The sequence below is a fragment of the Pristiophorus japonicus genome, chromosome 1 (assembly GCF_044704955.1).
Source record: "Pristiophorus japonicus isolate sPriJap1 chromosome 1, sPriJap1.hap1, whole genome shotgun sequence".
NCBI lineage: Eukaryota > Metazoa > Chordata > Chondrichthyes > Pristiophoridae > Pristiophorus > Pristiophorus japonicus.
Window position 1 is genome coordinate 720,924 of NC_091977.1, and position 144,179 is coordinate 865,102.

Sequence of the window (144,179 nt, forward strand, 5' to 3'; positions counted from 1 at the left end):
TCTCTTCACTCAGAGAGTTGTTAACCTGTGGAATTCCCTGCCGCAGAGAGTCGTTGATGTCAGTTCATTGGATATATTCAAGAGGGAGTTAGATATGGCCCTTGTGGCTAAAGGGATCAAGGGGTATGGAGAGAAAGCAGGAAAGGGGTACTGAGGGAATGATCAGCCATGATCTTATTGAATGGTGGTGCAGGCTCGATGTTTCTATATTTCTATGTTTATATCTCTCCCAGTCCCCTGGATCTATACTTCTGTCTGCTCTTTTCTTTGCTTTGATGTTATGTCTCAGCTCTTTTATCGGTCAGGGCTGTTTTATTTGGTGAGAACATAAGAACATAAGAATTAGGAACAGGAGTAGGCCATCTTGCCCCTCGAGCCTGCTCCGCCATTCAATAAGATCATGGCTGATCTGGCCGTGGACTCAGCTCCACTTACCCGCCCGCTCCCCGTAACCCTTAATTCCCTTATTGGTTAAAAATCTATCTATCTGTGACTTGAATACATTCAATGAGCTAGCCTCAACTGCTTCCTTGGGCAGAGAATTCCACAGATTCACAACCCTCTGGGAGAAGAAATTCCTTCTCAACTTGGTTTTAAATTGGCTCCCCCGTATTTTGAGGCTGTGCCCCCTAGTTCTAGTCTCCTCGACCAATGGAAACAACCTCTCTGCCTCTATCTTGTCTATCCCTTTCATTATTTTAAATGTTTCTATAAGATCACCCCTCATCCTTCTGAACTCCAACGAGTAAAGACCTAGTCTACTCAATCTATCATCATAAGGTAACCCCCTCATCTCTGGAATCAGCCTAGTGAATTGTCTCTGTACCCCCTCCAAAGCCAGTATATCCTTCCTTAAGTAAGGTGACCAAAACTGCACGCAGTACTCCAGGTGCAGCCTTACCAATACCCTATACAGTTGCAGCAGGACCTCCCTGCTTTTGTACTCCATCCCTCTCGCAATGAAGGCCAACATTCCATTCGTCTTCCTGATTACCTGCTGCACCTGCAAACTAACTTTTTGGGATTCATGCACAAGGATCCCCAGGTCCCTCTGCACCGCAGCATGTTGTAATTTCTCCCCATTCAAATAATATTCCCTTTTACTGTTTTGTTTCCCAAGGTGGATGACCTCACACTTTCCGACATTGTATTCCATCTGCCAAACCTTAGCCCATTCGCTTAACCTATCCAAATCTCTTTGCAGCCTCTCTGTGTCCTCTACACAACCCGCTTTCCCACTAATCTTTGTGTCATCTGCAAATTTTGTTTCACTACACTCTGTCCCCTCTTCCAGGTCATTTATGTATTTTGTAAACAGTTGTGGTCCCAGCACCGATCCCTGTGGCACACCACTAACCACTGATTTCCAACCCGAAAAGGACCCATTTATCCCGACTCTCTGCTTTCTGTTCGCCAGCCAATTCTCTATCCATGCTAATACATTTCCTCTGACTCCGCGGACCTTTATCTTCTGCAGTAAACTTTTGTGTGGCACCTTATCGAATGCCTTTTGGAAATCTAAATACACCACATCCATCGGGACACCTCTATCCACCATGCTCGTTATATCCTCAAAGAGTTCCAGTAAATTAGTTAAACATGATTTCCCCTTCATGAATCCATGCTGCGTCTGCTTGATTGCACGATTTCTATCTAACTGTCCCGCTATTTCTTCCTGAATAATAGTTTCAAACATTTTCCCCACTACAGATGTTAAACTAACTGGCCTATAGTTACCTGCCTTTTGTCTGCATCCTTTTTTAAACAGAGGCATTACATTAGCTGCTTTCCAATCCGCTGGTACCTCCCCAGAGTCCAGAGAATTTTGGTAGATTATAACGAATGCATCTGCTATAACTTCCGCCATCTCTTTTAATACCCTGGGATGCATTTCATCAGGACCAGGGGACTTGTCTACCTTGAGTCCCATTAGCCTGTCCAGCACTACCCCAATAGTGATAGTGATTGTCTCAAGGTCCTCCCTTCTCACATTCCTGTGACCAGCAATTTTTGGCATGGTTTTTGTGTCTTCTACTGTGAAGACCGAAGCAAAATAATTGTTTAAGGTCTCAGCCATTTCCACATTTCCCATTATTTAATTCCCCTTCTCATCTCCTAAGGGAGCAACATTTACTTTAGTCACTCTTTTCCATTTTATATATCTGTAAAAGCTTTTACTATCTGTTTTGGTAAGTAGTGCTCTTACCCCTAACGGTTATATATCGTTTCTGCATTTAGCTAAATGATTTTTGAACATCTCCCACTGATCCTCCGTATTATTACCCTGTTATGTATGCAACCCGATGTAACAAGCATTCTATCGCCACCAGAGGGTGTATCTGTTGGAGCACTGTATATAAGCAGGCCTCCCATGCTGTATCAACACTCTGGAGTTAGAATAAAGAGACTAAGGTCACACTTACTCACGTCCACTGTACTCAATCACGTTACTTTATTCTGGACATAACAACTGGCGACGAGATAACGAACCATCACGCGAAAATGCAGAGAACTGTTGGTATTCTGGAGAAATTCTCAGAAGGACATGATTGGGAGGCCTTCGTGGAGTGACTCGACCAATACTTCGTGGCCAATGAGCTGGAAGGTAATGTGAATGCTGCCAAACGAAGGGCGATTCTCCTCACCGTCTGTGGGGCAACAGCCTATGGCCTCATGAAGAATCTTCCAGCTCTGGTGAAAGCAACAACCAAATCGTATGAAGAACTGTGTACGCTGGTCCGGGAGCACCGAAATCCAAAGGAGAGCGTTCTGATGGCAAGGTATCTATTTTACACATGTCAACGGTTTGAAGGCCAGGAAGTGGCGAGCTACATCACCTTGCAGGACATTGTGAATTTGATGGATTCCTGGAGCAAATGCTAAGAGACCTTTTTGTGCTTGGCTTTGGCCATGAGGTTATCGTTCGCAAAGTATTGACTGCTGAAACACCGAACCTGAGTAAAGCCATAACGATAGCCCAGGCATTTATGTCCACCAGCGATAACACCAAACAAATTTCACAGCATAAAGATGTTTCGGCAAGTACTGTACACAAAGTAACATCGTTTTCAGGCAGGAATGCATATGGCAGAACGTACACGCCTGCAGCTGCATGACCTCAGATGACTGAGTCCGCCATCAATTGTTAATGCGAGGCAGTTAACGCCTTGTTGGCGCTGCGGAGGTGATCATTGAGCCCATTAATGCCGCTTCAAACACTATGTGTGCAAAGCCTGTGGAACAATGGGACACCTCCAGCGAATGTGCAGACGAGATGCAAACCCTGCAGACCCCACCACGTTGCAGAGGAGGACTGATCCATGGTGGATCAAACTGAACTAGAGACTCAAACTGAGAAGGCCGAAGTGTACGGGGTACACACCTTCACCACGATAGGTCCACCGATCATGTTAAAAGTTGAACTGGACGGAATTGCAGTATCCATGGAATTGGACACGTGTGAGAGTCAGTCCATCATGAGCAAAATGGCCTTCGACAGGCTGTGGTGCAACAAGGCACACAGGCCCAAGCTGAGCTCCATTCACTCCAAGCTGAGAACTTACACTAAAGAGCTGATCCCTGTTATTGGCAGTGCAGCAGTAAAAGTCTCCTATGATGGAGCAGTGCATGAACTCCCACTATGGATAGTACCAGGTGATGACCCCACACTGTTCGGCAGAAGCTGGCGGGGAAAAATCTGCTGGAACTGGGACGACATCCGAGCGCTCTCGTCCATCGACGATGCCTCATGTGCCCAGGTTCTGAGCATGTTTCTGTCGTTGTTTGAGCCAGGCATCGGAAGCTTCTCGGGGGCTAAGGTGCAGATCCACTTGATTCCCGGTACACGACCCATCCACCACAAGGCACGGGCGGTGCCATACATGATGTGAGTGAAAGTGTAGACAGGCTGCAACGAGAAGGCATCATCGCTCTGGTGGTGTTCAACGAGTGGGCCAGTCCGATTGTTCCGGTTCTCAAGGGCGATGGCACGGTCAGAATTTGCGGGGACTGTAAAGTAACGATTAACCGTTTTTCACTGCAGGACCAGTACCCACTACCCAAGGCAGACGACCTATTTGCGACACTGGCAGGAGGGAAGACATTCACCAAGTTGGGCCTGACCTCAGCTGACATGACGCAGGAGCTGGCGGAATCTTCGAAAGACCTCACCTGCATCAACACGTACAAAGGTCTGTTCATCTACAATAGATGCCCGTTTGGGATTCGATCGGATGCAGCTATTTTTCAAAGGACCATGGAGAGTCTGCTAAAGTCGCTTCCGCGCACCATGGTTTTCCAGGACGACAAACTGGTCACAGGTCGGGACACCATCGAACAGTTGCAGAACCTGGAAGAGGTTCTAAGTCGGCTAGATCGTGTGGGACTCAGGTTGAAACACTCGAAGTGTGTTTTCCTGGTGCCAGAGGTCGAGTTCTTAGGGAGAAGAATCGCGGCAGACGGCATCAAACCCACCGACACCAAGACATAGGCCACCAAGAACGCTCCGAGACCACGGAACATGACAGAGCTGCGGTCGTTTCTGGGACTCAATTATTTGGGTAATTTGCTACCCGGGTTAAGCACCTTACGAGATCCTCGACATGTGTTGCTACGCAAGGCAGATGACTGGGTATGGGGGAAATCACAAGAGACAGCTTTTGAGAGCCCAAAATCAGTTATGTTCCAACAAACTGTTTATCCTGTATGATCCTTGTAAATGTTTAGTGTCAGCTTGTGATGCGCCATCGTACGGGGTCGGGTGTGTGTTACAACAAGCAAATGAATCGGGAACATTGCAACCAGACGATTTTGCGTCCAGGAGCTTGTCCAAGGCCGAAATTGCCTACAGCATGATTGAAAAAGCTCTGGCATGCGTTTATGGGGTAAAAAAAATGTATCAGTATCTGTTTAGGCTTAAGTTCGAGTTAGAAACTCACCATAAGCCGCTCATATCGCTATTCTCAGAGAGCAAAGGTATCAATATCAATGCCTCTGCTCGAATCCAAAGATGGGCGCTCATGCTGTCCGTATATAACTATGTAATTCGCCACAGGCCAGGCACAGAGAACTGCACTGATGCTCTCAGTCGGCTATCATTGCCCACCACCGGGGTGGAAATGGCACAGCCTGCAGACTTGCTCTTGGTGATGGATGCATTTGAAAACGAAAAGTCACTCGTTGTGGCCCGCCAGATCAGGACCTGGACCAGTCAGGATCCTTTACTGTCCCTTGTAAAAAACTGTATCCTCCATGAGAGCTGGTCCAGCGTCCCAGCGAAGCTGCATGAAGAGATCAAGCCGTTCCAGCAACGTAAAGATGAAATGTCCATATAGGGGGACTGTCTTTTGTGGGGTAATCGCGTGGTTTTGCTCAAGAAAGGCAGGGAAACGTTCATATGCGACCTACACAGTACCCACCCAGGCATAGTAATGATGAAAGCTATAGCCAGGTCCCATGTGTGGTGGCCTGGTATCGACTCAGATTTGGAGTCTTGCGTGCGCCAATGCAACACTTGCTCTGAACTGAGCAATGCACCCAGGGAGGCAGCGCTAAGTTTGTGGTCATGGCCCTCCAAACCGTGGTCGAGGATCCACATTGACTTCGCTGGCCCATTTCTAGGCAAAATGATCTTGGTTGTTGTGGATGCTTATTCAAAGTGGATTGAGTGTGTAATAATGTCTGTAAGCACGTCCACTGCCACCATCGAAAACCTACGAGCCATGTTTGCCACGCATGGCCTGCCTGATGTCCTTGTCAGCGACAACGGTCCATGCTTCACCAGCGCTGAATTCAAGGAATTCATGACCCGCAATGGGATCAAGCACGTCACATCTGCCCCATTCAAGCCTGCATCCAACAGCCAGGCAGAACGGGCAGTCCAAACTCTCAAGCAAAGCTTGAAACGCGTGTGGGAATGCTCCCTACAGACTCGCCTGTCCCAAGTCCTACTCAGCTACTGCACCAGACCCCACTCGCTGGGGATCCCCCAGCCGAGCTGCTCATGAAAAGGGCGCTCAAAACAAGGCTCTCTCTCTTGTCCACCCTGATCTCCAGGATCACGTTGAGGGCAGGCGGCATCAACAAAGCATGTACCATGATCGCGCAAATTTGTCATGTGATATTGAAGTCAATGACCCTGTATTTGTACTCAACTATGGACATGGTCACAAATGGCTTGCTGGCACTGTCATAGCCAAAGAAGGGAGTAGGGTGTTTCAGCTCAAACTTGCGAATGGACTAAGTTGCAGAAAGCATTTGAACCAAACCAAACTGCGATTCACAGACAGCCACGAGCAACCTGAAGAGGACACCACCAACTTCGACCCTCCGACACACACACACACACACACAGTGGCAACCCACATCACAGTTGACCACAAAGCTGAACTCATCATCCCCAGCATCCAGCAAGGCCAGCTGTGCAGCAGCCCAGCGAAGGCCCAACCAACTCACCTGTGTTTGTACCGAGACGATCAACTAGGAAGCGGAAAGCCCCAGATCGTCTCACCCTGTAAATAAGTGTACTATTGACTTTGGGAGGGAGTAATATTATGTATGTAACCCGATGTAATCAACATTCTACCGCTCTCAGAGCGTGTATCTGTTGGAGTGCCAAGGGATCCCAGCATCCCTTGGGAGCACTGTATATAAGCCGGCCTCCCATGCTGTGCCAACACTCTGGAGTTAGAATAAAGAGACAAAGTTCACACTTACTCACGTCCACAGTACTCAATCACATTACTTTATTCTGAACATAACATACCCAATGACAATTTTGACCAGTTTGCTGTTTTTAGTCACTGCCTTATCCCGGTAAAGAACATAAGAACATAAGGATTGGATCAGGAGTAGGCCATACAGCCCCTTGAGCCTGCTCCGCCATTCAATACGATCATGGCTGATCCGATCATGGACTCAGCTCCACTTCCCTGCCCACTCCCCATAACCCCATATTTCCTTATCAGTTAAGAAACTGTCGATCACTGTTTTAAATTTATTCAATGTCCCAGCTTCCACAGCTCTCTGAGGCAGCGAATTCCACAGATTTACAACCCTCTGCGAGAAGAAATTCCTCCTCATCTCAGTTTTAAATGGGCGGCCCCTTATTCTAAGATCATGCCCCCTAGTTCTAGTCTCCCCCATCAGTGGAAACATCCTCTCTGCATCCACCTTGTCAAGCCTCCTCATAATCTTATACGTTTCGATAAGATCACCTCTCATTCTTCTGAATTCCAATGAGTAGAGGCCCAACCTCCTCAACCTTTCCTCATAAGTCAAACCCCTCATCTCCGGAATCAACCGAGTGAACCTTCTCTGAGCTGCCTCCAAAGCAAGTATATCCTTTTGTAAATATGGAAACCAAAACTACACGCAGTATTCCAGGTGTGGCCTCACTAATATCTTGTATAACTGTAGCAAGACTTCCCTGCTTTTATACTCCAACCCCTTTGCAATAAAGGCCAAGATTCCATTGACCTTCCTGATCATTTGCTGTACCTGCATATTAATCTTTTGTGTTTCATGCACAAGTGCCCCCAGGTCCCGCTGTACTGCAACATTTTGCAATCTTTCTCCATTTAAATAATAACTTGCTCTTTGAGTTTTTCTGCCAAAGTGCATGACCTCACACTTTCCAACATTATACTCCATCTGCCAAATTTTTGCCCACTCACTTAGCCTGTCTATGTCCTTTTGCAGATTTTTTGTGTCCTCCTCACACATTGCTTTTCCTCCCATCTTTGTATCATCAGCAAACTTGGCTACGTTACACTCGGTCCCTTCATCCAAGTCGTTGATATAGATTGTAAATAGTTGGGGTCCCAGCACTGATCCCTGTGGCACCCCACTAGTTACTGATTGCCAACCTGAGAATGAACCATTTATCCCGACTATCTGTTTTCTGTTCGTTAGCCAATCCTCTCTCCATGCTAATATATTACCCCCAACCCCGGGAACTTTTATCTTGTGCATTAACCTTTTATGTGGCATCTTAAAGCAACTCTGCTTTTGCTACAATCTCCAATCTCTGAATTAATACCTTCTACCACTTCATTGCTGCTATCAGTATATATCAATGACTTGGACTTGAATGTTGGGGGTATGATTAAGAAGTTTGCAGATGACACTAATATAGACTGTGTGGTTGATAATGAAAAAGAAAACTGTGGATTGTAGGAAGATATCAATGTACTGGTCAGATGGGCAGAACAGTGGCAAATGGAATTTAATCTGGCTAAGTTTGAAGTAATACATTTGGGGATGTCTAACAAGACAAGGTAATACACATTAAATGGAATGGCATTGAAAAGTGTAGAGGAACAAAGGGAGTGCAGGTCCACAGATCTCTGAAGGTAGCAGGCCAGGTAGATAAGGTGGTTAAGAAGGCATACGGACTACTTGCCTTTATTAGTCGAGGTATAGAATACAAGAGCAGGGGGGTTATGCTTGAATAAAACACTAGTTAGGCTGCAGCTGGAATACTGTGTGGAGTTCTGCTCACCACATGACAGGAAAGATGTAATTGCAGAGGAGATTTACAAGAATGTTGCCTGGACTGGAAAATTTTGGCTATGAGGAAAGATTGGAGATGCTGGGTCTGTTTTCTTTGGAACAGAGGAGGCTGAAGGGAGAACTGATTGAGGTGTATAAAATTATGAGGAGCCTGGATAGAGTGGATAGGAAGGACCTGTTTCCCTTTGAAGAGGGGTCAACAACCAGGGGGCATAGGTTTAAAGTAATTGGAGGGAGGTTTAGAGGGGATATGAGGGGAAATTTCTTCACCCTGAGGGTGGTAGGGGTCTGGAACTCACTGCCTAAAAGGATGGTAGAGGCAGAAACCCTCACCACATTTAGAAAATTCTTGGAAGTGCATTGAAGTTGCATGTTCAGCCATGAACTCATTGAATGGCAGTGCAGGCTCGAAGAGCCGAATGGCCCATTCCTGCACCTATTTTCGATGTTTCTATGTTTCTAAAGTGCCGTAACCTACAGGGCTATAGACCGAGAGCTGGAAAGTGGGATTAGGCTGGATAGCTCTTGTTTGGCCGGCGTGGATACGATGGGCCGAAATGGCCTCCTTCCGTGCTGTAAATTTCTATGATTCTATGATCAGGAGGCCTGTAGACAACTCCCATTGCAGGTTGATCAATTCTAACCACAGAATAACCGTTGATTGATTTCCCTTATCTATTTCTGCTTTTGCTAATGTTTTAATAGTATCTTTAATCGATAAGGCTTCACTTCGCCTCTTCCTGTGTCCCAATCCTTCCTAAAGATGGGAATTACACGCATAGAATTCTAATGAATGATTTTCAATGTAGTCAGATTTTTGTAGGTTTTATTTTAAAATAGTCCATGTAAAAATGAAACAGTGGTAAAAAATGGTAAGACCTATATAGAAAGAGGCAGGATCCGTAACTCAGTGAATGTTCCCTTCTGGTTATCTCAAAGTCCTGTGAGTGACACATGGAGGTCTTTTCACTGAAGTGATACATTTTGGTCGGAAGAACAAGGAGAGACTATATAAACTAAAGGGTGATGTTGTGTATCTGTAAAACATGCACTCCCATGTCCTGCCACCAGGGAGCGCATCCCCTGAAGTCCCAAGGGATCCCAGCATCCCTTGGGAGCACTGTATATAAGCCGGCCCCTAAGGCCTGTTTCTCACTCTGGAGTGTCTTAATAAAGACTGAGGTCACTGTTACTTTAACCTCCCTGTGTGCAGTCTCACCTGTGTTAGGAACACAACAACTGGCGACGAGTATACGAATTCAACGCAAAGATGCAGCAAACTGTGGACATCCTGGAGAAGTTCTCGGAGGGTGAGGACTGGGAAGCCTACATCGAATGGTTAGACCAGTACGTTGTAGCCAACGAGCTGGACGGAGAAGGATGCGCTGCAAAAAGGAGAGTGGTCCTCCTCACAGTCTGTGGGGCTCCGACCTACAGCCTCATAAAGAATCTTCTGGCTCCAGTGAAACCCACAGATAAGTCATATGAGGAGCTGTGTACACTGGTTCGGGAGCATCTTAACCCGAGGGAGAGCGTGCTGATGGCGAGGTATCTGTTCTACACGTGCCAGCGATCTGAAGGTCAGGAAGTGGCGAGCTACGTCGCCGAGCTAAGGCGACTTGCAGGACAATGTGAGTTTGATGGCTACATGGAGCAGATGCTCAGAAACTTTTTTTGTACTGGGCATTGGCCACGAGACCATCCTACGAAAACGTTTGACTGTAGAGACACTGACCCTCAGTAAGGCCATTGCGATAGCACAGGCGTTTATGTCCACCAGTGATAACACCAAACAAATCTCTCAGCACATAAGTGCTAGCAATGTTCATAAATTAACTGGAACTGTGTTTGCGAGCAGAAATGTACAGGGCAGAACCCACGAGTCTGAAACTGCCAGCAGGCCTCAGGTGACCCAGATGACTCAGAGTCCACAACAAAGGATGAATGCACGGCGATTCACACCTTGTTGGCGTTGTGGAGGCTTCCATTTAGCCTATTCATGCCGCTTCAAAGTGTATGTTTGCAAGAGCTGTGGAACAGACGAGCTACAAGCTCTGCAAAACCTGCGAACCACCACGTGGCAGAGGAAGATCAGTCCATGGTGGATCAAAGCAATTTCGAGCCTCAGAGAGAGGAGGCAGATGCTGAAGTACATGGGGTGCACACATTTTCGACAAAATTTCCACCGATAATGCTAAATGTAAAATTGAATGGCTTACCTGTAGCCATGGAACTGGACACTGGCGCTAGCCAATCCATCATGAGTAAAAAGATGTTTGAGAGACTGTGGTGCAACAAGGCATTCAGACCAGCCCTGAGCCCCATCAACACGAAACTGAGAACATACACCAAAGAGCTTATCACTGTCCTGGGCAGTGTCATGGTCAAGGTCACCCACGAGGGCACAGTGCACGAACTGCCACTCTGGATTGTCCCGAGCGATGGCCCCGCACTGCTTGGAAGGAGCTGGCTGGGCAAAATCCGCTGGAACTGGGAAAACATCCGAGCGCTATCACATGTCGATGATGCCTCATGTACCCAGCTTCTTAACAAATTTTTTTTAATTTCAAAATATACTTTATTGATATAAAAAGTGGCACAATATATTGGAGGCAGTTCAGTACATTTGGATGTGGTCAGCAATTCCATACAATACATTTGGGTGCTGACGGCAGTTCCGTTCAATACATTTGCTTGCTTTATATTTTGAGGTACATTTCAGTACAATCCAGGATACATTGTAATACAGTCATCAAATTACTTTACTAGTGACACTATACGGTACACGGAATGGGTGAGGGTACAGTTACATTTCCTTGCAACATACATTACTAAACATTGCATTATACATGGCACTACACAGGTGTTTTCAGTACATGGTGCTCTATGTATACAACAAGTTTACAAGTACAGCCCGAGGGGAGTTTTATACTGATTCCAGCCCCTGGGTTTACCGTGGTGGAAGGGCTTTAAACTGTGGCCCTTCCCCACCGTGTCTTTGCGGCGACTGCACCAATTGTTAGTGTGTCCCTCAGCACGTACTCCTGGATCTTGGGTTGTGCCAGTCTGCAACACGCAGACGTGGACATCTCCTTGCTCTGGAAGACCAGCAAGTTTCGGGAAGACCAAAGTGCGTCTTTCACTGAGTTAATGGCCCTCCAGCAGCTGATGATGTCTGTCTCGGTGTGTGTCCCTGGGAACAGCCCGTAGAGCACAGAGTCCTGTGTTACGGAGCTGCTTGGGATGAACCTCGACAGCAACCACTGCATCTCCATCCAGACCTGCCTTGCAAAGGGGCAATCCCGAAGGAGATGGATGACTGTCTCGTCCGCACCACAGCCAACTCTGGGGCAGAGGGCCGTGTCTCTGAAACCCCGGCTGTGTATGAAGGATCTGACGGGTAGGGCCCTCCTCACCACCAACCAAGCTACGTCTTGGTGCTTGTGTGAAAGCTCTGGTGATGAGACGTTCTGCCAGATGAGTTCGACAGTCTGCTCGGGGAACCACCCAACAGGGTCCACCCTCTCCTTCTTTTGTAGGGTGTCCAGGACCTTGCGTGCCCACCACTGCTTTATGGCCTTGTGGTCAAAGGGGTTTTTTCTGAAAAATTTCCCACGAAGGACAGGTGGACAGGCATGGTCCAACTTGTGGGGGCGTTTCGCAGCAGCGTGGCCAGACCCATCCTTCGCAACACCGGGGACAGGTAGACCCTCAGCACGTAGTGACACTTGGTGTTTGTGTACCGGGAGTCTGTGCACAGCTTGATGCAGCCGCACACAAAGGTGGCCATCAGGATGAGGGCCACGTTCGGAACATCCTTTCCTCCACTGTCCAGAGATTTGTACATCGTGTCTCTGCGGACACGGTCTATTTTCAATCTCCAGACAAAGTGGAAGACGGCCCGGGTGACTGCCACAGCACAGGAGCGTGAGATAGGCCAGACCTGCACCACGTACAACACCGAGAGCACCTCACTCCTGATGACCAGGTTCTTTCCTGCGATGGAGAGGGAGTGCAGCTTCCACCATCCCAGTTATTGTTTCACTTTGGTGATACGCTCTTCCCAGTTTTTGGCGCACGCCCCGTCCGCTCCGACCCATATGCCCAACACCTTCCGGTAATCTGGCTGAATGGTGAATGGAATAAAGGATCGGTCGGCCCAGCTCCCAAAGAACATGGCCTCGCTCTTGCTGTGATTGACCTTTGCCCCCGAGGCCAGTTCAAACTGGTCACAAATTGTGAGCAATCTGCGGACCAACTGTGGATCCGAGCAAAAGATGGTGACATCGTCCATGTACAGGGAGATCTTGACCTGAGCACCTCCGCTGCCTGGGATCATCACCCCTCTAATGCCCGCATCCTTCCTGATGGACTCAGCAAAGGGTTCGATACAGCACACAAACAAGACAGAGGAGAGGGGACAGCCTTGCCTGACTCCAGACCTGATCGGAAAGCTTTCAGTTTCCCACCCGTTGATTAGAACTGTGCTACTGATGTCTGTGCAGGGCAGTTGGTTCCAATTGTGGATACCCTCCCAAACCCCATCTTGGAGAGCACGTCCATCAGGTACGTGTGCGATATCCTGTCAAAGGCCTTCTCCTGGTCCAAGCTGATTGAACAGGTGTCCACCCCCCTGTCCCGCACGTAGGCGATCGTATCCCTGAGTTGCGCGAGGCTATCAGAGATCTTCCTGCCGGGGATCACCAGCTCCAGAGCAGACTTGACCATGTTGGCGATGACCTTCAACAGGATCATGTAGTCCATATTGAGCAGCGAGATGGGCCGCCAGTCTTTGATTCCCTCCCTCTCCCCCTTCTGCTTGTAGGTGAAGGTGATGATGCCTTTCCTCATTGATTCTTAACAAATTTCCTTCCCTTTTTGAGCCAGGCATTGGAAACTCTTCCAGGGCGAAGGTGCGGATCCACTTGGTCCCAGAGGCACGACCCATTCACCACAAGGCGCGAGGGAGAGAGTGGAAATCGAGCTGGACAGGCTGCAATGCGAGGGCATCAGCTCCCCAGTGGAATTCAGTGAGTGGGCCAGCCCGATTGTTCCAGTGCTCAAAATGATGGCACGGTCAGGATTTGCGATGATAAAGTTACTCTTAATTGTTTCTCGCTACAGGACCAATACCCGCTACCTAAGGCAGACGACCTGTTTGCGACGCTGGCAGGAGGCAAGACGTTCACCAAGCTCGACCTGACTTCGGCCTACATGACGCAGGAGCTGGATAAGTCTTTGAAGGGCCTCACCTGCATCAACACACACAAGGGACTGTTCATTTACAACAGATGCCCGTTTGGAATTCGGTCGGCTGCAGCGATCTTCCAGAAAGACATGGAGAGCCGATTCAAGTCGGTACCACGCACGGTGGTTTTTCAGGGCGATATATTGGTCACAGGTCGGGACACCGTCGAGCACCTACAGAACCTGGAGGAGGTCCTCCAGCGACTAGATCACGTAGGGCTGCGGCTGAAGAGGTCAAAATGTGTCTTCATGGCAACAGAAGTGGAGTTTTTGGGGAGCAAGATCGCGGCGGATGGCATTCGGCCCACAGACGCCAAGATAGAGGCTATCAGGAACGTGCCCAGGCCACAGAACGTCATGGCTACGGTCGTTCCTGGGACTCCTCAACTATTTTGGTAACTTCCTACCGGGATTAAGCACCCTCTTAGAGCCCCTACATGTGTTATTGCGTAAAGGTGAGAAGTGGGTATGGGGAAAAAACCAAGTAGTTGCTTTTGAGAAAGCCAGAAACATTTTATGCTCCAACAAGCTGCTTGTATTGTATAACACGTGTAAAAGACTTGTGCTAGCATGTGATGCATCGTCGTACGGAGTCGGGTGTGTATTACAACAAGCTAACGTTGTGGGGAAGTTGCAACCTGTCGCCTATGCTTCCAGGAGTTTGTCTAAGGCCGAGAGGGCCGACAGCATGATTGAGAATGAGGCATTAGCGTGTGTGTCGGGGTAAAGAAAATGCATCAGTAACTGTTTGTCCTCAAATTTGAGCTGGAAACCGATCACAAGCCCCTCATATCCCTGTTCGCTGAAAACAAGGGGATAAATATAAATGCCTCATACAAAGGTGGGCACTCGCGCTATCAGCGTATAACTATACCATCCGCCACAGGCCAGGCACCGAGAACTGTGCGGATGCTCTCAGTCGGCTACCATTGCCCACCACGGGGGTAGAAATGGCGCAGCCTGCAAACTTGTTGATGTTGGCACAGCCCGCAGACTTGTTGATGGTCATGGAAGCGTTTGAAAATGATAAATCACCTGTCACGGCCCGCCAGATTATGACTTGGACCATCCAAGATCCTCTGCTGTCCCTAGTAAAAAGCTGTGTACTGCATGGGAGCTGGGCCAGCATCCCCGTTGAAATGCAAGAACCAATCAAGCCATTCCAGCAGCGAAAGGACAAGCTGTCCATTCAGGCAGACTGCCTGTTGTGGGGTAACCGCGTAGTGTTACCCAAAAATGGCAGGGAGATGTTCATCTCGGATCTCCACAGCACACACCTGGGTATTGTAATGATGAAAGCGATAGCCAGATCCCACGTGTGGTGGCCTGGTATCGACTCTGACTTAGAGTCCTGTGTACGGCAATGCAGCGTATGTGCTCAGTTGAGCAACGTGCCCAGAGAGGCACCACTAAGTTTGTGGTCCTGGCCCTCCAGACCATGGTCGAGGATCCATGTTAACTATGCGGGCCCGTTTCTCAGTAAAATGTTCCTGGTGATGGTGGATGCTTTTTCAAAATGGATTGAATGTGAAATAATGTCGGGAAGCACCGCCACCGCCACCATTGAAAGCCTGAGGGCCATGTTTGCCACCCACGGCCTGCCTGACATACTGGTCAGTGACAACGGGCCATGTTTCACCAGTGCCGAATTTAAAGAATTCATGACCCACAATGGGATCAAACATGTCACCTCGGCCCCGTTTAAACCAGCCTCCAATGGGCAGGCAGAGCGGGCAGTACAAACCATCAAACAGAGCCTTAAACGAGTCACAGAAGGCTCACTCCAAACCCGCCTATCCCGAGTACTGCTCAGCTACCGCACGAGACCCCACTCACTCACAGGGGTGCCCCCGGCTGAGCTACTCATGAAAAGGACACTTAAAACCAGACTCTCGCTGGTTCACCCCAACCTGCATGATCAGGTAGAGAGCAGGCGGCAGCAACAAAATGTAAACGATGGTCACGCCACTGTGTCACGGGAAATTGATCTGAATGACCCTGTGTATGTGCTAAACTATGGACATGGTCCCAAGTGGATCGTGGGCACGGTGATAGCTAAAGAAGGGAGTAGGGTGTTTGTAGTCAAACTAGACAATGGACAAATTTGCAGAAAGCACCTGGACCAAACGAGGCTGCGGTTCACAGACTGCCCTGAACAACCCACCTTTTTCGAGCCCACAACACACACCCAAAGGATCAACGACACCACCCCGGACCAGGAAATGGAACCCAGCAAGGCCAGGCTCACTCAGCAGCCCTGCAGGGCCAATAACACGCCAGCCCAGCAAGGGCACAGCCAACACACCAGAACAGACATTTGTACCGAGGCGATCCACCAGGGAAAGGCTCCCGACCGCCTCACCTTGTAAATAGTTTTCACTTTGACTTTGGGCGGGGAGTGATGTTGTGTATCTGTAAAGCATGCACTCCCATGTTCCACCACCAGGGAGCGCATCCCCTGAAGTCCCAAGGGATCCCAGCATAAGCCGGATAAGCCGGCCCCTAAGGCCTGTTCCTCACTCTGGAGTGTCTTAATAAAGACTGAGGTCACTGTTACTTTAACCTCTCTGTGTGCAGTCTCATCTGTGTTAGGAACACAATAGGTGCAATTCTAAAGGGAGTGAATGAACAGAGAGACCTGGGTATATGGAGGTGGCAGGGTGGTTGACAAAATGGTTAAGAAAGCTTATGAGATCCTGGGCTTTATAATTAGAGAGAGAGTGCAAAAGCAAGGACACTATGATGAACCTGTATAAAACACCGGTTCGGCCTGTGCTGCAGTATTGTGACCAATTCTGGGCACCACACTTTAGGAGGGATGTGAAGGCCTTAGAGAGGGTGCAGAGGAGATTTACCAGAATGGTTCCAGGGATGTGGGGCTTCAGTTACGTGGATAGATTGGAGAAGCTGGGGTTGTTCTCCTTGGAGCAGAGAAGGTTGAGAGGAGATTTGATCATGAGGGGTCTGGACAGAGTAGATCGAGAGAAACTGTTCCCATTGGTGGAAGGGTCAAGAACCAGAGGACACAGATTTAAGGTGATTGGCAGGAGAGCCAAAGGCGAGATGAGGAAAAACGTTTTTATGCAGCGAGTGGTTCAGATCTGGAATGCACGGCCTGAGAGGGTGGTGGAGGCAGATTCAATCGTGGCTTTCAAAAGGGAATTGGATAAGTAGCTGATGTTAAACAATTTGCAGGGCTCCGGGGAAAGGGCGGGGAAGGGGGACAAGCTGAAGTGATAGTTTTTTATTTACACAGATCCATTACCTTGGATACATTCCCGTAAATGGTCAAAAGAATGAAGTCCAAAGGAAAGGGAAATGTATTCTCATTATTGCAACATGGGTAAAGAGGAATAAGAACAGAACACGCAGGAAATACTCAGCGGGTCAGGCAGCATCTGTGGAGCGAGAAACAGAGTTAATGTTTCAGCTCGATGACCTTTCAACAGAACTGGAAGATGTTGGAGATTTGACAGTTTTCAAGCAAGTCGAGATCCAGAGAAAAGTGTGTGTGGAAAGAACAAAGGGGAAGGTGTGTGATCGGGAGAGGGTCGGAGTGATTCAATGACAATACTTTCCCATTCCATTCCCAACCAATCTCTTCATCACAATCTATCAGTGCAATCAGCAAACAATTGATTAGCAGGGCTTTTAAATGATTGTTGAGGATAAATTAATAGAACATTCCCAGAGCTGGAATAATTCCCACTTTAATTTGCATATTTACTTTCCCACAACTTTTATTCATGCTGGTTCTTTTCTGTTAATCTTTCAGTCGCAGTCTGCTGCAAACAATTCCCTGGGTGAGAGCATGGAGACATCCTTCCCCTGAGATTGTCCGAGGGACTGTCTAAGGGAGAGAAAACTGTAGCCCCAGTGTGGGGCCTCACCGGCCGCGAGTGGAGATCAGCAAATCTGCCCAATGTCCGATGAATTTCCACCCTTTGTAATTTCATACAGTGACCGGGAAAGTTAGCACTTGTAAAGTAAAATAACAGATACTGAGACTGACTGGGAACTATTGAACTGTAAACTTTGGGATATAAACTAATCCAGTTACATAAAAGATTACCACAAAATAAATCCAGAATAAAAACACAAATCTATTTCTAAAGTTTCCACGATGTATCGATGTAGGTTCCTGAGGCTGCAGAACTCGATGGGCAGAGACACCATGGGCTGAATGCAGGGCTGGATTAAGGCTGTGTGGGGCCTAAGGTTAATAGGAGGGAAGGGCCTATATATGTACTATATATTGGTATCTATGGGGGATATCTAGGGGTATCTATGGGGGATATCTAGGGGTATCTATGGGGGATATCTAGGGGTATCTATGAGGGATATCTAGGGGTATCTATGGGGGATATCTAGGGGTATCTATGGGGGATATCGATGGGTATCTATGGGGGATATCTAGGGGTATCTATGGGGGATATCTAGGGGTATCTATGGGGGATATCTAGGGGTATCTATAGGGGATATCTAGGGGTATCTATGGGGGATATCTGGGAGTATCTATGGGGGATATCTAGGGGTATCTATGAGGGATATCTAGGGGTATCTATGGGGGATATCTAGGGGTATCTATGGGGGATATCTAGGGGTATCTATGGGGGATATCTAGGGGTATCTATGGGGGATATCTAGGGGTATCTATGGGGGATATCTAGGGGTATCTATGGGGGATATCGATGGGTATCTATGGGGGATATCTAGGGGTATCTATGGGGGATATCTAGGGGTATCTATGGGGGATATCTAGGGGTATCTATAGGGGATATCTAGGGGTATCTATGGTGGATATCTGGGAGTATCTATGGGGGATATCTAGGGGTATCTATGAGGGATATCTAGGGGTATCTATGGGGGATATCTAGGGGTATCTATGAGGGATATCTAGGGGTATCTATGGGGGATATCTAGGGGTATCTATGAGGGATATCTAGGGGTATCTATGGGGGATATCTAGGGGTATCTATAAGGGATATCTAGGGGTATCTATGGGGGATATCTAGGGGTATCTATGAGGGATATCTAGGGGTATCTATGGGGGATATCTAGGGGTATCTATGAGGGATATCTAGGGGTATCTATGGGGGATATCGAGGGGTATCTATGAGGGATATCTAGGGGTATCTATGAGGGATATCTAGGGGTATCTATGGGGGATATCTAGGCATATCTATGGGGGATATCTAGGGGTATCTATGGGGGATATCTAGGGGTATCTATGGGGGATATCTAGGGGTATCTATGAGGGATATCTAGGGGTATCTATGGGGGATATCTAGGGGTATCTATGGGGGATATCTAGGGGTATCTATGGGGGATATCAAGGGGTATCTATGGGGATATCTAGGGGTATCTATGGGGATATCTAGGGGTATCTATGGGGGATATCGAGGGGTATCTATGAGGGATATCGAGGGGTATCTATGGGGGATATCGAGGGGTATCTATGAGGGATATCGAGGGGTATCTATGGGGGATATCTCGGGGTATCTATGGGGGATATCTAGGGGTATCTATGGGGGATATCTAGGGGTATCTATGGGGGATATCTAGGGGTATCTATGAGGACATACTTACTCGACTAAATACTTTTCACATTTGACTTTGTCGTCTACATTTCCACTTTCAAAAGATAAATGAAAATACTTCATCCTTTTGTAAGGATTCACAATGATCAGACCTGATATTATAGCACTGGTCCTGTGAACAGTGCACATAACTCTCTGGGTGAATCATTTTTGGATATTTAAACATGTTTCCAGATTGTCACAGAATTTTAAACACACTTTGAGCCATAAGGACACAATATTTTGCACCTCTGAAGATATAATTATGCAGTTATATATGATATTGCTTCGCCAACCTTGTGATAAAGATTTAGGGTTAATGGTATAAAAATGAGGGCCGAAAGTCGAGGGCCTAAAAAATGAGGGCCTAAGGCTATAGCCTTCTTAGCCAATGGGTTAATCCGGCCCTGGCTGAATGGCCTCCTTCTATGCTGTACCAGTCATTCTATGGTCTCCAGATCAGGGTCAGAGTTCAGGGTCTGTAATGCGATAGCTTCTGGTGCATCATCTGTTTCATTTCCTGTCGCCTTTTGTGGGCTCCCGCTGTGCGATATCTGACAAAAGACAAGAAATGTGCTTTAAATAAAGAGTTTATGCTTCAAGAATAAACAGTGGACTGGAAGTAATGGATAAAGAGGAAGTTGAATAGAGGAGTAATTTTACAGAATGGAGAACAGAACAGAACATGGCCCACACATCACTGGCTCAGTGTTACTGAGATAATTTCAACAATTAAAGGTTCAGTCATTGGAAGAAGTAGACCTGATTAAAACGATAAACTAACTCCAGTTACTGAGAGAAGATATTGTGGAAGATTTTTCCCACTATGAATATATGAATGTAAAATAAGTTTATACTTTTGAGGTTAAAGGTCATGGCCATAGTGTGACCACATTTCTAAGAGGTTCTCCCTGTGGTTGACTGACCTCACCAGTAAAGTTACCTCGTTGAACTTATAACTCTGCTTCTGACACAACAATGGTCTCCTCCTGAAGCTACTGATCCTGTCTCTTTTGTTACCTCCCTGAGCTGTGATCTGCTGTGACGTTTATCAGAATCATTCATTTTCACAAAATCAGTCATACTGTTCAATTTATTGTCATTTTTAATCTTACTTTTCAAATAATATTGGTTTCTGGCAACATGGAAGTCATTAACTTCCAATATCAAAGAGGAATATGTTTGATAGTAAATTAAATAAACATAGAAACATGAACATAGAAAATAGGTGCAGGAGTAGGCCATTCAGCCCTTCGAGCCTGCACCGCCATTCAATAAGATCATGGCTGATCATTCCCTCAGTACCCCTTTCCTGCTTTCTCTCCATACCCCTTGATCCCTTTAGCCATAAGGGCCATATCTAACTTCCTCTTGAATATATCCAATGAACTGGTCTCAATGAGTCTCTGCGGCAGGGAATCCCACAGGTTAACAACTCTCTGAGTGAAGAAGTTCCTCCTCATCTCAGTCCTAAATGGCCTACCCCTTATCCTAAGACGGTGTCCCCTGGTTCTGGACTTCCCCAACATCGGAAACATTCTTCCTGCATCTAACCTGTCCAGTCCTGTCAGAATTTTATATGTTTCTATGAGATCCCCTCTCATCCTTCTAAACTCCAATGTATAAAGGCCCAGTTGATCCAGTCTCTCCTCATTTGTCAGTCCTGCCATCCCAGGAATCAGTCTGGTGAACTTTCGCTGCACTGCCTCAATAGCAAGAACATCCTTCCTCAGATTAGGAGACCAAAACTGAACACAATATTCCAGGTGAGGCCTCACCAAGGCCCTGTACAACTGCAGTAAGACCTCCCTGCTCCTATACTCAAATCCCCTAGCTATGAAGGCCAACATACCATTTGCCTTCTTCACCGCCTGCTGTACCTGTATGCCAATTTTCAATGACTGATGAACCATGACACCCAGGTCTCATTGCACCTCCCCTTTTCCTAGTCTGTCCCCATTCAGATAATATTCTGTCTTCGCGTTTTTGCCCCCAAAGTGGATAACCTCACATTTATCCACATTATACTGCATCTGCCATGCATTTGCCCACTCACCTGACCTGTCCAAGTCACCCTGCAGCCTCTTAGCGTCCTCCTCACAGCTCACACTGCCACCCAGCTTAGTGTCATGTGCAAACTTGGAGACATTACACTCAATTCCTTCATCCAAATCATTGATGTATATTGGAAAGAGCTGGGGTCCCAGCACTGAGCCCTGCAGTACTCCACTAGTCACTGCCTGCCATTCTGAAAAGGACCCGTTTATCCCGACTCTCTGCTTCCTGTCTGCCAACCAGTTCTCTATCCACGTCAGTATATTACCCCCAATACCATGTGCTTTGATTTTGCACACCAATCTCTTGTGTGGGACCTTGTCAAAAGCCTTTTGAAAGTCCAAATACACCACATCCACTGGTTCTCCCTTGTCAACTCTACTAGTTATATCCTCAAAAAATTCCAGAAGATTTGTCAAGCATGATTTCCCTTTCATAAATCCATGCTGACTTGGGCGGATCCGGTCACTGCTTTCCAAATGCACGACTATTTCATCCTTAATAACTGATTCCAACATTTTCCCCACTACTGATGTCAGGCTAACCGATCTATAATTACCCGCTTTCTCTCTCCCTCCCTTTTTAAAAAGTGGTGTTACATTAGTTACCCTCCAGTCCATAGGAACTGATCCAGAGTCGATAGACTGTTGGAAAATGATCTCCAATGTATCCACTATTTCTAGGGCCACTTCCTTAAGTACTCTGGGATGCAGACTATCAGGCCCTGGGGATTTATCGGCCTTCAATCCCATCAATTTCCCTAACACAATTTCCCGCCTAATAAGGATTTCCTTCAGTTCCTCCTTCTCACTAGACCCTCGGTCCCCTAGTATTTCCGGAAGGTTATTTGTGTCTTCCTTAGTGAAGACAGAACCGATTTGTTGACTTGGTCTGCCATTTCTTTGTTCCCCATTATAAATTCACCTGATTATGACTGCAAGGGACCTACATTTGTCTTCACTAATCTTTTTCTCTTCACATATCTACAGAAGCTTTTGCAGTCAGTTTTTATGTTCTCGGCAAGCTTCTTCTCACATTCTATTTTCCCACTCCTAATTAAATCCTTTGTTCTCCTCTGCTGAATTCTAAATTTCTCCCAGTCCTCAGGTTTGTTGCTTTTCCTGGCCAATTTATATACCTCTTCCTTGGATTGAACATTATCATTAATTTCTCTTGTTAGCCACGGTTGAGCAACCGTCCTCTTTTTATTTTTACTCCAGACAGGGATGTACAATTGCTGGAGTTCATCCATGTGATCTTTAAATGTTTGCCACTGACTATCCACCGTATCATTTGCCAGTCTATTCTAGCCAATTCACGCCTCAAACCATCGAAGTTACCTTTCCTTAAGTTCAGGACCTTAGTTTCTGAATTAACTTTGTCACTCTCCATCTTAATAAAGAATTCTACCATATTATGGTCACTTTTCCCCAAGGGGCCTCGCACAACAAGATTGCTAATTAGTCCTTTCTCATTACACATCACCCAGTCTGGGATGGCCATCTCCCTCGTTGGTTCCTCGAGATATTGGTCTAGAGAACCATCCCTAATACACTCCAGGAAATCCTCCTCCACCGCATTGCTACCAGTTTGGTTAGCTCAATCAATATGTAGATTAAAGTCGCCCATGATAACTGCTGTACCTTTATTGCACACATCCCTAATTTCTTGTTTGATGCTGTCCCCAACCTCACTACTACTGTTTGGTGGTCTGCACACAACTCCCACTAGCATTTTCTGACCTTTGGTATTCCGTAGCTCCACCCATACCGATTCCACATCTTCCAAGCTAATGTCCTTCCTTACAATTGCATTAATTTCCTCTTTAACCAGCAACGCCACCCCGCCTCCTTTTCCTTTCTGTCTGTCCTTCTTAAATGTTGACTACCCCTGGATGTTGAGTTCCCAGCCTTGGTCACCCTGGAGCCATGTCTCCGTGATGCCAATGACATCATTACCGTTAACTACTATCTGCGCAGTTAATTCGTCCACCTTATTCCGAATACTCCTCGCATTGAGGCACAGAGCCTTCAGGCTTGTCTTTTTAACACACTTTGCCCCTTTAGAATTTTGGTGTCATGTGGCCCTTTTTGCTTTTTGCCTTAGGTTTCCCTGCCCTCCACTTTTACAATTCTCCTTTCTATCTTTTGCTTCTGCCCCCATTCTAGTTCCCTCTGTCTCCCTACATAGGTTCCCATCCCCCTGCCATATTAGTTTAACTCCTCCCCAACAGCACTAGCAAACACTCCCCCTGGGACATTGGTTCCGGTCTTGCCCAGGTGCAGACCGTCCGGTTTGTACTGGTCCCACCTCCCCCAGAACTGGTTCCAATGTCCCAGGAATTTGAATCCCTCCCTTGTGCACCACTCCTCAAGCCACGTATTCATCTGAGCTATCCTGCGATTCCTACTCTGACTAGCACGTGATTAGTTATCCTGAGATTACTACTTTTGAGGTCCTACTTTCTAATTTAGCTCCGAGCTCCCTAATTCGTCTCGTAGGATCTCATCCCGTTTTTTACCTATATTCTTGGTACCTATATGCCCCATGACAATAATTTGAATTCTAGAATATTGGACTCAATGTGAGCAATCTCCTTTGATTTTCCATTTTAATTTTATTCACTGATAATCAGGTACAGCTCTCAGAGATCTCTCTGACATTCCAGGCTGGAGCTCACACACACACACAGAGGTTGGGGTGAATAGTATAGATTAAATTTAGGGGAGGCTAGATAAGTACACGAGGGAGAAAGGAATAGAAGGAGGTGTCGATTGGGTGGGTGGTGGCTCGTGTGGAGCATAAACCCCGACATGGACCAGCTGGGCCGAATGGCCTGTTTCTCTCTGTGAATTCTATGTAAACATCCTGAACAATACAGGTTACCTCACATCCTTCATGTAAGTTCAAACCTTCCACTAGTTACCACATTGCTGTGCCTCTCACCCCAACAGTTCCCATTCTATAATTCCTCGCACACAGCCCTGAAACACTCCTTCCTCGAACACTACCCCAACTGGGCTCTCCCAAACAGAAACTTTCCTTTTGAATGGACTGAGATTTGACCGTTAGTAAATCAGGTGAACCAAACCTGCCACAGAGGAAGTGGTTTACAGAGCGACAAATTCATTTCTATGCCCCAACACTCCTGCAGCTCTCTGGCGCCACCAGGCCACAGCAACAGGAATAACAGCAACGTTAAAATGATCAAACTCATTGCCAAACAAGCATTTGTATTTTGAGTTCATCTTAATTTTTACAGGTCGTGCTTTAACTGTTCAACTATTGGTTCCTGATAACTTTCAAGTTACTAATTTCCAAGAGGAATACTTGTGACAGTAGATGAAAAATAGTCAAAGATTGGGCCCCTAGTTTGAGCATTGTCCAATCATTGTCCAGCTATGGCCCTCCGAGATCTCCCTGATTCCTTCCTCAGAGCCTGGTGGAAAGTGGCAGCAGGGAAGTTAGTGCTGTTTGAATCAGGAAAAACATTCAAAGCTGTAAGAATTTAGCGAATTTGGAACAATTGCTTTCTTTAAATGTGCCAATCAATGATTCTTTAAATTCAGTACAATGTACAATATTTAAATAACATTTAAAAATACAGTTTGTGACATAATATCTGTTCAAAGAACATCAGTTTATCCGTGTCAAGTGACAGCTCGGCACTAATTCCTGATTTACTGGAAAGCTTAAAGAAATTCTTACTCTGTTCATCCTCTTCAAGCAGGAAATGAGTCCGACAGCAATGCCCAGTTTAACCAACAAGTAGCCCGAAACTGTGACCATCCAAATGGTCGGAAGTGGTCTCACTCTCACTGTGAAGGACAAAGTTAGAGTTTCAGTTTCACTCTCCATCTCGTTGAATATTTAAATACTCCTGTCAGTCATTCTATAAAAGATGTGGAAAGTGAAAACATTCAGCTTTAAACACTGGGAGCCAGAGGGCCAAATATTTCCACCAAGACCAAGTCCACGTCTTCTTTTTGTCCCATTTTATGTGTCTGGATTTGACTATTTTCATCAGATTATTGTGGGTGCAATAGCTTTAAATTAAAGTGAGCAGCTCTGAGGGAAAAGGGAGCGAATTAACGGGCATCAACTGGATGTAGACGTTAACCATCAAGGTGTCAGACAGACCCAGATCTGGAACTGGCATCACTAAAAAACACCCACGGTGACAAGGTGCAATTTTGTTGGAACTGTTCATATCTACCAGTCCGATCATGCGTGTTTTTAAAGTTCCGTGTGTTCTTGCAATGTTTATCTATGGAAGTAAAGTTCCCTCGACACTGTCCCATCAAACACTCCCAGGGCAGCTACAGCACGGGGTTAGATGCAGAGTAAAGCTCCCTCTACACTGTCCCATCAAACACTCCCAGGGCAATTACAACACGGGTTAGATACAGAGTAAAGCTCCCTCTACACTGTCCCATCAAACACTCCAAGGGCAAGTACAATACGGGTTAGATACAGAGTAAAGCTCCCTCTACACTGTCCCAGCAAACACTCCCAGGGCAGGTACAGCACGGGTTAGATACAGAGTAAAGCTCCCTCTGCACTGTCCCATCAAACACTCCAAGGGCAAGTACAACACGGGTTAGATACAGAGTAAAGCTCCTTCTACACTGTCATAAGAACATAAGAACATAAGAATTAGGAACAGGAGTAGGCCATCTAGCCCCTCGAGCCTGCTCCACCATTCAACAAGATCATGGCTGATCTGGCCATGGACTCAGCTCCACTTACCCGCCCGCTCCCCGTAACCCTTAATTCCCTTATTGGTTAAAAATCTATCTATCTGTGACTTGAATACATTCAATGAGCTAGGCTCAACTGCTCCTTGGGCAGAGAATTCCACAGATTCACAACCCTCTGGGAGAAGAAATTCCTTCTCAACTCGGTTTTAAATTGGCTCCCCCGTATTTTGAGGCTGTGCCCCCTAGTTCTAGTCTCCCCGACCAGTGGAAACAACCTCTCTGCCTCTATCTTGTCTATCCCTTTCATTATTTTAAATGTTTCTGAAAGATCACCCCTCATCCTTCTGAACTCCAACGAGTAAAGACCCAATCTACTCAATCTATCATCATAAGGTAAGCCCCTCATCTCCGGAATCAGCCTCGTGAATCGTCTCTGTACCCTCTCCAAAGCCAGTATATCCTTCCTTAAGTAAGGTGACCAAAACTGCATGCAGTACTCCAGGTGCGGCCTCACCAATACCCTGTACAGTTGCAGCAGAACCTCCCTGCTTTTGTACTCCATCCCTCTCGCAATGAAGGCCAACATTCCATTCGCCTTCCTGATTACCTGTTGCACCTGCAAACTAACTTTTTGGGATTCATGCACAAGGATCCCCAGGTCCCTCTGCATCGCAGCATGTTGTAATTTCTCCCCATTCAAATAATATTCCCTTTTCCTGTTTTTTTTGCCAAGGTGGATGACCTCACATTTTCCGACATTGTATTCCATCTGCCAAACCTTAGCCCATTCGCTTAACCTATCTAAATCTCTTTGCAGCCTCTCTGTGTCCTCTACACAACCCGCTTTCCCACTAATCTTTGTGTCATCTTCAAATTTTGTCACACTACACTCTGTCCCCTCTTCCAGGTCATCTATGTATATTGTAAACAGTTGTGGTCCCAGCACCGATCCCTGTGGCACACCACTAACCACCGATTTCCAACCTGAAAAGGACCCATTTATCCCGACTCTCTGCTTTCTGTCAGCCAGCCAATTCTCTATCCATGCTAATACATTTCCTCTGACTCCACGTACCTTTATCTTCTGCAGTAACCTTTTGTGTGGCACCTTATCGAATGCCTTTTGGAAATCTAAATACACCACATCCATCGGTACACCTCTATCCACCATGCTCGTTATATCCTCAAAGAATTCCAGTAAATTAGTTGAACATGATTTCCCCTTTGCATGTTGCATCTGCTTGATTGCACTAGTCCTATCTAGATGTCCCGCTATTTCTTCCTTAATGATAGCTTCAAGCATTTTCCCACTACAGGTGCTAAACTAACCGGCCTATAGTTACCTGCCTTTTGTCTGCCCCCTTTTGTAAACAGAGGCGTTACATTCGCTGCTTTCCATTTTCCAAGAGTAAAGCGATAAATACCAATGCATTGGCCCGCATCCAGAGATGTGCGCTCGCGTTGTCCGCATACAACTACGCCATCCGCCACAGGCCAGGCACAGAAAACTGCGCCGAGCAGCAGTCGGTGAGAGGCGGGAGCAGCGTGGTGAGGCCTATAAAGGCCCAGCGGGTGTTCCACAGGCAGTCGGTGAGAGGCGGGAGTCGAGGTGAGGCCTATAAAGGCCCAGCGGGTGTTCCACAGGCAGTCGGTGAGAGGCGGGAGCAGCGTGGTGAGGCCTATAAAGGCCCAGCGGGTGTTCCACAGGCAGTCGGTGAGAGGCGGGAGCAGCGTGGTGAGGCCTATAAAGGCCCAGCGGGTGTTCCACAGGCAGTCGGTGGGAGTCGAGGTGAGGCCTATAAAGGCCCAGCGGGTGTTCCACAGGCAGTCGGTGGGAGTCGAGGTGAGGCCTATAAAGGCAGGGCTTGTGCACCTCCAGCCGGGAGGATTTAAACTAATATGGCAGGGGGATGGGAACCAATGCAGGGAGACAGAGGGAAACAAAAAGGAGCCAAAAGCAAAAGACAGAAAGGAGATGAGGAAAAGTGTAGGGCAGAGAAACCCAAGGCAAAGAACAAAAAGGGCCACTGTACAGCAAAATTCTAAAAGGACAAAGGGTGTTAATAAAACAAGCCTGAAGGCTTTGTGTCTTAATGCAAGGAGTATCCGCAATAAGGTGGATGAATTAATTGTGCAAATAGATGTTAACAAATATGATGTGATTGGGATTACGGAGACGTGGCTCCAGGATGATCAGGGCTGGGAACTCAACATTCAGGGGTATTCAACATTCAGGAAGGATAGAATAAAAGGAAAAGGAGGTGGGGTAGCATTGCTGGTTAAAGAGGAGATTAATGCAATAGTTAGGAAAGACATTAGCTTGGATGATGTGGAATCTATATGGGTAGAGCTGCAGAACACCAAAGGGCAAAAAACGTTAGTAGGAGTTGTGTACAGACCTCCAAACAGTAATAGGGATGTTGGGGAGGGCATCAAACAGGAAATTAGGGGTGCATGCAATAAAGGTGTAGCAGTTATAATGGGTGACTTTAATATGCACATAGATTGGGCTAGCCAAACTGGAAGCAATACGGTGGAGGAGGATTTCCTGGAGTGCATAAGGGATGGTTTTCTAGACCAATATGTTGAGGAACCAACTAGGGGGGAGGCCATCTTAGACTGGGTGTTGTGTAATGAGAGAGGATTAATTAGCAATCTCATTGTGCGAGGCCCCTTGGGGAAGAGTGACCATAATATGGTGGAATTCTGCATTAGGATGGAGAATGAAACAGTAAATTCAGAGACCATGGTCCAGAACTTAAAGAAGGGTAACTTTGAAGGTATGAGGCGAGAATTGGCTAGGATAGATTGGCGAATGATACTTAGGGGGTTGACTGTGGATGGGCAATGGCAGACATTTAGAGACCGCATGGATGAAGTACAACAATTGTACATTCCTGTCTGGCGTAAAAATAAAAAGGGGAAGGTGGCTCAACCGTGGCTATCTAGGGAAATCAGGGATAGTATTAAAGCCAAGGAAGTGGCATACAAATTGGCCAGAAATAGCAGCGAACCTGGGGACTGGGAGAAATTTAGAACTCAGCAGAGGAGGACAAAGGGTTTGATTAGGACAGGGAAAATGGAGTACGAGAAGAAGCTTGCAGGGAACATTAAGGCGGATTGCAAAAGTTTCTATAGGTATGTAAAGAGAAAAAGGTTGGTGAAGACAAACGTAGGTCCCCTGCAGTCAGAATCAGGGGAAGTCATAACGGGGAACAAAGAAATGGCGGATCAATTGAACAAGTACTTTGGTTCGGTATTCACTAAGGAGGATACAAACAACCTTCCGGATATAAAAGGGGTCAGAGGGTCTAGTAAGGAAGAGGAACTGAGGGAAATCTTTATTAGTCGGGAAATTGTGTTGGGGAAATTGATGGGATTGAAGGCAGATAAATCCCCAGGGCCTGATGGCCTGCATCCTAGAGTACTTAAGGAGGTGGCCTTGGAAATAGCGGATGCATTGACAGTCATTTTCCAACATTCCATTGACTCTGGATCAGTTCCTATGGAGTGGAGGGTAGCCAATGTAACCCCACTTTTTAAAAAAGGAGGGAGAGAGAAAACAGGGAATTATAGACCGGTCAGCCTGACCTCAGTAGTGGGTAAAATGATGGAATCAATTATTAAGGATGTCATAGCAGTGCATCTGGAAAATGGTGACATGATAGGTCCAAGTCAGCATGGATTTGTGAAAGGGAAATCATGCTTGACAAATCTTCTGGAATTTTTTGAGGATGTTTCCAGTAAAGTGGACAAAGGAGAACCAGTTGATGTGGTATATTTGGACTTTCAGAAGGCTTTCGACAAGGTCCCACACAAGAGATTAATGTGCAAAGTTAAAGCACATGGGATTGGGGGTAGTGTGCTGACGTGGATTGAGAACTGGTTGTCAGACAGGAAGCAAAGAGTAGGAGTAAACGGGTACTTTTCAGAATGGCAGGCAGTGACTAGTGGAGTGCCGCAAGGTTCTGTGCTGGGGCCCCAGCTGTTTACATTGTACATTAATGATTTAGACGAGGGGATTAAATGCAGTATCTCCAAATTTGCGGATGATACTAAGTTGGGTGGCAGTGTGAGCTGCGAGGAGGATGCTATTAGGCTGCAGAGTGACTTGGATAGGTTAGGTGAGTGGGCAAATGCATGGCAGATGAAGTATAATGTGGATAAATGTGAGGTTATCCACTTTGGTGGTAAAAACAGAGAGGCAGACTATTATCTGAATGGTGACAGATTAGGAAAAGGGAAGGTGCAACGAGACCTGGGTGTCATGGTACATCAGTCATTGAAGGTTGGCATGCAGGTACAGCAGGCGGTTAAGAAAGCAAATGGCATGTTGGCCTTCATAGCGAGGGGATTTGAATACAGGGGCAGGGAGGTGTTGCTACAGTTGTACAGGGCCTTGGTGAGGCCACACCTGGAGTATTGTGTACAGTTTTGGTCTCCTAACTTGAGGAAGGACATTCTTGCTATTGAGGGAGTGCAGCGAAGGTTCACCAGACTGATTCCCGGGATGGCGGGACTGACCTATCAAGAAAGATTGGATCAATTGGGCTTGTATTCACTGGAGTTCAGAAGAATGAGAGGGGACCTCATAGAAACGTTTAAAATTCTGACGGGTTTAGACAGGTTAGATGCAGAAAGAATGTTCCCAATGTTGGGGAAGTCCAGAACCAGGGGTCACAGTCTGAGGATAAGGGGTAAGCCATTTAGGACCGAGATGAGGAGAAACTTCTTCACCCAGAGAGTGGTGAACCTGTGGAATTCTCTACCACAGAAAGTAGTTGAGGCCAATTCACTAAATATATTCAAAAGGGAGTTAGATGAAGTCCTTACTACTCGGGGGATCAAGGGTTATGGCGAGAAAGCAGGAAGGGGGTACTGAAGTTTCATGTTCAGCCATGAACTCATTGAATGGCGGTGCAGGCTAGAAGGGCTGAATGGCCTGCTCCTGCACCTATTTTCTATGTTTCTATGTTTCTAAAAAGCAGAAAAGAAGTAGAAAGGAATCAAAAGGTGACATCACAGCCAAAGGGGTAAGTGATTGGCTGGTGATTGGTGAGTAGTTTTTCTTTTTCTTTTTTATTTCAGGAAGTAACCTGTAACAGTGTTGTCACCAATTTAAGTGTATCTAAGGGTTAATTCATGGCAGGAGAGCTCGGTCACGTGATATGCTCCTCCTGTACCATGTGGGAACTCAGGGATATTTCCAGTGTCCCTGACGACTACATCTACGGGAAGTGTATCCACCTCCAGCTCCTGACAGACCGTGTTGCGGAGTTGGAGCTGAGGGTGGATTCACTCTGGAGCATCCACGATGCTGAGAATGACGTGAGTAGCACGTGCAGCGAGTTGGTCTTACCGCAGGTGAAGGGTCCACAGCCAGATAGGGAATGGAAGACCAGCAGGAAGAGTAGTGCAAGGAAGGTAGTGCAGGCGTCCCCTGCGGTCATCCCCCTGCAAAACAGATACACTGCTTTGAGTACTGTTGAGGGGGATGACTCATCAGGGGAGGGCAGCAGCAGCCAAGTTCATGGCACCGTGGCTGGCTCTGCTGCACAGGAGGGCAGGAAAAAGAGTGGGAGAGCAATAGTGATAGGGGATTCAATTGTAAGGGGAATAGATAGGTGTTTCTGCGGCCGCAACCGAGACTCCAGGATGGTATGTTGCCTTCCTGTTGCAAGGGTCAAGGATGTCTCGGAGCGGGTGCAGGACATTCTAAAAAGGGAGGGAGAACAGCCAGTTGTCGTGGTGCACATTGGTACCAATGACATAGGAAAAAAAAGGGATGAGGTCCTACGAAACGAATTTAAGGAGCTAGGAGCTAAATTAAAAAGTAGAACCTCAAAAGTAGTAATCTCGGGATTGCTACCAGTGCCACGTGCTAGTCAGAGTACGAATCGCAGGATAGCACAGATGAATACGTGGCTTGAGCAGTGGTACAGCAGGGAGGGATTCAAATTCCTGGGGCATTGGAACCGGTTCTGGGGGAGGTGGGACCAGTACAAACCGGACGGTCTGCACCTGGGCAGGACCGGAACCAATGTCCTAGGGGGAGTGTTTGCTAGTGCTGTTGGGGAGGAGTTAAACTAATATGGCAGGGGGATGGGAACCAATGCAGGGAGACAGAGGGAAACAAAAAGGAGACAAAAGCAAAAGACAGAAAGGAGATGAGGAAAAGTGGAGGGCAGAGAAACCCAAGGCAAAAAGGGCCACTGTACAGCAAAATTCTAAAAGGACAAAGGGTGTTAAAAAAACAAGCCTGAAGGCTTTGTGTCTTAATGCAAGGAGTATCCGTAATAAGGTGGATGAATTAACTGTGCAAATAGATGTTAACAAATATGATGTGATTGGGATTACAGAGACGTGGCTCCAGGATGTTCAGGGCTGGGAACTCAACATCCAGGGGTATTCAACATTCAGGAAGATAGAATAAAAGGAAAAGCAGGTGGGGTAGCATTGCTGGTTAAAGAGGAGATTAATGCAATAGTTAGGAAGGACATTAGCTTGGATGATGTGGAATCTATATGGGTAGAGCTGCAGAATACCAAAGGGCAAAAAACATTAGTGGGAGTTGTGTACAGACCTCCAAACAGTAGTAGTGATGTTGGGGAGGGCATCAAACAGGAAATTAGGGGTGCATACAATAAAGGTGCAGCAATTATAATAGGTGACTTTAATATGCACATAGATTGGGCTAACCAAACTGGAAGCAATACGGTGGAGGAGGATTTCCTGGAGTGAAGGGATAGTTTTCTAGACCAATATGTCGAGGAACCAACTAGGGGGGAGGCCATCTTAGACTGGGTGTTGTGTAATGAGAGAGGATTAATTAGCAATCTCGTTGTGCGAGGCCCCTTGGTGACCATAATATGGTGGAATTCGGCATTAGGATGGAGAATGAAACAGTTAATTCAGAGACTATGGTCCAGAACTTAAAGAAGGCTAACTTTGAAGGTATGAGGCGTGAATTGGCTAGGATAGATTGGTGAATGATACTTAAGGGGTTGACTGTGGATGGGCAATGGCAGACATTTAGAGACTGCATGGATGAACTACAACAATTTTACATTCCTGTCTGGCGTAAAAATAAAAAAGGGAAGGTGGCTCAACCGTGGCTATCAAGGGAAATCAGGGATAGTATTAAAGCCAAGGAAGTGGCATACAAATTGGCCAGAAATAGCAGCGAACCCGGGGACTGGGAGAAATTTAGAACTCAGCAGAGGAGGACAAAGGGTTTGATTAGGGCAGGGAAAATGGAATACGAGAAGAAGCTTGCAAGAAACATTAAAACGATTGCAAAAGTTTCTATAGATATGTAAAGAGAAAAAGGTTAGTAAAGACAAACGTAGGTCCCCTGCAGTCAGAATCAGGGGAAGTCATAACGGGGAACAAAGAAATGGCAGACCAATTGAACAAGTACTTTGGTTCGGTATTCACTAAGGAGGACACAAACAACCTTCCGGATATAAAAGGGGTCAGAGGGTCTAGTAAGGAGGAGGAACTGAGGGAAATCCTTATTAGTCGGGAAATTGTGTTGGGGAAATTGATGGGATTGAAGGCTGATAAATCCCCAGGGCCTGATGGACTGCATCCCAGAGTACTTAAGGAGGTGGCCTTGGAAATAGCAGATGCACTGACAGTCATTTTCCAACATTCCATTGACTCTGGATCAGTTCCTGTAGAGTGGAGGGTAGCCAATGTAACCCCACTTTTTAAAAAAGGAGGGAGAGAGAAAGCAGGGAATTATAGACCGGTCAGCCTGACCTCAGTAGTGGGTAAAATGACGGAATCAATTATTAAGGATGTCATAGCAGCACATTTGGAAAGAGGTGACATGATAGGTCCAAGTCAGCATGGATTTGTGAAAGGGAAATCATGCTTGACAAATCTTCTGGAATTTTTTGAGGATGTTTCCAGTAGAGTGGACAAGGGAGAACCAGTTGATGTGGTATATTTGGACTTTCAGAAGGCTTTCGACAAGGTCCCACACAAGAGATTAATGTGCAAAGTTAAAGCACATGGGATTGGGGGTAGTGTGCTGACATGGATTGAGAACTGGTTGGCAGACAGGAAGCAAAGAGTGGGAGTAAATGGGTACTTTTCAGAATGGCTGGCAGTGACTAGTGGGGTATCGCAAGGTTCTGTGCTGGGGCCCCAGCTGTTTACACTGTACATTAATGATTTAGACGAGGGGATTAAATGTAGTATCTCCAAATTTGCAGACGACACGAAGTTGGGTGGCAGTGTGAGCTGCGAGGAGGATACTATGAGTCTGCAGAGTGACTTGGATAGGTTAGGTGAGTGGGCAAATGCATGGCAGATGAAGTATAATGTGGATAAATGTGAGGTGATCCACTTTGGTGGTAAAAACAGAGAGACAGACTATTATCTGAATGGTGACAGATTAGGAAAAGGGGAGGTGCAACGAGACCTGGGTGTCATGGTACATCAGTCATTGAAGGTTGGCATGCAGGTACAGCAGGCGGTTAAGAAAGCAAATGGCATGTTGGCCTTCATAGTGAGGGGCTTTGAGTGCAGGGGCAGGGAGGTGTTGCTACAGTTGTACAGGGCCTTGGTGAGGCCACACCTGGAGTATTGTGTACAGTTTTGGTCTCCTAACTTGAGGAAGGACATTCTTGCTGTTGAGGGAGTGCAGCGAAGGTTCACCAGACTGATTCCCGGGATGGCGGGACTGACCTATCAAGAAAGACTGGATCAACTGGGCTTATATTCACTGGAGTTCAGAAGAATGAGAGGGGACCTCATCGAAACGTTTAAAATTCTGATGGGTTTAGACAGGTTAGATGCAGGAAGAATGTTCCCAATGTTGGGGAAGTCCAGAACCAGGGGACACAGTCTAAGGATAAGGGGTAAGCCATTTAGGACTGAGATGAGGAGAAACTTCTTCACGCAGAGAGTGGAGAACCTGTGGAATTCTCTACCACAGAAAGTTGTTGAGGCCAATTCACTAAATATATTCAAAAAGGAGTTAGATGAAATCCTTACTACTCGGGGGATCAAGGGGTATGGCGAGAAAGCAGGAATGGGGTACTGAAGTTGCATGTTCAGCCATGAACTCATTGAATGGCGGTGCAGGCTAGAAGGGCCGAATGGCCTACTCCTGCACCTATTTTCTATGTTTCTATGTTTCTCAGTAGGCTGCCATTGCCCACCACGGGGGTGAAAATGGTGCAGCCCACAGATCTAGCCATGGTTATGGAAACATTTGAGAGTGAGCAATCACCTGTCACTGCCCGACAGATCAAAACCTGTTCAAACCAGGACCCGTTATTATCTCTAGTCAAAAGCTGTGCGCTTTACGGGAGCTGGTCCAGTGTCCCAGTGGAAATGCAGGAAGAGATAAAGCCATTCCAGCAGCGCAAAGATGAAATGTCTATACAGGCAGACTGCCTTCTGTGGGGCAATCGAGTAGTGGTCCCCAAGAAGCGCAGAGACACTTTCATCAATGACCTCCACTGTACCCACCCAGGCATCAGAATGATGAAAGCAATAGCCAGATCCCATGTGTGGTGGCCCGGTATCAATATGGACTTAGAGTCCTGCGTTCACAGATGTAATACATGCTCGCAGTTAAGCAATGTACCCAGAGAGGCGCAGCTCAGTTTATACTCTTGGCCCTCCAAACCGTGGTCTAGGCTACACATCGACTATGCAGGCCCGTTCTTGGGTAAAATGTTCCTTGTGGTTGTTGACGCATACTCCAAGTGGATTGAATGTGAGATAATGTTGACTAGCACATCCGCTGCCACTACTGAAACCCTGTGGGCCATGTTTGCCACTCACGGCTTACCTGATGTCCTGGTGAGCGACAACGGGCCATGTTTTACCAGTGCTGAGTTCAAAGAATTCATGACCCGTAACGGGATCAAACATGTCACATCTGTCCCGTTTAAACCAGCGTCCAATGGTCAGGCAGAGAGAGCAGTGCAAAACATCAAGCAGGGCTTGAAGAGGGTAACTGAAGGCTCACTGCAGACTCGTCTATCCCGAGTCCTGCTTAGCTACCGCACGAGACCCCACTCACTCACTGGGATCCCACCTGCTGAAATGCTCATGAAAAGAGCACCTAAGACAAGGCTCTCGTTAGTTCACCCTGATTGACATGAACAGGTGGAGAGCAGGCGGCTTCAACAAAGTGCACACCATGATAGCGCAAATGTGTCAGGCGAGATTGAAATCAATTATGCTGTATTTGTATTAAATTATGGACAAAGTCCCAAGTGGCTTCCTGGCACTGTCGTGGCCAAAGAGGGGATCAGGGTGTTTCGGGTCAAACTTTCAAATGGACTCATTCACCGGAAACACTTGGACCAAATCAAACTCAGATTCACGGACTATCCTGAGCAACCCACCTTGGACCCTACCTTTTTTGATCCTCCAACATACACACCAGTGGCAACCGGCACCGCGTTGGCCACGAAGCAGAACCCATCATCCACAGCAGCCCAGCAAGGCCAGCTGCACAGCAGCCCAGCGAGGGCCCAACACACCAGGCAGACCAGCAAGGCCAGCTGCACAGCAGCCCAGCAGGGTCCAACACACCAGGCAGCTCAGCAAGGCCAGCTGTACAGCAGCCCAGCGAGGGCCCAACAAATGATTCAGCAACACCAGCTTTCACACCGAGATGATCAACCAGGGCAAGAAAGGCCCCAGATCGACTCACATTGTAAATAGTTACACTATTGACTTTGCGGGGGGGTGTTGTTCTATATGTGGACTTGTAATTAAGCTGTACAGCCACCAGAGGGCTCATCCTCTGGTGTCCTAAGTGATCCCACAATCCCTTGGGAGCACAGGTATTTAAGGAGGCTTCACAGGTTGGAGAGGCACTCTGGAGACCTGCAATAAAAGACTAAGGTCACACTTTACTTTGAGCTCACAGTGTTCAGTCTGACTCTTTCTCCATACACAATATCCTCAACACACGGGCAGTGACCCCGTGCATGATGTCACCGAGACGCAGCATGTAGATTAGGAAAAGGAAGGAACATTATATTCGGAAACAACCAGCTGCCTTTTTCAACCTCATCTATGTTTTTGCTTTTCCACAGGTATCTAGTCTGTCTATGTACCAGGGCAGAGAAAAACTCCAGAACTTTAGATGGGCTTTCTTACCCTCCAGAGGGTGGGCAGCACATTCTGGACCTTTTCATGGCATCGCCCTGTGACCAAATATCCCCAACACTCCAGGTTCATGCTGGACCCCTGCAAACTCTCCTCCTCCACCACATACTGTACCACCTCTTCAGACCTCCCTTCCCACAGCCTCCACTGTTGGCCATGATAACCACTGCTGAAACCCTCATCCTTGCCTTTGTTACCTCGACACTTCACTATTCCAAAGCACTCTTGGCTGGCCTCTCACATTCTACCCTACGTAAACTAGAGATAATCCTAAACTCGACTGCCCGTGTCCTAACTCGCACCAAGTCCCACTCACCCATCACCCGCTGTGCTCGCTGACCTACATTGGCTCCCAGTTAAGCAACACCTCGATTTCAAAATTGTCATCCTTGTTTTCAAATCCCTCCATGGCCTCGCCCCTCCCTATCTCTGTAATCTCCTCCAGCCCCTCACCCCCTGCCCCCCCATCCCCCGAGATGTCTGCGCTCCTCTATTTCTGCCCCCTTGAACAGCCCTGATTAGAATCGCTCCACCATTGGTGGCCATGCCTTCTGTTGTCCAGACCCCAAGCTCTGGAACTCCCTGCCTAAACCTCCCCGCCTCTCTAGCTCTCTTTCCTCCTTCAAAACACTTTTTAAAACATACCTCTGACCAAGCTTTTGGTCACCTGCCGTGATTTCTACTTATGCAGCTCGGTGTCAAATATTTGTCTCATAATATTCCTATGAAGCACCTTGGGATGTTTCACTACGTTAAAGGCGCTCTATAAATACAAGTTGTTGTGTTATTGTTGTTGTGCAATGAGTTAATGGAATGTTTTGACCAAAATCTAGGCAGCCTGTGGCTCCTCTGCTCCCTCCTCTCTCCCATCTTACACACTGCTTAGTGATCCGAGGAGGAAGACATTCACTAATCGCCCAAGGGTTGCTATGGGAACTGTGCTTACACTTTGCCTCCTTTTACAATCTGACCTTCCAACACAGGCTGTCAGCACTTCACTGCAAGTTTAATGGGGCATCAAGGTGGGAAAATGTACAGCTCTCTGACAACTGTTCACCCACTTTGCAAATACACAGAAACACTGGACACCCGAGCACACTGCCAACACAAGATATCTGCACACTGCGTGTTCACAGACTCACAAACGGTGGATGTTAGGCTCGGTCTAGGGTGGCACTGTCTCTGCTCACAATACCAGAAAATGTCTCTTCTCTATCTGCTAACAGAAGGCAGCACAGGTGAAGAGATTTGTACCTGAGGGGGACCTCCCAACCAGTGCTCACTGACTGAGAGTAAACTCAGCAATTCCACACTCCCAGTGTAAATGTTTCTGACAGTGAAATGGGGAAGAAGTTGTTTACTTTTCATACCAACGTTAATCCCCGGGAATGTCCCTGCCCACAATCTGCCTGTGGAGTTCCCAAATTAGCTCATTTACATACATTATAAGGAGGGCCAGTGGATTTGCAGCCTTGAGTTTCCTGCTTTTGATCTCACAATGCACAAGCCCGAGCAGACTGTCGAACTCATCTGGCAGAACGTCTCATCACCAGAGCTTACCACAAGCACCAAGGTGTAGCTTGGTTGGTGGTGAGGAGGGCCCTACCCGTCAGATCCTTCATACACAGCCGGGGTTTCAGAGACACGGCCCTCTGCCCCAGAGTTGGCTGTGGTGCGGACGAGACAGTCATCCATCTCCTTCGGGATTGCCCCTTTGCAAGGCAGGTCTGGATGGAGATGCAGTGGTTGCTGTCGAGGTTCATCCCAAGCAGCTCCGTAACACAGGACTCTGTGCTCTACGGGCTGTTCCCAGGGGGACACACCGAGACAGACATCATCAGCTGCTGGAGGGCCATCAACTCAGTGAAAGACGCACTTTGGTCTTCCCGAAACTTGCTGGTCTTCCAGAGCAAGGAGATGTCCACGTCTGCGTGTTGCAGACTGGCACAACCCAAGATCCAGGAGTACGTGCTGAGGGTCACACTAACAATTGGTGCAGTCGCCGCAAAGGCACGGTGGGGAAGGGCCACAGTTTAAAGCCCTTCCACCACGGTAAACCCAGGGGCTGGAATCAGTATAAAACTCCCCTCGGGCTGTACTTGTAAACTTGTTGTATACATACAGCACCATGATCTGAAAACACCTGTGTAGTGCCATGTATAATGCAAGTTCTGTTTAGTAATGTATGTTGCAAAGAAATGTTACTGTACCCTCACCCATTCCGTGTACCGTATAGTGTCACTAGTAAAGTAATTTGATGACTGTATTACAATGTATCCTGGATTGTACTGAAATGTACCTCGAAATGTAAAGCAAGCAAATGTATTGAACTGAACTGCCGTCAGCATCCAAATGTATTGTATGGAATTACTGACCACATCCAAATGTACTGAACTGGCTCCAATGTATTGTGCACATTTTTATATCAATAAAGTACATTTTGAAATTTAAAAAAAAGGAGGGATCATCATCATAGGCAGTCCCTTTTGGGAGCTGAGTGCTTTGAAGTGTTGCTGCTCAGTGGCACTCTCTGTGGATTGGCCATTCATGTGCTAATTGACTAATTGCAGAAACTCATCTTTCCAGTTTGGCTGGGTCTGGTCTTTTTGCTCGGGACAAGCACCAATTGTAGAAATCTGCACGTCGAACGACCAACGGTCAGCCAAGGTGCCGGACTGGCACCACGAAAGATTGAAGGCTTCGGCCAAAACACAAGCTGAAAGGAGGAATCTGCAAATGGATGGTGGCCAACCGAGCGGTGAACCAGGGCGTCCGAAACACCATCCGAGTGAGGGTGAAGAAAGTGGAAGGACAGACAACGATGCACCGGGACCTCTTCGTGAAGAAAGTCCTGCTTGGAACCTGTGGCATGAAAGTCGCTGATATCTTCACCTTGCAGGACATCCCGAAGAGAGGTTACTTTGATGTGACCTTCAGAAACGTCACCTAATGCCTGAAGTTCCTGAGGGGATTGAAGGAGGTGAGTGAACCACTGCGGTCAATGCTGACTTGGGAACCACTGTTCATCCTCCCGTCGCAGAGAAGACACACTATCACAGTGCAGATGTACAACCCCCACATCCCGGTCATTGATGTGCTGACATTCCTCGCCAGGTATGTCGATGGGGCAGGAAGCAGCATCGACCTGAAAGACCTCCACGGGATTTGGACCAGCAAGCACCAGATCCAGGTCACCATGAAAGTGGACGCCAGCGGAACCATCCTGCACCCTCCCTCCAGCTTCACCATCGAAGGAAGTCGGGGCTACATGGTGTACGCCGGACAACCCAACGTGTGCCGGACCTGCGGGAAGGCAGGCCACGTGGTGGCAAGCTGCACAACTGTCATCTGCTGCAACTGCAAGAAGGAAGGCCACCAAACAAAGGACTGTAAGGAGACCAAGTGCTGCAACCTTTGTGGTCAGGCTGGAGATCTGTACAAGGCCTGCCCCAAGCACAATGTCAGCTCTGCGCAGGCGGCAAAGAACATGGTGAACCGTGAGGAGAAAGCTGAGGAACACAACACCCCAGAGGAGACCGACACCGCCCTCCCTCCCAACACACCGTGCGAACAAACCACTGCCCTAGTCGACACTGACCGAGAGGAGGAAGGGCAGTCTGCCACAGCAAGCCGCCAGACACTAGCACCCAGCAGTGAAACTCCCCCCGAGACACCGAGTCCATGGAAGAGGAGGGAGCAGGAGCAGAAGGAAAACACGAATGGCAGCTCGTCAAGATGAAGAAGAAGGTGGCCCACAAGTCAAGGGAAAAGAGGCCTCCTGCAGAAACGAGAGGCAAAAGACAGCTACTGTCCACGACGGACAGCAGTGGCTGCAGCTCACCCGATGACGAAGGGCGAGGCAAAAGCCCCCACTACCACCAGCAGAAGGGGCAAAACAGCAATGTGACCAGCGCAGTCCAGCTCCGGGACCCTGGGAGCAGTGATGTCACCAATGCCCCCCGCTCCGGATCTCTGGGAGCGACGAAGTGACAGATACCCCCCGCTCCGGATCTCTGGGAGCGATGAAGTGACAGGTACACCCCCGCTCCGGATCTCTGGGAGCGATGAAGTGACAGATACACCCCCGCTCCGGATCTCTGGGAGCGACGAAGTGACAGATGCCCCCCCGCTCCGGATCTCTGGGAGCGACGACACCACAGGGGATGCACACAAGGAACAACCAACACCAGGCAAGGGCAGCCCAGTTAACATGGAGGACCCCCGTCCATACTGATGGTGTCCTCTGGTCAAACCATCCCCAAGGCAGAGGACAACCCATATCTCAGCCAAGGTGCAGTAGAAAAGTTTAAAGTTAACCTATGTATACGGGAACAGGCCACAGGGCCAAAGGACTGCGTGTTTGAAATGTAATGTTTGGATTGTAATCACCAATTTAAAATTGGGTTTAAAGATAGCATCCATTAACGTGCGTAGCATTAAGTCATCTACGCGATGTGTTTCCACCTTGGGGTACCTCGCCAAGGTCAAGGCAGACCTGCTGTTCTTGCCGGAGTGTGGCCTGCCGCACTTCAGCAGTTACCGGCAGTGGTCGCAATGGACCATCCGTCTGGTCAGGAGGCAACGATTGCCGGGCCTCCGGCCTGGGCATTCTGCTGCGGGGAGGTCACTTCACCATCACCGAAGTTAAGGAGGTGGTGGGCGGCCGCCTCCTCGTAGCAGATGTATTGTATAAAAATGTTCCTCTAAGGCTAATTAACGTGTATGCCTCACCTATCAGAAGCCAGCGACTGGCCCTCCTCCAGCAGCTCCCACTGCTGCTGGCGACATCCAGACCGGTCGTTCTGGGCGGTGATTTCAACTGCATCATCGATGTGGCTGGACGATCCAGCAGAGCCGACAGCAAACTGGACGCCACGTCCAGACTCCTGATGGACGCGGTAAAAGATGCCAAGCTGTGCGATGTCTTCTGCAACCCTGCAGACGGAGCACTGCGCAGATACACCTGGTCGAGACCAGACGGGTCCGTCCATTCCAGAATAGACTTCCTGTTTGTGTCCCACACGCTCAAGGTCGATCCACATACGTCACGCCGGTGTTCTTCTCTGACCACTGCCTCCTACTGGCCGACTGCCTCCCACAGGAAGACCAGAAAGTTGGCAAGGGGATATGGAAGCTCAACATGAGACTGTTGACCCCGGAAAACATTGAGGAATCAAGAGGGATTACAAAGGTTGGAGAACCGTAAAACCCCTCTGTGATTCCCCGATGCACTGGTGGGAAACAATCAAGACAAACATCAAGAGGTTCTTCATCCTCAAAGGTGTTCAGGAGGCGAGAGGGAGACAGAGGGAATTGTCCCAACTCCAGAAGAGTATGCAAAACCTGTTCCTGCTGCAGTCGATGGGGGTCGATGTCGCGGAGGAACTCCAAGAGGTGAAGGGCCAGCAAGTCTCGCTCTTTGCCTCAGAGTCCTCCAAAATCATCTTCCGCTCCAGAGTCCGCTCCGTCGAGCAGGATGAGACGTGTTCGCGTTTCTTCTTCCAAAAGGTACACACGGGGAGCTCTGTGATCAACAGTCTAAAGGAAGAAGATGGTTCTGTGACGTCTTCGCAGCCCGACATGCTGAGAATCAGCAAATCCTTCTATGCCGGGCTGTACGACGTCAAGCCCACAGACCGCGCGGCCTCTCAGTCTTTCCTGTCGTCTATCTCAGAGATCTTAGACGACAGTGAGCGGGACCACCCGCTAACTCTGGATGATCTGACAAAGGCCGTCCGGTCCCTCGCGACGAGTAAAACTCCCGGAAGCGACGGCTTACCGGTCGAGTTGTATTGGGCTCTGTGGGACTGGATGGGCCCAGACCTGCTGGAAGTGTACGGGGGTATGCTTCTGGCCGGTAGTATGTCAGAATCAATGAGGAAAGGCATCATCACCCTCATCTACAAGCAGAAGGAGGAGAGGGAGGAAATCAAAAACTGGCGGCCCATCTCGCTGCTCAATGTGGACTACAAGATCCTGTCAAAGGTCATCGCCAACAGGGTCAAGTCTGCTCTGGAGCTGGTGATCCACCCGGACCAGACCTGCGCTGTCCCCGGCAGGAAGATCTCTGATAGCCTCGCGCTACTCAGGGATACGATCGCCTACGTGCGGGACAGGAGGGTGGACACCTGTTTAATCAGCTTGGACCAGGAGAAGACCTTTGACAGGATATCGCACACGTACCTGATGGACATGCTCTCCAAGATGGGCTTTGGGGAGACTTCCAATTGCAATATTTGCAGCTGGGAATTATTTGCTCTGATTTTTCGGAGCATTCTGATTGATTCTGTGTCAGAAAACCAACAGAAATGACTTCTGTACCACTGGATTGTCAAACTTAAATACTTGTCCTGTCTCAGTGAGTTTACCAAGAGCGTAGTTGAGGCACACAGACCAGGAAAGTTCCTCGCTCGATCCCAGGCTGTGCTGAGTTATCTCAGGGTAGATTTCCTGAGGCTCTGAACCACTGTACAGCTTCACACACAGGATATAAAGGAGGGGTTACTCCAGGCAACAAGAACAATAAGTGACAAGAATTTCCTGTGGAGATTATAAGATTAAAGATCAAACCCTGAGTCACTTACCACTGGGCTCCAGATAGTACGGGACTAAAACCTTGGGCTGGTTTTGATAAAACACAGCACATATCCAGTTCCCTCTGCCTCTGTCAGCTTTCTGAATAATCAGTCGCAATGATTTCTCTTCCCCATTCCGTCCATTCAATGTTTTCTCTCCAACAGTTCTGCCGTCACTATTGATCCAAACCAGTCTCATTGGTTCAGTGACATCAGACACAGAGCAGGTCGGGGTAACGGTGTCTCCCTCAGTCTCTGCATCAGATGGTTCAGCTGTGACTGTGGAAACAGGAAAATCATTCAGCTTTTACACAATGACTTTATCATTGAAAACACCAGCAACATTCTGTGTCCTACCTTTAACTGTGATTAGTTTAATGGTCACAAATTTACTTGATCCCAGAGAACATGTGTAAACTCCTGCATCGTCAAACAGTACAGGGACAATCCTCACACTGAAGGTCCTGCCATTAAAATGTCCCACTGTGGGCACCAGTCGACTCCCAAAGTCGGTCCTGTTCACATCGATAGGCTGAGATTTCGAAGCAGTTGCTATTTTTTTCTCCTGATTTGGAAGATGATGTGAGCTCCAGGTCCATGCAGCAGCATTGTAAGTAGAGGCAACAGAACGGCAAATCAGGTCGAGTTCACTGCGATCTGTGCCTGACCGATAAAGTGTGTAACTCTCTTGATATAAATCTGTGATAGAGAGACAGAGAACAACGTGTTAGAATTTAACAGTTTCTAAGGTAGAGAGAAAAGCCAAAATAATTATTGGCAAAAATTATATAAAACTATTTTGTGTTTTGATTATCATAACTAGCCACGCCTCTCGCCAAGCTGTCCCAGTACAGCTACAACACTGGGATCTACCCGACAATGTGGAAAACTGCCCAGGTATGTCTACAATCAAAAAGCAGGACAAATCCAATCCAGCCAATTACCGCCCCTTCAGTCTACTCTCAATCTTCAGCAAAGTGATGGAAGGTGTCGTCAACAGAGCTATCAAGCAGCCCTTACTCACCAATAACCTGCTCACGATACTCAGTTTGTATTCAGTGGAGTGGTTCATTCACAGTGAGCATCTGTCTCCTTCTGTATTGAACATTCTGCACAGACTTTATACCTGTGCCTTTTCTATTCTTTCTTTGTTACTTTCTTTCTTTCTCCTGATATTTCTTTCACTATTTCCACTAAAGCCTTCACATTTTCTCAGTAAGACTAACCCAGAGTCATTTTAATTGCTTTTGCAATACAACTTGGCAGTTGACAAGATTGGAAAATTGGAAAACCTTTCCTTATTGTCCAAGGGGCAATCACGATACTTTCTTTCAAAAACATGGGGGTAATTTGGCCTTGTGCGATAGTGTAAAAGAGGTGATAGTGAATGTGATATCTGCCTTACCACATCACAGACACACACATGCACAAGATGGCTCGACAGGAACTTGTTATGTCTTGTCACATGATGCTTGCATTGAATTTGCATGAGAAGTTGCATTACCACAGTAGTCCACTAAGTGGAGCTCTATTACACTTCTCCCTTCTTAATGAAGAAGTAATCATAACAATGCAGCTCCAACAACACTCAAGAAGCTCGACACCATCCAGGACAAAGCACCCATTTGATTGGCACCCCATACACCACGTTAAACATTCACTCCCTCCACCACCGGCGCACCGTGGCTGCAGTGTGTACCATCTACAAGATGCACTGCAGAAACTCGCCAAGGCTTCTCCAAAATCACCTCCCAAACCCGCGACCTCTACTTCCCAGAAGGATAAGGGCAGCAGGTGCAAGGGAACACCACCACCTCAACGTTCCCCTCCCAGTCACACACCATCCCGACATGGGAATATATCGGCCGTTCCTTCATCATCGCTGGGTCAAAATCCTGGAACTCCCTCCCCAACAGCACTGTGGGAACACCTTCACCACACGGACTGCAGCGGTTCAAGAAGGCGGCTCACCACCACCTTTGAGGGAAATTAGGAATGGGCAATAAATGCCGGCCTTGCCAGCGATGCCCACATCATTGGGAACAAATAAAAATAAACTGCCTTTAACCCCTACTTTTTTATTCACCTTCCTTTTAATCCAGTTTTCTATCCTCCTCCAAATTCCACGCCCCTTAATCTTCTCGAGTAATCTCTTGTGCAGTAATCTCATCGGATCAACTAGGCTTATATTCACTGGAATTTAAAAGAATGAGGGGGATCTCATAGAAACATATAAAATTCTGACAGGACTGGACAGGTTAGATGCAGGAAGAATGTTCCCAATGTTGGGGAAGTCTAGAACCAGGGGTCACAGTCTAAGGATAAGGGGCAACCATTTAGGACCGAGATGAGGAGAAACTTCTTTCATTTAGAGAATTGTGAATTTGTGGAATTCTCTACCGCAGAGAGTTGTTGAGGCCAGTTCGTTAGATATATTCAAAAGGGAGTTAGGTGTGGCCCTTACGACTAAAGGGATCAAGGGGTATGGAGAGAAAGCAGGATGGGGTACTGAAGTTGTATGATCAGCCATGATCATATTGAATGGTGGTGCAGGCTCGAAGGGCCGAATGGCCTACTCCTGCACCTATTTCCTATGTTTCTAAACAATCACCATGCATAATTTGCATGGTTAAACACAACAAATATAGACTTATTTTTCCATTTTTACAAATCAAACTTTACTACTTGTTTTCTGTTTCGAAGAGGATACCTTCACTCTCGAACAGATCTTTCCAAACTTGGTGTCGAACTTAAACTCATTCTAGGCTGAGCCTGAGGAGAGTTTTTCTTCAAGGGCAACCCTTGATCTACATTTTGACTCTCTACAACTTCAGACTGTCTGTCTGCCTGACTCAGACTCAGACTTAAATTCTGACTTTCTCTTGTACTTGTTTCTAGTACATCTGATGTAGGATTTGCTACTGGTACTCTACTTGTAATAAGACTATCTGTCTCATCAGAAATAATCGAATCATTCCAACTTTCAACTCCTTCCACATCTGTCGGTAAAATATGATCAATGTGAACAAACCTAACCTTTCCATGATCAAACATCTTGTCCAAATATGTTCGAGAGTCGCATATCCTCACTACGCTTCCTGGTAACCATTTTAACCAATTATGGTGATGGTTCTTCACTCTCACCTTCTGATTTAATTTCACATTTCTCTCTCTTATTTTACCTCTATCATGATTCTCTTTCTGTCTTAGTTGTTTCCCTTCTACTAACTGTGCCAAGTTTGGCTTCAACAACGAGAACCTGATTCGTGGTTGTCGTTTGAGAAACAATTCTGCTGGTGTTCCACTAGTAGTTGTATGAGGAGTATTACGATACATAATCAGAACATTTGCTAGTTTGTGATCCAATGACAACTGCCATTTCTTTGGATTTGGATCCAATATTTGCTTGTTGAGGGCAGGTTTTACAATTTGTACTGTGCACTCGGTGCACCATTTGAAGCAGGATGGTATGGTGGAACCTTGGTATGTTTCACACTGCTCCTGCTCATGAACTGTGAAAATTCTTCTCAACAAAATTGCGGCCCATTATCAGAAACAATTTCTTCTGGGAGACCATATGAAGAAAACAATATTTGCAAATTGTCTATTGTTTTATTTGTTGTTATTATCTGCATCGGAAATACTTCTACCCATTTCGAATGATTATCAATCACAATGAACAATTGTTGTCCTTCTAGCTCAGCAAAATCTACATGTAACTTTTGCCACACCCTGGGAGGCCATTTCCATGGCTGTAATGGTACTGATGGTGATATCGTGCTTACCGATTGACATATTGTACACTGACTGATGATGCACTCTGTATCTTTACCTAGACCTGGCCACCATAAGTAACTGCGTGCAAAACTCTTGGTCAGGCACATTCCTAGGTGCTGGTCATGAAGATCTCCTAACAACTTGGACCTGAACTTATTTGGGATAACTACTCTTGCACCCACATGATAAATCTTTATCGACTGATAATTCATTCCTATGGACAAAGTATGGATGAATATCTTCCTCTGATATCTGGTTTGGCCAGCCATTTGCTATACAATCATACACCTTTGACATAACTGAGTCATGCTTAGTTGCTCTACCAAGCTCTTCAGCTGTGACAGGCAAGTGATCAATGTATGAAAAATAGAACACTTCTTCCTCATTGGGTGTAACTTGTGATGGGGATGGCAACCTGGACATAGCATCAGCATTACCATCTGACTTAGGTACAACAACAATGGGTATAGCCCAATACTTAGGTCTACTTTAGAGATAATGTTCTCAGTTTCTAGTCTTTTGAGTACTTGATCAACTTTCTCTTTGAGTTCGTATGGCATGGGATATGGCTTGCAGTAAACTGGTCTAGCATTCTTCTGTACCCTGACACTCACCTTGAAACCTAGGATTGCACTGCCTGTTTCACGGACACCTTTGGATACTGTTTGATGACATCATCCTTCGATGCAAATCTCGTTTCAACTCAAAAAATCTCACTCCAATCCAGCTTCAATGATCCCCACCTATTTCTACCTATTAAGGCTTGTCTCCTGCCATGAATAAGAGAGGTAAGCTCTGAAACTGATCCTTGTATTTTACCAGTACGGTGATACATCCTACCACAGGGATTTGCTCTCCTGAGTAGCCTCGCAGTTCTATGTTTGACTTTTCCAGTGAAAAATCACTCAACTTGTCGAGATATAACAATTCCAGTACTACGCTCACGGATGCACCAGTGTTGATTTCCATGGGTATCCTGGTTCCTGCAATGTCTACTTGGATGACGATACTTCATGAATCGTTGTTAGGTACTGTTGTGCTCCTGATGACGTGTGTCTTCAGAACCTCCTCATCCTGTTGCTTCTGTTCAATGCTACATAGTCTCTGGTGATTTCTACTGATAGTTTACCCTTCAGTCGGCATGCCTTCGCAAGATATCCAGTTTTCTTGCAGAAGAAACACTCTGCCTTCACATACATACAATTTTGAGCGATGTGTTGTCCCAATCACCGATAGCATGGCTTCAATGCACTGTTACCTTGGTCAGTTGCGGAGGCCTTGGGGCCCAACTGCTTTTTACTTCTATTCTGAAGCCGATTCACCTCGGTTGTCTGAAGACTGGAAATGGCGTGAAATTCTCAGGAATATTGGTCTGCCATACCCATCGACATAGCTGTCTTGCAAGCTAAATAAAAATTCAAGTTAGGGGTTGTCAACAACTTTCTTCTGATTGCTTTATTTTTCATCCCACAGACAATGTGGTCACGCAATGCTTGGTCCTGAAAGTTTACGAAATGACAGTGAATGGAAAGCTTTTTTAAAGCTACAATGTACTCACTGATACTCTCGTCAATGAATTGATTTCATATTCCAAAACATTAACTTTCAGCAACTTCCAGGGGCTCAGGACTGTCGTGCTAACAATCTCCGTCAGTGGCGGGCCCTTTGTCTTGTCAGGAACAAGCACATTTTTCAGGGTTTCATCCACCTCCAGGCCTGATTAAGTCAGGAAAATAGCCCGTTTTCTTTCTAACACCACCCGGTTACGGTTTTCATCATCAGGGACTTTGATGATACTATTTGCGGTGAAAAACATTTCTAGCCACTCCATGTATGCTCGAAAGTCTCTCAGTCAGGCTGGAACTCACCCAAGCACCCTATTATTCCCATAGGTGTGGCCATCTGGACTCTGGCAATGTCAACAGTGTGCTTGAAATTTACCTTGGATTTTTAGTTGTGTTGCAAAACAAAGAACCTCTCAAAGTCTCTCTTCTGGTTGGCTGGAACAGCCACCAAAAAAAAATCAGTTAGGGAATCCAGAAATCCCATCCTACATTGCCAATGTGATATCTTCCTTACAACATCACAAACACACACATACACAAGATGGCTGTACTGGAACTTGTCAGGTGACCTTGTCACATGATGCTTTTATTGTATATACGTGAGTAGTTACATTACCACAGTAGTCCACTAGGTGGATCAGTAGTCCACCAGGTTGAGCTCTATTATGTGATAGTGTAAAACAGCTGGTAGTGAATTGGAAACACATTTTACATCTCACAAAGATAACTTACTATTGCACAAAGTCAAAATGACCCATCCACATTCTCTCCCACACTAAAACCTCCTACTTTGTCTACACACACACTGAAAACCTATCTCTGACCAAGCTTTCAGTCACCTCTCTTTCTCACTAATACCGATGTCCACTTCATTCTTCCTCAGTGAAGCATCGTTTTATTTCTTTCTTCAAGGTGCTGTTACTGAAAGCATTTTCTGTTTTTGTTTTATCTCCGGTACCATTTATTAAAAAACGCTGCAATTCAGATTTTCTACCTTCCAGTGTTGAACTGCTTCATATACTTTAACAATTCTAGACAAGATAAACCAACATTGACTGCAGCCTTGTCACTCTCCTCCACTTGCCTCTCAACAGCTGGTGAAGTGGTTCCCCATTCAGTTACCTGTACAGAACCGGCCACATTATAACCACCCACCCTCCCTCCACTCCCAATCTATTGATATCAGATGCTAACGACCACACAGCACCATAACTGTTTGTACACTTCTGGTACGGCCAATGATGTTCAACCAAAGTCACTCAGTATTGTCCCCTATGTGTGTGTATTGGGAGAGCACTGAGTAGTCAGTCAGGGCTGGACTGTAATTCTGTGCCTGTGCAGTGAGTAAAGTGAACCATATTTAGAAAATAATTGTCTCTGTGTTATGGTCATTGATGAGCTGTGTGAGAATGTTTCTGTTCACCTTTAACCCTTTAGCTATTTATTATCCAATCCATCAAGACCTGGTTGTTGATATTTGCCCAGTGTATTGCAATATTATATTTACACCAATGTTCCAAAGAGAAAATACAGCCCAGTCTGTAGTAAAAGCATCTGATGTCTCTGTGCTCCCTGGACATTGTGTGGAACAGTGTTATTTCAGTAACTCTTTAATATCTACTGTAAGGTAGTTCTGGGCTTACCCAGATCCACATCAATAGTTTTGATGCTATTTTAATAAGAGTATTTTTTCTACACTTCACACAAATACACGTTCTTATCTTCTGTTCCAAAGCCCCACTCCCAGCTTTTCCTCTCTCCCTCCCCCAAAGCCCCACTCCCAGCCTTTGTCGTTTCCCCCTGCCCACCATCTCTCCTCTACATTCCCAACATTTCCATCCTTCCCTCTCCCGTTCATGGCCACTGATTCCCTGCCCTTCCCTCTTCCCTTAATCCTGCTCCTGGCTCAATGCTTATTTGAAGCTGAGAGTATGCAGCGCCTGGAATCACTTCCAATAGCAGCAGAACTGGGTTAGAAGTGACATTGAGGGGAGAGAGGCCAGTTTGTGTTCAATGCTGATATGTGCACCAGGCCCCCACATGCTGACTGTGGGCATGGTGCTGATGGTTGTAATGTATGATTCCACTTTATATGTAACAGTTTTATATTAGTAACTCTTTAATATCCACTGTGAGGTAACTGCACTTACTGTTGGCCACAGAGAAATGTGCTTTTCCTGTGAGAATACTGGATCCATTTTCCTGCACTTCACACGTGTACAACTCCTGATCCTCTACTGCAACGTGTCTGACTATCAGATAGACTGTGTTATTTAGTCGGATCCGATCAGTGTTCCTCCTGTTCTGCTGAGATGAGTTTCTGTGTTTCCATTGAAGACTGACTGTATCTGAGAGTTTGGAGATGGTACAGCTGAGTGTAACGTCACTGCCCACCACAGCACTCTGTGGACTTCTCTCAACTGTGAAAAACAGATCAATAAGATTTAGTGTACGTCGTGACATGTACAATCCAATGATTAGGTTCTAACTGACAGTAGAATGTGCCCATTATCAATACTTGTAACTTGCTGCATTAAAGAGTCAGGCCAGGTTACACACAGTACATTTTAATCAGTAAAATATTGGGCCCGAAATCTCTCGGTCCTGCTCCACCAATGTAAGTGAGGCAGAGTGGGGTCGGTGAACTTTACCCCTGACCCTGCTGGAGTATCCGGGGTCAGGTCAAGGTTACACAGTATGGATGGTATTTGGGGATGGTGACACCACAATGGACAGGTGAAGAAACTCACCAGAGGAGGGTGTGCTGGAAATGTAGCACCATATTATCAGACATGGAGAGGGCTCCAGTCTTACTCAGTTCTCTATGGGCCGAGCACACTGCAGTAAGACCAGCCAACACATGCACTGGGAGCCTGTTCACAAAACCCACCTCAAAGGTCATTACAGTCCCAGACATTATTTAAATGAGTGTGCTCCCAGAATGCTCCTGAGCAGAGCTCCAATCATTGAGCCTCCACGAGGAATGGAACTTCAGGAGACACTTGTTCTAAAAATGTTCACCCTGACGTTCAGTCCCACCTACAACATAACAAGTAAAAATCAAATCTTCAACAGGGACTTTATTTCCAATGCCAGGCCAATATAATGGTGGCATCCATTAGGTGCTGGCACCCAACACACTGGTGCCCGACCCATGTGGCATTCCCCATGTACCACGCACTATGTACCATGAGTGCCACTAACACGTGTAAATGGGTGGACTTTCTATCATGGTCAACTCGTGCTGGTGCAGTTTGGGCCAACACCTCAGGAACAATTTTCTTTTCTCTTGTCTATTGAATAGAGTAGGCTGAGGGGTGACCTGATAATGGTCTTTAAAATGATGAAGGGTGTTGATCGAGTAGATACAGAGAGAGAGTTTCCACTTGTGGGGAAGAGCAGAACTAGAGGCCATCAATATAAGATAGTCACCCAAGAAATCCAATGGGGAATTCAGAAGAAACGTCTTTACCCAGAGAGTGGTGAGAATGTGGAACTCACTACCACAGGGAGGGGTTGAAGTGAATAGTATCGATGTGTTTAAGGGGAGGCTGGATAAGCTTATGAGGGAGAAGGGAATGGAGGGTTATGCTGATAGATTTAGATGAGGTAAGACGGGAGGAGGATCCAGTGGAGCATAAACTGGACTGGTTGGGCCGAATGGCCTGTTTATGTTCTGTATATCCGATAGCTGAAGGCGTGGTCACCGATGGTGAGATGAAGGAGGGGATTTACAAGAGGCGAGAGTTAGAGGAATGCAGTTATGGGGCATGGAAGGGATGGGTTGCATGGTTAGGGGAGGTTACAGTGACCTAAGGGTGAAGCCATGAAAGGATTTAAACACAGGGATGATAATCTTCAATTAGATTAATTGTGGGATCCAGAACCAATGTAGGTCCTCAAGATGGATGAGTGGAACTTGGTGTTGGATAGAATTTGGACATCAGAGTTTTGAACAAGCTGAAGTTTACAGAGGGTAGAGGGTGTGATGCCGGCCAGGAAAACATTGCAATAGTCAAGTCTGGAGGTGACAAATACACGAATGAGAGTTTTAGCGGCAGATAGGGTGGAGTATGGGAAGAGTCGGGCGGTGTTGCAGAAGTGGAAGGGATACTCTATCTGTAACTGATATATAGCCACCATACAACCACAGGGGGCAGATGGATGTTTGATATTAACAATCAATTTAGTGGTTGGAGATCAATGGCTCATTCTATGTTTCCGAAACCCCTTAGTGACCCCTCGGGGCCATAAAAGGAGCAGTGAGCGATGGCCATGGGCAGTGTGGAGACCCCGACCTGCGAGGGAACATCAGCGGCAGGTCGGGCCATAAAAGGAGCAGTGAGCGATGGCCATGGGCAGTGTGGAGACCCCGACCTGCGAGGGAACATCAGCGGCAGGTCGGGCCATAAAAGGAGCAGTGAGCGATGGCCATGGACAGTGTGGAGACCCCGACCTGCGAGGGAACATCAGCGGCAGGTCGGGCCATAAAAGGAGCAGTGAGCGATGGCCATGGACAGTGTGGAGACCCCGACCTGCGAGGGAACATCAGCGGCAGGTCGGGCCATAAAAGGAGCAGTGAGCGATGGCCATGGGCAGTGTGGAGACCCCGACCTGCGAGGGAACATCAGCGGCAGGTCGGGCCATAAAAGGAGCAGTGAGCGATGGCCATGGACAGTGTGGAGACCCCGACCTGCGAGGGAACATCAGCGGCAGGTCAGGCCATAAAAGGAGCAGTGAGCGATGGCCATGGGCAGTGTGGAGACCCCGACCTGCGAGGGAACATCAGCGGCAGGTCGGGCCATAAAAGGAGCAGTGAGCGATGGCCATGGGCAGCGTGGCTGCATACCACGGCAAGGTACTGCGCGAGCTGGTGCAGGAGGGCGACGGCAACCAAGAGTGAAGTCATCAAGGTCCAGGTCAGTGATTGGAGCGTGGGCAGATACAGCAGGAGCAGCGAGGTCGGGGCGAAGGAGCTGTGAGAGACTGTGGAGGGAGGTGATCGGGGCCCAGGGGAGGCATGAGTTCAGGGCCAGGGGCCCAGGGGCAGCACGGTCCAGCCCACACTGCGATATGTGTGTGCACTAGGTCTGTGCAGCAGAGCAGGTCTCCAGTTGTCTTGGGTAATCCTTGCCACTGGACCAAGACCTAGCTCTGTCAAGTCCGTGTGGTGGCTGGTGTGCAACGGTCACCCCACGTTAAAAAAATCCACGCACTGACATCTTCCACCCTTCAACATGGAGTTCGGGATCGGGAATATTAGGTCCTTCATTGAAACACCTGTGAACTCGTCCTTTTTTTGGCGTTTCGAGGACCGCCTATGATGATGATATCCGATGTATTCCTATGTAATGGTCCAGGGACAGTACCGTCACGATCATATTTTGTCCATGATGATATTTCAGGATAGGATGATATTTTGTGTCAAGTTCATTTGACGGTGACCTTCGCCTCATTTCGATGTTCCACCCATCAATCAACCAGGATGTGAAGCTGTTCAGCAACATCTTTTGTTGGCACCATTTAAAGATTTTGATTTATTTACACTAAAGATTTTAAATATTATTGAATTGACACAATATACCTATTTTTCTCTGTCATGTTCCTTCCCGCTTTCCTGAAGGCGTTAACTCTTTGGCAGAGCACAAGTTCCACAGACACCCCACATCCTCTGGGACCTGAACCAAGTGCCACATCTAACGGGTTCAGTGGGCACCAATCAGGAGCAGTGATACTGGCCCATCGTATACCTGTCCCACAGTGCTGAGGCCTATTACTACAGTGACCTATTGGTTGGCAGACAGGAAGCAGAGAGTCAGGATAAACGGGTCTTTTTCAGAATGGCAGGCAGTGACTAGTGGAGTGCCGCAGGGCTCAGTGCTCTTTACAATATACATCAATGAATTGGATGAAAGAATTGAGTGTAATATCTCCAAGTTTGCAGATGACACTAAGCTGGGTAGCTGGGAGGACGCTACGAGGCTGCAGGGTGACTTGGACAGGTTAGGTGAGTGGAATTCCCTGCCGCAGAGAGTTGTTGATGCCAGTTCATTGGATATATTCAAGAGGGAGTTAGATATGACGCTTACGTCTAAAGGGATCAAGGCATATGGAGAGAAATCAGGAAAGGGGTACTGAGGTGAATGATCAGCCATGATCTTGAATGGTGGTGCAGGCTCGAAGGGTCAAATGGCCTATTCCTGCACCTATTTTCTATGTTTCTATGTTTCTATCTTACAGAGAGTGCGTCAGTGTACAGACCATAATACTCTCTGTGGGCTAGATTCCTCCGTTTGCTATTTCTGGTGAAATTATCAACACATTTTTACTCATGTTGACCATTTCAGGAGAAACAACGAACAAAATCTTTCCCCTGTTTAATGAGAGCTGCTCTCTGCACTGGGTGATATCAATCTCACGTGGTCCTGGCAATCTCTCATCGTTACATGTGAAATTATTTACCGAGAATCGTTTTGTTGACCCTTTTCTGCTCTTTGTCCCACTCACCTTTGATCCCAAATAGTTCGTACAGTTTCAGGGTTTTATTACTCGGCTGTGTTTGAGTTAAGATGAATGATCCCGCAAGTTTAAATGTGGGATTGTAAATTATCAGATTGATGGTACCAGGATCCTGCCGTGCTTTTCTGTACAAGTCCTGATCTCCAGTCTGATCATTCCATTGTGCGTCCCACCAGCCCGAACTCCTCTTGTGAAAAGTAACCAGCCGCTGCATTACTTGCCCTGAGTGTGCTTTCCATTCCCAGACAACAGGGCCATCCCCAGGATTGTCTGGTCCTTTTAATCGAATGTCAGCTCCCTCATCCAAAAAATAAATATGATTGGTGTTTCCTGTTGGAAAGAGAAACAATGTCAGCACTTTGATATCAAATCACAATTCCTTAATCCAATGTTAGTAATTATTTATGTAGTTCATTTATTTACAGTCATATTTGTATATTTAACTGATCATGTTACCTTCACTGCAGTCACTATTACAGAGAAAAACAGAACAATTCCATTATACATTCATTGTATCCATTACTAGAGTGATAAAACATACAGCATTACTACAATTATCAACATAAAAAGAGAGGAAATAGTTCATTCCAGGTTACAGGATATAAAGGCTCCAAATATCTTTAAAAAAATGTATTCATGGGATGTGATCGTCACTGCCAAACCCGACATTTATTGTCCATCACTAACTGCCCCTTGAGAAGGTGGTGGTGAGCAGCCTTCTTGAACCGCTGCAGTCCGTGTGGTGAAGGTGCTCCCACAGTGCTGTTCGGGAGGGAGTTCCAGGATTGTGATCCAGCGACGATGAATGAACGGCCGATATATTTCAAGTCAGGATGGTGTGTGACTCGGAGGGGAACGTGGAGGTGGTGGTGTTCCCATGTGCCTCCTGCACTTGTCTATCGAGGTGGTAGAGGTCGCGGGTTTGCGAGTTGCTGCCGAAGAAACCTTGAGCGTAGTCTGATCGGGCTGTAATTGGCCAGATTGGATTTGTCCTCCATTTGTGGACAGGACTTACCTGGGCAGTTTCCCACATTGTCGGGTAGATGCCAGTGTGGTAGCTGTACTGGAACAGCTTGGCTAGAGACGCGGCTAGTTCTGGAGCACAAGTCTTCAGCACAACAGTCAGGATGCTGTCGGGACCTATAGCCTTTGCTGTATCCAGTGCGCTCAGCCGTTTCTTGGTATCACGTGGAGTGAATCGACTTGGCTGAAGTCTGGCTTCTGTGATGGTGGGGACCTCAGGGGGAGGCCGATATGGATCATCCACTCGGCACTTCTGGCTGAAGATGGTTGTAAACGCTTCAGCCTTGTCTTTTGCACTCACGTGCTGGGCTCCGCCATCGTTGAGGATGGGGATATTCATGGAGACTCCTCCTCCAGTTGTTACATTCATGACTGGATGTGGCAGAACTGCAGAGCTTTGATCTGATCCGTTGATTGTGGGATCACTTAGCTCTGTCTATAGCATGCTGTTTCTGCTGTGTGGCATGTATGTAGTCTTGTGTTGCAGATTCTCCAGGTTGGCACCTCATTTTCAAGTACGTCTGGTGCTGCTCCTGGCATGCTCTTTACACTCCTCATTGAACCAGGGTTGGTCTCCTGGCTCGATGGTAATGGTAGAGTGAGGGATATGTCAGGCCATGAGGTTACAGATTGTGGTGGAATACAATTCTGCTGCTGCTGATGGCCCACAGCGCCTCAGGGATGACCAGATTTGATCTTCTAGGTCTGTTCTGAATCTATCCCATTTAGCACGGTGGTAGTTCCACACAACACGATGGAGGGTGCCCTCAGTGTGAAGATGGGACTTTGTCTCCACAATGACTGTGTGGTGGTTACTGCTACCAATGCTGTCATGGACAGATGTATCTGTGACAGGTAGATTGGTGAGGATGAGGTCAAGTAGGTTGCTCTCTCGTGTTGGTTCTCTCACCACCTGCCGCAGGCCCAGTCTGGGAGCTATGTCCTTCAGGACTCGGCCAGTTCGGTCAGTAGTGATGCTACCGAGCCGCTCCTGGTGATGGACATTGAAGTCCCCCACCCAGAGTACATTCTGTGCCCTTGCTACCCTCAGTGCTTCTACCAAGTGGTGTTGAACATGGAGGAGAACTGATTCATCAGCTGAGGGAGGGCGGTAGGTGGGAATCAGCAGGAGGTTTCCGTGTCCATGTTTGACCTGAAGCCATGAGACCTCATGGGGTCCGGAGTCAATGTTGAGGACTCCCAGGGCCACTCCCTCTGCACTGTATACCACTGAGCCACCACCTCAGGTGGGTCTGTCCTGCCGGTGGGATGGTGATGGAGGAGTCTGGGACATTGGTTGAAAGGTATGATTGTGTCAGGCTGTTGCTTGACTGGTCAGTGGGACAGCTCTCGCAATTTTACCACAAGTCCCCAGACATTGGTGAGGAGGACTTTGCCGGGTGGGCTGGGCTGGGTGGGCCGTTATCGTGCCCGAAGCCAGTGCCAAGGTCGATGTCGGGTGGTCCGTCCGGTTTTATTCTTATTATTGTTTTTCATTGCGGTTTGTTACAACTGAGTGGCTTGCTATTTGATTGCAGAGGGCAGTTAAGGGTCAACCACATCTGAGGCCTTGCAGAGAGCAAGGGGAGAGGCGTTGAAGTGTGTCAGCACTGTGTGGAGCATCCACATAGAGCTTCCTTCAGTTCCCCAATAGTGCTCCGGGTCCCACCCCCAAAGGAAGTGCAGCGCGTGAGATTGTGTTCCACTTCCTGTGTGGGGCAATTCCGGGCGCTCAAAGTCCCGGCCCCAGAAACTTACTGCCCCAATCAGGGCACAGGGCAAGCTTTCCCCCAAAGTATTGTTAGATCATTGTGGCCAGTGATTATTCCTTTTCTCTGTACTTCAGCAATTGTAAAAATGTTTTTTTGAATTAATTCTTGTGATATGAGCATCACTGCCAAGGTCACCCTTTAGTGGCCCTCCCTAATTGCCCGTGAGAAGCTGATGGTAAGTCGCCTTCCTGAACCGCAGAGGGCAGTTCAAAGTCAATCACATTGCTGTGGGTCTGGAGTCACATGTAGGCCAGACCAGGTAGGGCATTAGTGAACCAGATGGGGATTATAACAATCAGATAGTTTCATGGTCACCATTACTGATAATAGCTTTTCATTCCAGATTTTAACTCACTGAATATTTTATTCCCCAGTTGCCGTGGTGGGATTTGAACTCTGGCCTCTGGATCATTAGTCCAGGCCTCTAGATTACTGGCCCAGTAACATAACCACTATGAACATAAGAACATAAGAAATAGGAGCAGGAGTAGGCCATACGGCCCCTCGAGCCTGCTCCGCCATTCAATAAAATCATGGCTGATCCGATCATGGACTCAGCTCCACTTCCCCGCCCACTCCCCATAACCCCTTATTCCCTTATCGGTTAAGAAACTGTCTATCTCTGTCTTAAATTTATTCAATGTCCCAGCTTCCACAGCTCTCTGAGGCAGCGAATTCCACAGATTTACAACCCTCTGAGAGAAGAAATTTCTCCTCATCTCAGTTTTAAATGGATGGCCCCTTATTCTAAGATCATGCCCCCTAGTTCTAGTCTCCCCCATCAGTGGAAACATCCTCTCTGCATCCACCTTGTCAAGCCACCTCATCATCTTATATGTTTTGATAAGATCACCTCTCATTCTTCTGAATTCCAATGAGTAGAGGCCCAACCTACTCAACCTTTCCTCATAAGTCAACCCCCTCATCACCGGAATCAACCTAGTGAACCTTCTCTGAACTGCCTCCAAAGCAAGCATATTCTTTCGTAAAAATATGGAAACCAAAACTGCACGCAGTATTCCAGGTGTGGCCTCCTCACCAATACCCTGTATAACTGTACCAAGACTTCCCTGCTTTTATATTCCACCCCCTTTGCAATAAAGGCCAAGATACCATTGGCCTTCCTGATCACTTGCTGTACCTACCTACTATCCTTTTGTGTTTCATGCACCAGTACCCCCATGTTACTGTTACAACTCCTGGTCAACTGTGGCTGTGACAGTGACAAATGTACTTTAGGTTAATGTATTCCGATACTTCCAGGTGGCCTCTGTGACAATGGTCACATCATTCAGTCAATAGTCCATCACTACCAATCACAGAACTGCACTTTCTCCTTTGATTCATGAGGTGCCTTCGCTCTAAGCACAGCAGTAAACAAATATTATTGGATACTCAAGGGTAACAGTACAATCCCCATTGTAACCATTTTTAAATTTACTTGTTCATTAATGAACTTAGCTGAAGTGATAAATTCCAAGTATCTGTGACTCTAGATTAAATAGCAATTCACATCACAGTTACCAAAAATAAAAGTGTTCGATGCTCAATGTATACACAGTGAAGTTTAAACACAGAGGTCGAGGAATTGGCCTCCTCAGCACCTCCGTTGTTACCTCTGGGGGGCGATACTGGTCCCTAAACATTTACTGACCATCTGCAGCGAGAAGATCAACTCAACAGTTGTTTATCGCACTGGAGGGAGGTACACAGTGGTGTTCCCCAGGGTCGGTACACAGTGGTGTTCCCCAGGAATGGTACACAGTGGTGTTCCCCAGGAATGGTACACAGTGGTGTTCCCCAGGAATGGTACACAGTGGTGTTCCCCAGGGTCGGTACACAGTGGTGTTCCCCAGGGTCGGTACACAGTGGTGTTCCCCAGTGTCGGTACACAGTGGTGTTCCACAGGGTCGGTACATAGTGGTGTTCCCCAGGGTCGGTATACAGTGGTGTTCCCCAGGATTGGTACACAGTGTAGTTCCCCAGGAATGGTACACAGTGGTGTTCCCCAGGGTCGGTACACAGTGGTGTTCCCCAGAGTCGGTACACAGTGGTGTACCCCAGGGTCAGTACACAGTGGTGTTCCCCAGGGTCGGTACACAGTGGTGTTCCCCAGGGTCGGTACACAGTGGTGTTCCCCAGGAACGGTACACAGTGTTGTTCCCCAGGGTCGGTACACAGTGGTGTTCCCCAGGGTCGGTACACAGTGGTGTACCCCAGGGTCGGTACACAGTGGTGTACCCCAGGGTCGGTACACAGTGGTGCTACCCAGGGTCGGTACACAGTGGTGTTCCCCAGGGTCGGTATACAGTGGTGTTCCCCAGGGTCGGTACACAGTGGTGTTCCCCAGAGTCGGTACACAGTGGTGTTCCCCAGGGTCGGTACACAGTGGTGTTCCCCAGGGTCGGTACAGAGTGGTGCTACCCAGGGTCGGTACACAGTGGTGTACCCCAGGGTCGGTACACAGTGGTGTTCCCCAGGGTCGATACACAGTGGTGTTCCCCAGGGTCGGTACACAGTGGTGTACCCCAGGGTCGGTACAGAGTGGTGCTACCCAGGGTCGGTACACAGTGGTGTTCCCCAGGGTCAGTACACAGTGGTGTACCCCAGGGTCGGTACACAGTGGTGTACCCCAGGGTCGGTACACAGTGGTGCTACCCAGGGTCGGTACACAGTGGTGTTCCCCAGGGTCGGTATACAGTGGTGTTCCCCAGGGTCGGTACACAGTGGTGTTCCCCAGGGTCGGTACACAGTGGTGTTCCCCAGAGTCGGTACACAGTGGTGTTCCCCAGGGTCGGTACACAGTAGTGTTCCCCAGGGTCGGTACACAGTGGTGTTCCCCAGGGTCGGTACACAGTGGTGTTCCCCAGGGTCGGTACACAGTAGTGTTCCCCAGGGTCGGTACACAGTGGTGTTCCCCAGGGTCGGTACACAGTGGTGTTCCCCAGGGTCGGTACACAGTGGTGTTCCCCAGGGTCGGTACACAGTGGTGTACCCCAGGGTCGGTACACAGTGGTGCTACCCAGGGTCGGTACACAGTAGTGTTCCCCAGGGTCGGTACAAAGTGGTGTTCCCCAGGGTCGGTACACAGTGGTGTTCCCCAGGGTCGGTACAGAGTGGTGTTCCCCAGGGTCGGTACACAGTGGTGTTCCCCAGGGTCGGTACACAGTGGTGTTCCCCAGGGTCGGTACTGGGACCGCTGCTTTCTGCAAGGTCTCTGCTCCACGGCTCCACTCAGTGACCCCCCCCCTACCCCCCGGCCCAGTGTGCACCCCCCACCAGATCAGTCCCCCCCCCGTGCCCCCCCCGGCCCAGTGTGCCCCCCAGCCCAGTGTGCCCCCCTGTGCCCAGTGTGCCCCCCAGTGCCCAGTACCCCCTCCCCCTGCCCACTGCCCATCGCGCTCCAGGAAGGAAGTGGAACCTTACTGCCCACTGGGCAAACGGAAAATGTTGTAAAAGTTTGAAATCATTTGCGTTTGGAACTAATTTTTTAAACTTTTAAAAGTTAACAGCCCACACGTGGTGCTCCCCAATTTCAGCCCCGATGATTCTCTGATTCTAAAGGAGCAGGGACATGAAAATTATGGGTCTCAATTTTCCCCAGTGATTTGTGCCATTTTTTTGACCTAAATTTTAAAGTCCAAGTTTCCCCAAAGATTGTGTGCCAGCGTAACTCAGTTAGTTACGGTTTGTTTGAGACATAGTAACCTGATGTCTGTGTCATTTTTACACAATTATGCAAGTTTGGCCAACTTCCATTTCTCCGAGGACAGCGAATGTGACCACTCCTAAAAAACCTTCTGGGCTTTTACAAAAAACCAGCGCACGTCAAAAAATCAACGCAGAAAAACACCGTTGTGTTTCGGTGAAGTTTTGGAGGGAGTCACGAACACATAAATACACATCATCGGGCTTCATTTTTCCAACTGAAGATACAGAGAATGGAGCTTTCGTGCAATTCTTTAAGTTTGGATAATTTTTGAAGTGCCACGCCCCCACCGGACATCTCCAAACCGGGCTCGAGGGTCGGAGCGTCAACCGGCAGAATCAGTCCCTCGCCCGCACACAGGGGCTCGGGGCTCGGCTCAAAAAGCCCATCGGGGTGGGCTGGGGGGTGGCGGGGGGTGTGGAATCTGAACTGAAGGGATGAGAACCCTTACACTATGTCACTCTGCATCAAATAAATCCAGCGGGGGGAGGTTCCCGATCTATGCAAACCCATTGCACATGCTCAGACCTGGGTGTGGTCCATACTGGGACATTGACCTTGGGGAGCGAGACAACAAAGAAACTTGTCCTGCCTGTCGTTTTGAGCTTCTTGCAAAGGTACAATTTAATCATGGGGGCAATAGTGACAATGCCATACTACGTGCAAGCCTGCTGCATGATGGTGCTGCGGAGGAGACAATTGATTCGACACCATCGTGTGACGAACCTCAGAACATGTAGGATGATGGGCAGGAGGCCTTACCCACCTCGGGTATATTGAGACAGGTGTTAGTACCTGCACCTGAGTGATGCAGACTGTGTCAGAAGGCTGCGTTTCCACAAAAAAGTTGTAACTGAGATCTGTGAGTTAGTGAAAGCAGACCTGCAACCTAGAAGCGTCAGGAGGACTGCTTTGTCAGTTGAAGTGAAGGTTCCAGCTGCACTTTCATTCTATGTATCTGGATCGTTTCCAGCTACAACTGGGGATGTGTGCACTATTTCTCAACATGCAACACATGTCTGCATTCGGCAGGTGACTGCTGCAGTATATGTCTGGAGGAATGACTACATGTCCACCCAGGCAATGCGTGAAAGGGCTATGGGCTTCTCCAGGACTGCTGGCTTCCCAAGGGTACAGGGCGGCATTGATTGTACCCACATCGCCTTGCGTGCATCTTGGGAGTAATGTGAGTTGTATAGGAACAGAAAAGGCTTCCGCTCCATTAATGTGCAACTCATGTGTGACGACATGAATCGCATCATGTCAGTTGATGCAAGATACCCTGGGAGCACCCATGATGCATTCATCCTATGCAAGAGCGCTATATCTACCATGTTCCAGCAGCAGCCAGAAGGGCAGAGCTGACTACTGGGAGACAAAGGGTACGGCCTGCCACCTGGCTCATGATGCCCTTGTGTATAACCCGGACGGAAGCTGACCGGGAATACAACATGCCGCACATTGCGACGCACAGCATAATAGAGAGGACCATTGGCATCTTGAAACAGTGTTTCCGATGCCTGGACCATTCTGGAGGCTACTTGCTATACTCCCCTGAGATTGTCGGTCAGTTCACTGTTGTGTGCTGCATGCTGCATAACTTAGTCATGAGGCAGCAGCAGCTGGTAGTGAAGACCCACCTGAGGTGAGAGTGGCTGATGAGGAGGAGGAGGAGGAGGAGGAGGAGGAGGAGGAGGAGGAGGAGGAGGAGGAGGAGGAGGAGGAGGAGGAGGAGGAGGAGGAGGAGGAGGAGGAGGAGGAGGAGGAGGAGGAGGAGGAGGAGGAGGAGGAGGAGGAGGAGGAGGACGAGGACGAGGACGAGGACGAGGACGAGGACGAGGACGAGGACGAGGACGAGGACGAGGACGAGGACGAGGACGAGGACGAGGAGGAGGAGGACGACGAGGACGAGGACGAGGACGAGGACGAGGACGAGGACGAGGACGAGGACGAGGACGAGGACGAGGACGACGAGGAGGAGGAGGAGGAGGAGGAGGAGGAAGCCATGCAACTACCTGAACCCAGAGTACGATGGCGGAGGAGAGCGGGCCTTCGTGCCCCTTTAACGATTGCTCGAGCCTTGCACCAGCAGCTCATCCATGAACACTTTGCTGCCGAGGGCTCAGCGGCAACTATTCCGTAATGTGAATTGTGTTAATGGAACAAATCATGGAAATGATTCTTGTTTACTTCAAAATCTTGTGTTAGTAATGGAACAAATAATGGCAATGATTCAGTTATAATTTAAAATATATTTTATTCAAAAGTTCAACAAACATTTGTTTGTACTTACCTTTAATAAAAATATTCTTGGATCAAACTTTAAAGTTTTCAGTTAAGATCACTTTCAAACTTTAACAATGCTTACAAATCTAAGATCACTTCAAACTCTAAGATCATTAAAAACTTAAAGATCATTTTGAAACTTTGAAACTTGTAAATTTATATAACTTACAAAAATGTTTAATTTGAGAACAGTGACAACAGTAACAGCAATAATAAAAAGAACAGCAGCAGCAAAGAAAGGCAGCACCCATCTCTCCTCCACCTTATTCTCAGACCGCCCGCTGCACTTGGTGTTGGTGACACGCATCGTTTCTTGGGTTGGTACCAAGCTTATTCTTTCGAACATCTCGGAAATTGCACACTTCTTGATGGGGGGGGGCGGGGGGGTGGGGAGGGGCGGTAATGTAGAAGGCCCGACTTGGGTCCCTTCAGTGGCTGGTCTGGGGATTGGAGTGGGAGTGGCAACTGATTCTGTCAATGGGCGCAGGGTCTGAGCGCGTTCCCCTATTGCAGCAGCTAACTCCGACATTCCCTCCCTCATGTGCCCCGACTGCGTCTCACCTACCTGCAACATTGCCTCCCTCATGTTCACTAACAGTGTGTCACCTACCTGCAACATTCCCTCCCTCATGTTCACTAACAGTGTGTCACCTACCTGCAACATTCCCTCCCTCATGTTCACTAACAGTGTGTCAACTACCTGCAACATTCCCTCCCTCATGTTCACTAACAGTGTGTCACCTACCTGTGACATTGCCTCCCTCATGTTCACTAACAGTGTGTCACCTACCTGTGACATTCCCTCCCTCATGTTCACTAACAGTGTGTCACCTACCTGTGACATTCCCTCCCTCATGTTCACTAACAGTGTGTCACCTACCTGTGACATTCCTCCCTCATGTTCACGAACAGTGTGTCACCTACCTGTGACATTCCTCCCTCATGTTCACTAACAGTGTGTCACCTACCTGTGACATTCCTCCCTCATGTTCACGAACAGTGTGTCACCTACCTGTGACATTCCCTCCCTCATGTTCACTAACAGTGTGTCACCTACCTGTGACATTCCCTCCCTCATGTTCACTAACAGTGTGTCACCTACCTGTGACATTCCCTCCCTCATGTTCACTAACAGTGTGTCACCTACCTGTGACATTCCCTCCCTCATGTTCACTAACAGTGTGTCAACTACCTGTGACATTCCTCCCTCATGTTCACCGACAATGTATCAGCCACCTGCAAAACTCCCTCCCTCATGTTCCCGCAGTGTTTCCATTTCTACTGAGAGTGTTGTTACTTCTCCCGACAGTCCTGATACCTCATCACCCACCCCACTATTGGTGTCCAGGAGTGATCGTGTAAGGTCAATGCTCTCCGCACTCATTGTCATCATCTGAACCACATCTGTTAGATCCTGCACCTGAGGAGAGCGCTGTCGAGCTCTCCTTCCCCTCCTCACCCTGGGTGTGGCTCACTACATCCCACTGGGACCCACAGCCTCGGACAGTGGGGCCCTGGGTGTGGCTCACTACATCCCACTGGGACCCGCAGCCTCGGACAGTGGGGCCCTGGGTGTGGCTCACTACATCCCACTGGGACCCACAGCCTCGGACAGTGGGGCCCTGTGTGTGGCTCACTACATCCCACTGGGACCCACAGCCTCGGACTGTGGGAACCCATGGAATGTCCCAGCAACACTCGTACCACTCCGGAAAAGGGTTGGCACCTCAATGGGGGACACCTGCACCTCCTCCAGAGTGAGTACAACCCCTCCCCCTCACCCTCATGCTCTTGGTCTGGAAGGTGGGATTGTCTCGTCCGCGTCTCAATCTTCTGCATCGTCAAGGTTGGCCTCAAGTTCTGCAAAATATAACAGAACAGACAAATGGTTAGCAGCAGAGGAGGGGCCAGGGTGGGTGGTAGGAGGAGGCTCACACAGTGCAGGCAGCAGGCTGATTTGAAGGACCACGATGAATGATAGCACATTGCATCAACTGAAGTGTAGCTGATGGAGACATCCCCATGAACCGAAGCATGGCTAGCCCGCGCGGTACTTAACATTTAGCAAAGGCAGACTGTGGAATTTGCAGGACTTACCCTCTCCCTCGAGTGTGGGCCCAGCTTGTGTCGTGGTGATTGCTTTTCTCCAGGCAGGACCATCAAAGCAGTGAGCCTCTCTTCCAAGGGTGTCAGTGGGTGCAGGTTTACCAGGCTCCTCCTGTTCGAGTTCTTTCCCTTTTGTTGTGTGCCAGCTTCCTCTGCAAAGATGAAAACATAACTTTTGAGGGAGGGTGTCTTTCTGCTGGGTGGGACATGCAGCTGGTCACATTTACAATTGCAATTCCATTGAATAAATGAAAATATTCCTTACACTGACTACTTGACCAAGGTCCTGCCACTTCTCTCTGCACCGACCTCCAGACCTCGGGGTGGTCAGCATTGCACCGTAATCTTCTGCAAGTTGGTTCCAGCGTTTCTTCATTTCTTTTGGTGAAACTTTTATGTGACCTCTGCTGGTGTCCAGCTCGTGCCATCTGGCCTCAATCACAGTAACTAGTGCGTCCACTTCACCCTGTAAGGAATTCTAGGTCCTTGTGCCGCGTTGCATCTTGTATTGCAGCTCGGATTTTTCCAATGAGAATTAAAGTTCTCACACCCAACTGGTCCTTTACAAATGGCTGAAAGCAGACCGAGAGCTGTCCTGTGCATGCGCGCCCATAGCAATCACGTCAAAAACATCCATTTTTTTCACGCATGCGCAGAAGGGGGGCATTGTTTTTTCGGCGCAGACATTAGGCTCCACCCCCTGAAGATACAGGGCAGGCTGCGTGGCCCCAATTTCAAACAATAGAACGGGGAAACTTGCTGCTTATTTTTTTGGAGTTGATGCGTAACTCTGGCAATACGCAAAAAACGGCATTGTGGAAATTTGAGGCCATAGACCTTACGTACTTCCTGAATACCCGCTGAATGAATTCATTAAACAGTGATACAGTAAAACTGTGATTGGTGAAAATAAGACACTTACTGTGTGTGAGAACAGGCGGAAGGAGAAACACACAGAAACTGAACATCAAACCAGCTGGCATTTTGCTGCAGACAAATCGTTGACTCATTTCACAGATTCACTCTCTTTCCCTGTAAGAAATACACACATAGATACAGATATATATAGTACCAGAAAACCACCAGACGTAAAACTGAGGCACATTTCTTCAATATGTTTAACACTTCGGACTGTGAAGAAAAATAAAACAGATAAAACAGCTTACCAAATGATTTCCTCACGCATGGGAACACCATCGCCTCCAAGTTCCCCTCCAAGTCACATGTCACCCTGTCGATATTCTTGAACTCCCTCCCTAAGGGCATTGTAGGAATATCTTTGCCACACGGACTGCAGCGGTTCAAGAAGGCGGCCCATCACCAGCTTCTCAAGGGCAACTAGAGATGGGCAAAAATGCCAGCCTTACCAGCGACGCCCATATCCCGAGAAGAATTATTAATAAAATATATTTGAAAGACCTTTACCAGGCCGTTATGCACCCCGGCAAAAAGATATTACAGGATACCATCTCACAAACTGATGTAAAACATAAACTACTGGTCGGGATTGGGGTTAAAAGAACTAGTTAACAAAAGGAAAGTCCTGGTGTGACTATCACTAACACTGAGCCAAATCAGAGTTAACTTAGTTCCATCACACCTGACCACCGCTACATTTTGCACCTCAGTTGTGTGATCTATTTGGCAGCCTTCCCTCAGGTTGGTGCTCTCTGTAGTGACCAATGAAACTCTTTGTAAATGAGGTTGTATCAAATCAGCAGCCTGGAGTTGGAAGCTATCTTGAGGCTGAGACTCATAGGCCAAGAAACTCGATGGGGCAGCATCCATTTTTTGGGCACAAGCTGGATCCCTAACCTTCCAATATGGTGGGCAGCGATGTCATAGGGTTGAGATGATTGGCTTGAAATTGTCACAACCATCGTCGTCGCTCATTCCCACTGATACCAGTTTTACAGGGGCTCCTTACTGCCTCACTTGGTTAAATGCTGTCTTGATTTCAAGCACAGTATATAAGTACCAGTTCTTTCTCTCTAATGCGTGTGTGCATGCACATACACGTGTGTGCGTGTGTGGAACTGGGTTGGAGTGAAGCTGAAGAGACACCATTCCTTGTACAAGATCTCCCACTTTGTGCTTATTCTCTCAGCAGCATTTCTTGTTCTCTACATCTCAGGCAGAATCTATACAAGTAACTGATTCGCTCCAGGATTCGGTTCTCTCTGATGGATACAAAGATAATTGCTCACTATATTCTTCAATGGCGGCACTCCTTTCTATAGAGACATTGAAGATTACATCAGAGGAAGTTGTCCCGTTGTGTCTGTGCCAACACTTTGCTCGAACAATCCAAAAACTAATCCCACTGCCCCACTCACTCTCACAGCCCTAAATCTTACCCCGCTTCAAATATTTATCCAATTTTCCCTTAAAGATGCACAAACGTATCTGTGAGAGTGTTCCACTGAGCCACGGCTGACACCTTATATACAGAGTCTTGTGTCAGAAAGTTAGGTGAAACTAATCATTTTTATATTTCGTGTTACAAATAAAACGTAGAATACCAACTCCGAAACACGAGCTAAAATGTTTTCTTATGAATCTTTGAAATGTCGGACAATAATGAAATGGTGGTGGGCTTGTTTAATTGGTCCTGACTTTGGTCATGTGAGAGACCCAAAGCAGTAGATAGTTATCTTAGTGTCACTGTTTCGCATTAACCATATTTACATCCTTCACTGAACTGTCAAGGCCCAGGTAACTGTAAATGGGAAGTAATCCTTCCGTTTAAATATTTCCAAACAGAATTCTTGAAAGGCAGTAGGGGTTAAATTGAATAACCCCTGAGAACGTGATAGAGCGTTCTAATCTCTATCAATCAGGACTCAACCCAAACATTCATGTGTTTCACCTCACCCTCACACACTTAGCACTTTTGCAATCCTCCAACCAACATCTCACAGCTTGCACACACAGGCAGCTATTCAACCATGTCAGTCACATCACCCGGACAGATTGCACAATACTCACTGACACACTTCCATCTTTCTCGGTGGAGAAGGTAATGCAGAACCGGATGAAGCAGGGACTAACAGGAGGGGGTGAGGCGTGTCTGCATGTTGGAACCTCTATGGAGATACGATGCTGGCCATTTTGGGAAGGGCCATTGTTGAGGCCGTGGCCACAAGCGGGGCTGAGACCATTGAAGATAAGGGTATCCACATTCCTAATCCTCCTTCTCTCATCCCACCTCTGTCCCATCCCACAATCTCTTCTGACTGAGAAGCTGCAGATGGTGTAAACAAGCACTTCTTACTTTCTCCTCGCCCCTCACCACAACCCTTCACGTGTCACTTTTCATTTGAAATAGCCAGGAACTACAAGCTGCCCAGACAGTGGAGGCAGAGCAGGAAGACACACCGTCACTGGGTTTCACAGTCGCAGCCACCAGCTCACATACTGACATTGTGTGTAATTGCGAGAGGAAAGAGGTGGGATCTGCACACGGTGAGACACTGGGCACAAGTGCGCTGCAGCCAGGGCAGGGGGAAATGACAGCTCAGGTAGCAGCTCGCCGCAGGTTGAGGTCACGCACTAGTTCTGATACAGAGGACTCAGCTAATGACTTCGATGGGCCAGGCTACACCAGAGGCTGCTGGGTGGACACACCGGAAAGCCTGCCAGAAGCCTACCTTCAATGTTAAGGAGCATGGACAACTCAGGCACTAACTTGGCACAGGGCTTTGTGCAGAGCTTGGAGCCCATCATTTCCAACATGGAACGGGTGGCTACCTCCAGCAGCACACCTGTGGAACCAACCAGGACGCAGCGTCTGATGGCCAATGTCCCAGCATCCATTGCAACACAAGCAGCACCCACCCAAAGTCTGAGTGTTGCAGAGGAAGCTCACACTGTTGTCAGGCAATCTCAGCTTGTGGTCATTGGATCCTCAGACTGTTGTCAGGCAATCTCAGCTTGTGGTCATTGGATCCTCAGACTGTTGTCAGGCAATCTCAGCTTGTGGTCATTGGATCCTCAGACTGTTGTCAGGTAATCTCAGCTTGTGGTCATTGGATCCTCAGACTGTTGTCAGGCAATCTCAGCTTGTGGTCATTGGATCCTCAGACTGTTGTCAGGTAATCTCAGCTTGTGGTCATTGGATCCTCAGACTGTTGTCAGGTAATCTCAGCTTGTGGTCATTGGATCCTCAGACTGTTGTCAGGCAATCTCAGCTTGTGGTCATTGGATCCTCACGCTGTTGTCAGGCAATCTCAGCTTGTGGTCATTGGAGGCTCAGACTGTTGTCAGGTAATCTCAGCTTGTGGTCATTGGATCCTCAGACTGTTGTCAGGTAATCTCAGCGTGTGTTCATTGGAAGCTCAGACGGTTGTCAGGCAATCTCAGCTTGTGGTCATTGGATCCTCAGACTGTTGTCAGGCAATCTCAGCTTGTGGTCATTGGAGGCTCAGACTGTTGTCAGGCAATCTCAGCTTGTGGTCATTGGATCCTCAGACTGTTGTCAGGCAATCTCAGCTTGTGGTCATTGGATCCTCAGACTGTTGTCAGGCAATCTCAGCTTGTGGTCATTGGCAGCTCAGACTGTTGTCAGGCAATCTCAGCTTGTGGTCATTGGATCCTCAGACTGTTGTCAGGTAATCTCAGTTTGTGGTCATTGGATCCTCAGACTGTTGTCAGGCAATCTCAGCTTGTGGTCATTGGAGGCTCAGACTGCTGCCATTGTGGCCATAGATACCAATGTTCAAAGGACTTTCCAGGGCATCACAACACTCCAGGAGTTTGTTCATCAACAGACCTCCTCCCTGAAGGCTCTCTGTGGATATGGCCTCCTGCTGAGCACACTTACCCCCCTCCTCCTCCCTCCTCCTCCCTCTTCCAGCAGATGTACTGCTCTGCGTGGCCTCTGCTCACTCTCCCAGTCACGCTCAAAGCCAAGAGGAAACCCTACTAGGCCACTTATGCCTGGAAGCAACTGGTTTGTGCACAAGCCTTTACGTTACCAAAATGTAATTCAGCACCAGACAGACTGCTCCTTGTGGAATATTGAAACTTTTAACCAGTATGGAAAACATCCAAACCATAGAATTTCAGCAACTTACAGAAGAAATAATCCACCAACTAACCCGCAAGTATTTTATGATACATTTAAATAGCGCTGGTGGTGGTGTCCCTCATACAGTTGAACGTGCTATCACTGAGTCCATCTATTTCCACCTCCGTAACATCGCCCAACTCCACCCCTACCTCAGCTCATCTACTGCTGAAGCCCTCTTCCATGCCTTTGTTACCTCTAGACTTGACTATTTCAACACACTCCTGGCTGGCCTCCCACGTCCTGTGCTCCATAAATTCATCCAAAAGTCTGCTGCCGTGTCCTAACTCGCACCAAGTCTCGCTCACCTATCAGCCACTGTGCTGACCCGTGTCCTAACTCGCATCGAATCCGCTCACCTTTCACCCCCTGTGCTCGCTGACCCCTGTCCTAACTCGCACCAAGTCCCAATCACCCATCACCCGCTGTGCTCGCTGACCCATGTCCTACCTCGCACCAAGTCCCGCTCACCCATCACCCCCTGTGCTCGCTGCCTGTGACCTAACTCACACTAAGTCCCGCTCACCCATCACCCGCTGTGCTCACTGACCTGTGTCCTAACTCGCACCAAGTCCCACTCACCCATCACCCCGTGCTGACCCGTGTCCTAACTCAAACCAAGACCCATTCACCCATCACCCCATGTGCTCACTGACCTGTGTCCTAACTCGCACCAAGTCCCGTTCACCCATCACCCCCTGTGCTCACTGACCTGTGTCCTAACTCGCACCAAGTCCAGCTCACCCATCACACACTGTGCTGACCCGTGTCAGCATTGTAACCAATGTAACCCCACTTTTTCAAAAAAAGAGGGAGAGAGAAAACAGGGAATTATAGACCGGTCAGCCTGACCTCAGTAGTGGGTAAAATGATGGAATCAATTATTAAGGATGTCACAGCAGCGCATTTGGAAAGAGGTGACATGATAGGTCCAAGTCAGCATGGATTTGTGAAAGGGAAATCATGCTTGACAAATCTTCTGGAATTTTTTGAGGATGTTTCCAATAGAGTGGACAAGGGAGAACCAGTTGATGTGGTGTATTTGGACTTTCAGAAGGCTTTCGACAAGGTCCCACACAAGAAATTAATGTGCAAAGTTAAAGCACATGGGATTGGGTGTGGTGTGCTGACATGGATTGCGAACTAGTTGTCAGACAGGAAGCAAAGAGTAGGAGTAAATGGGTACTTTTCAGAATGGCTGGCAGTGACTAGTGGGGTACCGCAAGGTTCTGTGCTGGGGCCCCAGCTGTTTACATTGTACATTAATGATTTAGATGAGGGGATTAAATGTAGTATCTCCAAATTAGGATGACACTAAGTTGGGTGGCAGTGTGAGCTGCGAGGAGGATGCTATGAGTCTGCAGAGTGACTTGGATAGGTTAGGTGAGTGGGCAAATGCATGGCAGATGAAGTATAATGTGGATAAACGTGAGGTTATCCACTTTGGTGGTAAAAACAGAGAGACAGACTATTATCTGAATAGTGACAGATTAGGAAAAGGGGAGGTGCAACGAGACCTGGGTGTCATGGTACATCAGTCATTGAAGGTTAGCATGCAGGTACAGCAGGCGGTTAAGAAAGCAAATGGCTTGTTGGCCTTCATGGCGAAGGGATTTGAGTACAGGGGCAGGGAGGTGTTGCTACAGTTGTACAGGGCCTTGGTGAAGCCACACCTGGAGTATTGTGTACAGTTTTGGTCTCCTAACTTGAGGAAGGACATTCTTGCTATTGAGGGAGTGCAGTGAAGGTTCACCAGATTGATTCCCGGGATGGCGGGACTGACATATCAAGACAGACTGGATCAACTGGGCTTGTATTCACTGGCGTTCAGAAGAATGAGAGGGAAACTCATCGAAACGTTTAAAATTCTGACAGGTTTAGACAGGTTAGATGCAGGAAGAATGTTCCCAATGTTGGGGAAGTCCAGAACCAGAGGTCACAGTCTAAGGATAAGGACCGAGATGAGGAGAAACTTCTTCACCCAGAGAGTGGTGAACCTGTGGAATTCTCTACCACAGAAAGTTGTTGAGGCCAATTCACTAAATATATTCAAAAAGGAGTTAGATGTAGTCCTTACTACTAGGGGGATCAAGGGGTATGGTGAGAAAGCAGGAATGGGGTACTGAAGTTGCATGTTCATCCATTAACTCATTGAATGGCGGTGCAGGCTAGAAGGGCCGAATGGCCTGCTCCTGCACCTATTTTCTATGTTTCTATGTTTCTATGAATGGGGTACTGAAGTTGCATGTTCAGCCATGAACTCATTGAATGGTGATGCATGTTCGAAAGGCCGAATGGCCGACTCCTGCACCTATTTTCTATGTTTCTATGTTTAAGTCCCGTTCCCCCATCACCCCCTGTTCTCACTGACCGGGTCCTAACTAGCACCAAGTCCTGTTCCCCCATCACCCCCTGTGCTCACTGACCGGGTCCTAACTCGCACCAAGTCCTGTTCACCCATCAACCCCTGTGCTCACTGACCGGGTCCTAACTCGCACCAAGTCCTGTTCACCCATCACCCCCTGTGCTCACTGACCGGGTCCTAACTCGCACCAAGTCCTGTTCACCCATCACCCCCTGTGCTCACTGACCATGTCCTAACTCGCACCAAGTCCTGTTCCCCCATCACCACCCGTGCTCACTGACCATGTCCTAACTCGCACCAAGTCCTGTTCCCCCATCACCCACTGTGCTCACTGACCGGGTCCTAACTCGCACCAAGTCCTGTTCCCCCATCACCCACTGTGCTCACTGACCGGGTCCTAACTCGCACCAAGTCCTGTTCACCCATCACCCCCTGTGCTCACTGGCCGGGTCCTAACTCGCACCAAGTCCTGTTCACCCATCACCCCCTGTGCTCGCTGACCTACATTGGCTCTCGGTTGAGCAATGCCTAAAATTGTTATTTTTTTTCCTTGGTCCACTTTTACTGAATTCTAAAATCCTCCCAACCCTCAGGCTTACTTCTCCTTTTAGCAACATTATAAGCCTCTTCCTTTAATCTAATACTATCTTTAACTTCCCTTGTTAGCCACGGTTGGACTACGTTTCCCGTAGGGATTTTATTCCTTAAGCAAATTTATATTTGTTGTGAATTATTTCTTTAAATGTTTGCCATTGCCTAACTACCGTCAAATCTTTTAAAGTCGTTTCCCAATCTACCTCAGCCCACTCGCCCCTCATACCTACGTAATTTGCTTTGTTCAGATTTAAGACCCTAATTTTAGACAAAAGTTGGCCATCAGTTAGTTGTAAGAAACCTCCTTCTTGGAGCTTTATGAAAAATGAGACAAACCAAATAAATAAGCACTTGATGCCCGTGTTTAGTCTAAAGAGGAACAGGGTGCAACAGAGGAAGTGACCTGAAAGAGTGAAAGATCAACAAGGGACAAGGTCTTTGAGCAATGCCCAAATGGGATCAGTTATTGAAAGCACATTTACATCAATCCTTTGAAAAGAAGTATGATTGCAGTAAGATTGCCTACCTTGTGGGAAGAGACCAGTGAAGGAGTCTAGAGACGGAGCAGCAAAGCTCCCAGCGATACACAACACTCTGAGGTCTCAGTCATTACTCTGCACAAAGTAACTGACGTAGTCTCTTGTGAAAGCACAGGACAGGCAAGCTTCCTCTTCCCTTTCAGCTCAGGGGTCAGACATCATTGGTGCTGTGCCTGTTCGAGCTGAGATAGAATATTGGCTCAATAAATAAAACACAGGGCAGCTCAAAATGGGAACTTATCAAGCTCAAAAACATTTAGGGGTGGGAGGCAAAGGGGTTAGTCTTGGTCATTTAAATGTTACTGGAGGATCTCAAATGGCAGAGCTCATGGTAAATGGGAGAAGCTGCTGTTTGATAATGAAAGGAGTGTTTACCATGAAGTGCCAGGGTTGAAATTCAGGGGTTCCAGCCCACGACAGAACAGGGACAGAGCAGATCTCCCGGCCATCTCTAGCCATAAACACTGACGCCGCCCCAAATCCCCAGGGATGGGTTCATTCGCACGTTTGGGTGATTCCATCAGACCTGTCAGGTTAATCTGTGATTCCCCCTCGGTCCACTCCTGGTGATAAGGATCGGGAGATAGCTCCAGATAGCAGAAAATGAGAGAGGGCAAATCAGGAACATTATAACCAGATTCAGAAGGACTGAAATCTTACAGCCACAAATCTATCAGACAATGAGTGGAACCCTTTCTGCACTGCTGTGTACATCTTTGGTCACCCAATAACAGGAAGGATATTATTACCAATAGAGGATTACAGAGATGAGCAAGAAAGATGATTTGGAGATCAGGAGTGTAATTTATCAGGAAAGGTTAAGGAAGTCACACCTGGAGATTGTCAGACGGAAATGTTCAAGATCCTTAGAGAGCAGACAGAATTGATCCGTACAAGTTGCTCCGTATGATGAGGGGCGACATACCGGGTGACACAAATTAAGTTCTGCATAGGAAGCGAGGGCAGGGAGAATGTTTTCACTGAAAGGGTATTAGTGATGGGATCAGATAACAGGGAAGACCATTGAATCAGATGGTAGACAGAGGATGAAGAGAGAATCGGATACATTCCCAGAGAGAGGAGGGATTGAGAAAGTAAAACAAAGGGGAAGAATGAGCAGGGGACAGTGGAATGGGTCTGAGGGAATCCTGAGCCCAGCGCTCACCTTCATGGGAGCCAGGCTGCTGTCCAGAATGGCTGGTGTGGGGCAGGCACAGAAATACTGGTTTACCCTCATTCTCTGCACATAGCTCTTATTGTCAGTCTTTACACTTTTGGGTCCTGTTGCTATTTATTGTTAAAGTGAAAATTAAAAGTAAAAAATTAGTCTCATCGACACGAAATAATGTTTTTTTATTTGTTCACAGGATGTGGGCGTTGCTGCCAAGGCCGGCATTTATTGCCCATCACTAACTGCCCCTTGAGAAGGTGGTGGTGAGCTGCCTTCCTGAACCGCTGCAGTCCGTGTGGTGAAGGTGCTCCCACAGTGCTGTTAGGGAGGGAGTTCCAGGATTGTGACCCAGTGACAATGGAGGAAAAGCAATATATTTCCAAATCAGGATGGTGTGTGACTGGGAGGGGAACGTGGAGGTGGTGGTGTTCCCATGCGCCTGCTGCCCTTGTCCTTCTAGGTGGTAGATGTCGTGGGTTTGGGAGGTGCTGCCGAAGAAGCCTTGGTGAGTTGCTGCAGTGCATCTTGTAGATGGTGCACACTGCAGCCACGGTGCGCCGGTGGTGGAGGGAGTGAGTGTTGAAGGTGGTGGATGGGGAGCCAATCAAGTGGCTGCTTTGTCCTGGATGGTGTCGAGCTTCTCGAGTGTTGTTGGAGCTGCACTCATCCAGGCAAGTGGAGAGTATTCCATCACACTCCTGACTTGTGCCTTGTAGATGGTGGAAAGGCTTTGGGGAGTCAGGAGGTGAGACACTCACCACAGAATACCCAGCCTCTGACCCGCTCTTGTTGCCACAGTATTTATGTGGCTGGTCCGGTTAAGTTTCTGGTCAATGGTGATACCTAGGATGTTGAAGGTGGGGGATTCGGTGATGGTAATGCTATTGAATGTTAAGTGGCAGTGGTTAGACTCTCGGTAGTCATTGCCTGGCACTTGTGTGGCATGAATGTTACTTGCCATTTATCAGCCCAAGCCTGAATGCTATCCAGATCTTGTTGTATGCAGGCATGGACTGCTCCATTATCTGAGGAGTTGTGAATGGAACTGAACACTGTGCAGTCAGCAGCGAACATCCCCCACTTCTGAGCTTATGATGGAGGGAAGGTCATTGATGAAACAGCTGAAGATGGTTGGGCCTAAGACACTGCCCTGAGGAACTGCTGCAGCGATGTCCTGGGTCAGGGATGATTGAACTCCAACCACCACAACCATCTTCCTTTGTGCTGGGTATGTCTCCAGCCAGTGGAGAGTTTTCCCCCTGATTCCCATTGACTTCATTACGAGGGCTCCTGGATGCCACACTTGTTTGAGAGGAGACCGATGGGGCGGTAATTGGTCGGATTGGATTTGTCCTGCTTTTTGTGGACAGGACATACCTGGGCAGTTTTCCACATTGTCAGGTACACGCCAGTGTTGTAGCTGTACTGGAACAGCTTGGCTAGAGGCGAGACTAGTTCTGGAGCACGTGTTCAACGCAACAGCCGGGCTGTTGTCAAGGCCCATAGCCTTTGCTGTATCCCGTGCACTAAGCCATTTCTTGGTGTCACATGGAGTGAATCGAGTTGGCTGAAGACCGGCTTCTGTGATGGTGGGGACCTCAGCAGAAAGCCACTCAGTACTTCTGGCTGAAGACGGTTGCAAAGGCTTCAGCCTTGTCTTTTACGCTCACAGCTGGTTTCCGCCATCATTGAGGATGGGGATATTCGTGGAGCCTTCTCCTCCCATTAGTTGTTTAATGGTCCACCACTAAACAACTAATGGGAGGAGGAGGCTCCATGAATTCACGTCTGGATGTGACAAGACTGCAGAGCTTTGATCTGATCCGTTGATTGTGGGATCGCTTAGCTCTGTCTATAGCATGCTGCTTCTGCTGTGTAGCATGTATGTAGTCCTGTGTTGCAGATTCTCCAGGTTGGCACCTCATTTTCAAGTACGCCTGGTGCTGCTCCTGGCATGCTGTTTCTCCACTCCTCATTGAACCAGGGTTGGTCTCCTGGCTCGATGGTAATGGTAGAGTGAGGGATATGTCGGGCCATGAGGTTACAGATTGTGGTGGAATACAATTCTGCTGCTGCTGATGGCCCACAGCGCCTCAGGGATGACCAGATTTGATCTTCTAGATCTGTTCTGAATCTATCCCATTGAGTACGGTGGTAGTGCCACACAACACGATGGAGGGTATCCTCAGTGTGAAGATGGGACTTTGTCTCCACAATGACTGTGTGGTGGTCACTGTTACCAATGCTGTCATGGACAGATGCATCTGTGACAGGTAGATTGGTGAGGACAAGGTCAAGTAGGTTGCTCTCTCGTGTTGGTTCTCTCACCACCTGCCGCAGGCCCAGTCTGCCAGCTGTGTCCTTCAGGACTCGGCCAGTTCGGTCAGTAGTGGTGCTACCGAGCCACTCCTGGTGATGGACATTGAAGTCCCCCACCCAGAGCACATTCTGTGCCCTTGCTACCCTCAGTGCTTCTACCAAGTGGTGTTGAACATGGAGGAGAACTGATTCATCAGCTGAGGGAGGGCGGTAGGTGGGAATCAGCAGGAGGTTTCTGTGTCCATGTTTGACCTGAAGCCATGAGACCTCATGGGGTCCGGAGTCAATGTTGAGGAATCCCAGGGCCACTCCCTCCACACTGTATACCACTGAGCCACCACCTCAGGTGGGTCTGTCCTGCCGCTGGGATGGTGATGGAGGAGTCTGGGACATTGTCTGAAAGGTATGATTGTGTAAGTATGAGTATGTCAGGCTGTTGCTGAACTAGTCTGTAGGACAGCTCTCCCAATTTTACCACGTCCCCAGATGTGGGTGAGGAGGACTTTGCCGGGTGGGCTGGGCTGGGTGGGCCGTTGTCGTGTGTGAAGCAGGTACCGAGGTCGATGCCGGGTGGTCCGTCCAGTTTTATTCTTCTTGTTTTTCGTAGCGGTTTGTTAAAACTGAGTGGCTTGCTATGTGATTGCAGAGGGCAGTTAAGGTCAACCACATTGCTGTGGGTCTGATTTCCTTCCAATTGGATTAATTCAGAAGCAAATACCAAAAAAACACCAGGAACATCAGTCCACCTGGTCTCAGGCACCATTTTCCAGTTACATTCGAGTGTGTGGAGAAGGAGCTGTCCATCAGATGTACGGGCAGGCAGTAACACGGGGGAGGGGGAGGGGGAGTGTGTGGGGGGCAGGGGGAGGGCGTGGGGGGGGGAGGGGGAGTGTGTGGGGGGGAGGGGGAGGGCGTGTGGGGGGCAGGGAAGGGGAGTGTGTGGGGGGGAGGGGGAGGGCGTAGGGGGGAGGGGGAGGGGGAGTGGGAAGAAGGGAGGGGATGGTACAGGGGGGAGGGGAACGGTGTGGGGGGCGTGGGAGGCGGAGGGGTTGGTGTGGGATGGGGAGAGGGCAAGTGTGAGGAGGGGGTGGAGTATGGAGATTATGGGGCAGGGGGAGCGGTGGAGGAGAGGGAGTGGAGAGGGGGATTGTGGGGGAGGGGGAGTGTGGGGGTAGTGTGGGGGAGGGGGAGTGTGGGGTGAGTGTGGGGGAGGGGGAGTGTGGGGGGAGTGTGGGGGAGGGGGAGTGTGGGGGGAGTGTGGGGGAGGGGAAGTGTGTGTGGTGGGGGAGGGGGAGTGTGGGGGGTGTGCAGGGGAGGGTGTGTGGGGGAGGGGGAGTGTGGGGGGAGGGGGAGTGTGGGGAAGGGGGAGTATGGGGGAGGGGGAGTATGGGGGGAGTGTGGGGGAGGGTGTGTGGGGGAGGGGGAGTGTGGGGGGTGTGTAGGGGAGGGTGTGTGGGGGAGGGGGAGGGGAGCGGGACGTCAGTCACCATGACGACGGGTTCACAAGTTGGGAAATTGGGGAAATTATTTGTGTTTAAAACGTTCCACTTTCCTCGTACATCCTCCATTGTACTCCGTGCTGATGTTACAGAATACACCCAGACTTTCACAATCTGTGAACAGAACTAATGTGGTCTGTTTATGGCCAGGCTGAGTTGCTGGCTTTTCTCTGAAACCTGTCTGCAGCACTTCCTGTGCTGAAGGGGCATCATTTGTAAAACGTATGTTACAGCAAGCAAACCCTCTTTACACACAGGCTGGTGAAAATGTGGAACTCACTGCCCCAATAGTTTGTGGATGCTGCGACAATTGAAATGTTCAAGGCTGAGGATGGAAGATCTTTGTTGCGTAAATGTATCAAGGGATATGGAGCAACGGTGGGTGAATGGAGTAGATCGAGAGATCAGATATAATCTAATTGAACGGCAGTTAATAGGCTCAAGGAGCCTGTTCACAATTTGAGTTAGTGACTATTCATTTGTGTATTCTGAGTTATAATTAAAACTTAGCAAATAAACCTCTGATCTGGGTTAAAATATTTCATATAAGGACCATCAAGTGACCTGCGCTCCGTGGTCACACTCTCGCCTCTGAGTTGGATGGTTGGAGGTTCAAAGGCGTTAAGTACAAGACATTGTTCACATTGATCAGTTAAAAACTGCCAAAGAGTAAATACTACACTGATGGTGTTTCCCACAGACCATGATACGGAGCCTTATGGTTGCCGGGACAACACTGGCCACGACCAAAGCTGAGGGAAGATGGAGAACATCAATGTGCTTTGAGATGCGATGGTGCACTGAAGATACGGGAAGGGGAGAGTCTCCGCTGGAGATGTTATTGTTCTGTAATAAATCCCCTACGTGTGGCTACACATTACGGGGTGGGGACCGAGTCAGGTCATCCACCTTTCTCTCTCTCTAAATGTAAAACCCATTATACAGCAGCCATCCACCTCACAGAAACAGAAACAGCAGAGCGATCAGAACCCTCTCAATGTTTGTGATATATGAGCCCTGAGGAGCCCTGTTCTTTCTAAAACAACATGCTTATCTCATCATCATCATCATCATAGGCAATCCCTCGGAATCGAGGAAAACTTGCTTCCACTCCTCAAGTGAGTTTTTCAGTGGCTGAACAGTCCAATACGAGAACCACAGTCCCTGTCACAGGTGGGACAGATAGTTGTTGAGGGAAGGGGTGGGTGGGACTGGTTTACCGCACGCTCTTTCTGCTGGCTGCGCTTGATTTCTGCACGCTCTCTGCATTGAGACTCGAAGTGCTCAGCGCCCTATACCTGGCCTTTTTCAGCTTACAAAGGCCTTGGCTAGGATAGACTGGCAAATGATACTTAAAGGGTTGACAGTGGCAAATGATACTTAAAGTCTATCCACTGTCAACCCTTTAAGATTACTTGGATGAACTTCAACAATTGTACATTCCTGTCTGGAGTAAAAATAAAAAGGGGAAGGTAGCTCAATCATGGCTAACAAGGGAAATTAGGGATAGTGTTAAAGCCAAGGAAGAGGCATATAAATTGGCCAGAAAAAGCAGCAAACCTGAAGACTGGGAGAAATTTAGAATTCAGCAGAGGAGGGCAAAGGGTCTAATTAAGAGGGGGAAAATAAAGTATGAGAGGAAGCTTGCACAGAACATAAAAACTGACTGCAAAAGTTTCTATAGATGTGTGAAGAGAAAAAGATTAGTGAAGACCAACATCGGTCCTTTGCAGACACAATCAGGTAAATTTATAATGGGGAACAAAGAAATGGCAGACAAATTGAACAAATACTTTGGATCTGTCTTCACTAAGCAAGACACAAATAACCTTCTGGAAATCCTCGGGGTTCGAGGGTGTAGCGAAAAGGAGAAACTGAAGGAAATCCTTATTAGTCAGGAAATTGTGTTCGGGAAATTGATGGGATTGAAGGCCAATAAATCCCCAGGGCCTGATAGGCTGCATCCCAGAGTACTTAAGGAAGTGGCCCCAAAAATAATAGTGAATGCTTTGGTGATCATTTTCCAACATTCTATTGATTCTGGATCAGTTCCTATGGACTGGAGGATAGCTAATGTAACACCATTTTTTTAAAAAGTAGGGAGAGATAAAGCCGGTAATTATAGACAGGTTAGCCTGACATCGGTGGTGAGGAAAATGTTGGAATCAATCATTAAAGATGAAATAGCAGCGCATTTGGAAAGCAGTGACAGGATCGGTCCAAGTCAGCATGGGTTTATGAAAGGGAAATCATGCTTGATAAATCTTCTAGAATTTTTTGATGATGTAACTGGTAGAGTGGACAAGGGAGAACCAGTGGATGTGGTGTATTTGGACTTTCAAAAAGCTATTGACAAGGTCACACACAAGAGATTAGTGTGCAAAATCAAATCACATGGTATTGGGGGTAATGTATTGACGTGGATAGAGAACTAGTTGGCAGACAGGAAGCAGAGAGTCGGGATAAACGGGTCCTTTTCAGAATGGCAGGCAGTGACTAGTGGGGTGCCGCAGGGCTCAGTGCTGGGACCCCAGCTATTTACAATATACATCAATGATTTAGATGAAGGAATTGAGTGTAATATTTCCAAGTTTGCAGCTGACACCAAGCTGGGTGGCAGTGTGAGCTGTGAGGAGGATGCTACGAGGCTGCAGGGTGATTTGGACAGGTTAGGTGAGTGGGCAAACGCGTGGCAGATGCAGTATAATGTGGATAAATGTGAGGAAAAACAGGAAGACAGAATATTATCTGAATGGTGACAGATTAGGAAAAGAGGAGGTGCAACGAGACCTGGGTGTCATGGTACATCAGTCACTGAAATTTGGCATGCAGGTACAGCAGGCAGTGAAGAGGGCAAATGGCATATTGGCCTTCATAGCGAGGGGATTTGAGTACAGGGGCAGGGAGGTGTTGCTACAGTTGTACAGGGCCTTGGTGAGGCCACACCTGGAATATTGTGTTCAGTTTTGGTCTCCTAATCTGAGGAAGGACGTTCTTGCTATTGAGGGAGTACAGCGGTGGTTCACCAGATTTATTCCCGGGATGGCAGGACTGACATATGAGGAGTGACTGGATCAACTGGGTTTGTCTCCACTGGAGTTTAGAAGAAATATATTCTCATAGAAATATATACAATTCTGACGGGATTAGACAGGTTAGAGGCGGGAAGAATGTTCCCGTTGCTGGGGAGTTCCAGAACCAGGGGTCACCGTCTAAGGATAAGGGGTAAGCCATTTAGGACCGAGATGAGGAGAAACGTCTTCACCCAGAGAGTGGTTAACGTGTGGAATTCTCGACCGCAGAAAACTGTTGAGGCCAGTTCGATAGATATATTGAAAAGGGAGTTAGATCTGGCCCTTACGGCTAAAGGGATCAAGGGGTATGGAGAGAAAGCAGGAAAGGGGTACTGAGGTTGAATGATCAGCCATGATCTTATTGAATGGCAGTGCAGGCTCGAAGGGCCGAATGGCCTAATCCTGCACCTCATTTCTATGTTTCTATGTCAACCGCGAGAATCTATGGAACGTCCTCCTCCATTTCGGATGCCCCCAAAAGTTTTCCATCATCCTTCACCTGCTCCACGGCGACATGCAGGCCATGATCCTTAGCAACGGATCCATTACAGATGTGCTTATCTCTGCTAATGTTACTGATTAAACTAGTATTATTAATGTCTAATATTTGAGCATGATCTTCCAAGGTGCATACTGATACAAATTACTCATTCAATATTTCCGCCATACTCAGTGAGTCATTAGTAACCTGTCTTTGAACGTGCGGCCCGACCCGGCATTCTGCACAGCGGCCCCGACCTGCAAGGACCATCAACAGGTCGGGGCCTTCAAAGGAGCAGCGCGGAGCGTACCGCCTCAAGGTACAGCGCGGGCTGGAGAGCGACGGCTGTGGAGAGGATGACTGGATTGGACATCACCAAGGTCCAGGTTGCTGATTGGAGCGTGGGCAGGTACAGCAGGAGCGGTGAGGTTGGGGCAAAGGAGCAGCGAGAGATTGTGGAGCGATGTGATCGGGGCCCAGGAGAGGCGAGAGTTCGGGGCCCAGAAGAGGCGAGGGCCCAGGGGCAGCATGGCCCAGCTCACACTGTGATATGTGTGCACACTGGGTCCGTGCAGCAGAGCTGATCTCCAGTCATCTTGGGTAATCCTTGCCACTGGACCAAGACCTCGCTCTGTCAAGCCCGTGTGGTGGCTGGTGTGCAACGGTCACCCCACGTTAAAAAAATCCACGCACAGACATCTTCCACCCTTCAACATAGAGTCTGGGACCTGGAATATTCGGTCCTTCATTGAAACACCTGTGCACTCATCCCTTTTTGGCGTGGAAGCAAGTCATCCTCGATACGAGGGAGCGCCTGTGACGATGATGATGTCCTTGAACACCCTTCAGTGGCCCAATACAGTCTTTGATAGTTCTCTGACTCTTCACATAACTAAACAAGCTCTTCCCATTACTGCCACAGTTGTCTACAATCCTTTTTTCCATCAGCCTTTTTGCTGATCTAATAGCAGCCTTAGTTTTCTTTAGTTGTTCTTTGTAATCAACCCTATTTAGTTGAGTGTTAAATTTCTTTAGTTCATAAAAACATTTCTGTTTACATCTTATTTGTCTTTGTACAGAGTCAGTCGGCCACCTGGGCCTTTTCTTACCACATTTCCACCTTTAGATCTTGGGTACATCTTTGTTTTCCACATTTTTAATCTTATTCTTAAAAACTTTCCATTTATATTCAACATCGGACGCTTCACCACGAGGAGGGTTGGCCCATTTACCTGTTGCACGACCTCTGCCATTTTGGAGAAGGTTGCCCTTCTGAAATGTGGTCTGAGTTGCAGGTTCTCAGTCCCTTTGGTTCTCCCGGCCAATTGGGATGTATAATGTGATCACTGTTGCCCAGATGTTCCCCCATACGGAGACCTGATACAAGGTCAGGCTCACGACTGAACACCAGATTCAATCTATGGTTTTCCCCAGTTACTTCATTCACATGTTGATTCAGGAAACAGTCCTGTAAATGTTCAATACATTTTCCAGCTGCACTTTCCGCCTCAGCAGCAGGTAAACCATGGTGCCACTGAATGGCAGGAAATTAAAATCACCCACCAGACAAAGGTGGCATTTTATATTAAAAACATCAGTGATCCGTTTCCATAATAATTCGTCACGTTCAAGTGTCTGACCCGGGGGACTATAACAATTACCGATAATTAATCCCTGCCCGTGAGCTTGGTCCACTGGAACCCAGATAGCTCCAGCTGAGCCTGATCAGACAATATCAAGTCTCTGTCTAGCTGTTAGATTCTCACTGATAAAAATAGCAACCCCACCTCCCCTCTGACCCACCCTATCCTTTCTCAAACCCTCGTAGCCCTTTAGGTGAATGTCTGACCCATCATTGTCATCCAGCCATGTCTCAGAAATACACGATACGTTTAAATTCCTCACCACAGCATTTGCTGCTAACACTCCGTGCATTTACAGCAAAGCAATTTAAAGGTCTCCATCAAATTTCTTAAAGTTATTCATTATTTGTTCCTTACCTGGTTCATCTTCCTGCTTAGCATGTATGTAGTTATTACTAACTTTGAACTTATCGCCACTCTCCCCGTTCTGACTTAGTTTAAATGCTTTCTGAACACATGCTCAATATCCTCTGCCAGCCTTTGTGCTCCCACGAAGTTAAGATGGAGACCGTCCCTTCGAAACAACTTGCCTTGCCCAGCGAACAGCTCCCAATTATCGAAGTGAAGCTTCTTTTTGCAGAGATCCCGAAGCCAGATGTTGAATCCCACGATCCGGGTATTCCTCTCCATCGATCGGGACATGGCCGGTAATAGCCCAGAGACTACTGCCCTCGCACCCCTTTGCTGAAGGACATTAATGAGGCTTTTGTAGGTATCCTGCAAAACCAATGGTCTTCTATCCATAATATCGTCAGTTCCAATATGTAAGCCTATTACAGTATCTTTACACTCACCTTTCATCAGTTTATGTACACGATCCTGGAGATCAGCTACCTTATCCCCTGGAAAACAGAAAACTGCTCTAGACAGAGCCTTACCTCCACATAACAACATAAGAAATAGAAGCATGAGTAGGCCACCTGGCCCCTCGAGCCTGCTCCACCGTTTAATACAATCATGGCTGATCTGATCATGGACTTAGCTCCACTCCCCTGCCCGCTCCCCATAACCCTTTATTCTCTTGTCGCTCAAAAATCTGTCTATCTCCCCCTTAAATATATTCAACGACCAAGCCTCCACAGCTCTCTGGGGCAGAGAATTCCACAGATTTACACCCTCTGAGAGAAGAAATTCCTCCTCATCTCAGTTTTAAATGGGCGGCCCCTTATTCTGAAACAATGCCCCCTAGTTCTAGTCTCCCCCATCAGTGGAAACATCCTCTCTGCATCCACCTTGTCATAGAAACATAGAAAATAGGTGCAGGAGTAGGCCCTTCGAGCCTGCACCACCATTCAATAAGATCATGGCTGATCATTCCTTCAGTACCCCTTTCCTGCTTTCTCTCCATACCCCTTGATCCCTTCAGCTGTAAGGGCCATATCTAACTCCCTCTTGAATATATCCAATGAACTGGCCTCAACAACTCTCTGCGGCAGGGAATTCCACAGGTTAACAATTCTCTGAGTGAAGAAGTTTCTCCTCATCTCAGTCCTAAATGGCCTACCCCCTATCCTGAGACTATGTCCCCTGGTTCTGGACTTCCCCAACATCGGGAACATTCTTCCCACATCTAACCTGTCCAGTCCCATCAGAATCTTATTAGTTTCTATGAGATCCCCTCTCATCCTTCTAAACTCCAATGAATAAAGGCCCAGTTGATCCAGTCTCTCCTCATATGACAACCCAGCCATCCATGGAATCAGTCTTGTGAACCTTCGCTGCACTCCTTCAATAGCAAGAACGTCCTTCCTCAGACTTGGAGACCAAAACTGAACACAATATTCAAGGTGAGGCCTCACCAAGGCCCTGTACAACTGCATGAAGTCCTCCCTGCTCCTATATTCAAATCCCCTATCTATGAAGGCCAACATACCATTTGCCTTCTTTACCGCCTGCTGTACCTGCATGCCCACTTTCAGTGACTGATGAAGATGAACCATGACACCCAGGTCTCGTTGCACCTCCCCTTTTCCTAATCTGCCGCCATTCAGATAATATTCTGTCGTGTTTTTGCCTCCAATATGGATAATCTCACATTTATCCACATTATATTGCATCTGCCATGCATTTGCCCACTCACCTAACCTGTCCAAGTCACCCTGCAGCCTCTTACTGTCCTCCTCACAACTCACACTGCCACCCAGCTTAGTGTCATCCGCAAACTTGGAGGTGTTACACTCTATTCCTTCATCTAAATCGTTAATGTTTATTGTAAAGAGCTGGGGTCCCAGCACTGGGCCTTGCGGCACTCCACTAGTCACTGCCTGCCATTCTGAAAAGGACCCGTTTATCCCAACTCTCTACCAACCAGTTCTCTATCCACGTCAATACATTACCCCCAATACCATGCACTTTGGCATTGCACATCAATCTCTTTTGCGGGACCTTGTCAAAAGCCTTTTGAAAGTCCAAATACATCACATCCCTTGTCCACTCTGCTAGTTACATCCTCAAAAAATTCTAGAAGGTTCGTCAAGCATGATTTCCCTTTCATAAATCCATGCTGACTCGGTCCAATCCTGTCACTGCTTTCCAACTGGGCTGCTATTTCATCCTTAATGATTGATTCCAAAACATTTTCCCCACTACTGATGTCAGGCTAACTGGTCTATAATTACCCGCTTTCTCTCTCCCTCCTTTTTTAAAAAGTGGTGTTACATTTTCTACCCTCCAGTCCATAGGAACTGATCCAGAGTCGATAGATTGTTGGAAAATTATCACCAATGCATCCACTATTTCTAGGGCCACTTCCTTAAGTACTCTGGGATGCAGACTATCAGGACCCGGGGATTTATCGGCCTTTAATCCCATCAATTTCCCGAACACAATTTCCCGCCTAATAAGGATATCTTTCAGTTCCTCCTTCTCACTAGACCCACTGTTCCCGAGTACATTCGGAATGGCCATGGCCTGCGCAGTCCCAGCCTGCAAGACCAACAACCAACAGCACCAAGAAACAGAGCACATGATCATTCATCTCATTTACTGTTGCAGGATCTTCACTGGATCAATTGGATTGCTACGTTTGCCTCGATAACAACAGTGACTACACTTCAAATGTAAGTCATTGGTTGTGAAGTGCCTGAGGAAGTGATGGTGTCTTGTGGACTAGCCCGAAACGGGCACACCTACCATTTTTTAGCTGCTGTGTCCACCCGAATGCATAGGGCGGACATTCCGCCGATTTTAAGCCCTTTGGTTTATATTTCCGGTTGGAGCGGTGCTGGTGTCAGGAGAGGGGCGTGAGTGGGGGCGGGGCAGAGTGACCATCACTAGCGGGGGAGGGGCAGGACAGAGTGACTGTCACTAGCGGAGAGAGGGGGGAGAGAGTGGGGGTAGGGTGGAGTGACCATCACTAGCGGGGGAGTGGGGGGGTGTCGGAGTGACCATCACTAGTGGGGGAGGGGGGGTGTCGGAGTGACCATCACTAGCCAGGGGGAGGGGGGAGAGAGTGGGGGTAGGGTGGAGTGACCATCACTCACCGGGGGGGGAGAGGGTCGGAGTGACCCCTCACTAGCGGGGGGAGGGGGGGTTGGAGTGACCCCTCACTAGCGGGGGGAGGAGGGGTTGGAGTGACCGTCACTAGCGGGGGAGGGGACGGGTCGGAGTGACCCCTCACTAGCGGGGGGAGGAGGGGTTGGAGTGACCGTCACTAGCGGGGGAGGGGACGGGTCGGAGTGACCCCTCACTCGCGGGAGGGAGGCGGGTCGGAGTGACCCCTCACTAGCGGGGGGAGGGGGGGTTGGAGTGACCGTCACTAACAAGATCATTCAGCCCATTAAACCCATTCCTCCTGTAGACCATGTATAAAGGGTTCCATTGCAAAATCCAACCAACTTACTAACTGTCCCAAATTATGTTTCCCCTGGTTTCCAAGACAACTGAGAAAATATCCACAACACTCATCTGCCCTTGTAACCGATAATCGTCTGGCTACATTGCCATTTTAATATTCTCCTTGTTTTGAATTGCCTCCATGGCTTCGCCCCTCCCAATCTTAGTAATCTCTTCCAGCCCTACAACCCTCTGAGATCTCTGCACCCTCCAATTCAGGCTTCTTGCATATCCCCGATTTGCATCGCTCCAATGTTGGCGGATGTACCTTCAGCTGCCTCGGCACTGAGCTCTGGAATTCACTCCCCAAACATCTCCACCTCGCTGTGTCTCTCTCCTCCTTTACTACGCTCCTCAGGTCCGACCTCATCGATCAACCTTTTGGTCACTTGTGCTAATATCTAATATCTTCTCATATGGCTTAGAAACATAGAAACATAGAAATTTACAGCGCAGAAGAAGGCCATTTCGGTCCATCGTGTCCTCACCGGCCGACAAAGAGCCACACGGCCCTCGGTCAGCAGCCCTGAAGGTTACATATAAACCTGTGAACAATGACGGAAAGGCAAAGAGCACCCAGCCCAACCAGTCCGCCTCACACAACTGCAACACCCCTTATACTGAAACATTCTACACTCCACCCCAACCGGAGCCATGTGATCTCCTGGGATAGGCAAAGAACAGATAAAAATCCAGGCCAATTTAGGGAGAAAAAATCTGGGAAAATTCCTCACCGACTCATCCAGGTGATTGAAACTAGTCCAGGAGATCACCCTGGCCGTATTCGATTCCCTGCAGTACTTACCATTATATCTGAGCCGTACAACAAGAGGTCATCCAGTCTAATCTCAATTACCAACTCTAGGTCCGTAACCCTGCAGGTTACTGCACTTCAAGCGCCCATCCAACCATCTCTTAAAAGTAGTGAGGGTTTCTGCATCCACCACTCTTCCAGGCAGCGAGTTCCAGATCCCCACAACCCTCTGTATAAAGAAGCTCCCCCCTCAAATCCCCTCTAAACCTTCCACCAACCACCTTAAAACTATGCCCCCTCGTAATAAACCCCTCCACCAATGGAAGTAGACCCTTACTATCCACCATGTCCAGGCCCCTCAATATTTTGTATACCTCGATGACGTCTCCTCTCAACCTCCTCTGTTCCCATGAGAACAAACCCAGCCTATCCAATCTGTCCTCACAACTAAGATTCTCCATTCCAGGCAGCATCCTAGTAAATCTCCTCTGTACCCTCTCTAGTGCAATCACATCCTTCCTATAATACGGCGACCAGATCTGCATGCAGTACTCCAGCTGTGGCCTCTTCAATATCAACCAATTTTACTGTTATCTGCAAACTTCTTAATCATACTCCCTATATTCAAATCTAAATCATTGCTATATACCACAAAAAGCAAGGGACCCAGTACTGAGCCCTGCGGAACCAAATTGGTTTCAAATTTTTTGTTAACACTTCTGTGATGTACCTTGGGAGGTTTTACTACATTACAGGTGCTATATTAACGCAGGTTGTTGTTGCTGTTATTGATCTGTGACCAGTTGCATTGCTTAGTATAGAACTCCCATCATTCGAGCAGTTCAGCAACTTTTGCATTCCTAGAATATTTGACACATAGAAACACAAACACATCTGTTTATCGAATCCGAGTGGATTGTATCATTTAATTTATAAACAAGGATATAATTGTCATTCCTAATTTTTGGAATCATGTGCCACATTCACATTTTATTACATGTTTGAAACCTGAAATAGTTTGCAGCAATTTCCAGATCTTACCTGCAACCTTGCACTTTCTCAGACACAGCACCACTGCCAGGATAATGATGATTGGAAAAGCCCAACATTGGTCTGTTTAAAAGTGTAATCATCTGTCAGAATAAATATCGATTTCACATTTAGTTTATAGATTAACTTCTTCACAAAATAGGCTGCCCTGATGACCCAGTGGATAAACCTACTGCCTGATTCACCATTGAACCATACAGAGCAGAGGGCCCTCGGTTTCATTCCTGATCCAAGTTCACTGACCTCACTCAGGAACGTTGGAGTTACAACTGTCCTCAGTGCCCTTCAGTTAGGGACAGGGGGAAAATCACACAGGGTTCTAGTTCCTGGTTTCAATCTGGTGATTCCTTCTGGGAAGGAGATGTGGGCAGATGACTGGTAAGTAAAGGGTCTGGTTCAGCTGTGATGCTTCCCGCTGTACAATAGGTGAAAAATTCTCACTGTCTAGGCTTATACTTGAATAGTGGCTATTTAAATGAGAACTGCACTCAGCAGGTTAGATCCTGACTCAGTGCGATAGTGTAAAATGGATGGGAATAACAATGGAGAGAGAGGTATAAAACGGGCTGCCAACTTGTTATCACCCATTTTACACTGTCGCACAAAGTCAGGATCTGCCCCAACATGGGAGGAGAAGAGGGAAGAGGAGAAATCTGGCAGAGAATTAGGAAAGAAAATTTGTACAATGTCTTCCTGGTCATGAACAAGAATGAATCCTCTGTAAAGTCCTGTCCCCTCAGTACATATTCACACGAGGCATGTAGTGAAGTCAAGGTCACTCTGGACCTTCATCTTTATTTCACAGCTCTGGAATGCTGTACTTGCCTGAGACCTGTCCTTATATACCTGTCTCTTGCAAGTGCACCCCTGGTGGTAAGGTATGCTGGTGGTAACAGGTCATATCTTATTACAGTCATGTATAGCATGTTAGGATACAGTTATATATAATAATGTAAGATACATGACATCACCCTCCCCCAAGGTCTTATTGTCTTTATAAGTTCAGTCTCTCAGGAGGTCTATGCTCTCGCGTGGAGCGTCTGAGTTGTGGTTCAGTTGTTTGCCTTGGTGTCTGTTTTTCTTTGGGTGTGGTTGCTGTTATCTCGCCTGGGCTGTCTGTTTCGATTGGTGTGATTGTTGTTGACTCGCCTGGGCTGTCTGTTGGGATTGTCCTTTCCTCAGGTTGTTCCTTCTGTCTGTCCACCAGGTGTGGTGCGAGTTCCACATTGTAGTCTGCCTCTGGTTCCGCAGTGTTGTTGGTAAATCTGCTTTTGACTTGGTCTACATGCCTCCGGCAGGTTTTGCCATTGTCCATTTGTACTACCAGTAGCCTGTTTCCTTCCTTGCCCTTTACTGTCCCTGCAAGCCATTGGGGACCCCTGCCATAGCTTAGTACAAACATTTTGTCCCCTATCTCATTCCATCTCCCCATCGAATTTCTGTTATGGTACTCAGTCAGCTTACGGCGCTTTGCCTCAACGATTTCGTGCATGACTGGGAGGATTAATGAGAGCCTTGTTTTTAAAGTCCTTTTCATCAACAGTTGCGTGGGGGGGATCCCAGTCAGTGAGTGCGGACGAGATCTGTATGCCAGCAGCAGTCGCGACAGGCGACCCTGCAGCGTAGGACCTTGGATTTTAAGCATGCCTTGTTTAATGATTTGCACTGCTCTCTCCACCTGGCCGTTGGAGGCCGGCTTGAACGGTGCCGTCTTGACATGATTTATGCCGTGGTCAATTATAATGTCTTGGAATTTTGCGCTGGTGAAGCACGGACCATTGTCACTGACCAATATGTCAGGGATTCCGTGCGTTGCAAACATGGTTGCGAGGCTCTTCACAGTGGTGGAGCTTGTGCTCGAGTTTAAATTGGTGCATTCGATCCACTTTGAAAATGCATCTACAACTACGAGGAACATTTTGCCCATGAATGGGCCCGCATAGTCTACGTGCACCCGCGACCACGGTTTGGTAGGCCTGGGCCAGGGGCTCAGTGGAGCCTCCCTGGGGGCATTACTGAGTTGGGCACAAATGGTGCACCTTCGGACGCCGGGCTCCAAGTCCGCGTCAATACCAGGCCACCAGACATGGGATCTGGCTATGGCCTTCATGAGAACGATCCCCGGGTGCTCGCGGTGGAGCTCCCAGACAAATGCCGCTCTGCCTTGCAGAGGCATGACTACTCAGCTGCCCCACATCAGGCAGTCTGCTTGAAGTGATAGTTCATGCATGCTCCTGTGAAAGAGTTTTAATTCCTCGGGGCAGGCATCGCGAGCCTCTGCCCAGTCACCGGTTAGGACACATCTTTTTACTAAAGATAACGTGGGGTCGCTGGCCGTCCAGGCTCTGATTTGGCGAGCCGTCATGGGCGAACCTGTGGACTCAAAGGCATTGATTGCCATGACTATCTCACAGTCCTGTTCATCAGACCCTTCCGTGGTCGCCAGGGGTAGCCTGCTGAGCGCGTCGGCACAGTTGTCTGTGCCTGATCTGTGCCTTATGGTATAGTCGTAGGACGCCAGCATGAGTGCCCGTCGTTGAATTCGCGCCGAGGCATTGGCGTTTATTGCCTTGCTCTCAGATAGGAGGGACGTGAGGGGCTTGTGGTCGGTTTCTAACGCGAACTTGGCCCCGAAAAGGTATTGGTGCATCTTTTTGACACTGTACACGCATGCGAGCGCCTCCTTCTCCACCATTTCGTATCTGCGCTCCGCCCGTGAAAGTGACCTGGAGGCATAAGCTATGGGTTGTAATTTGCCTGCACTATTGACATGTTGCAAAACGCACCTGACCCCATATGCTGACGCATCGCATGCGAGAACTAGCTTTTTACCTGGGTCAAAGAAAGTCAAAACATTGTTGGAACACAGAAGGTTGCGTGCCTTATTGAAGGCACATTCCTGGGCGTCCCCCCAAAACCAATCGCACCCCTTCCTGAGTAGCATGTGGAGAGGCTCCAGCAGCGTGCTTAAGTTCTGCATAAAGTTCCCAAAATAATTGAGTAGCCCGAGAAAGGCGCGCTGTTCTGAGACATTCTGGGGCCTGGGTGCCAGGTGAATTGCTTCTGTTTTGGACTCTGTTGGGCGGATTCCATCAGCGGCAATCCTTCTGCCCAAAAATTCAACCTCGGGTGCGAGAAACAGGCACTTGGATTTCTTGACTCGTAGGCCTACCCGATCCAACCGCTTTAGTACTTCCTCCAAATTACGGAGATGGGAGTCGGTGTCCCTGCCCGTGATAAGTATGTCATCTTGAAATACAACCGTCCCCGGGATGGACTTGAGCAGACTCTCCATGTTGCGCTGGAATATGGCAGCTGCCGACCTGATGCCGAATGGGCATCGATTGTACATGAAAAGGCCTCGATGTGTGTTGATGGTGGTGAGTAGCTTGGATTCCTCGGTCAATTCTTGCCTCATATACGCAGATGTGAGGTCTAATTTTGAGAAAAGTTTACCTCCAGCCAATGTGGCAAATAAGTCCTCCGCTCTGGGCAGCGGGTGCTGGTCCTGTAGGGAGACTCTGTTTATGGTAGATTTGTAGTCCCCACAGATTCGTACGGATCCATCAGGCTTCATGACTGGGACGATGGGACTTGCCCAGTCGCTAAATTCCACAGGTGATATAATGCCTTCCCGCAGAAGCCTGTCTAGTTCGTGTTCAATCTTTTCCCTCATCACATAGGTTACAGCTCTGGCCTTGTGATGGACCGGTCCAGCATCCTGTGTGATGTAGATTTTGACTTTAGCCCCTTTGAAAGTGCCCACACCTGGCTGAAAGAGATGTTCAAATCGCTTTATAACTGTTGAGCAGGAGGTCCATTCCTCTAATGACATGGCATGGACATCATCCCATTCCCAGTTTAGTTTTGCCAGCCAGCTTCTCCCCAGCAGTGCTGGGGGGTCTCCGGGGACAATCCACAGGGGAAGTCGGTTCACTGTCCCTTTGTGTGTGACAGAGAGCATGGCGCTGCCGAGGACTGGTACGATTTCTTTGGTATCGGTCCTTAGTTTGGTGTCGACCCTTGTGAGTTTTGGTCTGTCTCTTTTATGCGGCCACAGTTGTTCAAATTGTTGAGCCCCCATGAGAGATTGACTCGCTCCCGTATCCAGCTCCACGTTGACAGATATCCCGTTGAGTAGGACCCTCATCATTACAGGAGGCGTCCTGTTGTAGGAGCAGCAGCCATTGATCGTGTTGACCCGCTGTACACCGGTGTCCCGGGTTCTGTCCCCACCATCTTCTGGTCCGCTTTCCGACCCATCCCATTCGTATACCAGCCGAGCTGCCGTTTTTTTGCACATGCAGGCCAAATGCCCTGTATATTCACAATTTCTGCAAACAGCCTGCTGAAATCGACATCCCCTTGCCGAGTGCCCACCCCCACACCTCCAGCACAGACCTGTTCCATTGTTCAAAGTGTTCCCAAAGAATGAGCTGCGTCTGGCTGATCTCTCTTGAGCTTCTCTCAGTTTGTAGTTGATTGCTCGCATTGTGGGTTGATGAGGTGTGAACGGCCGTTCCTGTGGCCCTTGATGGCTTCTGCCTGCTGTCGAGAGCCTGTTCTCCTGGTTTTGTCTGTGTGTGGGGGTAGCAGCTTGTTTAGTGCTGTGAACTTCTTGTTCCAATATTTCTTTAGTTGTCATACGTGCATTGTAAATTAACCTCGTTTCTTCTTCCCCGACCAAGAATGTCTGTGCAACCAGTGCTGCTGCCTCTAAGGTCAGGTTCTTGGTCTCTATGAGCTTTCGGAATATGCCTGCATGGCCTATTCCTTCAATGAAAAAGTCTCTCAGCATTTCTCTCCTCAGTTCATCGGAGAACTCACATAAACTAGCCAACCTCTGAAGTTCCGCCACGAAGTCGGGTATGCTCTGGCCCACACAGCGTCTGTAGTTGTAGAACCTGTGTCTGGCCATGTGTAGGCTGCTCGCTGGCTTCAGGTGGTCTCTTACCAGTGTGCTCAATTCTTCAAACGACTTGCTTGCTGGTTTCTCGGGTGCCAACAGATCCTTCATTAAAGCGTATGTTTTCGAGCCACAGCTGGTCAAGAGATGGGCTCTTCTCTTGTCTGCATTATCGTCGCCTAACCAGTCTTTGGTTACAAAGCTTTGCTGGAGCCTTTCTATAAAGTCCTCCCAATTGTCTCCCGCATTGTACTTTTCATCTGATCCGTTGTTCGCCATTCTGTGGATTCTGTAATCCCGTAACCCGTCACCACTGTAAAGTCCTGTCCCCTCAGTACAGATTCACACGAGGCATGTAGTGAAGTCAAGGTCACTCTGGACCTGCACCTTTATTTCACAGCTCTGGAATGCTGCACTTGCCTGAGACCTGTCCTTATATACCTGTCTCTTGCAAGTGCACCCCTGGTGGTAAGATATGCTGGTGGTTACAGGTCATATCTTATTACAGTCATGTATAGCATGTTAGGCTACAGTTATATATAATAATGTAAGATACATGACATCCTCGATAATGCTTCCTCAGGAATGGCCCATCATTTGTTTCTTTACTAGTCCCTTTACCATCTCCATTTGCTTTCTACAATTAGACCTTTTGTCATTGAATCAGACCTGTCTTCCACCCTTTCACAGACCCGACCTTTTGTTCTTTCCTCCCCTGACCAGGCACATGCTTCAAATCATAATATCTCTTAACGTTTTGCAGTTCTGATCAAAGGTCATCGACCTGAAACGTTAACTCTCTGTCTCTCTCCACAGATGCTGCCTGACCTGCTGAGTATTTCCAGCATTTTCTGTTTTTATTTGTGAAAAATAAGATGTTCTCATAACAAAAGAGCAGTAAGTGACAAGAGTTTTCTATAGAGGTTACAAAGAGCAAAACCTGAGACACTTACTGTCCACCTTCAGATATGGAATTAAAACCTGGGGCGAGTTTTGATGAAACAAAACACATGTCCTGTTCTGTCTGTCTCTATCGGTTTTCTGAATAATCAGCCGTAACAAATCCTCTTCCTGCTTCTGGTCCTTAAACATTTTCTCTCCAACAATTTTTCTGTCACTACTGATCCAAACCAGTCTCATTGATTGAGTGACATCAGAGACAGAGCAGGTCAGGGTAACGGTGTCTCCCTCAGTCACTGCATCAGATGCTTCAGCTGTGATTGTGGAAACAGGAAAATCATTTAGATTTTATACAATGACTTTATCATTGTACAATTTCAAAATTTGCGAATGACTCCGAATTTAAGACTGCGCCTGGAAGACATTAATAAACTTGCAGAATGTGCATGTAATTGGCAAGTGAACTTCAATGTAGAGAAGTGTGAGGTGGTACATTTTGGTGGGAAGGATAAAGAGGCCACATTCTCCTTGGGTAATAAGTGTCTCAATGCGTTGGAGGAACAGTGGATTCTGGGGGTACTGATTCACAAATCACTAAAAGTAGCAATGACCGTTAATAAGGCAAAGGAAAAGCAAACACAGCACTGGGGTTCGTTTCTAGAGGGATAGAATTGCAAAGCAGAAAATGTATGTTAAATCGTACAGAACCTTGGTTGGACCACACTTGGAATTCTGTGAATAATTCTGGGGGGTGAAATTGCCCGGCACCCCGTTTCCCGTGGTTTCACCGCGGCGGTGGATGCGGTAGCCTGTTGAGCGAAATTCCGATCTTTGTTTTTTTTTCGGCGGACCGGCATTTGGTCATAATGGGGGCAGATATGTGGCTGTGAGTGACACCAGAGGGGCGGAAGTTGGGGGCGGGTGCTATTAATCATCAGCGTAGCACTGATGAGGTCATCACTGCGCCATGTCACCACGGCTCTCCACTTCACTTAAAGGGGCGAGCCTCCGCGATTTTTACAGTGTGGTCCACTGGGCCACCAGGGAGGGTTCTGGCCGGGCCAACGGCCTGGCACCCAAGGAGGGGGAGGGGGGTGTGTGCCCGGCCGTTGGCCCGGCCGAACCCGGGGACATAATTGTCGACCCGACATGGCAGTAGGCCGACAACAAAAACACTGCGGCAGCGACAGTGCGTCCTGTTATATCTCCAGTACAACTCACAAACACACACAAGCTGCAAGATGGCTCTAACATCAGGAACCCAAGTCAGCTGTTTGTTCACAATGATCATATTTTACCTACAGACGTGAAAGTAGTTGAAGGTGGGAATGATTCGATCATTTCTGACTCATCAGATAGTTTTGATACAAGTAAGGTACCTGTAGCATATCCGACATCCAATGTACTGGAAACAAATCCAAGAGGAAGTCAGAATTTAAGTCTGAGTCCAAGTCAGGCAGGCAAACAGTCTGAAGTTAGAGAGAGTTCAAATGGAAATCATTTGGTTTCTATTGTGTTCCTAACACAGATGAGACTGCACACAGGGAGGTTAAAGTAACAGTGACCTCAGTCTTTATTAAGACACTCCAGAGTGAGTAACAGGCATTAGGGGTCGGCTTGTGTGCAGTGCTCCCAAGGGATGCTGGGATCCCTTGGGACTTCAGGGGATGCGCTCCCTGGTGGCGGAACATGGGAGTGCATGCTTTACAGATACACAACATCACTCCCCCCCCAAAGTCAAAGTGAAAACTATTTACAAGGTGAGGCGGTCGGGAGCTTTTCTTTCCCTGGTGGACCGCCTCGGTACAAATGTCTGTTCTGGTGTGTTGGCTGTGACCTCGCTGGGCTGGCGTGTTGTTGGCCCTGCAGGGCTGCTGGGTGATCCTGGCCTTGCTGAGCTGTTGGGTGTGACGGGTTTGATTTCTTGGTCCGTGGTGGTGTCGTTGATTCTTTGGGTGTGTGTTGTGGGCTCGAAAAAGGTGGTGTCTGCTGTGGGTTGTTCAGGGCAGTCTGTGAATCACAGCCTCGTTTGGTCCAAGTGCTTTCTGCAAATTTGTCCATTGTCTAGTTTGACTACAAACACCCTACTCCCTTCTTTAGCTATCACGGTGCCTGCGATCCAATTGGGACCATGTCCATAGTTTAGCACATACACAGGGTCATTCAGATCAATTTCCCGTGACACAGTGGGCGCGACCATCGTTTACATTTTGTTGCTGCCGCCTGCTCTCTACCTGATCATGCAGGTTGGGGTGAACCAGCGAGAGTCTGGTTTTAAGTATCCTTTTCATGAATAGCTCAGCCGGGGGCACCCTTGTGAGCGAGTGGGGTCTGGTGCTGTAGCTGAGCAGTACTCGGGACAGGCGGGTTTGGAGTGAGTTTTTTGTGACTCGTTTAAGGCTCTGTTTGATTGTTTGTACTGCCCGCTCTGCCTGTCCATTGGAGGCTGGTTTAAACGTGGCTGAGGTGACATGTTTGATCCCATTGTGGGTCATGATTTCTTTAAATTCGGCACTGGTGAAACATGGCCCATTGTCACTGACCAGTATGTCAGGCAGGCCGTGGGTGGCAAACATGGCCCTCAGGCTTTCAATGGTGGCGGTGGCGGTGCTTCCCAATATTATTTCACATTCAATCCATTTTGAAAAAGCATCCACCACCACCAGGAACATTTTACCGAGAAACGGGTCCACATAGTCGACATGGATCCTCGACCTTGGTCTGGAGAGCCAGGACCACAAACTTAGTGGTGCCTCTCTGGGCGCGTTGCTGAACTGAGCACACACATTGCATTGCCGTACACAGGACTCTAAGTCCGAGTCGATACCAGCCACTACACATGGGATCTGGTTAGCGCTTTCATCGTTACAAACCCAGGTGTGTGCTGTGGAGATCCGAGATGAAAGTCTCCCTGCCCCTTTTTGGTAGCACTACATAGTTACCCCACAACAGGCAGCCTGCCTGAATGGATAGCCTGTCCTTTCGCCGCTGGAACAGCTTGATTAGTTCTTGCATTTCAACGGGGATGCTGGCCCAGCTCCCATGCAATACACAGTTTTTTACTAGGGACAGCAGAGGATCTTGGCTGGTCCAAGTCCTAATCTAGCGGGCCGTGACAGGTGATTTATCATTTTCAAACGCTTCCATGACCATCAATAAGTCTGCGGGCTGTGCCAACATCAACAAGTTTGCAGGCTGCGCCATTTTCCGTGGTGGGCAATGAACGCCAACTGAGAGCATCCGCACAGTTCTCGGTGCCTGGCCTGTGGTGGATGGTATAGTTATATGCTGATAGTGCGAGTGCCCACCTTTGTATGCGGGCTGAGGCATTAGTATTTGTCCCCTTGTTTTCACTGAACAGGGATATGAGGGGCTTGTGATCGGTTTCCAGCTCAAATTTGAGGCCAAACAGGTTCTGATGCTTTTTCTTTACCCCAAACACACACGCTAATGCCTCTTTCTGAATCATGCTGTCGGCCCTCTCGGCCTTAGACAAGCTCCTGGAGGCATAGGCAACAGGTTGCAACCTCCCCGCAATGCTAGCTTTTTGTAATAGACACCTGACTCCGTACGACGATGCATCACATGTTAGCACAAGTCTTTTACACGGGTTATACAATACAAGCAGCTTGTTGGAGCATAAAATGCTTCTGGCTTTCTCAAAAGCAACTACTTGGTTTTTTCCCCATAACCACTTCTCACCTTTATGCAATAACACATGTAGGGGCTCTAAGAGGGTGCTTAACCCCGGTAGGAAGTTACCAAAATAGTTGAGGAGTCCCAGGAATGACCGCAGCTCCGTGACGTTCTGTGGCCTGGGCACGTTCCTGATAGCCTCTGCCTTGGTGTTTGTGGGCAGAATGCCGTCCGCCGCGATCTTTCTCTCCAAAAACTCTACTTATGTTGCCATGAAGACTCATTTCGACCTCTTCAGCCGCAGCCCTACGCGATCCAGTCGCTGGAGGACCTCCTCCAGGTTTTGTTGGTGCTCGACGGTGTCACGACCCATGACCAATATGTCATCCTGAAAAATCACCGTGCGTGGTACCGACTTGAGTAGGCTCTCCATGTTTCTCTGGAAGATCGCTGCAGCCGACCGAATTCCAAACGGGCATCTGTTGTAGATCAACAGTCCCTTGTGCGTGTTGATGCAAGTGAGGCCCTTCAAAGACTCCTCCAGCTCCTGCGTCATGTAGGCCGAAGTCAGGTCGAGCTTGGTGAACGTCTTGCCTCCTGCCAGCGTCGCAAATAGGTCGTCTGCCTTAGGTAGCGCGTACTGGTCCTGTAGCGAGAAACGATTAATAGTTACTTTATAATCACCGCAAATCCTGATCGTGCCATCATTTTTGAGTACTGGAACAATCGGGCTGGCCCACTCACTGAATTACACTGGGGAGATGATGCCCTCGCGTTGCAGCCTGTGCAGCTCGATTTCCATTCTCTCCCTCATCATGTGAGGTACCACTCGCGCCTTGTGGTGAATGGGTCGTGCCTCTGGAACCAAGTGGATCCGCTCCTTCGCCGCGGAAAAGTTTCCAATGCCTGGCTAAAAAAGGGAAGGAAATTTGTTAACAACCTGGATACATGAGGCTTCATCGACATGTGATAGCGCTCAGATGTCATCCCAGTTCCAGCGGATTTTGCCCAGCCAGCTCCTTCCAAGCAGTGTGGGGCCATCTCCTGGGACAATCCAGAATGGCAGTTCGTGCACCGTGCCCTCGTAGATGATCTTGACCATGGCGCTGCCCAGGAGAGTGATAAGCTCTTTGGTGTACGTTCTCAGTTTCGTGTGGATGGGGCTCAGGGCTGGTCTGAGTGCCTTGTTACACCACAGTCTCTCAAACATCTTTTTACTCATGATGGATTGGCTAGCGCCAGTGTCCAGTTCCATGGCTACGGGTAAACTATTCAATTTTACATTTAGCATTATAGGTGGACATTTCGTCGAAAATGTGTGCACCCCGTGTACTTCAGCATCTGCCTATTTTCTCTGAGGCTCGAAATTGCTTTGATCCACCATGGACCGATCTTCCTCTGCCATGTGGTGGTTAGCAGGTTTTGCAGAGCTTGCAGCTCATCTGCAAGCTCATTGCAGGTGCCCAATTGTTCCACAGCTCTTGCAAACATACCCTTTGAAGTGGCATGAATAGGCTGAATGGAAGCCTCCACAATGCCAATAAGGTGAATCGCCTTGCATTCATCCTTTGTTGCGGACTTTGAGTCTCCTGGGTCACCTGAGGGCTGCTGGCAGTTGCAGACTCGTGGTTTCTGCCCTGTACATTTCTGCTCGCAAACACAGTTCCAGTTAATTTATGAACATTGCTAGCACTTGTGTGCTGAGAGATTTGTTTGCTGTTATCACTGGTGGACATAAACGCCTGTGCTATCGCAATGGCCTTACTGAGGCTCGGTGTCTCGACAGTCAAAAGTTTTCATAGGATGGTCTCGTGGCCAATGCACAGTGCGAAAAGGTCTCTGAGCATTTGCTTCAGGTAGCCATTAATCTCACATTGTCCTGCAAGTCGTCTTAGCTCAGCAACGTAGCTCGCCACTTCCTGACCTTCAAATCGCTGGTACGTCTCGAACCGATACCTCGTCATCAGCATGCTCTCCCTCGGGTTAAGATGCTCCTGAACCAGTGTACACAGCTCCTCATACGACTTATCTGTGGGTTTCACATGAGCCAGAAGATTCTTCATGAGGCTGTAGGTCGGTGCCCCACAGACCGTGAGGAGGACCACTCTCCTTTTTGCAGCGCTTCCTTCTCCGTCCAGCTCATTGGCTACAAAGTACTGGTCTAACCGTTCGACATAGGCTTCCCAGTCCTCACCCTCTGAGAACTTCTCCAGGATGCCCACAATTTGCTGCATCTTTGCGTTGGATTCGTGTATACGTCGCCAGTTGTTGTGTTCCTAACACAGATGAGACTGCACACAGGGAGGTTAAAGTAACAGTGACATCAATCTTTATTAAGTCACTCCAGAGTAACAGGCCTTAGGGGCCGGCTTATATATCGTGCTTCCAAGGGATGCTGGGATCCCTTGGGATTTCAGGGGATGCGCTCCCTGGTGGCAGAACATGGGAGTGCATGCTTTACAGATACACAACACTTTCCATATTTACGAAAGGATATAGTTGCTTTGGAGACAGTTCAGAGACGGTTTACTCGGTTGATTCCGGGGATGAGGCGGTTGACTTATGAGGCAAGGTTGAGTAGGTTGGGCCTCTACTCATTGGAATTCAGAAGGAGAGGTGATCTTATCGAAACATATAAGATTATAAGGGGGCTTGACAAGGTGGATGCAGGGAGGATGTTTCCATTGATGGGGGAGACTAGAACTAGGGGGCATGATCTTAGAATAAGGGGCCACCCATTTAAAACTGAGATGAGGAGAAATTTCTTCTCTCAGAGGATTGTAAATCTGTGGACTTCGCTGACTCAGAGAGCTGTGGAAGCTGGGACATTGAATACATTTAAATAGAAATAGAGTTTTTTAAACGATAAGGGAATAATGGGTTATGGGGAGCGGGCAGGGAAGTGGAGCTGAGTCCATGATCAGATCAGCCATGATCTTATTGAAGGCTCGAGGGGCCGTAAGGCCTACTCCTGCTCCTGTTTCTTATGTTCAAGGGCATCCCTTGGAGGAAAACTTTCCTCAGGATCAGCCTCGAATGAGTCTAAGTTGGACGCCATGTTTGGAAGGTTCTGTTTGAGAGAGAAGGTATACACGCCCTCCCCTTTAATGGGAGCCGCACCACCATTTTAGAAGGCCACAGCCTCACTGCACCGCCTGAGAAAAGCAGCTTTTGGCACCGCCGGCGGGAGGAAGATTTTCACGGTGGAATTTCACCGTCAGGGAGGAACATCGGCGGCGCGCACTCTGATGATGCACTTAGGACGGATCGGCAGCAGCGGAGCGGTTTGAGGGGGGGGTCACTGCCGGGTTACCGCAGGAGCGGAATTTAATAAATGGGCGGCCATTGCCCTCTGCAGTGTGGCCACCGATCTCCGGTGCTAACAGGTTTAAAGAAAGGGTCACTTTCAGTCCCCACATCTCCAAATTGTTAGAAAGGATATAGAGGCACTGGAGAAGGTGCAAAAAATAATGAACAGAATGATCGCAGAACTGGGAGGTTATACCCATCAGGAAAGGATGGACAGGCTGAGGATCTTTCCTCGAGAAAGGAGCAGGCTCAGGGGTGACCTGAGGAAGGCCTTTAAGATGATGAAAAGATTTGACAGGGGAGACGTAGAGAAGATGTTTACACTTGCGCTCGAGGCCATAAATACAAGATCGTTACTAATAAATGCAAAAGGGAGCTGAGGTTAAACGCCCTTACCCAGAAAGTGGTTAGACTGTGGAACTCACTCCCACAAGCAGTGGTTGAGGCAAATAGTATCGATGTATTTATGGGAAAGCTAGATTACCACGAGGGAGAAAAGAATGTGCTGTCATTCTATGTTATTGAAAACAACCGCAGAATTCTGTCTTCTACCTTTCACTCTGACTAGTTTAATGGTCACCATTTTATATGGTCCCGAGAACATGTGTAAACTCCTGCATCGTCAAACAGTACAGAGACAATCCTCACACTGAAGATCTTGCCATTAAAATTTCCCACTGTGGGCACCCGTCAACTCCCAAAGTAGGCCCTGTTCACATCGACAAGTTGAGATTTCGAAGCAGATGCTAGTTTCAGAAAATAAAGTGACCTCCAGGTCCATGCAGAGTGAAAATAATTATTATAATAATCAGAGCAAATCAGCAAGAGTTCACTATGAACTGTGCCTGACCGATAAAGTGTGTAACTCTGCCCATCTAAATCTGCAATAGAGGGATAGAGAACAAGGTGACAGAATTTCACAATTACTGACGTACAGAGAAAAGGAAGAATAATTACTGGCCACAATTATATAAAAATACTTGACTGCAATGGATCTGAATATCAGGCGCTGCGTATAACGGGCGATTTTGTGGTTCCATTCACCACACCGCAGCTGCAGAGTATGATACCGCCCAATCGGTGCCCAAGGTACAGAGAGAAGGGGACCTCTCAGTTCACTTCACCAAGGGGGAGCAGGTTGGGGGGATTAACGGGTATAGTGAGGCCGAGGCTCACAAACTGTTGCTGTTTTCCCTGGATGGTAAACTGTATCAGGCCCTGTCCGCCGAGACCAAACAGGGAGGAAATCCTGAGAGCCATGGATCACACCCAGGGTAGTCCGTTCTCTAGGGTAGAGAGGACACTGCAACTGGCAGGGGAAGCACCTCAGGCATTGGCGGACAGGCTCTGGCCCGTCTACGACAAGGCCACGGGTGGGCTGCTCGACAGAGCACAGTTGCGGGGGGGGGGTGGGGGGGGACCGAGAAACCATTGGCTCAGGACCGTCATGGCAAACAGTGTAAAAGCACATGGTAAAAGCACAGGCCCTGGTTTGACTCCGAGGACCTCGTGAATACGGCTCAAAGGAGGAGGTCAAACCAAGTAAGGGCAAGGTACATGAAATAAAGGCCAGTGAGGCTAGTAAAAAGGAATGGGGTCAAGAACGGGTTAGTGCAGGGAAGGCTAGGACGTGTTTCGGGTGTGGGAAGACGGGACACTGGAGGAGAGACTGCCCGGCCCCGAGGAGGGGTAAGGGCAAAGGCCTAATCAAACCAGGGCCTCTGCTTTTACCCTTATTCGTAGCAAACTGTTTGCCACGACGGTCCTGAGCCAATGGTTTCTCGGCCCCCCCCCCACAACTGTGCTCTGTCGAGCAGCCCACCCGTGGCCTTGTTGTAGACGGGCCAGAGCCTGTCCGCCAATGCCTGAGGTGCTTCCCCTTCCAGTGCCTAAGACAAAACCTGTCGAGGTGAAGGGACCGACCGTGGAACAATCAGATGTTCTTTTGGCCGCCCTTCGGACATTTTTTGTGCCGGAGCAGGGAAAGGTTGATGCTGCCGTGAGCAGGGAAATCCCGACCGCTCTGGTAATCCCACCACCCTGACGAGCACGTGCAGTAGATCATGCGTGAGGATGGGGGTGGAGAAGGTAGAGGAGAAGTACTTGGTGGACACCGGGGCTTCGAGCACGGTTATCCATGCGAGTAACCCGACCGATACACTCTGGTCCAGCAAGGTTCCATTCAGTCTGGTGGGGTTCACCGGGAACAAGCAGGTGGGGGCGATGTCCAGGCTGTTAGCCATAGGTGGGAGTGTGTCCTAATAAAGTGGGAACAGCCGGGTCAGGAGTCCTTGGGGCCGACTTTATGTTAGCCCACAGGATTATAGTGGATTTGAGGAATCACTACCTTTGGGGAGCAGTGGGTGCCGATAAGGAGAAAGAAGTTGCAGTGATCCCAAGGAAAGGGGAAGGAAAAGGCAACATGTGTACCACGAAGCCGAAGGGGAGTTACGACCGAGAGCAATTGGTCAATACTACCCCGGCCAAGTACCAGGCTTACGTGCGGGACAACCTCGCATCGTTCACCACACACAAGCACGTCAGTGGTAGGGTGACGGGGGTGGAAGTCCGAGTACAGGGGGACCCCATGTCACGGCCACAGAAGCAGTAGTTTCCCCAGAGAGGCAGAGGCTGACTTGGAGACGGCACTGGGATCCCTGGTAGCCCAGGAAGTGTTGAGGCCCATAGCCACCCACGTGAACTCGCCACTTTGGCCGGTTGGGAAACCGGACCAGTCACGGAGAGCCACTGCTCGGCTGCTCAACAAAAACATCCCAGCCTCCGCGCCCACTGTCACTGCCGTAGTTGATCTGATAGGGAGTATTCCAGCAACCGCAACCACATTTACTGTGCTGGACACTTCAAACGGGTTTTGGTCGATTCCCCTGAAACAGGACCCGGACAAGTTTGCCTTCACTTTTAAAGGGCAGCATTACACATGGACATGCCTCCCCGGGGATTTCATACCAGCCCCTCCATATTCCACCAAAGTATGGCAGGTGCCTGAAAGGGTTTCAGCAGACCCCAGCCCTCTCACCTCTCCCTCTGTCTCCCCCTCACCCCCCGGGCCCCCTCACCACCTGCCCCCCCCGGGGCCACTGTCTCCCCCTCACCCCCCGCGGGGCCACTGTCTCCCCCTCACCCCCCGCGGGGCCACTGTCTCCCCCCTCACCCCCTGGGGCTACTGTCTCCCCCTGCCCCCCCGGGGCTACTGTCTCCCCCTGCCCCCCCGGGGCCACTGTCTCCCCCCTCACCCCCTGGGGCGACTGTCTCCCCCTGCCCCCCCGGGGCCACTGTCTCCCCCCTCACCCCCCGGGGCCACTGTCTCCCCCCTCACCTCCTGGGGCTACTGTCTCCCCCTGCCCCCCCGGGGCTACTGTCTCCCCCTGCCCCCCCGGGGCCACTGTCTCCCCCCTCACCCCCTGGGGCCACTGTCTCCCCTCTCACCCCCTGGGGCTACTGTCTCCCCCTGCCCCCCCGGGGCTACTGTCTCCCCCTGCCCCCCCGGGGCCACTGTCTCCCCCCTCACCCCCCGGGGCCACTGTCTCCCCCCTCACCCCCTGGGGCTACTGTCTCCCCCTGCCCCCCCGGGGCCACTGTCTCCCCCCTCACCCCCTGGGGCTACTGTCTCCCCCCTGCCCCACTGTCTCCCCCCTCAACCCCTGGGCCCGTGGGGCCACTGTCTCCCCCTCACCCCCCCGGGCCCCCTGTGTCCCCCTCACCCCCTGCCTCCCCTGTGTCCCCCTCACCCCCTGCCCCCCCTGTCTCCCCGGTCTCCCCCGTCTCCCCCTCACCCCCTGCCCCCCCGGGCCCCCTGTGTCCCCGGGCCCCCGGTCTCCCCCTCACCCCCTGCCCCCCCGGTCTCCCCCTCACCCCCTGTGTCCCCCTCACCCCCTCGGGCTACCTGTCTCCCCCTCACCCCCTGTCTCCCCCTCACCCCCCCGGGCCCCCTGTCTCCCCCTCAGGCCCCCTGTCTCCCCCTCACCCCCTGTCTCCCCCTCACCCCCCCGGGCCCCCTGTCTCCCCCTCACCCCCTGTCTCCCCCTCAGGCCCCCTGTCTCCCCCTCACCCCCCCCCCGGGCCCCCTGTCTCCCCCTCACCCCCCCGTCTCCCCCTCACCCCCCCGGGCCCCCCCTCAGGCCCCCTGTCTCCCCCTCACCCCCCCCGGGCCCCCTGTCTCCCCCTCACCCCCTGTCTCCCCCTCACCCCCCCGGGCCTCCTGTCTCCCCCTCACCCCCTGTCTACCCCTCACCCCCTGGGCCCCCTCACCCCCTGCCTCCCCCACCCCCCCGGGCCCCCTCACCCCCTGTCTCCCCCTCACCCCCTGCCCCCCCGGGCCCCATGTCCCCCTCACCCCCTGCCCCCCCGGGCCCCCTGTCTCCCCCTGCCCCCCCTCACCCCCTGCCCCCCCGGTCCCCCTGTGTCCCCCTCACCCCCTGCCCCCCCGTGTCCCCCTCACTCCCTGTCCCCCCCGGGCCCCCTCACCCCCTGCCCCCCCGGGCCCCCCCGTGTCCCCCTCACCCCCTGCCCCCCCGGTCTCCCCCTCACCCCCTGCCCCCCCGGGCCCCCTGTGTCCCCCTCACCCCCTGCCCCCCCGTCACCCCCTGCCCCCCCGGTCTCCCCCTCACCCCCTGCCCCCCCGGTCTCCCCCTCACCCCCTGCCCCCCCGGGCCCCAGGTCTCCCCCTCACCCCCTGCCCCCCCGGTCTCCCCCTCACCCCCTGTGTCCCCCTCACCCCCTGGGCTACCTGTCTCCCCCTCACCCCCTGTCTCCCCCTCACCCCCCCGGGCCCCCTGTCTCCCCCTCAGCCCCCCGGGCCCGCTGTCTCCCCCTCAGGCCCCCTGTCTCCCCCTCACCCCCTGTCTCCCCCTCACCCCCCCGGGCCCCCTGTCTCCCCCTCACCCCCTGTCTCCCCCTCACCCCCCCGGGCCCCCTGTCTCCCCCTCACCCCCCCTGTCTCCCCCTCACCCCCCCTGTCTCCCCCTCACCCCCCCGGGCCCCCTGCCCCCCCGTCCCCCTCACCCCCTGTCTCCCCCTGCCCCCCTGCCCCCTGTCTCCCCCTGCCCCCCCTGTCCCCCTCACCCCCTGTCTCCCCCTGCCCCCCCAGGCCCCCTGTCTCCCCCTCACCCCCCGGGCCCCCTGTCTCCCCCTCACCCCCTGCCCCCCCGGGCCCCCTCACCCCCTGTCTCCCCCCGGGCCCCCTGCCCCCCCGGTCTCCCCCTCACCCCCCGGGCCCCCTGTCTCCCCCTCACCCCCCGGGCCCCCTGTCTCCCCCTCACCCCCTGCCCCCCCGGGCCCCCGGTCTCCCCCTCACCCCCTGCCCCCCCGGGCCCCCTGTCCCCCTCACCCCCTTCCCCCCCGGGCCCCCTCACCCCCTGCCCCCCCGGGCCCCCTGTCCCCCTCACCCCCTGCCCCCCCGGGCCCCCTGTCCCCCTCACCCCCTGCCCCCCCGGGCCCCCTGTGTCCCGGGCCCGGGGGATGTGGAGCCGCCGGGCGGGGAGCGCGGGCCCCGCTGCAGACACTGAAGGCCGGGCTCGAGCGGGGCAGCAAAGACCAACGGCAAAAGCGCGAGAGAGAGAGAGCGGGAAAAGGGGAGCCTGTGATTGGCCCGTCAGTGAGCGCGGGGGGGGGGCGGGGCAGAGGTGTGTGTGGAGGCTGTGATTGGAGGATGAGCGAGCGCGGGGGGCTGGGCAGAGGTGTGTGTCGGGGCTGTGATTGGAGGATGAGCGAGCGCGGGGGGCGGGGCAGAGGTGTGTGTCGGGGCTGTGATTGGAGGATGAGCGAGCGCGGGGGGCGGGGCAGAGGTGTGTGTCGGGGCTGTGATTGGAGGATGAGCGAGCGCGGGGGGCGGGGCAGAGGTGTGTGTCGGGGCTGTGATTGGAGGATGAGCGAGCGCGGGGGGCGGGGCAGAGGTGTGTGTCGGGGCTGTGATTGGAGGATGAGCGAGCGCGGGGGGCGGGGCGAGTGACGGCGGTTGAGAAGCGCGTCATCTGAAAATCAAAGGACAACGGCAAAAGCGCGCGCGGCCGCGGGGAGGGCGCGCGCGCGGGGATAAGGAGGCTGTGATTGGAGGATCGGCGAGCGTCAGCGCGGGGGGCGGGGCGGGGGAGAGGGAGAGCGGGAAAAGGGGAGGCTGTGATTGGCTGTTCCCTCTGGCCCAGTGCACGGTGTGAGGGAGGGAATTGTCCGCCATTTATAGACAATATTCCCGGCCCGGGATCCCACAGCTCAATGGCCGCTTTCACCCCGCGCTGTTTGAGACACATCAACCAACAAGGAGCTGCCTTTATATAGCGCCTTCCCCCCCTCAGGACCCCAAGGGTTTTACAGACAATGAGGGGCCTTTGAAGGGCAGTCCCTGGGGCAGTGGATCCCAACACATTGTCTGATGGAAAGGCCCAGTGAGCGGAGCGAGGCCCAGTGTCCGGGGCACCGTGCGCTGAGGGTGCAAGCAATGGGAGAGAAGAGCAGGTAAATGTGGAGCTGGTGACTTGGTGACTGGATGGTGGTGCGAAGGGAAAGCTGAGAGTTTCAGGTTGTCACCAGTTCCAAGGTCCTGGGCGGGAACCAGTCTGACTTGTGCCCAGTGAGGGGGGAGAGGGCACTGCACTAACACTGGGGGAGGGGGTCTGCTTTGGGCCCAATCGACAATCTGGCCACAAATTGCCCTCAAACTGTCGCTGGGTACGGGTCTTTAAACTGTTCCTGCTTTGGGCAGCATTTGGGGAAGAGCGGGATATATCTGTGTGTCGTTAAGTTCTGTCCAGTATCATGACACAACGGGGAGGATAATTCCAACACAGGTCCCTAAAGGGACCGGCACAAGGAATCTCCTGCTACAGAGAGACCTGACACTGATCCTGGCCTTGGAAGAAGGGCAGTGCAGATTGACCAGAATGGTCATGGGGCAAAAAGGGTTCAATTCTGAGCACAGGGCACACAGGCCAGGCTTGTATTCCCTCGAGTGCAGAAGGTGAACGGATGATTTAATTCGGGTGGTTAAGATGATTAAAGAAGTTGAGGATAAATAGAGAGAGAAACTACTTCTTGTGGTGTGGAGAGTCCAGAACAAGCGGCAATAACCTGAACATTAGAGCCAGGCCGTCCATGGGTGATATCAGGAAGCACTTCTTCACACAAAGGGGACTGGGAATCTGGAACTCTCTCAGCAAAAAGCTGTTGGGTCTGGAGATCAATCGGAAACACCAAAACTGAGATTGATCATCTTCATCATAGGCAGTCCCTCGGAATCGAGGAAGACTTGCTTCCACTCTAAAAGTGAGTTTTCAGGTGACTGAACAGTCCAATACGAGAACCACAGTCCCTGTCACAGGTGGGACAGACAGTGGTTGAGGGAAGGGGAGGGTGGGACAGGTTTGCCGCACGCTCCTTCCGCTGCCTGCGCTTGGTTTCTGCATGCTCTCGACGATGAGACTCGAGGTGCTCAGCGCCCTCCCGGATGCACTTCCTCCACTTAGGGTGATCTTTGGCCAGGGACTCCCAGGTGTCAGTGGGGATGTTGCACTTTATCAGGGAGGCTTTGAGGGTGTCCTTGTAACGTTTCCTCTGCCCACCTGGGGCTCGCTTGCCATGTAGGAGTTCCGAGTAGAGCGCTTGCTTTGGGAGTCTCGTGTTGGGCATGTGGACGATGTGGCCTGCGCAACGGAGGGAGAGGACTGAGGGGGAGGGGAAAGAGGGAGGGGAGCACAGAGGGTGGTGAGGGGGGCACAGAGGGGGGTGAGGGGGGGCACAGAGGGGATGAGGGGGACACAAAGGGTGGTGAGAGGGGGTGAATGGAGGGCACAGAGGGGGTGATGGGGGCACAGCAAGGGGTGCGGGTTCACAGAGGGGCTGAGGGGGCACAGAGGGGTTGCACAGAGGGCGGAGAGGGGGCGCACAGAGGGCTGTGAGGGGGGACAGAGGGCAGTGAGGGGGCGAAAAAGAGGGGGGACAGAGGGCAGTGAGGGGGGTGACAGGGGGCGGGAAAGAGGGGGTTGACGGGGGAACCGAGGGGGGACAGAGGGCGGTGAGGAGTGGCAGGGCGGTAAGGGGGGGGCACCGAGGGCAGTGGGAGGGGTGGGACAGAGGGCGGTGAGTAGGGGCAGGGCGGTGAGGGGGGGGGCAAGGGGTGGGGGGGCAGGGCGTCTGGGGGGGAAAACAGAGGGGTTGAGGGGGAGTGAAGGGTGCAGTGAGGGGGACAGAGCGAGGGGGGGATAGAGAATGGTGAGGGGGGAGACAGAATGCGGTGAGGGGAGGACAGAGGGGATTTGGGGGGGGAAGGTTACAGTGAGTGGGGGGCAGAAGGGCGATGCGGGGGACAGAGGCGGTGTGAGAGGACTGGGGTCTGCTGAATCCCTTTAAGGCATCTGCCATACATTGATGGAATATGGAGGGGCTGTTATGAATTCCCTGAAGAAGGCATGTCCATGTGTAATGTGTGATATATTCACAGAGCACAGCACACACAGCTCCTAACATGGCAGGCAGCTCTCTCAGAAGCCTCCGGAAATCTGCCTGGTTCTTAACTATGTTTAATTATTAATTATGCAGTTGTAGTACTTAATACGTCCACATCCACAGTGTGGAGCTACAAACATTACAAGCTTACAGACATTACACTTCTCCCTCCTTAATGAAGAAGCCATCATCACAAATATCATACATAACTTTCATGTTTATACATAACACAGGATATACATTTTTTTTTTCCATATTTACAAATTTAACTTTACCATTTGTTTTCTGTTTCGAAGAGGATACCTTCGCTCTCGAACAGAACCTTCCAAATCTAAACTCATTCGAGGCTCATCCTGAGGAACGTTTTCCTCCATGGAATTTTCTTGATTTTCATTTGAATTCACTCTAACTTCAGGCTCTTTGTTTTCCTGACTTGGACTCAGACTTTCATTCTGATTCTCTCTTGGATTTGTTTCCAGTACATTGGATTTAGGATTTGCTACTGGTATATCAAAACTATCTGATGAGTCAGAAATAATTGAATCATTCCCACCTTCAACTCCTTCCATGTCTGTAGGTAAAATATGATCAATATGAACGAACCTAATCTGTCCATTATCAAACATCTTTATCAAATACGTGCAAGGACAACATATCTTCACCACTCTTCCTGGTAACCACTTTAACCATTTATGGTGATGGTTCTTCACTCTCACCTTCTGGTTTAATTTCACACTTCTCTCTTTTACTCTACCTCTATCATGATTCTCTTTCTGTCTTAATTGTGTCTCTTCTACGGACTGTGCCAAATTTGGCTTTAACAACAAGAATCTGGTTCATGGCTGTCGTTTGAGAAACAACTCTGCTGGCATTCTACCAGTAGTTGTATGAGGAGTATTTTGATATGTAATCAAAAAATTAACCAATTTGTGATCCAATGACAACTGTCGTTTCCTTGGATTTGGATCTAACATTTGTTTTATGAGAGCACGTTTTACAATTTGTTCAGTGCGCTCTGCTGCACCATTCGAAGCAGGATGGTATGGTGGAACCTTGGTATGTTTCACACCATTTTTGCTCGTGAATTGTGCAAATTCTTCTGAACAAAATTGTGGTCCATTATCCGAAACAATTTCTTCAGTGAGGCCAAATGAAGAAAATCATTTTCGTAAAATGTCCAATGTTTTACTTGTTGTTATTTTCCACATTGGGAACACCGCAACCCATTTCGAATGGCTATCAATCTCAATGAACAATTGTTGTCCTTCTAACTCAGCAAAATCAATATGTAGCCTTTGCCACACCCTGGGAGGCCATTCCCATGGCTGTAATGGTACTGGTTGTGGTTGCTTGCTTACCGATTGACATGTCGTACACTGACTCATGATGTACTCTATATCTTTATCAAGAGCTGGCCACCATAAATAACTGCGTGCAAAACTCTTGGTCAAGCACATTCCCAGGTGCTGGTCATGGAGGCCTCCTAATAATTTGGACCTGAATTTATTGGTATAACCACTCGTTCACCCCACATGATACAATCTTTATCAACTGATAATTCATTCCGACGAATGAAGAATGGATGTGTATCTTTGTCTGTTACCTGGTTTGGCCATCCACTTACAATATATTCATACACCTTTGACATCACTGGGTCACGTTTGGTTGCTCTACCAATCTCTTCAGCTGTGACTGGCAGTTCATCAATGTATGAAAATTAAAACACTTCTTCCCTATTGGGTGTAACTTGTGATGGGGAAGGCAATCGAGACATTGCATCAGCATTACTGTGATCAGCTGATCATCTATATTCAATATCATGTATATGCTGACAAAATCAAAGCCCATCTCTGCATTTGGGCTGCAGCTAATGTTGGAACTGGGGACTTTGGATGGAGGATTGCTGTTCGGGGCTTATGGTCCGTAACGATGGTAAACTTATGACCATACAAGTATTTGTGAAACTTCTTGACCCCAAAAATTAATGCCAAAGCTTCCCTTTCAATTTGCGCATAAGTACTCTCACTGGCACTGAGAGTGCGTGAAGCAAAAGCAATTGGTCTCTCCTTCCCATTACTTAATACATGAGAGATTATTGCCCCAACTCCATACGGAGAGGCATCACATGCTAGCTTAATCTCCTTAGATATGTCATAGTGAACTAACATGGTGCTCTCTACCAATTTGCTTTTACACTCCTTGAATGCTGTATCGCATTCTTTTGACCACTTCCAATGGATCTGTTTTTTCAAAAGTTCATTCAGTGGATGTAATACTGTAGCCAAATTTGGTAGGAATTTCCCATAATAGTTGAAAAGACCCAAGAATGAACGAAGTTCAGTGACATTCCTGGGAGTGGGTGCATTTCTAATTGCATCCAATTTTTCCATAGTTGGATGTAAACCATCTTTGTCTACTCTGTACCCTAAGTACTCCACTGAGTTTTTAAATAACTCACACTTACAAGCAGACACTTGTACTCTGTGCTTCTCTAGCCATTTGAGGACTTCATTCAATATGTTATTATGAATTTGCCTATTTTGTGCTGAAATTAGTATGTCATCCAAATAACATACTACCCCTTCAATACCTTGCAAAATCTGGTTCATCACCCCTTGGAATATGGCAGGGGCGGAAGGCACTCCAAACGGTAGCCTATTAAATTGATATAGGCCTAGATGAGTATTTATAGTCAAACATGACTTGGACTCCTCAGCTAGTTCAAGCTGTAAGTAGGCATTCGTAAGATCCAGTTTTGAGAAGATCTGACCACCTGTCAGTGCTGTGAACAAATCTTCTATATTCAACAATGTGTTGGGGACATGACCCTCCAGAACCTGGTTTATGGTTACTTTATAATCACCACACAATCTTACCTTACCATCGGACTTAGGTACAACAACAATGGGTGTAGCCCAATTACATCGATCTATCTTACAAATAATGTTCTCAGTCTCTAGTCTTTTGAGTTCTTGCTCAACTTTCTCCTTGAGTGCATATGGTACGGAACGTGGCTTGTAGTTAACCGATCTAGCATCCTTCTGTACCCTGACAGTCGCCTTGAAGCCTTGGATCGGACTGCCCGTTTCACAGAACACCTTCGGATACTTCTTGATAACCTCATCCGTTGTTGAAAATCTCGCTTCCATACAGAAAATCTTACTCCAATCCAGCTTCAGTGAGCTCAACCAATTTCTTCCTTGTAAGGCAGACTTGTCTCCTTTCACTACTATTAGAGGCAAGTTCTAAAAATTGATCTTTATATTTCACTGGTACGGTGATACGACCTACCACAAGAATTTTCTCTCCCGAGTAGCCTCGCAGCTCTATCTTGGATTTCTCCAGTTGGAAATCATGCAATTTGTCGAGGTACAGCGACTCCGTTACTACACTCACGGATGCACCCATGTCAATTTCCATTGGTATCTTGAATCCCGCAACATCTATGTGGATTTTGATGCTTTCTGAATCGCTGTCCGTTAACCTCGTGCTCCTGATGACGTGTAACTCTAACATCTCCTCGTCCTGTTGTTGTTCTTCCATGCTATGTACTCTCTTGGGATTTCTACTCATAGCTTTGAACGCTGGACTCCTAACTTTGAAAGCTGGTTTACCCTTCAGTCGGCATGCCTTCGCAAGATGTCCAGTCTTCCTGCAGAAGAAACACTCTGCCTTCACGTATGGACAACTTTGAGCAATGTGTTGTCCCAGGCACCTATAGCACGACTTCGACGCTCTGTTAGAATTTCCAGTTTCTGAGACTTTGGGCCCCTACTGCCTTTTACTTTGAACCTGCAGGTGATTTACCTCGGTTGACTGATGACTGTAATTATTGTTTAATTCTCGGGAATATTGTTCGACCATGCCCATCGACCTCGCTGTCTGACAAGCAATCTCAAAAGTCAAGTCATCCGTCGTCATTAACTTCCTTCTGATCGCATCATTTTTCACCCCACAAACAAAACAATCCCATAATGCTCGGTTTTGAAAGTTTCCAAAATTACAGTGCATCAATAGCTTTTTTAATGCAACGATGTAATCACCGATACATTCATCAGTCTTTTGATTCCGAATCCAGAAACAATAGCTTTCAGCAATTTCTAACGGTTTGGGGTTATAGTGCTGCTCCAGCTTCATTAAAATCTCTTTAAGCATTGTGTCCTTTGGCTCATTAGGCACAAGCAGATTGACAAGGGTTCCGCATAATGCCGGACCCACCTCCGATAAGAAGATCGCTTTCTTATGTTCCAACACAGCCCGGTTCTGGACTGCATTGTCTGGATCTTCGATTATGTTATTTGCAGTGAAATATATTTACGCTTTAAAACGTTCCCGGTCGTGTCTATATTCCCACAAATGTCCCAATACACCTGCCATTTTAATCTCTAGCTGTTCACGCCGTGTGCTGTATTTTACCTCGGATTTTTGCAGCTTTTTCCAAAGACAGAAACTTCCAAAGTCTCCCTGTTGGCTGGCTGAATCTTTCACCAACAAAATTTAAGCTTTAAATCATCCGAAAAATCCCATCTCAGTCGCCAAATGTGATATATTCACAGAGCACAGCACACACAGCTCCTAACATGGCAAGCCTCTGGAAATCTGCCTGGTTCTGTTTATTATTAACTATGCAGTTGCAGTACACAATACGTCCACATCCACAGTGTGGAACTACGAATATTACAAGCTTACAGACATTACATAATGGTACCCTTTAAAAGTGAAGGCAAACTTGAAGTGTCTAGCACAGTAAATGTGGTTGCGGTTGCTGGAATACTCCCTATCAGATCAACTACGGCAGTGACAGTGGGCGCGGAGGCTGGGATGTTTTTGTTGAGCAGCCGAGCAGTGGCTCTCCGTGACTGGTCCGGTTTCCTAACCGGCCAAAGTGGCGAGTTCACGTGGGTGGCTATGGGCCATCTCCAAGTCAGCCTCTGCCTCTCTGGGGAAACTACTGCTTCTGTGGCCGTGACATGGGGTCCCCCTGTACTCGGACTTCCACCCCCGTCACCCTACCACTGACGTGCTTGTGTGTGGTGAACGATGCGAGGTTGTCCCGCACGTAAGCCTGGTACTTGGCCGGGGTAGTATTGACCAATTGCTCTCGGTCATAACTCCCCTTCGGCTTCATGGTACACATGTTGCCTTTTCCTTCCCCTTTCCTTGGGATCACTGCAACTTCTTTCTCCTTATCGACACCCACTGCTCCCCAACGGCAGTGATTCCTCAAATCCACTATAATCCTGTGGGCTAACATAAAGTCAGCCCCAAGGACTCCTGACCCGGCTGTTCCCACTTTATTAGGACACACTCCCACCGATGGCTAACAGCCTGGACATCGCCCCCACCTGCTTGTTCCCAGTGAACCCCACCAGACTGAATGGAACCTTGCTGGACCAGAGTGTATCGGTCGGGTTATTCGCATGGATAACCGTGCTCGAAGCCCCGGTGTCCACCAAGTACTTCTCCTCTACCTTCTCCACTCCCATCCTCACGCATGGTCTACTGCACTCATCGTACGTGAGTGAACACAGTTACTCAGGCTGGGTGCGTGCTAGTCAGGGTGGTGGGATTACCGGAGCGGTCGGGATTTCCCTGCTCACACCAGCGCCTATCCTTCCCTGCTCTGGCACAAAAACTGTCCGAAGGGCGGCCACCAGAACATCAAATTGTTCCGCGGTCGGTCCCTTCACCTCGACAGGTTTTGTTTCGGGACTGGAGTATTGCCTTTGCCCTGCCCCCTCCTCGGGGCCGGGCAGTCTCTCCTCCAGTGTCCCGTCTTCCCACACCCGAAACACGTCCTAACCCTCTCTGAGCTACCTCCTTCCTGATGCCATTCCCTTTTACTACCCTCACTGGCCTTTAACTCGTGAACCTTCCATTTAACTGGTTTGACCTCCTCCTCCACGCCGGCCTTAAATGTCAGTCTCGTGACGGAGCACGTCGGCCTCCGTGTTCCGGAGATTCTCAGGGTCAAACCAGTTCTCGGACTTTACCCTTATCCGGGGCAAACTCTTTGACACTCGGGTTCTGAGCCAATGGTTCCTTGGCTTCCCCTGCAACTGCGCTTGGTCCAGCACTCCATTACAGGCTTTATTATAGACCGGCTGGAGACGGTCCGCAAAAGCCTGAGGTGCTTCCCCAGCTAGTTTCAGTATCCTTTCCATCCTGGAGAATGGACTACCTTGGGTGTGATCCATGGCTCTTAGGATTTCCTCCTTTAAGCCCTCTATGTTTCCCAGCTCCCTCTTGCTTTCGGCAGACATGGCCTGATACATCTTCCCCTCCGGGGAAAATCCTCCGGGGAGGATTTAAACTAATATGGCAGGGGGATGGGAACCAATGCAGGGAGACAGAGGGAAACAAAAAGGAGTCAAAAGCAAAAGACAGAAAGGAGATGAGGAAAAGTGGAGGGCAGAGAAACCCAAGGCAAAGAACAAAAAGGGCCACTGTACAGCAAAATTCTAAAAGGACAAAGGGTGTTAATAAAACAAGCCTGAAGGCTTTGTGTCTTAATGCAAGGAGTATCCGCAATAAGGTGGATGAATTAATTGTGCAAATAGATGTTAACAAATATGATGTGATTGGGATTACGGAGACGTGGCTCCAGGATGATCAGGGCTGGGAACTCAACATTCAGGGGTATTCAACATTCAGGAAGGATAGAATAAAAGGAAAAGGAGGTGGGGTAGCATTGCTGGTTAAAGAGGAGATTAATGCAATAGTTAGGAAAGACATTAGCTTGGATGATGTGGAATCTATATGGGTAGAGCTGCAGAACACCAAAGGGCAAAAAACGTTAGTAGGAGTTGTGTACAGACCTCCAAACAGTAATAGGGATGTTGGGAAGGGCATCAAACAGGAAATTAGGGGTGCATGCAATAAAGGTGTAGCAGTTATAATGGGTGACTTTAATATGCACATAGATTGGGTTAACCAAACTGGAAGCAATACGGTGGAGGAGGATTTCCTGGAGTGCATAAGGGATGGTTTTCTAGACCAATATGTTGAGGAACCAACTAGGGGGGAGGCCATCTTAGACTGGGTGTTGTGTAATGAGAGAGGATTAATTAGCAATCTCATTGTGCGAGGCCCCTTGGGGAAGAGTGACCATAATATGGTGGAATTCTGCATTAGGATGGAGAATGAAACAGTAATTTCAGAGACCATGGTCCAGAACTTAAAGAAGGGTAACTTTGAAGGTATGAGGCGTGAATTGGCTAGGATAGATTGGCGAATGATACTTAGGGGGTTGACTGTGGATGGGCAATGGCAGACATTTAGAGACCGCATGGATGAAGTACAACAATTGTACATTCCTGTCTGGCGTAAAAATAAAAAGGGGAAGGTGGCTCAACCGTGGCTATCTAGGGAAATCAGGGATAGTATTAAAGCCAAGGAAGTGGCATACAAATTGGCCAGAAATGGCAGCGAACCTGGGGACTGGGAGAAATTTAGAACTCAGCAGAGGAGGACAAAGGGTTTGATTAGGACAGGGAAAATGGAGTACGAGAAGAAGCTTGCAGGGAACATTAAGGCGGATTGCAAAAGTTTCTATAGGTATGTAAAGAGAAAAAGGTTGGTGAAGACAAACGTAGGTCCCCTGCAGTCAGAATCAGGGGAAGTCATAACGGGGAACAAAGAAATGGCGGATCAATTGAACAAGTACTTTGGTTCGGTATTCACTAAGGAGGATACAAACAACCTTCCGGATATAAAAGGGGTCAGAGGGTCTAGTAAGGAAGAGGAACTGAGGGAAATCCTTATTAGTCGGGAAATTGTGTTGGGGAAATTGATGGGATTGAAGGCCGATAAATCCCCAGGGCCTGATGGACTGCATCCTAGAGTACTTAAGGAGGTGGCCTTGGAAATAGCGGATGCATTGACAGTCATTTTCCAACATTCCATTGACTCTGGATCAGTTCCTATGGAGTGGAGGGTAGCCAATGTAACCCCACTTTTTAAAAAAGGAGGGAGAGAGAAAACAGGGAATTATAGACCGGTCAGCCTGACCTCAGTAGTGGGTAAAATGATGGAATCAATTATTAAGGATGTCATAGCAGTGTATCTGGAAAATGGTGACATGATAGGTCCAAGTCAGCATGGATTTGTGAAAGGGAAATCATGCTTGACAAATCTTCTGGAATTTTTTGAAGATGTTTCCAGTAAAGTGGACAAAGGAGAACCAGTTGATGTGGTATATTTGGACTTTCAGAAGGCTTTCGACAAGGTCCCACACAAGAGATTAATGTGCAAAGTTAAAGCACATGGGATTGGGGGTAGTGTGCTGACGTGGATTGAGAACTGGTTGTCAGACAGGAAGCAAAGAGTAGGAGTAAACGGGTACTTTTCAGAATGGCAGGCAGTGACTAGTGGAGTGCCGCAAGGTTCTGTGCTGGGGCCCCAGCTGTTTACATTGTACATTAATGATTTAGACGAGGGGATTAAATGCAGTATCTCCAAATTTGCGGATGATACTAAGTTGGGTGGCAGTGTGAGCTGCGAGGAGGATGCTATTAGGCTGCAGAGTGACTTGGATAGGTTAGGTGAGTGGGCAAATGCATGGCAGATGAAGTATAATGTGGATAAATGTGAGGTTATCCACTTTGGTGGTAAAAACAGAGAGACAGACTATTATTTGAATGGTGACAGATTAGGAAAAGGGAAGGTGCAACGAGACCTGGGTGTCATGGTACATCAGTCATTGAAGGTTGGCATGCAGGTACAGCAGGCGGTTAAGAAAGCAAATGGCATGTTGGCCTTCATAGCGAGGGGATTTGAATACAGGGGCAGGGAGGTGTTGCTACAGTTGTACAGGGCCTTGGTGAGGCCACACCTGGAGTATTGTGTACAGTTTTGGTCTCCTAACTTGAGGAAGGACATTCTTGCTATTGAGGGAGTGCAGCGAAGGTTCACCAGACTGATTCCCGGGATGGCGGGACTGACCTATCAAGAAAGATTGGATCAATTGGGATTGTATTCACTGGAGTTCAGAAGAATGAGAGGGGACCTCATAGAAACGTTTAAAATTCTGACGGGTTTAGACAGGTTAGATGCAGAAAGAATGTTCCCAATGTTGGGGAAGTCCAGAACCAGGGGTCACAGTCTGAGGATAAGGGGTAAGCCATTTAGGACCGAGATGAGGAGAAACTTCTTCACCCAGAGAGTGGTGAACCTGTGGAATTCTCTACCACAGAAAGTAGTTGAGGCCAATTCACTAAATATATTCAAAAGGGAGTTAGATGAAGTCCTTACTACTCGGGGGATCAAGGGTTATGGCGAAAAAGCAGGAAGGGGGTACTGAAGTTTCATGTTCAGCCATGAACTCATTGAATGGCGGTGCAGGCTAGAAGGGCTGAATGGCCTGCTCCTGCACCTATTTTCTATGTTTCTATGTTTAATAGCATCTTGTGAACCTCCGCTTCATTACACCAATTAATCCCTCCCACATGTTCCACCTCCGTGAAGTGAACCGATAGGTCTGCTTCGTTGGTAAACTTGGGCATCCCTGAAATCATATTTTGCAGCTGTGGGGTTGTGAATGGGACTACAAAATCGCTTTGCAGCGCCCCCTGACCGTGGCTGTCTACGGGCGAACCGTACATCTGCTGCCGTATGGGCCACATCGGTCCCTTTGGCGCTTCAAGCAGTGGTCAGACGTCCCTACCCTGCCCCCAATCCTTGCTATCTTCTCCTTCCACTTCCCAGTCCACCCGGGCTCCCCCCGGGGCCATGAGGCAGACCATTCCTTTGGTCCTGGATAGAGCGTGGGTCAAGCTTTGGATTTTCTCTTGGCAGGGCCCGTGATTCCCACTCTCAAACCCTCTACTGCTGTTGATTCTGGATTCTTTTCCCTCAATCTGTTTTAGCGAATACACTTACCAAAGCAGCTTATAACCAAGCAGTCTTTATTAATTGTTTCACCGGCCGGGACTTATTAGAACGAAGGAACGCTCTCCCTCAGAGTGCGCCCACTTCCCTCGGACAAGCCCCGTTACAATGTAGGGTCGCAACGGTTATACACTTCCAGTACGTGACACAATTGAGAGACATTCAGTTCACCCTATCCTTTGTGATCCCTCCTTCCCTTTGTCCACTCATTAGCCGATACCTGGCCTTCCTTGCCCAATTAAATAAGGGCAAGTGGTTACAGCAACTGTTTTTCACAAAGAACTTTCTCACACATTGCACAAAGAACTTTCTCACACATTGCTTGTAAACGTTACAATTTTACTGGCGTGACTAGTAACTTAGACCTTGAGCAAGTCTGTTAATTGTGCTGATGTTGTAATATTTGCAGTCTGACATTCTTTTAGTTATTCTTCCATGATTTCTTTGTTCACTTCACTGTCTCTATGGCTTATACATTTTCAGACATTCACATTCCCCCCTTTTATCATTCCATGATAACCCTGGTGACTATTCCAGGAGTATCGCATTCATCCGTTTGCACTCTCTTTCCTGATCCTCCTTGTCGAGTAGGTCTTTAATTTGCTGGATCATAACCCGGGAGCCCCTGGCCACAAGAGGGTTTGCTAACCTTGCCATCATGACTTTACAACAAAGGTTAAAGCAACCAATAATCAAGCAACAGTAATTATTACTACGATGAGAATAATCACCCCATGCATTAGATACGATCCCCAGGATCCACCTAACAACCAATCAAACCAGCCTACTCCTCCTACAGGGGTGGATAACTGCTTTACCTCCCTTCTTATGTGATCAGCGAGATTGGTTATGTTTTCTGAATTATCGGGGATGTAAGTGCAACATTCAGATCCTATCAGGGCACACGTTCCCCCTTTCTCAGCTAACAGATAATCGAGGACCATTCGGTTTTGTAATGCCACGGTCCGTATCGCTACCATTTCGGCCGTGATGTCCTCCAGAGCTTCATCTGTATACTTAGCTATCTGTTCCAATACCCTCTCTAGGTTCTGTACTTCATCCATGGTGCGTGCTATCCCGAATGGGAACATCATGATCTCAAAGAACCTCTCTACGGGGGTGAGGGCTCCCCTGTGTTGGCTGGAGGCATGTACTTCCGCCAGAGTACGTGTTTGCCGCACAAATGGCACCACATATCCCAAATAGCAGGACCCTGTCCATCGCCTAGGCAACCAGGGATATGCCCTATGCCCGCACACAAAATACATGCCGTTATACGCTGCCTTTTTATATATTGTGTTGGGGTCCCAAGACTGGGCCCACAGACCTCCACTTGTGTTATTCGGAAGGTGAGAGAGGATAGTGACTCGTGCACCTGTTGTGATGTTGAGGTTGGGTGGGCAATCGCTATACCCTATGATATGTCCCTGTCTGCTGGTGTCATTTCGGGTTAAACATATGTTCCCGGTTGGCCTCCCGATCCCCGAGGTATTGGTCAGGACTAAGAATGGGGGTTCCTTTTTACGGTCATAGGGTGGTTGATACCATCCCTGGAACGTTTGACTAATGGGGTACCCAGCACTCTCCCACTTGGTGACGTCCCCGTGGTTGTCCACGCGGTAATGGTATGATGATCCTCCTGGCCTCCGTGATCCCACTCTTGACCCGCCTTTCATCTTTCGTATTTGCGTTGGCCCTCCTCCGCTCATGCTAGTCTGGCTCAGAAGCCACTTGACAGTTTCAGTTAGGGTCAGTGGAACGGGGCGCAAAGGAATTCCCCCTTTGGAATGTATAGGGATATGTGAACACACCCAGCAACTAGAAAAGTTCCCGTTTTGCGCATAAATATAAGACATATATAGGAACGTGTTTACATGGAGTTCCCTTCATTGTCTTGCCCCCTGTATGTTATAAGCTGCCAACGCCATTATACTAAAAAGAATCCACCACCCCATAGCTATGGGTTAAGTGAATATCATCCAACGTCCTCTGGGCCCGTCAGGTTCCAAGAGTCCCAAGGACCTGGTTTGTCCAACGGGGAATTGGAGGTACACAACCTTCAGCAGCTCGTCTTTGCTCGCCCGAATGTTCCACTTATTCAGCTATGGGATAGAGGAAGTCTGTAACATAAATATAGAGGATAGTTAAGGAGTGATAAGCTTGCAATGATGCAGGTGAACCCAGGCACTTCTCCCTTCAACCTTAGCTGCAGTGGGGGTGGTGAGTAACACCTGAAAAGGCCCCTCCCGTCATGGCTCTAATCCTTTTCGAATCCATTTCTTAATCAGGACATACTTCCCTGGTGCCACGAGGGACAATTCGGGCGAAACTGGGAGGTCGAGGTGAGCATCTCAAACCTGGTTGTGGGCTATTCGCAGAGCCTGAGTAAGGGAAAGAACATAGGTGGTCATCTCCTCAGTCATGTGGTGGAACTGGACAGTGGAGGGGACATTCTGATTCCATGGGGTCCTAAGGGGCCTACCATAAATGACCTCAGCAGGGGTCAGTCTAGCCTTACCAGTGGGAGTAGTTCGGATCTGGAATAGGGCTATGGGAAGGAGTTTAAGCCAATTGAGTCCGGTTGATACTACCAGTTTTGCAAGCTTGGTTTTACGAGTTGATTAGCACGTTCAACTAATCCCGCAGCTTGGGGTCGGTAGGCACAATGCAGCTGCTGGTTAATGCGCATCTGGGAACAGAATTCTTTGTTAACTTGGCCAATAAAGTGAGGGCCATTATCGGAACTCAGTCGAGCTGGGATACCATATCTAGGAATAATTTCCCTCATTGACACTTTAACAACAGTTTGAGCCTTATTGTCCAGGGTCGGGTAAGCTTTGATCCATTTGCTAAACACATCCACTATTACTAACACATATTTGTAACACTGAACTCTTTGCAACTCAATGTAATCCAACTGCAAGGTCTCAAAGGGACCTTCTGGTAGGGGCGTCTTACCCCAATCACAGGGGACTCCCTTCCCTGGATTATGCTGTTGGCAAACAAGGCAGCGACTACTGATGTTCTGGGCCAGAGCCTGGAGTCTAGGGTGCCACCAAGTGGCCAAAAGCGTGTCACTTGTTGTCCTTGCTCCACAATGAGTAGCAAAGTGCATACATTCAATAACCCATAAGGCCAACTCGTCAGACATGCAAGTCTGTTCCGCGGGAGTGGTCCAGAGTTTAGAGACATTGTCATAAGTACATCCATAATTTTTCCACAACAGTTTATCTTTTTCAGGAGCATCCTGCTGTGCTTTAATGACATCTTGGATGGTTGGCATTGGTTTTTCCGAGGCGAACTTATCCTTTGTAAAATTTTTAGTTTAACTCATCATTCTGGGCACTACCATCTGTTGTCCCTCGTGGCACTATATCAACCGGGGATTTTCCGCTAGTGTGGGCAGTACATTTGACAATGGCAATGCGCTTGGGGAGCATGAGCGCCTGCAACAAGTCAGATACTAGCTGCTTATGGGATATCTCATTCCCATTTGAGGTTAGGAATCCCCTATTTTTCCATAATTGTCCGAAATCATGGGCTACCCCAAAGGCATACCCAGAGTCGGTATAGATATTGACCTTGAGGTCTTTAGCCAAGATACAGGCTCGGGTGAGGGCGAATAGTTCAGCTTGTTGGGCGGAATAGGCGGTAATACAGTCAGGGTCCTCCATTGGTACATCAACTAAATCCTCCCTGACCGAGGTGGCTTCTTGAATTAAAGATAAACAGTCATGACTCGGTTCTTCCTCATCTTGGGGTGGCTCGGTAAGAAAACAGGCCGGATTAATGGCAGTACAGTGCTGAAAGGTCAGCCTAGGGTTATTTAGTAGGTGGATCTCATATCTACTCTGCCTGGCCATGGTAAGATGTTGAGTCTGCAGTTGACCCAAGAGGGCAGCTACAGAGTGAGAGGTATATACAACAATATCCTGCTGGAGGGTAAGGTTGGCGGCAGATTGAAGGCTATTGTAGATGGCAGTTAATATTTGAGTACATACAGGGTGCCCCAAGGCAACGGGGTCTGTAGGCAACAGGCCTATGCTTATCCCCGTGTTTCTGAGTTAAGACAGCGGTAGCACAATCTTTCAAGATCGTACAATACAGTTGAAAGGGCCGGTCATAGAGGGGCTGGCCCAAAGCTGGAGCTTGCAGCAGGGCTGTCTTTAGTTCCTTAAAGGCTTGGACATATGCGGTTTCTATTTCAAAGCTGCCTTCCTTGGTGGTGTACGGTGTGAGTTGCTTGGTCATCAGAGCAGCATTCGGGATCCAGGATCTACAGTAATTGATCATCCCCAACCACTGCCGCATTTGTTTAGCCGTGCTAGGGACTGGAAACTGGCAAATTGTTTCAACTCGGCTAGCCTCCAAAGCTCGGTGGGTGCCTGATAAAATGATCCCAAGAAATTTGACTTGAGACTGGCCAATTTTGACCTTTGATGGGGAAACTATGTATCCCAGGGAGGACAAGTAATTCAGTAACTGATTAGCATCCTCCCTGTTACTTGGTTCATCTGCGCTGGCTACCAGTAAATCGTCCACATACTGAATTAAAGTGGATCCCTTAGTCAGCGTGAGGTACTGTAACTGTTTCTGCAGGCACCTTGAGAATAAGGTCGGGGAGTGGATGAACCCTTGGGGAACTCTAGTTCATGTATATTGCTGTCCCTGGTAAGTGAAGGCGAACAGGTATTGACTCGTCTGGGCTAGCGGCAAGGCGAAGAAGGCGTGTTGGAGGTCTATTATTGCGAAGATCTTGGCGTTTGCTGGGATTAACGACAGTATCTGTGCTGGGTTGGGAACCAGAGCGTGTAGGGGCTGGACGATAGCATTGATGGCTCGAAGGTCCTGGACCAAACGGAACTGATTTGTTTTGCCTGGCTTAGGGACTGCCAGTATTGGTGTATTACACGGGGACTGACATTGAACCAAAATCCCCTGTTCCACTCGTCCTTTGATCAATCGGTGGATACTTGGTATTGCCTGTGCTTTTAGTGGGTACTGACGGATGGAGTGCCAGTCCACATTGTCCTGTACTGGGATCTCAATCGGATCAATTGGAGTATAGCCCACTTGGGAGGGGTCCTCTGCCCATATATGAGAATCCACGTAATCGGGTGTATTGATACCGATGTGGTGGCATAGTACCGTCAGAACCTTCTCGGGATCCCTGTGAAATTGGACCGTCCGGCCATGTCCCACAATTGCAAATCCGGGCTGGTAGGGTCAGCCTCATCTATAGCTTGGTGCACCATAATTCCCAAATCTCTGGCATGGTGGGGAGGTAAAACTTCGCGAGTGACGTGGGGTGCTACCGTTGGGGGCTGCCGCCACAACTTTCTATTCATTTCCACAAAATCTGTTTTCCCCTCCGGTCCAGATACTCTGGCTCTTAGGAGGAATTCCCACTCCTCTCCACGTGATCCTGGTAGAGATTCTGGAGATCCTGATTCTTACCACTAGGATCATAGGCTAGGGTCACATGATAGGGCGCTTGGGGCAAATCCAGGGACCACCATTGAGGGGTCCGGGTAGTGTAGCACTGCCGTTTAAAGGTTCCTTGCTTTACAACGATCCCATCATCCCCGCATTCCAGATGCAACTGAAATTTACAGAGGAGATCCCCAGCCATCAAGTTACAGTCCAAACTGGTGGTAATAACAAACCGATGTTCTACAGATTCTTCCTTGTAATTTACTTTAACTGGTTCTGACACTGTGAATGTTGAGACTTGTCCCAGGAACCCTGACAGTCCCTGTGTCTCGGTGGAGGCGGGGAGTTTAAGCTTCGATTGCACAGAGGACATGGAAGCTCCCGTATCTATTAAGAAGGGTTGCCACTCATTTTGAATTTTTAGCGATATCATTGGTTCCTCATCCGAGGAAGGTCCTCGTACAGTCAAGCTGCGTAGTCAGTATTGATATTCGGGTGACAGATGGGCAAAGGGGTTGTTCTGGGAGAAGTTAGTATAAGATCCCTGTCCTCTCTCCCCTTGCCCCCCTCCTTTTCCTCCTCTTCCTTTTTCGTGCCGAGGGGAGGGGCATTCCCTGCTCCAATGTCCTTCCTGTCCACAATTAAAGCATCGTTCGCTCCTTCCCCAGCCCTGGCCGCCTTCCATACCCGATTGAGGGCCATAAGGGGGTCCATAGTTTGCGGGGCCGGGACCGTTGGGGTGTTGGGTATTCCCATATCCTTGGTTATCCACCCATCCCCTTACACAGTGCTGTGGTTCCATTTGATATCCCCTTGGGGCAGGTTTCGCTCTTTCCCCTCGAGGAGGCTCTTCCTTTCTAGTCACGTATTCAGTCTTGACCCGGGTTGGGGCGCACCTCCCCCCTCTCCTTTCTTTTCCTGCCAATAATATTTCACTGCTTTCTCCATCTGGTCCTGACTGTTATCTGCCCAATTCATATTATTGGTCCAGATAGCGTGAGCAATCGAATGGGATAGGCACTGAAGTAGAATAGCGCAGAATTGAGGTGAATTATCCCCCGCTCGGAAGGCATTATCTCCAGATTGACCTCCGTATATTTCAATTAATCTTTCCATGAATTCATCGGCATTTTCGTCTCGCTTGGGTTTAATTTCTAATACTGCGGCCATACTGATGGGCTTCTGAAGGGTCGTGCTGAGGGCGGTGAAAACAGCGTTTAGGCGGTCCTGGGCGTTATTAGGGTGTGCAGCCAACAATGCGTCATGGGTTGCATATCTTAAGTGAACTAGAAATCGGGAGTGCTCAGTTGGGCTCAAGGACTGCTGTACCAGGGCCCACAGGTCCCTTGATTCTGCATTAGAAACTGCAATGGTAGTCCAGAGATAATCTATAAACTTGACAGGTTCCCTTTTTCGATCTGGCATGGTGGCCAGAATGGCCACAATTTCGCTCGGTTTCCAAGGCACATAGACATCTATGGTGGGGTGGTCTGCAGCTTGTTGTGCGTCAGGGTTTGGCATTGGTTGAACCGGGAGCTGCCGCCGGGGCTTAGGGGTGAGGGTGTCAATCTCGGAAGACGTTTCTGGGTCAGAGGGGGGCTTAGAGCCGTCTGATTGTACAGCACCTCCGCGTCCCGATCGGAAGGGTTTGTTTTGCCTTTCGCAACTGGCATTCTGACTAGCGGATTCACGGGACTGCTTATTCCTTTGAGATATAGATCTGCCCTTCCGGGTGTGAGATCTGGTCCTCTCGGCTACATGGCTCCTGAACTGGGTATTTGAGTCGCTATCAGAGGATGAGGGGTCCGTCTGGGCTTGTTGGTTCGTTGGTGTGGGGTTATGATTATCCTTACCTCCTACCGCCGGAGTGTAAGATGGAGGTTGGGAAGGGGACTGTGGTAAGGGGCTTGGGACTGCGGGAGGCGCCGTTGGGCGCCGAGTCAGTGACCATTCATCAATTTCATCATCAGCGTCGGTCAACGCAAAGCCAACCATTTGACTACGTAGTCAGTCAATACCTTTCTCATAGGTCCCAGTGGATCTCTTAGTACGTTTTTTGTGCGCGCATTCTTTTTTTAAGACGTCTACGGTTTTAACATGTCCTCCTTCTGTCAATGAGAGTCCTAATTCATTGGTGTTTTCCTGCCAACTTGACAGAAGTGATGCATCTTTTAATTTTTGACAATAATGTCGCCACATGGCAATTAAATTCTTGTCCCTTTTCCCTCGTCCCCTTCTCCAAATCAATCCCTGTGCCTTTTTTGCTACCTCCACGCTAGGGGCCATTGGTCATCTCCTAATAATTTGTTCAGGGCTCCAGATAACAGTCTAAATTGTTCAGCTCTTTCAGGGAATTCTTCACATAACTTTTGTAGTGGACTACCCGCATCCGTAGTTTTATCTAACTGATTACCCATTCTCGCGTCGCCCCGCGTATTGTAACTTTTGTAATTAGTCCTGATTGTCCCCGTGTCGCCCCGCAGTGGTTTAGGTTACCTTATCCAGAGCCTAGGCGGACCAAGTGATATACAAGATCGACGCCACACCTGGCATAAGTACAATTTTAAATTTACACAGTCCCGCGTCGCCCTGCGGTTTTTTCCCTCCGCGTCGCCGCGCGGTTCGCGTCGCCGCGAGATTTAATCTCGTCCTATCTAACCTAGCCCTATCCTCCACGTCACCATGCGGATCGCGCCGCCCCGCGATTTGATCTAGCTCTATCTAACCGAGCCCTATCCTCCACGTCGCCACGCGGATCGCGTCGCCCCGCGATTTATTCTAGCCCTATCTAACCTAGCCCTGTCCTCCGCATCGCCGCGCGGATCGCGTCGCCCCACGATTTGAATCCAATCAGTGCCTAGACGGGCCAAGTGATATACAAGGTCGACATCACACCTGACTTGGACACTTATTTCCTATCCTCCGCGTCGCCGCGTGATTGTCTATATCTCCGCGTCGCCGCGCGGTTTCCCTGTTCATGTCGCCGTGCGATTAGCCTTACTTAATTTGTTCTAGGTTCCAGATTTCCCTATCCTTTCACGTCGCCGCGCGGTTTAAATCCAATCAGTGCCTAGACGGGCCAAGTGATATACAAGGTCGATGTCACACCTGACTTGGACACTTATTTCCTAAGTTTAGACGGTATTCGCCAGATTGACCTGGATCTTGTTCAGACACTACCTGAGAACCAGCGAGTGGCCAAACTTTCCTCAGACTTTTGAAACTGAAGGAAACTGCAGTGGTATTTTAAAATATACTCACTCCAGTGGCCACTTTCCTCCCATCTCGTCCAAGGCTAGTCTGGCTCTTAATTCGCAAGTTTTCGGCAGTCATCCGTTGAGATCCCACTTCTGACACCAAATGTTGATTCTGGATTCTTTTTCCTTCAATCTGTTTCAGCGAATACACTGAGGCGAACACCAAAGCAGCTTCTAACCAAGCAGTCTTTATTAATTGTTTCACCGGCCGGGACTTATCAGAACGAAAGAACGCTCTCCCTCAGAGTGCACCCACTTCCCTCGGACAAGCCCCGTTACAATGTAGGGTCACAACGGTTATATACTTCGTGTACGTGATACATTTTCAGACATTCACACTGCGAGCTATCCGAAACGCTGTCTTAATATCCTTCCGTTGCCCCTCCAGCCCGCTTACTTTCCCCGGTAAACGAGTGGTCTCCTCCCATGCAACCTGCTCCTTGAGCTTGGTCTCTGTTACCTGACACTGCAGGTACTCCCTTTTGTTACAGGAGGTTTTTTCCTGAATGTGCCTCTCCTGCTTTTCTTCGCTCAACTCATCTAAAAGCCTCGTTCCTACCTTGTGGCTGGCTCCTCGGACTCTTTGAGCTCTGCCTTAAGTGTCCCAACCTGCTCCCTAAGCAGTTGGACTTGCTTCTGCAGCCACAGGAGCCAAATGGCCTTTTCTTTTGCCTTTCTATGCTCCTTACTCCCCGTCCACTCAGCGGCTTTGTCTTCCGGACTCTCAGCCCACAAAAGGTCGAGTACCCACTGCTATGTTACATTAACTTTCCCAAAGATATATAAGGAAATCTTAGCCCTCATTGCCGATCTCTTGGCCTTAATATCTTCCATAACTCTCTGTTCAGCACACCCAGGTCCTGCTGTAGTCACCAGATTCTGTAAGTGGTTTCCGTTTACCAGAATATTTCCTGGACACTTTCTGTTAGCAACAAATGTGGGTGAGCTTCCGCCCTGTGTTGTGATTCCGCCAATGATTGGGCCTTTGCTTGGGCCCGCTGTCATTTTCGACGCTGACGCTACATCATACACAGCATCATTGCCCAACATAAAACCAAGAACAATTGAATGAAAACTAACATGTGAGATATAATTCTAATCCAAGGGTGAATGTTTACATTCATTCCCCAATCCCACAGACTACGGTACCAAGGGATCGTATCTCGGTGTTTCTCATTGTCCTCTGTTAGTCTTGTGAGGTTCCTTTTGATGAGATGATATCATTTGATACTGGTAGCAAGTGAGTCCTTAAGCTGGTTGAAGTGTTCCGGCAGGTGTGGAATTGGCGGAGCAAAATCACTTGCATATTGGTCCATCTCATCCCGCAAACTGTCCTTTATATTCAGTATAACAGCCTCCCGCGCATGTATACAGACCATTCGAGCGCACCCCATGCTTACTGAGACCCTTGGGGTGAAGCAGACATTTGGGTTAATGATGTTACATACAGTTCCACCATACATATATTTCAGGAGGGTCGTTGCCACACAGTATTCTCCCTTCCCTCGATAAGTGGAATGAGTGGCCTCCGTGTCTGCCAGACTTTCAACCAAACACAGTTTTCAGTTTGATTATAGCCACATTGGTCTCGCTCTCCACATCCCACCGGGTGAGGACATATGGTTAATCGACCCCTCTGTCTACACCCCTCCAAGGATATTCCCACCATTGCCTTGTTGCGTCTTATGGCATATCCGTCAGTAGGATAGAATTGCAAATATTTGTCCCGTCGGAATACCCCAATGTTATCTACTTCGAACTGGGGGTACGGGCCTCCTGCCTCGTCAGTCAGTACTGGAATGCTGAGAACTAGCCCCACCAGTCCTGAACACTCCCCTACACAGCCCACAGCTGCTGGGTATGCCCGGATCATTCGCTTCAGGATGCAGTTATCCAGGGGACCCGGATGTTGCGCCATCCGGAGCAATTGTGTCGCATGAATCCAATCTGGCACTTCCCCCGAGGAATGAGGGACAGGTCGTGCCTTAGCTGTCTGACTATCCATCCTCCATACTCATGGCACAAGTCCCTACTAACTTCTGTTTCTTCATTCTCGAATTCTCGGTCGATTAAATGGTTTATGATGGCGACGTGGCCTTCCAGGACTGTTATCCCTTTTACTCAGCTCCCCGCTGTCCCTATCCCTTCATTTGCCAGATGGATTGCTTCCTTCGCCTGCCTTGCCAGTAACCCCTGCACGACCCCTTTGAAGTGATCTTGGGCCTGTATGACTTGTATGTCTAGGGCGTTTACTACGGATGTACCATTATTTACCCCCGTTAAGACATCATTTACGAGGCTTCGCATCTTCCGATATATCGGCTCGAGGGCCCCTGTTGTCTTGGCCCTGTTCTTCTATGATACTCTGTTAATACCGTATGTGTTAGTCGAGCATACAGTGCTTTTATCTTTGGGTCGCATTTGGCGTTGAGGCCTAGGCCGGTGAGATTTATCAGTGTAATATTTTATGCAGTACATTCTCATACAAGGTTATCCCATCTGATCTCCACACCAATCCGCTCGGGGGCCCCTTTGTTGTCTGAGGGCATTCCAATGGGTCCCAAAGCTGTAATTCGAAGGGCCCATCCCCCCTACAGGTCGCTTTCGACTTCCCTGTCCGTTGTTCTTTACACCATATCTTTAGGGAACCGTTTTATTCCCGATCCCACTTTTACCCATATGAACCTTTCCGGGTTTAGCGAGTCTCCCGGCCTAGTTCGATTAGAGACGGTATACCCCCCTTGTGACCTTACTTCCCCCAGATCAGAAATGCAATGTTTTGTTTGTGGGCTTCCTTTGTTGGTGAGGTGTGAATTCCAAGCCCTCATTTTCTTTCAGCTGGTTCTTCCCGTTTGTGCATTTGAGATCGGATATCAGGCGGACTCGTTCCCTTCGCTCTGCCCCGACGAGGCCGATAATTAAGAGCAGTAGAATCATCATTCTTAGTCAGCTATAACCCCAAGCATTCATTTTCATGCTTGTTGTATCGCTTGGATACCTGGTCCAGGGTTCTGTCTGCGGCTTCTAAGGATATAGATCAACAATATTAACATAACACACATCCCTATTAACAATATATAACTAATCGTGCTTATCCACTCATGGTAATCTTGAGCGTATTGCTCACTCTCGTCAAATGGTATCATTTCTGGTTTATATTGTCTCTTTCATATAATTTTAACTGAGTCCACTGTTTCCACCTTCCTTTACCTACTCTGGATCTGTCTATGCAAGCGCAAGTGTCATTGTTCATTAGCACCTCATCCAGTCTTTCCTGTCGTATATTTAGGAGGTCTTAGACAACAGTGAGCGGGACCACCCGCTAACTCTGGACAAGCTGACAAAGGCCGTCCGGTCCCTCGCGACGAGTAAAACTCCCGGAAGCGACGGCTTACCGGTCGAGTTGTATTGGGCTCTGTGGGACTGGATGGGCCCAGACCTGCTGGAAGTGTACGGGGGTATGCTTCTGGCCGGTAGTATGTCAGAATCAATGAGGAAAGGCATCATCACCCTCATCTACAAGCAGAAGAGGGAGAGGGAGGAAATCAAAAACTGGCGGCCCATTTCGCTGCTCAATGTGGATTACAAGATCCTGCAGAAGGTCATCGCAAACAGGGTCAAGTCTGCAGGACCAGACCTCCGTTGTCCCGGCAGGAAGATCTCTGATAGCCTCGCGCTACTCAGGGATACGATCGCCTACGTGCGGGACAGGACGGTGGACACCTGTTTAATCAGCTTGGACGAGGAGAAGGCCTTTGACAGGATATTGCACACGTACCTGATGGACGTGCTCTCCAAGATGGGGTTTGGGAGGGTATCCACAATTAGATCCAACTGCTCTACACAGACATCAGTAGCACAGTTCTAATCAACGGGTGGGAAACTGAAAGCTTTCCGATCAGGTCTGGAGTCAGGCAAGGCTGTCCCCTCTCCTCTGTCTTGTTTGTGTGTTGTATCGAACCCTTTACCGAGTCCATCAGAAAGGATGCGATCATTAGAGGGGTGACAATCCCAGGCAGCGGAGGTGCTCAGGTCCAGACCTCCCTGTACATGGACGACGTCACCGTCTTTTGCTCGGATCCGCAGTCGGTCCGCAGATTGTGAGCAATCTGCGACCAGTTTGAACTGGCCATGGGGGCGAAGGTTAATTGCAGCAAAAGCGAGGCCCTGTTCTTTTGAAGGTGGGCTGATCCATCCTTTATTCCCTTCACTGTTAAGTCAGATTACCTGAAGGTGTTGGGAATATGGTTCGAGCAGAAGGGGCAGCGCCAAAAACTGGAAGGAGCGTATCACTAAAGCCAAACATAAACTGGGATGGTGGAAGCTACGCAACCTCTCCTTTGCAGGAAAGAACCTGGTCTTGTGTGGAGTGAACGAGGGAGTGAGCGTGTGTGGGGTGAGCACCGGGGGAGTCAGCTTGTGTAAGTGAGCGAGGGAGTGAGCATGAGTGGAGTGAATGTGTGTGGAATGAGCGTGTGTGGAGTGAGCGCGTGTGGAGTGAGCGAGGGAGTGTGTGTGTGGAGTGAGCGCGTGGGGTGAGCGCGTGTGGAGTGAGCGTGTGTGGAGTGAGCGCGTGGGGTGAGCGTGTGTGGAGTGAGCGTGTGTGGAGTGAGCGTGTGTGGAGTGAGCGTGTGTGGAGTGAGCGCATGGGGTGAGCGTGTGTGGAGTGAGCGTGTGTGGAGTGAGCGTGCGTGGAGTGAGCGTGTGTGGAGTGAGCGTGTGTGGGGTGAGCGTGTGTGGGGTGAGCGTGTGTGGAGTGAGCGTGTGTGGAGTGAGCGCGTGTGGCGTGAGCGAGGGAGTGTGTGTGGAGTGAGCGTGTGTGGAGTGAGCGCGTGGGGTGAGCGTGTGTGGAGTGAGCGTGTGTGGAGTGAGCGCGTGGGGTGAGCGTGTGTGGAGTGAGCGTGTGTGGAGTGAGCGCGTGTGGAGTGAGCGCGTGTGGAGTGAGTGCGTGGGGTGAGCGTGTGTGGAGTGAGCGCGTGTGAAGTGAGCGTGTGTGGAGTGAGCGTGTTGGGTGAGCGTGTGTGGAGTGAGCGTGTTGGGTGAGCGTGTGTGGAGTGAGCGTGTGTGGAGTGAGCGTGTGTGGAGTGAGCGCGTGTGGAGTGAGTGCGTGGGGTGAGCGTGTGTGGCGTGAGCGCGTGTGGAGTGAGCGCGTGTGGAGTGAGCGTGTTGGGTGAGCGTGTGTGGAGTGAGCGTGTTGGGTGAGCGTGTGTGGAGTGAGCGTGTGTGGAGTGAGCGTGTGTGGAGTGAGCGCGTGGGGTGAGCATGTGTGGAGTGAGCGTGAGTGGAGTGAATGTGTGTGGAATGAGCGTGTGTGGAGTGAGCGCGTGTGGAGTGAGCGAGGGAGTGTGTGTGTGGAGTGAGCGCGTGGGGTGAGCGCGTGTGGAGTGAGCGTGTGTGGAGTGAGCGTGTGTGGAGTGAGCGCGTGGGGTGAGCGTGTGTGGAGTGAGCGTGTGTGGAGTGAGCGTGTGTGGAGTGAGCGTGTGTGGAGTGAGCGCGTGTGGAGTGAGTGCGTGGGGTGAGCGTGTGTGGAGTGAGCGCGTGTGGAGTGAGCGTGTGTGGAGTGAGCGTGTTGGGTGAGCGTGTGTGGAGTGAGCGTGTTGGGTGAGCGTGTGTGGAGTGAGCGTGTGTGGAGTGAGCGCATGTGGAGTGAGCGTGTGTGGAGTGAGTGTGTTGGGTGAGCGTGTTTGGAGTGAGCGTGTGTGGTGTGAGCGAGGGAGTGAGCCTGTATGGACTGAGCGTGTGTGGAGTGAGCGTGTGGAGTGAGCGTGTGTGGAGTGAGCGTGTTGAGTGAGCGTGTGTGGAGTGAGCGTGTTGGGTGAGCGTGTGTGGAGTGAGCGTGTGTGGTGTGAGCGAGGGAGTGAGCCTGTATGGAGTGAGCGTGTGTGGAGTGAGCGTGTGTGGAGTGAGCGTGTGTGGAGTGAGCGTGTGTGGAGTGAGCGTGTGGAGTGAGCGTGTGTGGAGTGAGCGTGTGTGGAGTGAGTGTGTGTGGAGTGAGCGCGTGGGGTGTGAGCGAGGGAGTGAGTGAGCATGTGTGGAGTGAGCGCGTGGGGTGAGCGTGTGTGGAATGAGCGTGTTGGGTGAGCGTGTGTGGAGTGAGCGTGTTGGGTGAGCGTGTGTGGAGTGAGCGTGTGTGGTGTGAGCGAGGGAGTGAGCCTGTATGGAGTGAGCGTGTGTGGAGTGAGTGTATGGAGTGAGTGTGTGGAGTGAGCGTGTGTGGAGTGAGCACGTTTGGAGTGAGCGCGTGTGGAGTGAGCGCGTGTGGAGTGAGTGCGTGGGGTGAGCGTGTGTGGAGTGAGCGCGTGTGGAGTGAGCGTGTGTGGAGTGAGCGTGTGTGGAGTGAGCGTGTGTGGAGTGAGCGTGTGTGGAGTGAGCGCATGGGGTGAGCGTGTGTGGAGTGAGCGTGTGTGGAGTGAGCGTGTGTGGAGTGAGCGTGCGTGGAGTGAGCGTGTGTGGAGTGAGCGTGTGTGGAGTGAGCGTGTGTGGGGTGAGCGTGTGTGGAATGAGCGTGTGTGGAGTGAGCCTGTATGGAGTGAGCGTGTGTGGAGTGAGCGTGTGTGGAGTGAGCGCGTGTGGAGTGAGCGTGTGTGGAGTGAGCGTGTGTGGAGTGAGCGTGTGTGGAGTGAGCGTGTGTGGAGTGAGCGCGTGGGGTGAGCATGTGTGGAGTGAGCGCGTGGGGTGAGCGTGTGTGGAATGAGCGTGTTGGGTGAGCGTGTGTGGAGTGAGCGAGGGAGTGTGTGTGGAGTGAGCGTGTGTGGAGTGAGCGCGTGGGGTGAGCGTGTGTGGAGTGAGCGTGTGTGGAGTGAGCGCGTGGGGTGAGCGTGTGTGGAGTGAGCGTGTGTGGAGTGAGCGCGTGTGGAGTGAGCGCGTGTGGAGTGAGTGCGTGGGGTGAGCGTGTGTGGAGTGAGCGTGTTGGGTGAGCGTGTGTGGAGTGAGCGTGTTGGGTGAGCGTGTGTGGAGTGAGCGTGTGTGGAGTGAGCGTGTGTGGAGTGAGCGCGTGTGGAGTGAGCGTGTGTGGAGTGAGCGTGTGTGGAGTGAGCGTGTGTGGAGTGAGCGTGTGTGGAGTGAGCGTGTGTGGAGTGAGCGTGTGTGGAGTGAGCGTGTGTGGGGTGAGCGTGTGTGGAATGAGCGTGTGTGGAGTGAGCCTGTATGGAGTGAGCGTGTGTGGAGTGAGCGTGTGTGGAGTGAGCGCGTGTGGAGTGAGCGTGTGTGGAGTGAGCGTGTGTGGAGTGAGCGTGTGTGGAGTGAGCGTGTGTGGAGTGAGCGCGTGGGGTGAGCATGTGTGGAGTGAGCGTGAGTGGAGTGAATGTGTGTGGAATGAGCGTGTGTGGAGTGAGCGCGTGTGGCGTGAGCGAGGGAGTGTGTGTGGAGTGAGCGTGTGTGGAGTGAGCGCGTGGGGTGAGCGTGTGTGGAGTGAGCGTGTGTGGAGTGAGCGCGTGGGGTGAGCGTGTGTGGAGTGAGCGTGTGTGGAGTGAGCGCGTGTGGAGTGAGCGCGTGTGGAGTGAGTGCGTGGGGTGAGCGTGTGTGGAGTGAGCGTGTTGGGTGAGCGTGTGTGGAGTGAGCGTGTTGGGTGAGCGTGTGTGGAGTGAGCGTGTGTGGAGTGAGCGTGTGTGGAGTGAGCGCGTGTGGAGTGAGTGCGTGGGGTGAGCGTGTGTGGCGTGAGCGCGTGTGGAGTGAGCGCGTGTGGAGTGAGCGTGTTGGGTGAGCGTGTGTGGAGTGAGCGTGTTGGGTGAGCGTGTGTGGAGTGAGCGTGTGTGGAGTGAGCGTGTGTGGAGTGAGCGCGTGGGGTGAGCATGTGTGGAGTGAGCGTGAGTGGAGTGAATGTGTGTGGAATGAGCGTGTGTGGAGTGAGCGCGTGTGGAGTGTGTGTGTGGAGTGAGCGCGTGGTGTGAGCGCGTGTGGAGTGAGCGTGTGTGGAGTGAGCGTGTGTGGAGTGAGCGTGTGTGGAGTGAGCGCGTGTGGAGTGAGTGCGTGGGGTGAGCGTGTGTGGAGTGAGCGCGTGTGGAGTGAGCGTGTGTGGAGTGAGCGTGTTGGGTGAGCGTGTGTGGAGTGAGCGTGTTGGGTGAGCGTGTGTGGAGTGAGCGTGTGTGGAGTGAGCGCATGTGGAGTGAGCGTGTGTGGAGTGAGTGTGTTGGGTGAGCGTGTTTGGAGTGAGCGTGTGTGGTGTGAGCGAGGGAGTGAGCCTGTATGGACTGAGCGTGTGTGGAGTGAGTGTGTGGAGTGAGCGTGTGTGGAGTGAGCGTGTTGAGTGAGCGTGTGTGGAGTGAGCGTGTTGGGTGAGCGTGTGTGGAGTGAGCGTGTGTGGTGTGAGCGAGGGAGTGAGCCTGTATGGAGTGAGCGTGTGTGGAGTGAGCGTGTGTGGAGTGAGCGTGTGTGGAGTGAGCGTGTGTGGAGTGAGCGTGTGGAGTGAGCGTGTGTGGAGTGAGCGTGTGTGGAGTGAGTGTGTGTGGAGTGAGCGCGTGGGGTGTGAGCGAGGGAGTGAGTGAGCATGTGTGGAGTGAGCGCGTGGGGTGAGCGTGTGTGGAATGAGCGTGTTGGGTGAGCGTGTGTGGAGTGAGCGTGTTGGGTGAGCGTGTGTGGAGTGAGCGTGTGTGGTGTGAGCGAGGGAGTGAGCCTGTATGGAGTGAGCGTGTGTGGAGTGAGTGTATGGAGTGAGTGTGTGGAGTGAGCGTGTGTGGAGTGAGCACGTTTGGAGTGAGCGCGTGTGGAGTGAGCGCGTGTGGAGTGAGTGCGTGGGGTGAGCGTGTGTGGAGTGAGCGCGTGTGGAGTGAGCGTGTGTGGAGTGAGCTAGTTGGGTGTGCGTGTGTGGAGTGAGCGTGTTGGGTGAGCGTGTGTGGAGTGAGCGTGTGTGGAGTGAGCGTGTGTGGAGTGAGCGCGTGTGGAGTGAGTGCGTGGGGTGAGCGTGTGTGGAGTGAGCGCGTGTGGAGTGAGCGTTTGTGGAGTGAGCGTGTTGGGTGAGCGTGTGTGGAGTGAGCGTGTGTGGAGTGAGCGTGTGTGGAGTGAGCACGTGGGGTGAGCATGTGTGGAGTGAGCGTGTGTGGAGTGAGCGTGTGGAGTGAGCGTGTGTGGAGTGAGCGTGTGGAGTGAGCGTGTGTGGAGTGAGCGTGTGTGGAGTGAGTGCGTGGGGTGAGCGTGTGTGGAGTGAGCGCGTGGGGTGAGCGTGTGTGGAGTGAGCGTGTGTGGAGTGAGCGTGTGTGGTGAGCGTGTTGGGTGAGCGTGTGTGGAGTGAGCGTGTGTGGAGTGAGCGTGTGTGGAGTGAGCGCATGTGGAGTGAGCGTGTGTTGAGTGAGTGTGTTGGGTGAGCGTGTTTGGAGTGAGCGTGTGTGGTGTGAGCGAGGGAGTGAGCCTGTATGGAGTGAGCGTGTGTGGAGTGAGCGTGTGGAGTGAGCGTGTGTGGAGTGAGCGTGTTGGGTGAGCGTGTGTGGAGTGAGCGTGTTGGGTGAGCGTGTGTGGAGTGAGCGTGTGTGGTGTGAGCGTGTGTGGAGTGAGCGTGTGTGGAGTGAGCGTGTGTGGAGTGAGCGTGTGGAGTGAGCATGTGTGGAGTGAGCGTGTGGAGTGAGCGTGTGTGGAGTGAGCGTGTGTGGAGTGAGTGTGTGTGGAGTGAGCGCGTGGGGTGTGAGCGAGGGAGTGAGTGAGCATGTGTGGAGTGAGCGCGTGGGTTGAGCGTGTGTGGAGTGAGCATGTTGGGTGAGCGTGTGTGGAGTGAGCGTGTTGGGTGAGCGTGTGTGGAGTGAGCGTGTGTGGTGTGAGCGAGGGAGTGAGCCTGTATGGAGTGAGCGTGTGTGGAGTGAGTGTGTGGAGTGAGTGTGTGGAGTGAGCGTGTGTGGAGTGAGCACGTTTGGAGTGAGCACGTGTGGAGTGAGCACGTTTGGAGTGAGCGTGTGTGGAGTGAGCGTGTGTGGAGTGAGCGCGTGGGGTGAGCGTGTGTGGAGTGAGCGTGTGTGGAGTGAGCGTGTGTGGAGTGAGCGTGTGTGGAGTGAGCGTGTGTGGAGTGAGCGCGTGTGGAGTGAGCGTGTGTGGAGTGAGCGGGTTCGGTGAGCGTGTGTGGAGTGAGCGGGTTCGGTGAGCGTGTGTGGAGTGAGCGTGTGTGGAGTGAGTGTGTGGAGTGAGCGTGTGTGGAGTGAGCATGTTTGGAGTGAGCGCGTGTGGAGTGAGCACGTTTGGAGTGAGCGTGTGTGGAGTGAGCACGTGTGGAGTTAGCGAGGGAGTGAGCGTGTGTGGAGTGAGCATGTGTGGAGTGAGCGCGTGTGGAGTGAGCGCGTGTGGAGTGAGCGTGTGTGGGGTGAGCGTGTGTGGAATGAGCACGTGTGGAGTGAGCGCGTGTGGAGTGAGCGTGTGTGGAGTGAGCGTGTGTGGAGTGAGCATGTGTGGAGTGAGCGTGTTGGGTGAGCGTGTGTGGAGTGAGCGTGTGTGGAGTGAGCGTGTGTGGAGTGAGCGCGTGGGGTGAGCGTGTGTGGAGTGAGCGCGTGGGGTGAGCGTGTATGGAGTGAGCGTGTTGGGTGAGAGTGTGTGGAGTGAGCGTGTCTGGTGTGAGCGAGGGAGTGTGTGTGGAGTGAGCGTGTGTGGAGTGAGCACGTTTGGAGTGAGCGCGTGTGGAGTGAGCACGTTTGGAGTGAGCGTGTGTGGAGTGAGCACGTGTGGAGTGAGCGCGTGTGGAGTGAGCACGTTTGGAGTGAGCGTGTGTGGAGTGAGCACGTGTGGAGTTAGCGAGGGAGTGAGCGTGTGTGGAGTGAGCGTGTGTGGAGTGAGCGCGTGGGGTGAGCGTGTGTGGAGTGAGCGTGTGTGGAGTGAGCACGTTTGGAGTGAGCGCGTGTGGAGTGAGCACGTTTGGAGTGAGCGTGTGTGGAGTGAGCGTGTGTGGAGTGAGCGTGTGTGGAGTGAGCGTGTGGGGTGAGCGTGTGTGGAGTGAGCGTGTGTGGGGTGAGCGTGTGTGGAGTGAGCGTGTGTGGTGTGAGCGAGGGAGTGAGTGAGCGTGTGTGGAGTGAGCGTGTGTGGTGTGAGCGTGTGTGGAGTGAGCACGTGTGGAGTTAGCGAGGGAGTGAGCGTGTGTGGAGTGAGCGTGTGTGGGGTGAGCGTGTGTGGAGTGAGCGTGTGGGGTGAGCGTGTGTGGAGTGAGCGTGTGTGGTGTGAGCGAGGGAGTGAGTGAGCGTGTGTGGAGTGAGCGTGTGTGGTGTGAGCGAGGGAGTGAGCCTGTATGGAGTGAGCGTGTGTGGAGTGAGCATGTGTGGGGTGAGCGTGTGTGGAGTGAGCACGTGTGGAGTTAGCGAGGGAGTGAGCGTGTGTGGAGTGAGCGTGTGTGGAGTGAGCCTGTATGGAGTGAGCGTGTGTGGAGTGGGCATGTATGGGGTGAGTGTGTTGAGTGAGCGTGTGTGGAGTGAGCGTGTGTGGAGTGAGCACGTTTGGAGTGAGCACGTGTGGAGTGAGCGTGTGTGGAGTGAGCACGTTTGGAGTGAGCGCGTGTGGAGTGAGCGAGGGAGTCTGCGTGTGTGGTGTGAGCGAGGGAGTGAGCATGTGTGGAGTGAACGTGTGTGGAGTGAGCACAAGCAGAGCCTAGACGCGTGAGGGGCGGCATTTGGGGTGGGCTGCAAAGCCACCCACAGGCGAATAGTTCACCTGCCAAATCTTAATACCCAATGTGAGGCTCGTCGCCTTGACAAGAGGAAACGGTGTCTGGGCGTTACTAGAGAACAGCTTGGAGGAAGAAATTGATTGCTGACTCCTCTGTGATGCCCCTCTCATGTCCGATCTTTTACAGATGTTGCGCTCGATGTCACCCCCGTGTCCTCGGGGCTCCAGCCCGGGCTCACACCAGCAGAGGGTTCCCCAACATCTGGGGCGTGTTTACCTCAGTGACCGAGTAAGTATATAGTGATACACTATGGGGCTCCTTGTAAATACTGACACACTCCCAAGGACCTCCTGTAAATATTGACACCTCCGGGAACCCCCTGTAAATACTGACACATTTCCGGGGACCCCCTGTAAATACTAACACACTCCCGAGCACCCCCTGTAAATACTGACACATTCCCGGGGACTCCCTGTAAATACTGACACACTCCCAGGGACCTCCTGTAAATAATGACGCACTCCCGGGGACCCCCTGTAAATACTGACACACTCCCGGGGATCCCCTATAAATACTGACACACTCCCGGGGACACCCTGTAAATACTGACACACTCCCGGGAACCCAATGGAAATACTGACGCACTCATGGGGACCCACTGTAGATACTAACATACTCCCAGGGACCGCCTGTAAATACTGACACACTCCTGGGGACCTCCTGTAAATACTGACACATTCCCGGGGACCCCGTGTAAATACTGACACACTCCCGCGGACCCCCTGTAAATACTGACACACTCCCAGGGACCCCCTATAAATACTGACACACTCCCAGGGACCCCCTATAAATATTGACACACTCCCAGGGACCCCCTGTAAATACTGACACACTCCCGGGGACCTCGTGTAAACACTGACACACTCCCGGGGACCCCCTGTAATTACTGACATACTCCCAGGGACCTCCTGTAAATACTGACACACTCCCAGGGACCCAATGGAAATACTGACACACTCCCAGGGACCCCCTATAAATATTGACACACTCCCGGGAACCCAATGGAAATACTGACGCACTCATGGGGACCCCCTGTAAATACTGACACACTCCCAGGGACCCCCTATAAATACTGACACACTCCCAGGGACCCCCTATAAAAACTGACACACTCCCAGGGACCCCCTGTAAATACTGACACACTCCCGGGGACCTCGTGTAAACACTGACACACTCCCGGGGACCCCCTGTAAATACTGACATACTCCCGGGCACTTACTGTAAATACGGACACACTCCCAGGGACCTCCTGTAAATACTGACGCACTCCTGGGGACCCCGTGTAAATACTGACACACTCCTGGGGACCCCGTGTAAATACTGACAATCTCCTGGGGTCCCCTGTAAATACTGACACACTCCCGGGATGAAGGGATTGTCTTATGAGGAAAGGTTGAGCAGTTGGGCCTGTACACATTGGAATTTCGAAGAATGAGAGGTGATCTTATTGAAATGTATAAGATACTGAGGGAGCCCGACAGGGTAAATGCTGAGAGGATATTTCTCATCGTTGGTGAATCCAGAACTCGGGGACATCGTTTCTGAATAAGAGGCCGCCCATTTATGACGGAGAAAAGGAGGAATTTCTTCTCTCAGAGGGTCGTGAATCTTTGGAATTCTCTGCCGCAGAGAGCTGTGGAGGCTGGGTCATTGAATATATTCAAGGTGGAGATAGACAGATTCTTGCACTGTAGGGGAGTGAAGGGTTAAGGGGAGCGGGCGGGGAAGTGGAGCTGAGTCCATGATCAGATCAGCCATGATCGTATTGAATTACGGAGCAGGCTCGAGGGGCCGTGTGGCCTACTCC

General features: G+C 49.4%; 1 protein-coding gene across 3 annotated transcripts; it reads right to left on the reverse strand.

Moving 5' to 3' along the window:
• Nucleotides 1-18,776: 18,776 nt before the first annotated feature.
• LOC139273410 (uncharacterized) lies at nt 18,777-75,229 on the reverse strand. Of its 3 annotated transcripts, XM_070890383.1 has the most exons (9): nt 75,123-75,227; nt 67,736-67,907; nt 67,492-67,601; nt 55,662-56,003; nt 51,305-51,574; nt 44,170-44,511; nt 43,822-44,091; nt 25,101-25,210; nt 18,779-19,891 (listed from the first exon to the last, which is right to left on the reverse strand). In XM_070890383.1, the coding sequence occupies exons 3-9, from the start codon at nt 67,577-67,579 to the stop codon at nt 19,778-19,780; spliced, it is 1,536 nt and encodes a 511-aa protein (XP_070746484.1). In that variant the 5' UTR covers nt 67,580-67,601; nt 67,736-67,907; nt 75,123-75,227; the 3' UTR covers nt 18,779-19,777. The 3 variants fall into 3 exon arrangements, with proteins under 3 accessions (XP_070746559.1, XP_070746484.1, XP_070746439.1); XM_070890458.1 differs by lacking the exon at nt 67,736-67,907 and having other exon boundaries at nt 18,777-19,891; nt 43,822-44,085; nt 75,123-75,229; XM_070890338.1 differs by lacking the exon at nt 67,736-67,907.
• Nucleotides 75,230-144,179: the final 68,950 nt, after the last annotated feature.

Bases quoted from the DNA above. Each gene is read 5' to 3' on its own strand.
- LOC139273410 (XM_070890338.1), bottom strand. From the start codon at position 67,579: ATGAGTCAACGATTTGTCTGCAGCAAAATGCCAGCTGGTTTGATGTTC. The intron at 44,512-51,304 runs GTAAGTGCAGTT...TCTCTATCACAG, and splicing joins ACATTTCTCTGTGGCCAACA to ATTTATATCAAGAGAGTTAC. The intron at 19,892-25,100 runs GTAAGAATTTCT...GTCTTTTGTCAG, and splicing joins GCTTGAAGAGGATGAACAGA to ATATCGCACAGCGGGAGCCC.